This window comes from Bidens hawaiensis, unplaced genomic scaffold (genome assembly GCF_021521415.1).
Source record: "Bidens hawaiensis isolate Kalapana, Puna unplaced genomic scaffold, B.hawaiensis_p1.1 tig00020341_1, whole genome shotgun sequence".
Taxonomy (NCBI): domain Eukaryota; kingdom Viridiplantae; phylum Streptophyta; class Magnoliopsida; order Asterales; family Asteraceae; genus Bidens; species Bidens hawaiensis.
Window position 1 is genome coordinate 9,803 of NW_027493096.1, and position 144,179 is coordinate 153,981.

The following is a 144,179-nucleotide window of genomic DNA, read 5'->3' on the forward strand; positions in this document are numbered from 1 at the left end:
ACAACCCAAAATGAATCTTGTAAGTTGGAAATGAAATGAACCGAGCTAAACTGACATAAATGAACCTCGATCGAACCAAACAAGAAAGTTGAGGTTCGGTTTAAAAGATTTGACGAAATATATAAACATCTATTAAGTCGGGTTTCGGTTTAAATGATCGGACATAGTATATGTATGTATATGTAAAAAAATAAGTTCGGTTTCCATGAATGAGGTCCGATTGGTTATGAGTTCGAACCCGATAGTGCAAATGAAACGGAATGAAATCCGAACCAAATCAACCTAGTTAAGAGGGCTCGACTCAAGTCGAGTCGACTTGAGTTAGCGAGGAGATCGAATTGGGTGTTGGTTGGCTCGAATATGGGATTCGTCCTATCGAACCGACTTGAAGCTATAAAACTCGAAACGAGCCGAATGAGCTAGAATTGGCTCGAGTATGGTCAGCTGGAAAAAAGTTAAAGTCGACTCGAATTCGAGTCGGGTAGAGGTTGGGGTTGATTTCAATCCAAATGAGCGACTCGAGTGGGCATAGGAGAAGCCGACTGGATTGGAATCTCGACTGGAAGTTAGATTTCGGCTCGAGTAAAGATGGAAAAACCCGACTGGATGAAGGACTCGACTCAAATGAAATGGTGTCTTGTCGACTCGATTGGACTCCCTGATTTGACTCGAGTGAACCTTCTAATCGACTCGATCTCGAGTGGATCTTGCGACTAGACTCGAGTCAAAGGAGGGCTAGGATCTCGGCTCACTTCAACCTCAAACTAAACAAGGGAACCCGGAGCTCAGCTTCTTCATCCTGCTTAGACCTTCTTCTTCCCGTCGCCACGGCGGCCGGAATCGGGGAGCGGCGGTGGCAGTGCAGGTGTTAAGGAGGGAGGGTGGTAGGTCTTGTATAAATAAGGTGAGGCATGGAGGGCATTTTGGTAATTAAGCATTTACTAAAGATAATAATAACAACAAGAAGAAGACAAAAATATATAAAGATGTGACCCGAACTTGATCGAAAATAAACGAGACTCAAACCCGTGGTCCGACTCGTTTAGAACCCGCAAACCGTAAATTAATTAAGAAAAGCCTAACACATGAGTTCATTAATAAGTTGTTAATTTACAAAAGAAATATATTTACATGAGAACTTAACCTGAACTCATTTACGAAATCAATAACTTATGAACTCGTTAAAGAACCGGTTAAAAATCATAAAGCTTATATGAAAATATAAACATATAAGATCGTAAATAATTGTTAACTTATAAAAATATGTATATGAGGTAACTTAACTGAACCCGGGAACCAACTTGTTAAGAACTTAATGAGTGTTAACTTGTTGAGTGTTAACTTGTAAGATATATATATATATATATATATATTAAGTTAACACTCATTAAGAACTTAATGAGTGTTAACTTGTAAGATATATATACATATATATATGAGAACTTAAACCGAGCATGAATCAAATATAAACCCGACACGAACCCGAACTCGTTTAGGGAAACATTAACTCGTAAACGCGTTAAGGAATGTAAGCTAATAAAGTCGGTTGTTAAAATAATAAAGTTAATATTCGCTAAAGGTTATAAGTTCGGATTCGTTTGCCGGTTTCTTAAATTATAAAGTTCGGTTCAATAGTAAGACCAATTTAGTTAACTTAAAAGTTAACTCCATTAACTTAAGTAAATCAAACACTTAGAATAAAGAATTAATATATGTGTAATTTAATAAACAGTTAGTCGAGCCCAGTTGAAGAAAGGCATTGCAATTAATTCCGAGCGGAATCGACTACAGGTGAGTTCTAGCCCACTTTTTCCCTAAACGTTTTGGGGTTGTATGCATACTCAAGAAAGAAGATAAAAGACGAACAAGATATGTTTTAAGAGAGAAAGAAAATGTGTAGATTAGTAATAAAATTATTTAACTACTAATGATAAGAATGTATTAAGGACGTGAGTAAGTCATGATGTTATGGATATGAAGAATAGTATGGTCGAGTTATGGATAGAAAAGATAATGTGGTACAGTTATGGATACTATGGTGAGGTGGTCCGGTTATGGATACAATGAATAGGTGGTCAAATTAGGGATACTAAGTACAGTAGCTATTAATTAGGTGCGTATATGTAGTACGATTGCATGACATGATAATTTTAAATGCATAGATATACGTTGTGTGAATGTATGGTCCAGCTATGGATATACTAGTAGCATGGGTAAAAGTTAGTGGATAGAACAGAAAGAAGGTAGGGGACAAGTCCTATCACATACCTGCGTAGAATAATAATATGTATACTGATGTGAATGGATGATTGTATGTTCGTGCGTAGAGCCTTCGGGCCTCATGCATGCGCAACAAGTTAGAATGGCAAATCCCTCTAACTTGATGTGGTTCGATTACAAGTAAGAATAGAAGGCTTGATTATGAGCAAGTACGTACGAGACTAGTTATAGACGAGTGTTACGTTGCGTATGAATGTTTAAAGAATGCGATTTAATTATAAATCAAAATTTTATGAAAAGAAAGAACGTTAGAACTCACTCAGCGTGTAGCTGACTTTTAGTATGCATGCAGATATTATTGATGACGTGGCAAGCTTGGGGTGCGCGCGAGGCTATCCATATTGAAGATCTAGCTAGAGTTAGAAGTATTTCATAAAAGTTTAAATTTCCGCTGCGATTTGTATAGACTTCCGCTGTAACAAACTACGTTTTTGAGTAAATCCAACACTAAAGTAGGGTTTCCGGGATCGGGGCCTTACAGGTACCTACACAAGTAAATAAGATAAATTCACACAATGATACAGTTAACTAATGTGTTGTGATGTTTAGGTACATGTTGAATTGCAATCCCGGCCTACATGCTGGGAAAAAATTGAAAATCAATATTTAAAGTAATTCTTTTGCCTATATATATATATATATATAGGGTAAGGATCCTAAGAGAACCATTGGTAAATTGAGAACTTTGAGAACCATTTTGAACCACTAAAAAATCCTCTAAAAAATATTTAAAAAATTATAAAACAAAAAAAAAACAAAAATTTTAAAAAAGTAAAAAAACCAAAATTCTTATATTTCATTCCGGTTTCATAAAAATAAAAAAAACCGAATTTTTTTTTCTTTTTAATTCGTATTATACTTATACATATATGTATACTTTCATTTAATCTCTAGTTACGTAATGTACACATATGTACATTATCATTTACCTTAAATTATACATATGTGTATAGGAAAAAACATGTGTACATATTATACATATATGTATAATAAAAAAAACCGATTTTTTTTATTTTAATTCGTATTATACCTATACACATATGTATACTTTCATTTAATCTCTAGTTACGTAATGTACACATATGTACATTATCATTTACCTTAAATTATACATATGTGTATAGAGAAAAAACATGTGCGTACATATATGTACATGTATAACTTAGCTACACCCAGAATTTTTTTTACGTTTTTTTTAGAAACCGTGATGATAAATAAAAACTTTGGTTTTTTTTACTTTTTTTATTTTGTGTTTTTTTTGTTTTATGATTTTTTTTTATTTTTGGGTTTTTTTGTGGTTCAAAATGGTTCTCATAGTTCTCAATTCTCAAAAAGTTCTCACATGATCCTGATCCTATATATATATATATATTAACATTTATGTAGGGAGTTTAATACTTGTGTAGGATACATTGATTTGGGGTATACAACATATGTTGATACTAGTTATAATATTATGTAGGATATATAAGTTATTTATGCGTATCAATATTTATTACTAATTATGGAGAGCATACACTAGTTGTATAGGTATAGATTAATTAGTTGTGTTTCAATTACTAATAGTGTGCATGACTTGAATACTTTGTTGTGTAGGAAATGTATATGAAACTCTAAATGAGCTAACTTGCAGCTTATATAGATTTCATACTTGTGATATTGTTTTGTTATTGCAACTTGCAAGTCCCGAGTTCGAACCTTCTTAAAGCCATTTTTTTTGTTTTTTTATTTAAAATAGAAACAGATTTTTTTATTTATAGATTTCATCTTTAATCAACCAATGAAAAAGTAAGGTGATGTGGTGTTTTGTTTTTTAATTTGTTCTAAATACGTTAGTTTGAGGAATTATTTTTTTGGTTTAGTTTTGATACCGTAAAGAATGTTGCCGATACCAACCGAATTCGCTTCAACTTACAGAAACGACGCCCAGGTGTGACCAACACAGATAACTACCTAGCGTGCGCCAGGTAACAACCTAGTTTCCACTATGATGTTTTGGTCGTCAACAGTTATTAATTGCTTGGCGTAGAAATTGGTCTCTTGCTCTATCTGATAAAAAGTTTCATAAAAAATGAATTTTTTAGAATAGTTGATATTTTGTCATGTTAGACTTCTTTTTTTTTTCAAAGTTGACCAAAGAAGTCAGAGGTGGTTTAAACAAATATAATTTATTTAGAATGTAAAGAAAACAATAATATGACATCAAGCTACCCTGCCACTTTGCAGGCATAAGATATCAGCTAATACGTCAAAATACAATCATACCACGGGGCATTGTTTCTCAAAATTCGCCAGCATGAAACTTAATTAAATTGCCAGCTGTGACGACGTTGGTACTCTTGATGCGCTTATTGTTCCTTACAAGGCTACAACCTTAGTATCTCATCCAGACCCGCGTTCTGTTGTGAGGCCCCCTTCCAGGTAACCCTACTTTGGTGTTGGATTTACTCATAAACACAGTTCTAAAATCAGAGTTAATTAAAACTTTGGCGGAATAATTAAAACTTCATGCATTACATTACAAAACATCGAATCTTGTCTTAACAAAAGTTAATTTGTCTTAAAACATAACATATTAATCCATAACATTTCTTCCCGAGATGCCAGTCTTCCAGTCCCTACCACGTGCCATCCTCAAGCCAGCTTCTTCAATCTATTTACCTGTGTGTATACTAAAAGTCAGCTACGCTGAGTGAGTTCTAATTAACAAGTTACAGGATTATTCTTACACATTTGTACCCGTAGGTACCGTTCTTACCTTTGTCCTACTCTTATTTCCTTTCGTCTTACATTCACATTAATTTATTCTTTCGCTTATAAATGATTATTCTTACACGTTCCTTTATTTACAAACAAATATTACGTGTACTATTCTTACATTATTCTTACACTTTCTTACAAACATATAGTTACTCTTACATTCTTGCCCAGATATTATATGGGTCTGTCACCCGACCTCTTGCACAGATATTATAAGGGTCTGTCACCCGACCTCTTGCACCGATATAGAGTCGGCCACTCTATTCGTGCCCAGGTATTATAAGGGTCTGCCACCTTAACTCTTACATTAGACTCTTACTATTCTTACCCAGGTATTAGAAGGGCCTGCCACCCTGACTCTTACAATCATGTTAAATTAACAAACTAGGCACATACAAATTCTTACAAACTTTCTTTCGTTCTTGCATTAATTATTCACATTAATCCGATATGTATATACATTACTAGTCTTACAAGTATGCACACAGCCCCGAAAACATTTCAAAGAGAAATGGGGCTAGAACTCACCTGAAGACGATTCCTCTCCGAGTTTATCGTGATTCCTTTCTTTAATTGAGCTCGGCTAGGTGTGTAACAAGTTACGAGTATCAATTATCTGTTACTACTACTTATTACATTTAAGTTAATGAAACCCCCAACTAACGGGGGTCCGGGGCCAGCGCCCCTGGTAGCGGGGTCTAGGGGCGGCAGCCCCTAGCAGAGTCCAAGGGGCAGAGCCCCTGGCTGGGGTCGAGCTGCCAAGTCAGCTTGGAAAAATTTTATTTTAATTACTAAGTCCTTTATTAAAAATGCATCAGAAAATGGATCGGGCCACATTTACAACAATTTGAAACAATTCTCATGACATAATTCGCTTCGCGTGAGAGTTCGCTTCGCATGAGAATTAGCTTCTGTCACACCCCAAACCAGGGCCTAGGAGTGTGACCATCAGTTGGTACTTGTTTTGTAAATATATCCGAGTAGCAGGTTCATTTTAGCGGAAGACTTTAAATATTAAAATATTAATTTACATTATCAAAATTACTCGGGATTTAAACACCCGAGTTTCAGTTTTACAAAATCATAATATTAATTATAGAAGGATTTATATTAATTAAAAACGAGCCATCTGTAGCGATCTTCTAATGACTCCCATCCTTGTATATCATCTATAGTCATCTAGTTACCTGCATAGGTGGGAAAAACACGTCAGCTATATGCTGGTGAAACGTTGACACGATAAAACAATTATAACAGTCGTTAAATACAAACATAGTTTTCTGTTTCACAAACTTAGCAGGAACGCCTGTCCATTCCCGGGATTCGTACCACTGCCCTACACACACAATTCAAAGGTTCCCCGAGTATATAGCCCCTGTTCGGAGACAACCTTCCCCTAGGCTATATAACCCTGTTGGAGAACCGGTTATGACTGACTTAGTTTTGTATGCCAATTATCAGTTATGTTTGGATCAAGACACATGTGTATTCGGTCTAAGTTGCTTTTTATTATCTATTTTGTATTATAACGATTTTAGAGATTTTATCTCATGCAAACATTTATCAGACTCTTTGTAATAAACAACCTGTCTATTACAAGAGTAAAATCAGTTCAGACAGTAAAAGGTTAACGTGTTCACCTTATATTATCAGTAGGAAATATCAACCTCCTTGGCTTCAGTATGCTATTAACCTATATTCATAATAGGTATGCATAAGTACCTAGTTGGTATTATTCAGCAGACTTTAAGTCTGTTTCAGTTTCAGCAGACTCGAGGTCTGATCAGCAGACTTAATGTCTGATTCAGTTCAGCAGACTCGAAGTCTGATCAGCAGACTCTTAAGTCTGACCTAACCTTAGTATAGTTATAGTCGTTTTATAAAAATACTTTGAATTTACATATGACGTTTGGAATAGCACGCTTTGGCCTAATAAAGGATATCACGTTGGCAAACTTCTCCAGGTAAGCAAACGGGTCCCGCGGTTGATTGGGATTTGTACGAATTGCTTTCCTTAGGCAAGAAGAGTCTACTAATGATACCCCCATTCCAGTTACTACATGCCCGTCAAAATAATAGTTTTGATAACATTACTTCACATGGAAGCAACGTCTTTGCTTTATAAAACATTACTTGGAAAATAATTATAGTTTAACGACTATATCCTTAACTAAGCTATATCTTATGTATTTAAAGTAACTAGTAAAGTAACTTAATCTTAATCCTACCTTAATCGGCTTGACGAGTCTTAAGAACTAAGAAATCAGCAACATTTCGACTTGCACTTCGTTTTCAAGATTAACAGCTCGTTCGGCAGCGTAACAACACCCGATTCTTTGCTAGAACCGCCTCGGAACCACCAGAACTCTCTTGGCACGACTCCCTAGGTTATGTGTGTGAGAAAAGTGTGAAAATGGGATGAAAACGACTGAGCTTGTGGCTGCCCTATTTATACCCGTTTTTGTGCATCTTCGCGATACGCGAAGATGTTTGCCTGAGCATCTTCGCTATACGCGAAGTTGCTTAAGTCGGCGCCGCAATTCTGCATGTCAACCCCAGGCTGCCACGTGTCACCACGTCACTGGATAACGTTGAAATGTGTGCCAGCATCTTCGCGATACGCGAAGATGTTTGCCTGAGCATCTTCGCGATACGCGAAGGTGCAGAATTTCATTTTCAGTCCTTCTAATTCTGGATTTGACATTTTTAGCCCTTTAACTTCTAATCTTGACATTTTTGACCCAAAACTAGATGGGGTATTTTCACGGTGTTACAGCTTCTCATGGGAATCCGCTTCGCATGGACCATTCGCTTCGCACGGCTGTGCGATGCGAATTCCTTTCTTTTCTTCGTTTTTACTATTTTAAAGCCATTTTCCTCTGTGACTCTTCCTTAGGACCCGATTTTAACCTTTTTATGGGTTTTGGGTTGTACCAACTTTGTATACTCGTGGTTTTCATGGTCCGAACACCACTTTTTGTCCAATAACACCCCCGTGATGTTATAACTCACCAAGTTTATATTTTTCTTACGTTCTACAACCTGATCTATCGTTCTATCAGTTTGCATGTCGAAACCAACCATAAAAACTTAACCTAGTTGGCAAAAACTCACCTTTTGGTCTCGGTTGGGTTCGGATCTGGACAACCCAAGGATTCGGCGGTGATTTTTGTCGTTTGATGATGTTGAACACGGGATTCATCTTTCCTTTGGCTCGGATTTGGATCCGGGTTTAGAGAGAGAAAGTGTGTGCGTGTTCTTGAGTGTGTGTTTAGAAAGAAAGAGAGAGAGTGTGTGTGGAAAAATGATGTTAATGGACAAGGTTGGGGTTTAAATACTCCACCCTATGGGCTTTGGGCCCGCATGCATTCTCTCAAGCCCATTCATAAGTCCCCGGCCCAACACTCAATCTCTTATACTTAACGAAATTAAATAACGACACACACAATACGTAAGTAAATTCTCTTTATTTATTGATCTCAAAAATACGTATGTTACATCTGTTTATTCATGTTACTGGATGAATGCAATCGTCACCTTCGCGCGTTGATGTTTCCGTCTGCCGGACGGGTAAAGTAATAGTTGACACTAATTAACCCAACTGACACAAATTGTTCATCATTAAATCTAATTATCATTAGGGGTGCAAATGCTACAATACTCGAGCCCGACTAGTTATATTTACATCAAGTTGAGTTTGGTTCGATTCGGGCCTTTGCTTTGTCAGATCGGGCGCGGATTATAAACAAAATATAAAGATCAGGTTACATTTGCAACCAATTAACAACCAAAAATATTTAGTTGCTAAACTTGCGATCGATGTTGGTTTGGTCGCTATTTTCTGTGATGGAACAATTTTGGTTGGTAAATTTGCGACCGCCTTTCTACTAGTTATATTCACGCAACAAAACCCTACGGTTGTACCTACCGCAAACAAACCCTAAACACAAAGTCTATAATCAAACAATGCACCGATCAATCAATACAAAACTAATCAACCGACACAAGAGGTTTATGCAATGAATCACCAAAATTTCCAGCCCTTAAACACAACCTATTTCATGTCTAAATCAAACTTTACATTAACAAATCAAGTCTATCAATCAAACAATCTATAAAACTCATCAAACACTAACAATTAACATCATTCCTAGGTAGAACTAACAAGATTAGCCGAGAATCATAATTGGACAGCAGCTAACACTTAATAAAATCATCATAAAACTCATACCAATCATCTTAACAATCGTCCGACAATCAATTCTAATCATAAACAATTCAATCTCTCAAGTAATTGCAAAACAATTCAACAATTAAGCAAGAAACTAAAAGTGTATGAACAATGAAAAAGATGTAAGGATATGAGATGTTCCCGGGCTGCTCTCGGCTGTAAAAAACAGTGGTGAATGATCCCGAGGCTTGGTTCTTGTGTCTTCTTCCTTCCCTAGCCGCCACAAGCTCCAACCCTAGCTCCACAAAACTTTTTTTCCTTTCTTCCCTTGCTGCCTCTGCTGCGATCGGACCCCCTAGCTGCTCTTAGGGTTTTTTTTTTCTTTTTTTATTATAATATTAACAAGAGGCTCGGGCTTTTCCATGATGTAAACGGGCCGGGCTTTGAGTCTTACTTGAAAACGTATGCGTAAAAGGCTCGTAAACTGCTCCAAAAGTCTGGTTTTTCTTCCTTTCCACCCAAAACCTACCAGATAAATAAAAATATGTAAAACCTATCTAAAACAAGTTAAAATACATAAAATGTAATACAATAACTAACATTAAAGGCTAAACTTTTCAATTGCATCTATAAATAGGCTGCAAAACATCTTATAAACATGTCCATAACTTCAAAACAACATAATCTACTCTCAAAATCTCATAATTAATCATCCAAGTCCGAGCTTCGGCCGAACTCAGTTCACCCTGATTCCTTAACGATTGCAGGTAATTTTTATATGATTTGTTATTGTTTTAAGCCGATAATTAAAACCTCTAACTTTAAATTAACAAACATGGATTAGATTGATCGAATTGAATTGTTAGGGTTTTATTGTAGAAGATGACCATGAACCTGTAGTTTTATATTTTTTACTTCTGGATTATAATCAAATTACAAGGCTGGTCTAGTGATTAAGTTATCTGTATACCACTAAGAGGACCCGGGTTCGAACCCGGGTCATGGCAAATTTATTTTTAGAAACCTTTTTCTTTTTAATAAATCAAATAAATATTTTAAAAATAAAATACAATCTTTTTAAGTTAAGTAAATTAATTTTATCAATTTTCTTCCAAAAACCAACCTTTTCATCCATTAAAGTTTCTTAAAACTCGTTACCTAACATATTATATTATAATTCCATTGCGCTAACTTTTTCTTTCGTTAAAACGCTAACATAATTCGGAAATAAAGTTATATTTTAAAACCGGTGCATCGTTAATATAATTATATTCCCTTATTAAATAATAAATTATTAGTTGAAATAATATTTAAATAATATATTTCAATAAACCTTTAAAAATCAGTTCATAATTCCATTACTTTTGAATTAATACATTAAGCTTTTAATTCGTTAAATGTTTAAACTTTAAATTCGTTAACTTAAATTCAACAACATAATTGTATTTTTCGAGATATGAACCGTTAATACCATAACTTTCATATTAGCTTATGTTATAATTTAAATACTAAAATCGCTAAAATTTAGTTAAAACTTTAAAATAATATTATATTATAAAATGCTATAAGATGCAATAAAATAGATTAAAATAATAGCATATCCCTAGAAAATAATTAACTTTATTAAACCCGCTAGTTATTCTTTAAATTTTCGTATTTGTTTTTATTTATAGTTCGTGCGGATCATTCATTTCAGTTCCTTTGACGCATTTCGGTTTTTATCTTTATTTCCGCTTCAATTTCAAAGGTGAGTTTCTCACACTCCCTTTTTAAACTTTTTTACATTTTGGGGGTAGCATGTATATCCTACTCAAACAATTACTTAGTATGTTATATTCGAACTACAAATCGCATTATGGACTTGTGTGTTTATTTGCTTACTTATGTTGTGCGTTTATCCGAGTACGTTGGTTGTTACCAAGTGGAAAGAATCTTGCTTGCGTTGTAAGTTTATCCGAGTACGTTGGTTGTCTCCAACTGGAAAGGACCTTGCTTGGGTTGTGCGTTTATCCGAGTATGTTGGTTGTTACCAACTGGAAAGGACCTGGCTTGTGTTGTTACATATGTTCATAGAATTGTATGATTTCTTTACGTATTTATATCAAAATGTGTGACGCTCACCAACTACTTGTTAAGTGACCTTTTATTTTATATACATGCTACAAGTACATTTATTAGAAATTGAAGTGATTAAGATACTAGCTCTAAGTTATCAACAATAATGGACAAGCTAATTTAGTTGTTTTCTTTTATTGAATGTATTTCGTTATCTAAACTTGTGTGCTTGATGTATGAATGAATTAATGATATTATGTTCACTTAATAGTGTCACTCGGGCATTTTCGCTTAAACCGGGGTATTACAATAACATATTTGAGGATCGTTAAAATATTAAGTATATTTTATATTGATAAAAGTGTAATAAAAATTTAATTACTTTAATTATTCCTAAAAGATCATAATTGATTTTGAAATGAAATCTATAAGTTTAACCATTGATATGTAAATATATATATATATATATATATATAAAGTGGAAGGATCATCCGATCATGTACAAAATAATCTTAGCATGAGAATGTAGGAAACAATAACTATCTATAAAAAATGAGAACATGGAAAACAATATCAACCACGATACCAATCTACATAAGTAATGTTTTATAATAACAAAGAAAAAAAAACCTAATAATAACAACAAAATAATCAAAATTAATAACAAATACATATAACAGCATAAGAAAAAATTTAATAATAACAATGAAATGTAAATCAACATATACTTATAATGTCTACTAATTGGAAATCAGCAAATACGAACAAAAAACAGCAGCAGAAAATTATAGAAACAAGTCTAAATAATAACAATAAATTGGTTCTTACTGTTTTCATATTAAGAATAAAATGTATTTGATCCTAAAACTATATATATATATATATATATATATATATATATATATATATATATATATATATATATGTAAGTATAGAATGAAATCTCATTTGAGTTGGGAAAACCCATGAAAACCTAATGTAACATCGTTTTTTTTTGTTTTTTTGCACACGTAATATATGTTGTAACATTTAATACAAAACATCAAAAAATAAAAAAAAAATTGTTTTGCTATTTTTTAACATTTTTTACTAATTTTTATATATGTTTTTAGGAAAGAGAAAATGTTATATTTATATTTACATTTTTTATTCACTTTAATTGTGGACCACAAGATTCAAACATTAATTAAAAACATGTGGTTGAGAATGAGTTTCTAGAGTTTTCACAACTCAAATGAGTTTTTATTTTAACATAACCCTATATATATATATACACACACATACACATATAGTAACTTGTAACTCTTTTCTTAATTCCTGGGAAGCACCACATGAATGTAGGTAAGAGAACCGCACACCTAATTTATTTATGAACATACATAAATCATGTAATCAATTATGCATATAAATATAGTTGTATGTTCATTATTATACGGTGAACTTTCTTTAATCATATTTATTTTATAGGAGTAAGCAATAAAAATGGGAGCATATATGGTGGTCCTCATTATAAGTTTTCTCGTGTTGCTCACGTGTCATCGATGTAAGTACTTGTTATCTTTCCAATATATTGGTGTTGTGTATTTAAGATAATCATCCTAATCAATATATGTATAAATAAATATTTATTGTAGTTGGAATATATGAACAAAGTAACATCATAGCATTTACGGTTGGACCACCGTCAAAAAAGTGTGACATACATTGTGTTTATGTGACTCCAGATGATCAATATTGTTGTTGTGAATAGGAAAAGATGCCATGCAGACCTTATAATAACGATTGCATTAAAAGTAGTGCTAAAAATAGAACAAGCTGTTGCTAAATAAGAATAAGTGATAGGGTTTGTCAATGTAAGATCAGAGAAGTTGTGATCAATAAGCATAGATGAGTATATTATAAGATAATTATATAGCAATGCAACGGGTATATTATAAAATAATATGATTTAGTCATTCGCCCACAGAGTGTTTCGCTCAGACATGCTTTTGTTTATTGTGCACGTTAGGTTTTCAATTTTATTCGAAAAGAATTGACTGAAGCTAAAGGGGGAAAATTAAAAATTCAAGGATTTCCAAATGAAATCAATAATTTTTTGTGTTGATTTTTGATTTACTATACAATTGACATGTCGGTTCTATCGTAGGGGGGATACATCAATATAGTGTTGTCTATGATATTATGGGTATGATAATTGTGGGATTTCAAATAACATCAAATGCGTATCTGTTTCCGGTCAAAACTTTATCACTTGCACTAACTGCGTTTTGTTTTCATGAGCATCCGTAATCAGAGTCCGTTCGGTAGTCGTTTAGGTGATTGTTAACCATATTGTCTTCCATTAGTCTGTTAGGCATGTTTATGAGAAGTTAGTACATTAGTGATTATTTACTCTCGTTTTTAGTGATTTGAATAGTAAACTTAGGATGAAAGACGGACCAAGAGGTGGTGTTGGGCCCAAGGCCCATGGACTTGGGGTATTTAAACCCTCAATCCTTCCCAAAACCCTAACATTTCATTCCTCTATCTTTTCTCCTTACACACACACACACACACACTTCCCTCCCTAAACCCGGATCCAAATATGCCAAAGGAAGGACGAATCTTGTGTTCAACATCCTAAAACAACAAGAAACACGTCCAGATCCACGGGTGGTTCAGATCTGAACCCGAACCCGGGACCGAAAGGTGAGAGTTCGGCTAAAAGGTTAAGTTTTAAGGTCGGATTTGACATGCAATCCGATATAATAATAGATCAGGCTATAAGATGTAAGAAAAGTATAGACTTTACGAGCCGTGAGCTACCGGGTTTGATATAAGACGAAAAAGTGATGTTCGGACTATGTAAGACACAAGTAGACAAAGTTGGTACGACCCAAAACCCACAAAAAGAGTAAAATCGGGCCATAAGGGAGAGACACGGAGGAAAATGACTTTAAGATGGTAAAAACGAAGAAAAAGCAATTCTGAACGCAAGAAACAGAATCGCATCGCATAGCCATGCTATGTGAATGGATTTCCGTGCGAATTGTTCCATGCGAATGGATTTCCATGCGAATATGGTTCCATGCGAATGGTTTCATGCGAATGATTTTCCATGCGAATGGTTTCCATGCGAATGGATTCCATGCGATTGGATTTCCATACGACTGGATTTCCATGCGAATGGTTTCCATGCGATGCAATTGTTGTAAAACGTAATCCGATTCATTTTTTCTGATGCATTTTTGATAAAGGCCTATTAACGAAAATAAAATTTTTCTAAGCTGACTTGGCAGCTCGACCCCAGCCAGGGGCTCTGCCCCTTAGACCCTGCTAGGGGCTACTGCCCCTAGACCCCGCTACCAGGGGCGCTGCCTCCTGACCCCTATTAGTTGAAGGGTTCATTAACGTAGATATAGGACGTAGTAGCAACAGATAATTTATACTCGTAACTTGTTATAAGTTAGCCATGCACAGCTAAGGAAGGGCATTAACGTTAACTCAGAACAAACTGACTACAGGTGAGTTCTAGCCCCCTTTTTCCATAAACGTTTTGGGGCTGTATGCATACTCAAGAAGGAAGATAAAAGACGAATGAGAAATGTTTAAAGGAGAAAGTAAATGAGTATATTAGTAATAAATTTATTTAACTACTAATGTTAAGGATGTATTAAGAACGTGAGTAAGTCATGATGTGGGCATCAGGGGGGTCGTAGCACCTTGTACTTGTCCACATCATGAATACTCATGAGTGGTATGTAGACACGTACGCGATAGACATATGCTCTACTTATGGAAGCGATAGAGTGCTATGGAAAAGGAAAGCACATGCACAAGCATAATAAAGGACTAAAAGCCTATACTTTGTTCAGGGCACGTGTTGTGATAGTAACGTGGGCTAGTGATATATGCAACGCAATGAAAGAAAGAGTAATAAGCGATAGATGGTCCAATTACGGATACAAAGTTAACATGGTCCGGTTATGGATGCTAGTGGCGTAGATAATTTGTTACATGTATATTAGAATGTTAAAAGCATATACTGTGTTCAGGACACGTGATGTGAAAGTAATGTGGTCTAGTTATAGGTACAATGAATTGATTGATTAGAATGATATGTATAAGATAGTCCAGTTATGGATAAAATGATAAGATGGTCCAGTTATGGATATAATGATAAGATGGTCCAGTTATGGATACAATGGTAAGATGGTCCAGTTATGGATATATGGATACAAGGAATAATATGGTCCAGTTATGGATACAAAAGATAAAGTGGTCCAGTTATGGATACTATGGTAAGATGGTCCAGTTATGGATACAATAAATAGGTGGTCCAATTAGGGATACTAATTACAATAGCTATTAATTACGTGCGTATATGTAGTACGATTGCATGGCATGATAATTTTAAATGTATAGATATACGTTGTGTGAATGTATGGTCCAGCTATGGATACTAGTAGCATGGGCAAATGTTAGTTGATAGAACAGAAAGAATATAGGGAGCAAGCCCTATCAAATATTTCCGTAGAATAATAATATGTATATAGATGTAAACGGATGTTATACAGAAAAGAACGAGTACATGTGTGTGCGTAGAGCCTTTAGGCCTCATGCATGCGCCACATGTTAGGATGGTAAATCCCTCTAACTTGATATGGTTCGGTGACAAGTAAGAAAAGATGGCTCAGTTATGAGCACGAGTAGGAGGCTCGGTTATGAGCAAGCGCATAAGAATATAGTAAGAAATGATTGATAGACATACATAGAGAAAGTAAATAATGAATGAGAAAGGTTATGTTATGTATAAATGTTTGAAAGATGTGATTTATTTATAAATCGTATCTTATGAAATGAAAGAAACGTTATAAGTCACTCAGCGTATAGCTGACTTTTAGTATGCATGCTGGTATTGTGATGACGTGGTAAGGTTGAGGTGTGTACGAGACTATCCATATTGAAGAATAGATAGAGAAGGAAGTTGTTATATAATAAGTTTTAAATTTCCGCTGCGATTTGTATAGACTTCCGCTGTATCAAACTGAGTTTATGAGTAAATCTAACGCCGAATTACGGCTACCGGGCTCGGGGCCTTACATCTGGAATCTCAAATTTACAAATTCGAAAAAAACTTTTTATACAACATTTGTCAAAATTATTTTGACCCATTACACATGGATAACTATGATGAATGAGATGAGATTAGAAAATTAGAAGGGAAATTGTAATTCATTTGCTAAAATTGTTTTGACCCATGACCCATGGATATGCATGATAAATGAGATGAGGAATTAGAGAATTAGAAAGAAAATTATAACTCATTTGTCAAAATTATTTTGACCCATGACCAATAGATAGCTAAAATGAATGCGAGAAGATGCTAGAGAATTAGAAAGGAAATTATAACCCATTTGCCAAAGTGGTTTTGCCTCATAACCCATGGATAAGTAGGGTGACTGAGAAGAGATATTAGAACAATAATGAATGTGAGATTGCCACACCATCATCATTATTTTCTTTTATTATAATTAGATTAGATTTGGTAATTTCATCTAGATAAACAAAAACTTATCTTGTTTAAATAGGTTATTACTCCATAGAGGTTTAGTACTAAGAGTCCCCTTTTGTGTCTTCGATTTCGATATCCGGTCTTACCTATACTTTATTATATCACGATCAGTACATTTGTCATTGTATTAGTCTGCTTAGCATTTTTTCCAACAACCCAACTATTTTAACTTGCTGCTCTAGTTATGTGGTGTAACATTCGTTACTTTTCAAACCCGAAAATCCGACCCATTTTAAATTTTCGGTTTTGTTTATTAATATATATATATATATATATATATATATTAATTTTCATTGCATATATTTATTAGTCATTGCTTACATATTTGAAACTCGTTATACCAGTTTTGTTACTCGTTCATCACTAATATTATATTCCCGACGACTTACGATCATCTTTCACACATTTTATATTGTTTTCATCAATCAATAAACGAAACTCCGGGTTCGAAGTGTTTATTAAAGTTAAACGAGTTGCGTTATTCAGGTTAAATATGAAATTAATCCATGAATATTAACTTTTATTCTATTTATAAAACATTTAAAAGGTTCAAGGTTATTATTGAAATTACAATTTAAATCATGTTCTTAAGCTATCTTGAAACTTCAAGGGCCATATGTGTAAAACAATTTAAAATATAATAACCCAACCCAACCCAACCCAACCCAACCCAACCCAACCCCACCCCTGATGTGTTTTTCCGGCATCAAAGTCCGACGATATTTCCGACGGCCGTTAAACGGCTCCGGCAGATCTTTAATCCCATAAAACACACAATTAAAATCAATTAAAAGCTCGTAAATTCGTTAGACCATAACGGCAAACGTAAATCATTGATTAATAACGTGTTTCAACGCCAAATTTACGCGTAATAATACCGAAATCACTGGAAAATGCAATAACGATCTTCAATTATCCTACACTCCAATTAAGCTTATAAATAGCCTCTAAACCTCCAACTAAACATGCCCCAATCAAAAAACTAATCTAACTTACTCTCTGTATTCACGTTTTGCTCCTCCAAGTCCGAGCTCTGGCCGAACTCCGTCCACCCTCATTTCTTAACGATTTCAGGTAATATATATACGCATTTGTTTCGTTTCAATCTGTAAAATCAAACCCATAACCTAATTGGAATAAACAGTGAATGGATTACACGAATTGAAAGCTAGGGTTTTTGAAGTATGAAGATGAACTTGTTGAATTGTTTATATAAAAACTGCTTCTGTTCAAACACCAAATAAACAAACTGGCTTGTGGTTAATACATTTTCATGTGGCTCAAAGGACCCGTGTTCAAACATGGGTTAGGCTATCATTTTTTCATTTTTTTCTTTAAAAACCTTTCTCTTTAGTGTATTAATTAAATTAATTTATTTAAAAATTATTAAAAATCAAATAAAATTATTTTAAGTCAAACAAAATTATTTTTTAAATAAATGTTATCATTTTCATCCAAAACCCCAACTTTTTCATATTCATTAAGTTCGTGAACCCCATTAATATTATAATATATTTATATATTTCGTTCACTTTATAATATTTTCTCGTTAATATTTATAAACACTAGATTAGTCGTTTTAACATAAAAACCTGTACTTCATAAATAATTAAATTCTCATATTAATAATGATTTATTAGTTTAAATAATATTTAAATATATAGTTCATTGCAACTTTAATATTAGTTTCGTTCCATTAAACTTTAATTCGGTAATTCGTTAAAATCATTAAAGATTACTTTATTTGAGTTCGTTAACCATAATAATTCGAGTTGAAACTATCACTAAAATCCGTAATTCACAAACATTATATTTCCCATAACGGTGTTAAATTAATCAAAAATAAGTTGAAATAATATTTAGTTCATTAAAAATACTATTAAAATTATCATGTAAAATACTATTAAAATATTCTAAAATATTGCTTAACTCCTAAAACCAAAATATTTAACTCTTGGTATCCTGTTAGCTAGTCTTTAAATTTTCGTATTTATTTTATTTATAGTTCGAGATGTTCGGTTGCTTCGAGTTCGTTATTGTGCTTTCAGTTTATATTATAATTTTGACTTCGATTTCGAGGTGAGTCTCATGTTTAGTTAATGACCCATAGCTCAGGCCATGTATTAGTCAAACCCTAACCTTTGGATTTCGATGTATTCATTTTATACCGCACAACCGAACTTTGGTTTATTTAACCCAGCTTAGGCTAGTTTAATATATTTCTCTAAATAAATAAAAACATATATAAGATAGTTACTAAATAATAAACGAGGCGAACTTAAACTTTAGAAAAAGATACCGGGCTCAGCCAACGGTATATAATTCTTACATATTGTTATTTGAGTGAACTGTGGCTTTCGTCCATGTGGTTTGTCCAAATCTGCGTTTTAGTCCAATAGTTTCAAATTTGCGATTTTTGTCCCTGTGAATTCATTTCACTTGCAATTAAACCCGAATTCACTAATCCCGTTAAGTCTGTTCGTTAAACCCATCAGCGTGTCCTTCACGTGAGGGGCAATTTTGTCCTCCCCCCCGCCAAATACACCCAGCCCCTTACATGAGGCGGCTTGCGAATTAGGAAAGGGGTTTATTTGGGGAGAAAATGACAAAACTGCCCTTCACGTGAAGGACATGCTGATGGGTTTAACGACCAGACTTAACGAGATTAGTGAATTCGGGTTTAATTGCAGGTGAAATGAAACCACAGGGACAAAAATCGCAAATTTGAAGCTATTGGACTAAAACCGTAGATTTGGACAAACCACAGAGACAAAAACCGCAGTTTACTTTTGTTATTTTGTATGTTTATGTTATGAAAGTTTATTATTAATTATTTTAAGTGTAATACATTGTGTTATGCATTTATGTATTTATTATGTAGATATTCATTGTTTAGTGGCCTAGTGGTAAGAAGGCTTGTGTTCTTAAGTGGACTCATGTTTGAATCTCACTTGTGTCACTTTGGATGGATATTGACAATGAAGAATTTGAGCTAGACCTTGCGAGGTTGTCAGTTCGGATCCCGAGCCCACCCAGGTAAAGTCCCACTTTATGTTACGTTAGAGAGTTGTGTTCTTATGGTGGCACAACGACTGTTAAGTGGTGTGGTTTCCTGGGAGAACGCTCAAGCCCAACTCTGAAGCCAGCGTGGGCCCGATTAAGATAACATAGTCTGCCAAGAGTGTGGTTGAAGTATGAAGAAAATGTTGTCGCTGATACGGCTATTCACGAGCCGAGCCGAACCAAGTGAAGGCTTGCTCGTTGCTTAGCTCGTTTACAACCGAACCGAACGGCTGAAATTCGAACCAAACGAAAAACGAAACGAGCCGAAATCGAATCGAGCATTTTTCGATAGAACATCGAGCGATTTCAAGCATTTTTATTTCTTTTTCACTTTAAAATTTTAAATAAAAAACAAGTTTAAAGGCTGTAAATAATATATTTTGTAAACAAGTTAGTAGTTTTTAGAAAACCATATAAATATGTTGTAAATTTTTAAGAGAAAGAAGTTTAAGGTGAGATATAATGAACATGTAAACAAATTTTTAGTCTTCTGAAAACTTGAATCAAATTAATAAAACTATAAAATTGACGGAGTAGGAAAAATTTAAAAGTGTTTAAAATATTATATACTTATATTTTATATGTGTTGTCTATATATATATATATTATATATATCTGTTCATATATAATTATATATAAAACTAGATTTTATCCCCCGTATTACGGGGGTCGTTTTACATTATTCGTTTTTAATATTTATATATGTATATTTGGATTTTAATTTTATTTATTGTAAGAAAGTTAATAATTAATATACGTAAGGTTTGATGATAACATTGTTTCACAAATGAATGATATGTTATAATCCGGTTTAAAAGCTATCTGGGTTTGGTGATACCCATTACCCGTTTATTTTCTTTATTATAAAATTGTTTCTTAATTATAAATAATATCTTTTTTTAAATAAAATAGAATATTAATTTTTAGTATATCCCTATTTTATTGGATTTTTATATCAAATATTTTATGAGATTAATTTTTAATATAATGAGATGCTATAACTAATTTAAAAGCTATCTGGGTTTAGTGAGACATTTCCCCATGAATTCGGGTCAAATGGGTGAGAAACTTTCATTTGTAAATAAAGCAATCTGATGGCTTGAGAAAATGGTTATTTTACATTTTTCGTTTTTTAATATTTATTTTTTTGGATTTAATTTTCTTTATTGTAAGAAAGTTAATAATATACTTAGGGTTTGATGATGAAAAAGTTTCATAAATAAATGATATGTTATAACCCGTTTAAAAGCTATCTGGACTATAAAATTGTTTATTAATTATAAATAATTTCTTTTTAAATTGGATATTAAATTTTAATATATCCTTATTTTATAGGATTTTCATATCAAATAATTGGTAAGATTAATTTTTAATTTAATTAGATGTTATAACCCATTTAACAGCTATCTGGTTTTGGTAAGACCATACTCATGAATTTGGGTTAAATAAATGAAAGACCTCCATTTAAAAATTAAACAATCTGGTGGCTTCCATAAAAGGGGAGAGCGACCACATCGCAACACATAGGATTTTAGGGTTTTTGTTTATATATATTATAGATAAATTAAAAATATTCGAGCCGAACTGAGCAGACCTTTGCTCGTTTACAAACAGAACCGAGCAGAGCAGCTCGTTTACAATCAGGCTAAAAAACAAACGAGTATTTACCGAACGAACGGCGAGGGCGTTCGAGTTGCTTGGACGGCTCTAGTTTATTAGATAAAAAGAAAGATGGGTTGGTTGGTTAATGATTATTCAAGTGGGCTGGCTATTTTGAAGTTTAATTGGGCTTGAGGATGACATTTATTTATTTGTTTTATGACGTTGTGTCGGTCCTCACCATAGAATCAATCAGCTCTGTTCTTTTAGATATTATTATTATTATTATTATTATTATTATTATTATTATTATTATTATTATTGTATATTGTGATTTGATACTTGACAAGACTAATGAATCCTCTGATTTGGCACAAAGTTGCTGCAATATCTGGTATGCTTGTTTAGATTGATTGATTTGAGTTTGAATTTGTTTGTTTAACAAAACAGGGATGGCAGCCCTTGGATTAGGCACCTATGGTGCTCATGGGTTCAAGCCCACCAACCCATCTTACAAAGAGGTCTGGAACACTGCTTCTCTTTACCATTTGGTTCATACAGCCGCATTGCTTGCTGCTCCTACTGCTAAAAACCCTAATATTGTGTGTTATGTTATCTAACCCCTCTTTTTTTTTCTTTTTTCCTTTTTTTTCTTTTTGTGTGTGTGTGTATATATATATATATATATATGATTGATTTGGTTAATTATAGAATAACTATCATCACCAGTTTCACATTTTCAATGTTCTCTTGTGATTTGTAGTTTGGAGGGCTTTTGGCAACTGGAATTGTTGCTTTCTCGGGGACGTAAGTTATATTTTTGAGCTCTTGTATATGTTTGTTATTCTGAATGTGTTACATAGGACACTTATTTTGGTTTTAAACTAAAGACAGCCTAGTCAAACTATGGTCTTTAATATTGCAGGTGTTATACAGTGGCCTTTCTTGAAGACAGAACATATGCTAAAGTGGCCCCCCTTGGCGGGTTTGCGTTTATTGCAGCCTGGGGAAGTTTGCTGTTCTGAAACAGAACAAGACTACAAAGGCTAGAGAGACAAGGATCGATCGCCATAGTTTATGTTTATCCATTTAAACAAGTAAATGAATATCTATCTATCTCATCTTTTAAGCATTTTCATGTTGGAGACTAAAATTATTTGTTTAACATAGATCACTTTTGTTCTGTCTCTTTAGTTGATATGCACAAAGCTTATCTGTTTCTATAATCCCGTTATGAGTTTGCGTATATGTTTGATTGTTGACAAAGTAAAGTTTAGGAAGAACTTATAACTTTTCTTAGCGATTCTTTTGACGAATTGGTAAATGAATCAAGAAAGCAAACAATTAAGCGTCTCTATGCAACTTGTCTCGTCACAATTTGTTGTCCCGGCTGCATCAAGGAGTGTAGTCATAGTGGCATGAACCATAACCTGCGGGAATAACCGAACAAAACTAATTATTAATACAGCCTGTAAAGATAAAGCATTCATGTGAAGTGTGAACTCAAATGGTCTGTTTTCTTTATTTTAAAAAGATAAAAACAAAGCCAAAATGATGGAAATGTTTCTGCATTCTTTAATCACATGGGTGCGACACGAATCTTTCGCGATTGTAACGCGTAGATCAATAAAAAACTTTTAAACACAATTTATTTATGTAAACAAATCAAGAAAAATGCGCTTACTAGGATCTTTTTGAGTTGTAATTGCAGCACTATTGAAGTAGCAAGAAGCACCATTATGCTTAAACTTTTGGTAATAAGCGTTAAATGCATACGAAGCATGATCTTTTAGTGTATTTGGATAATAACAAGGTTGATTATCTTGAATCATGCTACAATCTGCACCCCCTTCACCACATGTGTAATCTATAGCTGCTTGTAATTCTGCATCTGTTGCTTGTACATCTGCTATGCACCATTGCTCAAATTCCTCATCTTTGATAAATGAAAAAGTCATAGCAAGTAAAATGGCGAAAACCAAAGTCTTCAATTATTTATACACTGCATATTTAAATATGTTCTGTTGCTAACTTGCTATAGCATCATATGAACTGGCAGGTTTTTGAGATTGGTGACTATAATATCATAGATTATATGTATATGTATAAAGTATTAAGTATATACTATAAAACACCAACAACAAAAATTAAAGAAAGTTATGAAAATGAGATCTGAATTGTATATAGGCTATAACTTACTAGATTTTTGTGGGAGTATCACTACAAGAAGCAGAATAGGGAGCAAAATCTTTAGCAGAAAAGGTGACATTTTTGTTTAGAGAGAGAAAATGGTGTAGAGAAATGTGAATGAAAGAAACATATGGGGGGTTTATATACATGACAAAAGATGTGAACTGTTCTGAAATTGTTGAAACAATATCCAAAGATAAAGATGGCTGTAAGTTGTGTTGGATCATGTGGAAGGTGTCTCATTGTCTTTACACATGCACATGGGAAGTTTTCTTATTGGTGCCATGAACCTTCATCAATCATGCCCCCCCCCCCCCCCCAGCGTATATGATAAACAAACGCACCCCCTGTAAGCTAGGTTGTAAGTAAAATAAAAGTTGTATGATCATGATGTGACGGATTTAGCAAGAGAATCTGCGCATTCAGTAAAAACCATAAAATGGATACCCAATATCATATATTATTTCAAAATCTGAAATTGGTTGTGGCATGTAAAAGTTAAAAAGTCAAAAGTAGGTTTTGGTTAGTGTGTGGATGTTGATACCTTTTTAAAATACAAGGCAGGCAGGGTAAAAGTTATAATTGATACAAACTCACCTTCACTTAAAATAAAAGAAATTGCATAATAATAAAGTAAAGAACTAAAGATGAAGTATTCTGTTTCTTGGAACTATATATGCATGTGTGTGTATGTTTATTGTATTATGTATGATGATAATAGGGTCCAGAATTTTTTGTCCCAGCATCCGTTTTGCAATGAAGAAAAGTTAGACTTTTGTCACATATTTCAAATTGTTGTTCAAATTTAGCGTAAATTACGTAAGTTCATAAATTATTATGTTTGGTGTTATTTTTCAAGAATATACTTCACTTTTTGCTAATCAGTATCATGTTTGGTTCTTTTCACTAACTGATGCTAAACGTCTAATAAACTCAGGTGAAATGACAACTATTTTCTTATTATCTAAAAACTAACAAACTGAACTACTCCAGGTTTCTTCTTTTTTACCGCATGTTTTCTACTTTCTTTTTTCTTGCATGCAATACAGGGAAGCCTATTAATCACATCCTTAATAAAACGAATTATAACTATATTACAGCGGTTTGATAGGCGATGTGGCGGAAAGCAGTGCATGAGAAGATGGTTAGGGTCTTGTGTGTGTTGAGGTTGAAGTATGCTCCAGCTTGGAATGAGTCAAAAGGATGTTTTGTAAACACAACTGAAGAAACACTAATCGACCCCGGGCAGATTACGGATAATCTGGGGGTTAAATAGATGTTTCCCACGAGGGGTTAGATCCGGCAAAGATGGTTCTTCTGATAACCTGCAAAACAGACACCGTGAGCTCGTCACTGAGAAGGGGGGGGGGTACCTCCTTGTGACCACCCTCCGGCGTGAGAATCAGACTAGATTGCTCTTGAATATAAGTGTATATTAAGAGATTGCTAGAGCAGATATCAGGTATAAGATATAAGATACAAGATAAGATAAGATGATCATACCATTTGGGGTATTTATAGCCGAAGGTAGGTTTCCAAGAAGGTATAGCCGGCTGAATAGTATTCCTGTTCTACCAACTGTGGCCTACGCACGTGCCATGCTGGTAGTTGGTGGGTAGGCAGCGGCTGACAGTGACCAGGCCTGCTGTGTACTATTCCTTTTCCACCAACTGCAGGCTATGCACGTGGTATGACAGGAGTTGGTGAGTAGGCAGCGGCTAATAGTGACATACAGTACAAGAGCATGCTGCTCGCCATACTGTTGTCAATGAGCTGTCGTATCTCTGGTCAGATCTTTTGCCCATACCTCGTCAGGTAGAGTACAAAAGATCATCCAGTATCGTACGGACTAGCTCATTTGGGCGGGAGTATTCCCCCTCCCGCCTTTGTGCGGGATTGTTCCCGGCTTTGCTCATTCCTTTTTTAGATGACATTACTGAATTATTTTGAGAGCTAAGTGTCTTGTGCGTGTAGCCTTGCTGCGCGGGTGGCCTTCCCTGATGGCTTGTATCCGCAGCTGCGGGAACAGGCGGAGTACTTCACCATTGGGAGGCATTTCCTGCGGGAACAGCTTGCGTACTGCGCGTAAGGACGTCGCGTCTCTGAGCATGGTGGGTCCTGCGGATCCAGTTGGTTTCCGCGCAGACGTCTCTCTTCAAGGTGAGTCCTGCGGGTCCAACTGGGCTCTGCTGGGACCTACCTCTTCAAGTCCCCCCAGTCCAATGTTCTTCTCATGAATGTTTAATAAGTGAGGTGAACTTTTGGACTTAAGCAAAGGGTTTTGAAAAGGGTTTAGTTTTAAGGTTTTCCATGGGGATTCTTCCCGTGGAAGTCCTAATGTCACTTGCAGAAATTCCCGACTTTCCTGCTTGATCTTTGGGTATGATGCGGGTAGGTCTGTAACCTCCTCGCAAGTCAGGAGCGTTGAGTCCCACTTGTGTAGATTCTCCATGAGGTTTTGGTAGTTTTGAACATAGTGATCAATTATGTTAAAACCACCAATTCCATCTTGGAGCTTCAAACAATGTAGTTGTCGACGTTCCCGCTATGCGGGGATGTTATTCCCGTTTCCGCAAGCATGGCCCAGAAGATCCTTCTTGGTTTCAATTCCCTGCGGAGCGCTAGGTATGTGAAGGGTTTTGCCTTGACACTGTACCCGCACTCGTCTTACGGTTACTTTACTTCCAAGGTATTCCTGGCGTCAATTCCCTGCGGGTGCTCAGTATGTGAAGGGTTTTGCCTTGACACTGTACCCGCACCCGTCTTATGGTTACTTGGTTGCCGAGGTATTATTGGCTTCAATTCCCTGCAGGTGCTAAGTATGTGAAAGGTTTTGCCTTAACACTGTACTCGCACCTGTCTTATAGTTACTTGGTTGCCGAGGTATTATTGGCTTCAATTCCCTGCAGGTGCTAAGTATGTGAAGGGTTTTACCTTAACACTGTACTCGCACCTGTCTTATAGTTACTTGGTTGCCAAGGTAAGGGGTATATTCCCGCTTACTTTTGAATCTTTTTGAAATTTTGAAATTCGAAGAGTTGGTGAAAGGATAAGAACAGTCCAAACTGTTGAAACGTCGTCCGACGGTTTCTTCTGACTGTGTCAGGACGTGCAGGAAGTTATGGTGACGTGAAAGTACATGGTCATTCCAGACGCTTTTTCAGGCGCGTGGGCGCGATTTTTCGGGCGCGTGGCCGCGAAATTAATGGCACGCGTCCTTTCAACAGCTGTTGCCAGCTTGCACTTTGCCACGTGTCACAGTTTCATTGCACCTGCGATTTCTCTCTCTTCCGCATTAAATTCATCGCATTAATTGCGATGAGTATATAAAGGGGGAGAGGGTCCTTTGCAATCCACACTTTCACTTCTCTCTTCATCTTCTAAACGATTTCCGGCGAATACTCACTATTCCGTCGAGCATTCTTCTGAAATCGTTTTTCTGTTCATCCAAACATGTCTTCTTTTGCCGAGGAGTCTGACGTGTTCGTCGAGAATCCGTCGTCCACTTCTGATAAGGACGACAAGAGCACTGCTGGCGAGTGCCAGTGCGCTCTTCCTGCCGAGCTTTTTCAGTACATCGTCCGGAAGTTCATGCTCGAGCCGTTCGAGCCTGAGTTTCCGGAGCCACACCAGACGGTGTACGATGCTCCGAAGGGCAAGATAGGGGTGTACGCTGCATTCTTCATTTATGGGAATCTCAGGTTCCCATTGACGAAGTTTGTATACCGTGTCTTGGAGAGGCACGGTGTGCATCTGACGGAGGTACACCCGATGGCGATCGCCAAGATCCGCCACTTTGAGTGGGTGTGCCTCATTCTGGGCGTTGAGCCCCATGTTGACCGCCTGATGACCTTCTATTCTTGGAGGTGCATCCAGGGGTGGTATACCTTGGTCAATCGGATCAAGGGGTTGAAGATCTGCGCAACCGAGCGCAGTCTTCGTTCGTGGAAGCGGGAGTTCTTTTATATCTCCGCTCGCGTCGTCCCGATAGCGATGACGTTTAAGAATGGGAGTGCACTCCCCGCCCTTCACGCCCCAAACTACCAGGAGGCGGAATGGTTCGCCAAGATCTCCCGGATCCAGACTCCGGTGTACCGCTTTGCGGAGTCTGGGATGGTGATGCTTGGGATGAGCCGGGTGTGGAAGGAGGCGTCCCAGATTCCCATCGTCCTCGAATACGGTTTGAACTCTGTCCCTTACGGTATGCTCTGTCTTCTTTGTTGATATAGGTTTTTCTTCTAACTGTTTCTTTTTTTATTTCAGAGGGGAACGACTTGCAGTCTCTCCTGCAGCCGCGGGAGAGTGATGGTCCCGCTCGGATGGGTACTCGTGCTCTAGATGAGAACGAGTTGCCCATCCTTGAACAGACGGCGGATCGGTTCGTGGAGGTCTACCCGCCAGGCCACGAGATCCTGAGCGCCAGGCGGCCAGGTAAGGAGTTATTCAACCCTCGACCTCTCAATGCTGAAACCCCTGCTGGAATTCCTCTAATCTTGTCTTCTGATGAAGAATCCGCAGATGGTCCTTCGTTGGTGCGGAAAAAGAAGGCTGCCGGCGGGAAGGGGAAGGCGAAGGTTGCCTCCACTGCCGATCCGGTGCATCGGTCTGATTCAGAGTCCGAAAGCGAGGAGGTGGCGGGGAACCCTGGTGGTGATAAGACCACTGCTCCGGAGGCTGAGACGACCGTCACCTCCGAGCAGCCCAGGACAACGATGGTGAGCGGCGTGAAGAGACCGGCTCCATCGGGTTCGTCCCAGCCTGTTCGCACTTTTAGGCTCAAGAAAACCCGTAAGTACAAACTTCCTTTACTTTTTAACTTCATATCTTTCCGCCATTATACTTATATCTTCTTTGTGCAGGCGTGGATGCTACCGCATTCCAGGGTGGAGCGGGGAGGAGCACCTCCGGACCCATGACGGTAGGCTTGGTCAACCTACCTAAGGCGATGACCCAGGCGGCTGCGCCTGCTTCAGTTGTTGGTTCAGTTGCTCACCCAGTTGAGCCAACTGTTCCAACTGTGATGACATCTTCGCCGGCTGTCAGTGCCATATTTACTGAATCTTTCACTGAGCCGCGGTGACTATTTCTGCGGGTACTTCCGCAGCGGCGACCACGGTTGTGAGTTCACCTCCGGTGAGTTCACCTCCGTTGGTTTCTACCGCGGCGGCCTCCATGCCTCCTCCGACGTCGGCAGCTACGGCCGATCCTTCTGGTATGCTTGGGGCTTCTCGCCAACCTTTGCCTCCTTCCCATCTGCCTGACCTCTTGGATGGATTTCCCTTGGGTTCAGGTGATAGGTTTGGCGGCTATCGGCCTGTTGTCGACCCTACAGGTGCGTAGGGTTCTTTTGGCTTTTTTTTTTTATCATCTTTTCCTAACTGCTTTTTGTTTTTTGCAGTGTCGGATTCCAATGAAGTGTATGTTCCACGATGGAACATCCGCCGAGGAACAACCCTTCGCACGCCTGTGGAGTGCGTGGAGTGGGCTCGTCACGCAACTCCCAGTGGTGCGTTGGGGGAAGCAATGGCTAGCTACCAGGAGGGTAGGCTAACCAACGAGCTTCGGATTCTCCTGGCCCGGATGCAGCCGCGCGTCGAGCTGCTCTGTCGTGAAAACGACAAGTTAAAAGCAGCTCGTATTCAAGAAGTAGCTCAGGCGCGGGCTGTCCGGGAGGAGAACAAGAGGCTTACCGCAGTGGCTGCGGAAAAGGAGAAGGCCTTCAAGGCCCTCGAGGTTGAAGTTCAGGCCCGGCTCGAGGCCCGTTCCAAGGCTGCCCAAGCTGTTAACGAACAGCTTTCGCTTGCTAAGGAAACTGCACGGAACGCAACTGAGAGGGCCACCAAGGCTGAAGCTGTTGCAGAGCCTCTACGCCTCGAGAATGAGGAACTTAAAGCCAAACTAAAGGCGCTCCAACATGCTCATGATGCCTTGGCGATGGAAGACGCCAAGAAGCTCCAAGAGATCTTGGACCAGTGGGGGGTGCTTGACCACACTGAGCGGAAGCTAAAGGGCGTTGAAGAGGCTGCGGCTAAAGAAGTGTTGCTTGCCAACCTCAACAAAAGTGAAGCCGAACGCGCCCATAACCAAGCTCAAGCTGCCCTCCAGGAAGCTCTGGTTACCAAGGAATGGCTTCTTCGAGAAGCGTTGTCGCAGGTAAGCTTAGCTTCATAATGTCTTCACGCTTTTCTTTGTAAATAGAAAAGGTTTTGATACTTGTATTTTTTCTTGTAGGTTGTGCATCGAGTCTTCACGGACACATCATACGACGATGCCATGAGCGCAGCCCTCAACGCTTCTCACGAGGATGGGGAAAAGGCCGGCTTCCTGCTTGGTCTAGGGTTCGTTGAGAAAGGCATCCCGCCTTCCAACTTCCCTTTATATGATGTTGATACTGAAGCTGTATATGACCAAACAGTGAATCAGTATGCCGCCTTCCCGCATCCGGTGGTGGAGAAGGTGAACGAAGTTGCTGCTGCTGATGATGGGCTAGCCATTCTAAAGACCTTCCTTGAACCGCCACAGCCAACTGATGGTGCGGGTACAAGTGGGTTTGGAGGGAGTGGTCCTGAAGCTTGAACCTTAAGATCCCTTCCCACTGTTAGGATAGGTTTAGCTTGTATAGATTTATATTCTTGTAGGCGGGTAGTTACCCGGCCATTCTTGTAATGAATTACTATGAAATATAAATCTTTGTGCGGGTAAGACCGCTACTTTCACTGGATGACTTGCTTTATAAACGTTATATGACTTGCTCATGCATACTTTAGTTTAAATTAGCAATTTTTCAAGTGTTTAGAATAAGTTAACCTTTGAACGTGGTAGATAATAGGTTGAAGTTTTGCTTCCTCCTTCGTGATTGTGCGTGTAGGACCGTCACTTGCACTTAGTAGGATGGCTAAACTTTACCTATATCTGACCTGCGTGGAGGTTTTCCTCATCTTTTTGTTAGAAATTTTCTAAGTGTTTAGAATAAGTTAACCTTTGAACGTGGTAGATAATAGGTTGAAGTTTTGCTTCCCCCTTCGTGATTGTGCGGGTGAAACCGTCACTTGCACTTGGTAGGATGGCTAAACTTCACCTATATCTGACCTGCGTGGAGGTTTTCCTCATCCTTCTGTTAGAAATTTTCTAAGTATTTTGAATAGGGTAACCGTTCGACGCGTGGTTGTCAATAGGTTAGTTCGGTTTCTTCTATCATGATTTGTGCGGTTAAGACCGGCACTTTCATTTAGTGGGATCACCAAACTTTACATATGACTGACCTGCGTGAAGGTTTGCCGTTTTTTGTGTTTATGCGGGTTTTGCCGCCTTCCACAAGCAACGATTTCTTTACACTTATTTATGCGGTGAAAACCGGCATCAGTGTTTTGAATAAATTAACCGTTCGACGCGCGGTTGTCAATAGGTTAGTTCGGTTTCCTCCATCATGATTTGTGCGGTTAGGACCGGCACTTTCATTTAGTGGGATGACCCAACTTTACCTATGACTGACCTGCGTGAAGGTTTGCCGTTTTTTGTGTTTATGCGGGTTTTGCCGCCTTCCACAAGCAACGACTTCCCCACTTATGTATGCGGTGAAGACCGGCATATCAGTGTGGAAAGTTCATAAGTATAAATGTAAGATCATCAGCATCGATGTTCTAAGGAGAATCATTTCCATTAGAAGTGGCTCTGGGCCTTTTCTTTACAAATTTGGAATTGATCTACATGCAAACTGTGTAATTGAGCTCCCTTCCATGTTGTTGGGATGGGAGTGCCATCGAGCCGATATGCACCTGGTTCGGGATCTCGTTGTTTACGCAGTATGTAGTCTCCAACATTGAAGCTGCAATTTTATTCGTGTTTTCCCCAACTGGGGTTCTACACGCATCAGCCTGCTCAGCGTTCGTTACGCCACGAGGTGCGCGAGCGTCCCATCTCTGACAAATGCTTCGACGATGTCCTTTACGTCTGTGCATTCTTCAGTGTTGTGGCCTTTTGTCCTGTGAAAGTCACAGTATTTGCTCCGATCAGCATTGTGACGATGTCGGATTATTGGAGCCTTTGGCCATGGGAGCTCCTCAGTGGCGAATATCTCGGTGACGCTTTTGATGAGTGGCGTCCATCTGGAGTTCTGGTTCGACTATACGTTATCCCTTCCGCCTAACCGATGTTGCAAGCCGGATGAGGTGTCAAAGTTTACCCTTGACTGCCAAATGCCTAGCTTCCGCTTTTTGTTTAGTCGGGCGGTAAGGACGTTGTCTTCTCTTGTTTTCTGGGTGTAGAGGTTTGTGCTCTGGGGGAGATCTCTACCCAGTTGCTTCTCCGTTTCCGCAAAGCGTTTAGCTGCTGTCATGATGGCATCCCATGTGGATGGCATGCCATCTTTACCCGTTAAGGTGCGGATGAGCTCTGGGTCGTTCGCGCCCTGGATAAAAACAGCGCGAACAAGATCTTCGCTAATATTACCCAGACTTAGCTTCTTTGAGTTGAAGCGAGTGATGAAGTCTGGCAAAGATTCATCTTCCTCTCGAATGCATTTGAGGATTGTCCATTGCTCTTCGGTATACTTTCTTTTTTGGCTGAAGTGTTGGCTAAACTTCTGTTGGAAGTCTGCCCAATCGTAGATGTGGTTGACCGGTAGACGATCGAACCACGCTCTAGCTGGCCCAACAAGCGTCATTTGGAACATGTAACACCACGTAGGTTCCGTCCAATTACTGACGGTTGCCCCCGCTATGAATCTGTTTAAATGATCGTCTGGATCAGATATACCATCGTAAGTGCCGATGTTGGACATCTGTTTGGCACTTTTCGGGGCGATTGCTTCCGCAATGTCCCTTGCAAATTTGGACGTTCCCGCATTTGCCGCAGTTGGTCTAAATGCTTTGGAGAAGTCACGTGGGTTTCCACCCGCGTTTTTTGGTTTGAAGGTTTCTCGAAAATGACTTCTCGGTTGGGAGTCCGTTTCCTTACGCTTCCCTCTCGCCCTATGACGAGGGTTTGCGTCACTATCGGATTTCTCCGAATCATCGTCAAAGTACTCTACGAATTCATCAGCCTGTTGGAGTAAACGTAAGCGCTCATCCAACTCAGCTTGGAATTCTTTTTGACGTGCTTCCGCCCACGCTTTAACTTCATCGAGTGTTTGGCGGGGGAGCCTCGTTCGTTGTCTCTCTAACTGGGTATCGGTGAATCCCAGTGAGCGATTATTTACTGCACTTGCCCCAGCTTGGGTAACTGGGGTAGTGTTCGTAAAATTTACTGCACTTGCCCCGGCTTGGGTAACCGGGGTAGTGTTCGTAAAAACTGTGTAGTCGCCGGTATTCCCCCCAGTAGCTGGGGTTGTGGTTACTGGAGTTTCTTTAACCATCTTTCCAGAAGTTTTGAGAAAACTGAAAAAGATTAAGTTCTAGCTTTTATGCACGGATGGCGCCAATGAAGAAACACTAATCGACCCCGGGCAGATTACGGATAATCTGGGGTTGAATAGATGTTTCCCACGAGGGGTTAGATCCGGCAAAGATGGTTCTTCTGATAACCTGCAAAACATACACCGTGAGCTCGTCACTGAGAAGGGGGGGGGTACCTCCTTGTGACCACCCTCCGGCGTGAGAATCAGACTAGATTGCTCTTGAATATAAGTGTATATTAAGAGATTGCTAGAGCAGATATCAGGTATAAGATATAAGATACAAAATAAGATAAGATGATCATACCATTTGGGGTATTTATAGCCGAAGGTAGGTTTCCAAGAAGGTATAGCCGGCTGAATAGTATTCCTGTTCTACCAACTGTGGCCTACGCACGTGCCATGCTGGTAGTTGGTGGATAGGCAGCGGCTGACAGTGACCAGGCCTGCTGTGTACTATTCCTTTTCCACCAACTGCAGGCTATGCACGTGGTATGACAGGAGTTGGTGAGTAGGCAGCGGCTAATAGTGACATACAGTACAAGAGCATGCTGCTCGCCATACTGTTGTCAATGAGCTGTCGTATCTCTGGTCAGATCTTTTGCCCATACCTCGTCAGGTAGAGTACAAAAGATCCTCCAGTATCGTACGGACTGGCTCATTTGGGCGGGAGTATTCCCCCTCCCGCCTTTGTGCGGGATTGTTCCCGGCTTTGCTCATTCCTTCTTCAGGTGACATTACTGAATTATTTTGAGAGCTAAGTGCCTTGTGCGTGTAGCCTTGCTGCGCGGGTGGCCTTCCCTGATGGCTTGTATCCGCAGCTGCGGGAACAGGCGGAGTACTTCACCATTGGGAGGCATTTCCTGCGGGAACAGCTTGCGTACTGCGCGTAAGGACGTCACGTCTCTGAGCATGGTTGGTCCTGCGGATCCAGTTGGTTCCGCGCAGACGTCTTTCTTCAAGGTGAGTCATGCGGGTCCAACTGGGCTCTGCTGGGACCTACCTCTTCAACAACTCTCTTTCTTTCAAAGTTTTTACCGCCAAAAATGCAATAAGAATACAACCATAGATCATAATATGTACTAGGGACCATGTGCACACATAACAGTTTAATTTTATACAAACACAAAGATTTTATGTAGATTTCTTAATCCACATATGCAAGTCCGCGCGAGCCCGATGCTTATCACCACTGAAAATTTAAACAAAACAAGCTTTTAAGATCAAAATATAATCATGAAACTGATTTTTGGCTTAAAAATTGAGTGATTAAATAATTTTTAAAAAAAAGTAAGATTATATAAACAAGTTACCATGGCAAAAACATCAACGTATATGATGGATGTTGTGTCGATGGCTATGCATGTGGCTAATCAGACTGTTTAGACCATGTGATTAGCAAGCTGAGCCGGCGCAACCCACTGTGCTTTGGCTGAGTCAATGGTCATGCTGCTGTGTCAGTGGAACCGACCATATGACCAGACTGTTAGACCTAACTAACCATAACCATGGGTTAACTAAGTCAGTTGGTTTGGTGCAACCCAGGACCGTTAGACCATTAACCAGACTCGAAAAAGCAAGCTACAGCCAAGTACAGTTGTTCTTCCTCAAATGGCTTTGAAACATAACCATCCATCCCGCACTTCATACACTCTTCATCTGTAGCTTGAATCACATCTGCTGTCATTGCTAAAATAGGCGTATGCCAAGGACTCGCATTATTAGAAATTATATTTTCATTAACCATGCTCTCTAGCCTGCGAATTTGTCTTGTAGCCTCAAACCTAAATACAACACCAAAAGCCAATACCAATAACATAACATAACCACCAACTGTAGGGGCATACACGAGCCAATCCGAACCGGGCCGTTTCGAGCTCTATTTCTAAAGCTCAAGCTCAGCTCATGAATAGTTTTTCAAGCTCGAGTTCGGCTAGAGTTTAACTTACAAGAGCAAGAGCTCAAGCTGTTTCGAGCTCTATATCTACAGCTTGAGCTAGACTCGTGAGTAGTTTTTCAACCTCGAGCTCGGTCTGGACTCGGCTCGTTTATTATTTATTTGTTAATTAATTTGTACACATTCATAATTATTTTCTATATGTCTTTTAATTATAATTTTATATATAACATAATAATAAGATATATAGTATTTACTTATTTTTATCATAATTTTATATATAATAAAAATCATTATATAAATATATAACTGACATATTAAACTAGCATTGTATAAATAATAGGCTCGCGACACAGCTAGGGCTCATTTAAGCTCGGTTCGATCCGAGCTTATAGCAAGCCAATCTCGAGTAGCTCACAAGTGGCTTGGCTTGTTTACACGCCAAGGGTATTTTAGACATTTGACTAATAAAACAGCGGGAGAAAGTTATTTACCCATCCATTTCGGGCATTTGGAGATCCATGAAACAAGCATGAAAAGAATGAGGCGGTTTAAGCTTCTCTAAAGCAGCTTTACCACTATCTACACAAGTGACAATAGCTCCATATTTCTTTAGCGCGCCTTCTGCAACTCGTCTATTGACAATATTATCATCAACAACCAATATTCTTTTATTGCGTAACAAAGTCCCAAGAGTCGATGGTTTTCTTCTTGCTAAAACACTTGTGTTTCCTAAAGAAATTGTTTCTTGAATGCAAGAAATCAAGATACTTAATCTTAGAGGCTTCTGCACAACAGCTGCCACCAAGTTAGCCGATTGGATCTCATCTTGTATTGCAGGGTTTATGGAGTTAGCCAATAGAAAAAGTTTCGTTCCACTTTCAAGACCACGAAGAAATGCAAGAACACTCTCTTTATCCCACACTTCTTGGTCAACAAGAACCATTGCAAAAGTAGATGAATCACTACACATGAAAAAATGGATATCATAAACAAAATGTGTTACTTATAAATGGTCTGATTCTGATTATGCTTTATATCAAACGGGCCAAGCAGCAACAATAAGAAATATTAACTAATAATGAAATGGGTCAAATGGGTTGGACCAGGTAAAGCATGTCAAAGGCAAGGCACACAATGTACTTTTAGCGTATAAAGCATTTTTATTTATAACTTATTCAAAAGGTTATATGCTTAGGGGTGTGCATGAAGCCGTAAAAACCAATCTGTAACTGAAAAATCCAAACCGAAATAACCGAACCCAAACAAAAACCAATGGTTTGGTTTTATGTTTACATAAAAATCGAACTTTTGGTTCGGGTTTTCAAGTAATTAAAAACGAAAAAAACCGAACTGAACTTATGGATTTTTCATAATTAATTTTGAATTTTAAGTAATTTATAAGAATTTAATTAATAGTGTAACCAAAATGCATAATAACCAATTAAATAACAAAAAGAATAAGGCCCAAATTTATTATTTAAAGCCGACATTTTTTCAGCCCAAAAATTTCTAGCCCAAGTGGCAAAACTGAAAAAACTTAAACTAAACGGTATACAGAAGCCCCAAACCGACGCATGCACGCCCCTACATACTATAGAAAAGGATACAATCTTTTAATCATATGTTATGCTGTAATTGTCCATAAAAAGCTAAAAGGTGTTGCGGGTCAACCAAACCTCAAAATTTTCGACCCGTAAAAACACCCAACCGATCTCCAAATCTTGTCATATCTAAAAAGAACTTACATTTCGGACCGGTAAGATTGTGCAGACTCAAAATCAGATGTGATCTCAACAGATATTCCCAATCTTTCAAGATGGTATTTTGTGACTTCTGCTCTGATGTTTTTCTGATCAATCACCAACGCCCTTAGTCCCCTAAACTCTGATGTGTCAGGATGATATTGTTGCAATTCGGTATCAAGAGAGCTTGTTTCTTTCTTCATGAAAACAGCTGTAAAAGAGAATGTACTTCCAGTAGCCGGTTCACTAACAAACCCGATTTCACCGTTCATTAAACCTACCAACCGCTTGCTAATGCTCAACCCGATCCCGGTCCCACCATAAGTTCTTGATGTGGAACTGTCAGCCTGCATAAAAGGTGTGAATATACTGCTTTGTGCCTTTATAGGGATTCCCACACCCGTATCTTCAACAGTCACTAATATTTTAATCTTTTCAGATTCGTTTATCAAATCTTTGCCACTTAATTTTTCGAAGTTCTCCCAGCTTTTCTTCCTGTCGACCACTGGAAGCCCGCTTAGAGTGTTACACGCTGTGTTTGACTTTGATCCGTTAAATATTTTCATGCCGTTTTCATCTGTCACTTCATCTGCTAGATGTACTGACACGAATATGTGTCCTCTATCATGTGTGAACTGCAAAAGAAAGTAGATGGGTGCATGAGTCGCTGTTTGAAAAAAAATAAAGACAGAGAATTGTGCTAACTTTAAGTAAATAAAACATAGAGCAGTTAGTAGTGTGTGTTAATTGTAATAAAGATGAGAAAAGGAGCTAACTTTAAGTGAATTTTCAACAAGATTTTTGATTATCTGCCTGAAACGTCCCGGGTCTCCAACAACAACTTCAGGGAGTTGACTAGAAACATAAACCGCCAACTTCACGTCCACAAAAACACAACAAAATTATTAGTTATAATGAATGAATGAATGTATTATATTATAGTAATAGATTAAGAAAAAAATTAATTAAATAGACCGTTTGGTATTAACCTCGATTCCCTTTTCTTGAGACTTAGTTGACAATAATGACACGACATTATCAAGAATAGTGCGCAGCTCAAATGGAACCGCCTCAAGCTCAAGCCTTCCAGAATCAATCTTTGCTTGATCAAGAACCTCGTTAATCAACTTTATTAAATCTTTACCACTAGCATGTGCAGTTTGTGCAAAATCCAACTGCTTTGCATCAAGATTTGTGTCCATAAGCATCTGCAACATGCCTAAAACACCATTCATCGGGGTCCTGATTTCATGAGAAACCGTTGCAAGAAACTGAGATTTTGCAACATCGGCAGCTTCAGCACGATGCTTGAGCTCCATCACTTTTCTGTAATCATGCTCTACCGCTGCAATTCGGTTTATAGCTGCATAGAAGATATGACCAAGAAGAAAAGTGATAATAAGCACACCGCCAGATGCCAGTATTGCTGTCCAAGGTGGCGGAGGCCTCTGCTTAAACCTGTTAGAAAACCGATTACAGTTAAAAGTTCTAGTGGGGCCCGTTTTCTTGAAATAAAAAGGCAAAAACTTATTAAATATATAACCTGCAACGCATTTCATGCTTTCTAGAAGGATCACCAAAATCAAGACTGCTAATGTGAAGAAAGCCTATGTCAGCCTCAGCAGGACCGTACATGTTAATGGCTGCAGAAGCATTTGTTGTGTCATAAACATTGACAACAATTGTCTGTTTGCTCGCTAGCTGGTGAAGAAGCTTCTCAACTAGCGACGGGACGTCATAAGATGCACCAAGATACCTGTTATATTAATAAAGTTTTCATTTTTATAAAAATGGGATGAATCTTGAATCAAAGATAAGGTGTATCATCATCAAACTTACCCCACAGTTGCCTTAATTCGCTGTTCTGGTGTAGCATCTTGATGAAGATGAGTGTTGTAAACAGCAAAAGTAAGCACAACACCTAAATGGTTTGATTTTAAAAGCTTAAAAGGAGATGTCAAGACTCCTTTTCCAGATGCCCTTGCTCGCAAAATGTTTTCCCGGTCTTCCTAAAATATAGTGAAAAATTTTTAAAAAAATAGATAAATAAATTAGGACCACAACAATAGAATATGCACGTGCCGAATATTATTTGTAATCACGTTCTAGTTGTATTACTTTAACTAGCCAAGAATGAAACAACTAAGAAGACTAGAGGTGGAAAATAGGCAGGTAGGTAACAATTCAAAATGGGTTCCGAGTCTATTTGCCGAAATAAACAGGGTGGGTTGAGGTGGAAAGTTTTTTTCAAAAACTACTCATTTAGTCATTTTAAGCTGATTCTATTTTGCCAAACCCGTTTTGACCAGAATATATTTTGCTTAGAACCCGTTCGGACCCGAACTCATTTTGGTTAGAAGTCGTTCTGCCCTGAACCTATTCTGACCTCTGACCTGACCCCGCCTTTTAACATGGGCTAGCTTTACCCAAAACACTTTTTGGCCAAACATAACAAGCTTATTATCAATATCTACTGCATAAAATATGACTACAAAGATCAAATTATTTAAATAATAATCTACTTTTTTTAGTAGTTTGACTATGTATTTATGCATTATAAATAAACTTCAGATTACTAGCAACCCCGTTTGACTCATTTCCCTAAACGCTACTTATTTGACCTGTTTGACCCTTAGAGATAAAACAAAGCCCAACCCAACCCAACCCATTCATAAGCAAACTGGTTGAAACTACCACCTACAAAGTATTAAAGTAGATACCTTGCCAGACATCATATCAATGGAGACAATATGAGAAACAGTTTCTTGAGATAAGATAACCGGAGCATATTCGTCTTGAATAGGTGAAGGTTCAAGATTCTTAGGATCACAATCTTGAGCCAATGTTTGGTCTTGATTTTCTGTATCCATCTTCTTTATTGTCCATCCATGTTCTTTCTCAAATTTCTCTCGTTCAGAATGGCGCACCCTCAAAGCATACGCAACACCGCTAGTTAACGGCCTCTCAAAAGACGTTCTTTCCGTGTATTCCCCAAATGTTTTCTGTAAAAACATTATATAACATCATAAAGTTTGTTAATTTACAATCTTTTTAACAAAAAGACAACATCAGATAGATGAAAACTTACTTGATCAATAGCAGGAGGTTGTTTCCCATGATAAAAAGTGGATACAAGAATAGCAAGAGCATGAACATGATTCATGCTCACATTGAACTGATCTTGCAACATACGCGCGCGTTCATCACACATGTTTGCTATAGTTTCTCTTCTTCTTAACTGAATGCCGTCATTTAAGTACCAAAATAACCAGATTGATACAGTTACTCCAACTAACACAAAAAGTACTAGAAGCTTCTTCATCCACTTTCCAGCGCTTCTTGATGAGGTTTGTGTATGTTCTTTCGGCTTTATTTTCACTTTACGGTTCTTCCATAAACAAGGAATCAGGGCACACAATGCAAATACCAAAAGAGCCCACACGCACACCTTCAGAATACCGTTGTTATGCCCCCGTGCAAGTTTTTCATGTACTAATGAAGGTTTATCATCATCATGTATAGGGCATTGACCCCACAATTCCACATTTTGTGCACTATTTGACCCTTTGAGAGAACAAGTTATTTCATGTTTTGTGGACAATTTATCTCCCACTTGCTTGGTACATTTCAAGGCAGTTATCTGAAAGATACCAACAGTTAATTAGAACAAAACTAACATGTCTATATCTAAAAGATTCTCAGGTTGCAAGCATGTTTCTTATCTTCAAAATCTAAATCTAAACCTAATCAAAGTATATAAGACACTAACCATCACAAGAAAGCAAACTAAAGTGTTTTTATCAAGTTTCTAGTTACAAAGTTTGGATCTTTATTTGTGCTTTCACATGTATAGTTGAAATATAAATCAAACAGTGAAAAGATGAAGTAAAACTAAGAAGATGCAAAAGCAAAACCTGATCTGTTTCATAGAATGAGGAAGCTAGTTCATAAAGAAGGTCATTGCTGACATTAAACTGTTGAGCCAAGACTAAAGATTTATCTTCACATGTTCCTGTTAATGTTATTACCTCCATCTTTCTCCTAAATACACCACTAATAAAGAGCAAGCCAAAGCCAACTGCAATAACAATAAGCCACACAAAAAGGACCAGTCTTTTCCATTTCCAGCCAGGCTCCTTGACCTTCTTCATCTTTGAACTGGTGCCATTTAACCCAGAAGAAGAAATCTTGCAATTCAAAGACATTATGAGAAACACCACCCACTTGAGAAAACTCAACAGCAGCAGCAGCAGGGAAGCCAATCATGTAAAGGAAGAATCTTTATGGATCTTGGAGCAAACCCAGCTCACAATTCAATTGTAATTGTAAGTATCAAGAAACAGAGAGATGATTACAAAATCACATCTTTTGGGGGGGAGAAAAGGAAAAGGTGTTTCAAGGGAAGAAATTATGCATCAAGAAACAATAATAATAATAAGACAAGAAAAGAAAAGAAAAGAAATTATGTAAGTCTTGCTATAATATGGTGTGCCTGCCTAACCAAAGGCTGTTGGAAGCATAAACAGGCATCAAGAACAAACCTTTTTTGAGAGAGAAAGAGAGAGGAGAGAGTATAGGATATGATTATTGTTAAGAGAAGAAACAGGACAGCCAGTTGGGTTTTCACTGCCCAACTGGAATCAATGACCAAGTGTTTTGTTTGTGATTAAAGATAGATATTATTATTATTATTATTATTATTATTATTATTATTATGGGGAGAAAAGAAAAGAAAAGAGCCACCTTTGCTTTGTTGCCTCTCTCTCTCTCTCTAGAAATAATAACAATAATAATAAAAATAGGAATGTTTGTTTTAGTTGTGGCTGGGGACATATGATAATCTCATCATCTTGTGACTGAGTGAGGATAGATAGCTAGCTAGCTAGCTCTATGTTATCTTTTTTTTTTTTTTGGACTTTTTTTAAAGATGCATACAATGCTCCGTATACACTTTTCTTGAAATTATCCTATCCCATTCATATACTTATCTTATTATTATTTGAATCTTTTTGTATATTGACTTATTATCTTCAAAACATAAATGGGTAAGCATTTATTCTTTCTCATATTTATATATTTCATTTCATTGCATTGCATACTCACCTCGGGTCTTGAATAGTGATGTTCTACTCTTGGATTATATGTAAATCTGTAATAGGATAAGATCGAAAGAATTTCTAGAGCAAGAATATAAAGTTAGTGCAAGTTTTAATCAAACCAAAAAACTTTCTTTTATATATAGGGACTATCACACGTTGGTTGAAGAGTTATAACTCTTTATGAACAGCAAGATAATTGACGATTATAATTGATTGCATCAATAGAAAAACTTAATATAATTACATATAGCACTTCAATATCAACCAAGTGTCACACTACTCCGAGATTATACTGAACATTTAGTACCGAGTATCTTCAGTATCGAGCTTAGTTACAACTAATCGTTAATTTTCCACTTTTCAAGACTAACTTAGAACTAAGTTTGCTTCCCGTTTATTATCCAATTTACCACTTATTTTTTAAAGTCATTTTCCATGCAACCTTTTCACTAGCCACACAAATCCTAAGCATTCAATAAGGCAAAATATTGCTTTTCATGTTGATTAGGTAGAGACATATGCCCATTTTCCATCGAAGCGCCACGAATCCTACCAAGGGAGAATGGACGTCTTCACCCATAAGAACCATAGGGCTTGTTAATTAGTGCCCAAAGTCAGAATAGTCCTGAACGAGTGTACACTTCACAACTAAGTTCACATATTCTAACGTGTGTCAATATTTAGTAAAATCTCTCATTTTTGGTTTTTAAGTATATCCAACTAGAAGAAAGCTAGCTTATGTGCCATGCTTTAAAAATTGAAAATTGACAGTTTATGTGGTATAAAATAGGCTAGTTTTGATTAAAGATTTATTTGATTAAACTATATAAATTAGTTACATCAATGAATATCTTCTTACATTGCAAGGAAAGCAAAGCTTTTGAAGGATGACTGGGTAACATCTTTAAGAGTTATGAGATGAATATGACTTGTAATTTTAAAACAAATTACGTCTCTTTCAATATTGGTTATGGCTATTTTTTTAATACAAGAAGATTGCCTTTTTTGTTAAAAGAGAGATAAAAAACACAAATATATTGTTTTTCACCTCATCAGATCTATTAAACTTTTTTGAACCAACATTTATGCAAAATTCGAGAAGATGACATAAAAGTAAGTGATAGTAATGTTTTGTTTTCTGAAATCATCTAATAAAGCTTATTTCAATTACTCAATTTTGATATAACCGGAATACTTTCGTCAAAAAGGTTATGACAAATTTAAATGTAGTTTTTGTTTTGTTGCAATTATTTGTGGGTAGATTCATGTCATCTCATGCTTGGATATATGTTAGAGCATGTTCTATGAGTTGTTTAAGTTTGCTTAGAAAGAATATTTAAATCCACATACCAATCATCTTCTTTGTCGGGACCAAATTAACCATATGAAGTCATATTTTTTTAACAATCTATGATTACGATTTACGACCGATCTATTACTAGATTGGCGAATTGGTGTTCGCAGTTCACTCAACGTTGGGTTCTTACTGTATTTAAATCACAACTAAGAGCTGGAGAAGCTTCGACATATTAGAACAAGAAACTAATGGCATAGTTAGAGTGAGCCTAAACTTTGAGTGGGTTATAAACACTCGACGCTCTAAACACAATTTTGAAACTATCAACTTTATGACTAATGTTTTCAACATTAATTAAAGAAAATGTCATAAGTTTTAAGTCGGGTGGGCGCGTCATAATTCTATGAGCGTCCCCACAATGAGGCGCAGAGCACAACACACTAACATAGACACCGGTGAAGTATTATATAGATTTGAAAGTAAAAAATTTATAGAATAAATTAAATAAAAATCATATAAAATAAAAACTGAATTTGATAATTTAGTTACACAGAAAATTCATTGTTTACATAATTAGATTTCTAAAAAAATTTGGTTATCAATTCTAACAATCACTTGTAGCTTTTTTTTTTTAAATGCCAACAAATTCACTTCTAACAGTCAACAAAACCTTTCAGTTTTTCACATGTATTACAAAAATTAAAAATTTCTTTGTCTGATGGCAACTTGTAATTGGTGATTTGAAGATTAGAATCGCTCATACGAATCCTAAAGAAGAACAAGAACATAGATTGAATTCCCACACATGGTCATAGAACTTTCATACGAGTTTGTAGCAATCTCGCGCATATTATGGACTTCTACATGTGTGTCCACCAAAGTGTGTTTCCACATGAGTGCGCGATATCTCACGTTTTAAAAAAAAAAGTGATAACATTTGAAAACCTTAATTAATCATTTGTCGATGATATTAACTTCGTCGTTGATCTCTCGATGAATCATCCATCGTTAATTTGTCAGTTTCGACATATGTACTGCTAGCAAACTTCGTTGGTAATATGTGTTGACAATTTATGTCGATAATCCACCGTTAAATTTGTTACCCACATACAAGGTATCATTTTCTATTTTCATTGAGAGGATTTCAACAAGGAAATGTTGTATATTGCTGCATATTGTTGTGTGATATTTCTAATATTACTCAAAACATGTTCTCATAAACATATTAAAAACTTATATAATTTTCAATAGATGTATAAGCTAATTAAGTAAATTTAAAATATCATATTTCTCGAAACAAAAATAAATTAAGATAAAAGGCATTGCTACATGCATTGAAACAAATTAAGTAAAAAGCATGCTACATAAAGGCATGCTACAGGCATTGAAACAAATTAAGATAAAAAGCATGCTACATGCGTTGTGCTAAAAGAACTATTTTTTATCGTTATGCCATTAAGAACTACAATTTTGTGAGTCATATATGGTCTTATTTTTCATAAACAGTGAAAACCCAACACATTTTAGGAAAAACTGGGCAACCCCCCCCCCCCCCCCACACACACACACACCCCCACCCACCTCTGCCAGGTGGGTTCAGGCTCAAATTTGAAATTAAACGAGACAGCTCGACTCAACTCAGCTTATAAAATCTATAACAACCCAATTATAGATTATAAGGCTTTACGCAGCCAAATTATCTTCAACGAATTTTTTTTATTAACTAATTATTTTTATAAAAAATTGACTATATAAATCTAAAGTTATAGTTTTATGTAACAAATACTCAAAAGTGATATTTAATACGTACTTTTGTTGATTAAAACACTAAAATTTTCGGAATTAAGAATTTTCTTTTCAAAAGCTACTAAAAGAACATGTAAGCATGTGTTTTTTTTATATGAAATATCAAATATGAAACTTAAATTAATATTACAATAATATATCTGAAATGTATCATTGGTTATGTCTTTTAACTTTTTTAATTATAATGCTCATTAACAAGACTAGATCAACTATGCAGATATTTGTGCCAGTGACACCAACGAATTTTTGTTTATGTGTTATAGAGTATTTGACACCTTTTTTTTTTTTGGTATATACTTATATGATAAGAGATATAAAATCACTAGACGTTTTCAAAGAATGAAGATAATAAAATAAAAATAATTGTTCACTAATGAAAAACACTAGCCGTTCAAAAAAAAAGTAATAAAAACACTAAGAACACATATAAAACATTTTTAACTTTATATAATCTTTGTTTGAGTTTTTTTTTATCAATTTTGAGTTGGTGTATTTTTTCTAAGCCCTAAATAAAAATAAATTAGATAACAATAAAAATATAAAATTACAACTTTAAAACATTTCTAGTTTTAAATATAACCTAACATATTAATGATGACGAGCATTTCAACAGGCTAAGTATAAAATGAAAACCCACTTGAGTTGTGAAAACTCTAGAAACACATTCTCAACCACATGTTTTTAATTAATGTTTAAATCTTGTGGTCCACAATTAAAGTGAATAAAAAATGCAAAATATAAATATAACATTTTCTCTCTCCTGAAAAATATATAAAAATTAGTAAAAAAATGTTAAAAAATAGCAAAACATTTTTTTTTATGTTTCGATATTTTGTATTAAATGTAACAGCATATATTACATGTAACAAAAAAAACGATGTTACATAGGGTTTTCACGGGTTTTCACAACTCAAATGGGTTTTCATTTTAACCATACCCCATTTCAACAACAATAACGATAATTACAATAATAATAATACAATCAAAAGCATAATTATATTATTAAGGGCAAATTACTTTTGTTAAACGGGGTTAAAAAAGATCGAGTAATAGTTTGTTTTGCTGTAAAAATATAATAGACTGATAGCTGACTAAACTTATTGTAATAGTTAACACTTAGAAAATATATAAATTAAGAAATGGGATATGAAAGTGCAAAGAAAAGGAAAAAGAAAATTGAATTGCAAATTTTTAAAGGTTTGCTGAGTGAACCTAACGAGTCATCAAGATTCAAGATTCAATTAGACAGCTCAATCGTTCGGCCAAGTGTCTTTATACTATTTAGTCCTCAAATTATTATTTTATTAGTTTCTTACTCATGCATGTCACCTTAATAAACTAATATAATATAATATAATAAATTAATAGAATAACGTTGCTTTATTTTTTTCAGAGGATCAAAATAATGTTACATTGAGTTGGAGAATATTTATCTTGTTTGTTAAAAAATGCAAACTTATCTTGTTTTAATCTAGCAAGATAGTGATGCCTGCAACCTAAAGCCTAAGAGTGAGGGGGGTGTGAAAGTCTCATTAGAGGAGATAGGAAGGAATTCCTTCCCCGTGAGAGTTTCGATTCTATTCTTTTTGTTTTTGACACTTTTGGTTTCCTCGCATCTGAATATGTGGAGTTACTTACCCGTGTTCAACGGGTCATGCATAGTAATGTTATGACTTCAAGATCAGCAAATGTAGTTTTTAAAAGATTGAGTTTTACAATTCAAAAGAGGGTAGCGACACAGCTTGTTGCCCACTTACCTTCTGTTTCGATGTTATAAATCAATTATAAATGATCTTATTATTTAAAGGTTTGAAATCGAATAAATTCAAGTAACATGTTATAGACTTCTAGAGTTCTAGTTAGGGGTGTGCATGATCGATTTAGATCGATTTTGGACTAAAGTTGGACAAAAACCGAAAGTCAGGTTAATCTGAGAAACGTAACCAATTAGTTTTAAATACATGGTTTTACGCTTTTAATTTTTTACATGTGGGTTTGGTTTATTATGATTTATGAGCGGTTAACCGTGAAGCGCTAGAACTCTTGAATAGAGATGACAATAATCGAGTTTAGGTTCATTCAACCCATACCTTATTGAAGAAACACCGATTTAATCCTTGAGTAGGATCAAACCTATGTCTCAACCGGGTTAGGGTACTACTGCTTTTGCCATAACGAGTTTAAATCAGACAAAAACCTGCAAAACAGATCACCGTGAGCTCGTTACGAGAAAAATGAGATGGGGGTTCTTCTCGTAACCACCCTCCGGCGTGAGAATTAGTGACGTTTCTGGTGAAATAAAGTACCAGAAAGTATTATGTGATTGATGGAATGCGTGCGTACCTCTTTGTTAATTGTACGAGGGTATTTATAGCTGGGGGTGGAGAAGAATCATTGGTTGGGTTGTCACTATCAAAAGAACCTTCCATTCACCTAATAGGACACGTGGTTATCCCTGATTGGGTTTAACAACTTGCCATGTGCGATGCTGTTAGAGAATGTCCTGCTGGCATCCTCTCATTGGTCCAATTTTCACATGCCCATATTTATTTTTTTAAACATCACTATTAGGGAATCTTTCGTTATGATTATTAACGGTGTAGCCTGTCTTTTCCGCATGCGGAATGCTTTCACAGGATTCTAGAAGCGTTTGATGTAATTCCTGCGGGGTGGCTCCAGCAGATTATTCTTGCGATGGTGGGTCCGACCCATGTAGGCAGTTTTGCGGTATAAGAATCTTTTTGGGTCCGTTCACAGGTTCATCGGACCCAATCCCTTCACTTATTTTATAAACATGTTCCATACCTGGCCCAAAACCCATCGGGTTTCGGGCATATCCATGAGTTTGGGTATATAATACACCTTATATACACAAAATATATTGAGTTTATTGTATACCATGTATCCTTATATTATAAGGGAATATGTCGCAGAATAGTAACAAGGTTTAAAAGTGTTTCAATTAGGTCATTCAAGCATATTTTTCTCAAATCAGGTCAGTAAATCTTCAAATCGAGTCTCACCAATATTTTTGTGCGTCAAGAAAGAAATGGAGGATAAGATGTGGGGGTCGGAATTTGTAATATATGTAGTTATATTTATATAATTGAAACAAATATTAATTATATTAAAATTTAAAAATAAAAAATAAAATTCACGTCGCCACTCAACGTCAGCATAAAAAAAAAGATAAAAAGGTTTTATGTATGAAACAAAAAAAGAAAAAACTAAAACATCTTAAAACCTTCAATTTAATAAAATATGAAAATTAAGTGACTTAATTATAACACTTTTAAAAAATAATATATATATATATATATATATATATATATATCATGCCTAGCAGGGTGTAAGGTCGGGGGCCGTTGACCACCCTGCCCTCCTTGAGAGCCGGCCCTGGGTGTCGACATGGGTTGCGTGCGGTGTGGGTGCCCCCTCAGCTGAAACCATTGAGGAACACCGATCCGCCTAGCTCGATTTGGGTGCAACACGAAGAATATCGACAAGGCCACCCCAAGTATATTATTCACCATCGATCAAGTTTACTCACTGACCCTACGGTCCTACCACCACCCCAAACGGATATGTTAGAAAAATAATTATAAGTGATGAGATTTAAGATATGCCATTGCCAGTTAAATTGGGAAGACTATAAAAAAATTTTAGATGTTAAGCAATAATGAACAACCAAAATACAAAAGATTCCATGTGCATCTTCCTAGTGTCTTAATACTAGGTTTTTGCATGTTTATAGTTAATGTTGACTATCTTATGAGTTCATATAATAGTCGTTTTCATAACTTTTCTTGCTTTTATATGCATCTTTCTTAGACAAGCAAATCATATCTTTGTTCCAAAATGGCCTGTCACGAGTCTACGGCACATTTATTATGTATAGACCAATTGTTTGTGTAAAAAAAGAACTTTGGAAAAAAGGTAGCAAACTAAGATCATTAACACAAGACAATTGAGACCTATAACAGTCTCCTGACGATAAATTTAAACGATGGTTTCAGAAGAACCACATGTATCTGAAATTGACGAAATATCAATGCATTATATCATGTTTAAGATTGGTGGCACTGATGTTTTGCAAATGATATGATGATAGGTGTGATGCCTAAAGGATCATAGATGACTTTAAATGGTTGTGAAGCTTCTTAATGGGTAAAATTTAAAAACATATTGAACAATTTTAAAGGTTACATCTTAATTAGTCACGCATCTTAATGGCTCAACACAAGATTACCAAACAGCCCCTGAAAATTGAATTTGGCATGGCGCATAGCACGGAGAGTGTATGGACCTTATGCCCATATAGCCAAAGATGTAAAATATGTAAGGTATGAAATCATTTGTGTGTAAGGGATATTATTATATCTCATTAGATACTAAGATTCATAAAAGATATAAAATGGTTGAAACATTTCTCAAGATTTAAAAGAGTTGGAGCAAATACCTTTTTCCCCAAACATACTCGAATAATAGATGTAACATGAACAATTTGTGTTGCTTGATGTTTGTTGGTGACAGACAATGAAAATGACCATTTACCTAAAGCAAAAATATGAATTTATTATTAAGAACGAAATATCATATTTAAGAGCAACAATGGCTTTAATGTTAATGCACACGAACGAGTAGTACCAAAACATAATCCTTAACTAACACGTTCATTGAAATTATATTAAACATATATTTTTGTCCTATTATGTGGTGTCTATTTTACCAAACGATTCAAATTAGTTGAATAGCCTCATGCTTGGTAATTATTATACCAAACGTACCAATTGTCCGGGTCTAGTATTTCTAACTTAGATCTTTTTTTTATCCTTTGAAAAATGGTCACATTGATTTCTTACAAATTACAATACACTATTCGGTTTCGAACATACTTTATTAAACCACATAGTCGCCAAAGAAATTGATCGTATCATTTTCTTGTACTCGCGGGGGGGGGGGGGGGGGGGGGGAGGCTGGGTCGTGGCTCACCCAGTTTTATGAGATTAGTAAAATCCCAACTTTATGGGATTTTTGTGTAGGCCAGGCTGGGTTGTGGATTTTTGGAAGTAAAAAACTTTAATTTTTAAAAATTTTATAAGATTGGGGGGTGGTGGATTTTTCTGTGGGCCAGGCTGGGTCGTGGCCCACCCAGCTTTTTCGCTCACCGGTGTAATGTTTCTGGGAATAATAAATAGTATGCATTGAGTCTGGTCCATCAAAATTATTGTTCAAGATTCTCCGACCAACCAATATTACGAGTTCAAGATCCGCCACCACTTGTATCCTTTGCCACCATTGATTGAACTAAGGATGAGCAAAAATCGGTACCGGTACCAGTATCAAAAATTTGCGATTTTCAGGATCGGGATTTTCGGTACCGGTACGGTACCGAGCTCATCCCTAGATTGAACCCACCACCACCAAAAAAAAAATTCAAAAAAAAAAATAAAAAATTCCTTAGATTGTTGTGGTAAATATCGGAAGATTGCCCCATGGCCTGATTCTATTCCAAATCTCCATTATAAACTTGAAACTTGAAAGACAATAGCAGATGATCAACCAACATGAAGAATGTGACATCGAGACAATCAAAAGAAATCAACCTTTATTTTATAAAGATAATGTGGTGTGTATATCTTAAATCAGATAAAGGTGGTATATTAAAGAAGGCATAACAAAACACATTTCATCAAGAAAAGGAAAAAAAAAATAAGTTCTTGACAAACAATCAAAAGAAGGATGGCCTTTATTTTATGAGGATAATGTGGTATGTAGAAAAAGGCATAACAAAACATATTTCATAAAAAAATATATAAAGTTATTGACAAGCAATCAAAAGAGAGTTTGAAAGAGATGGCATATATACTAATACTGTGTAAATTATCTAAGAACCATTATTGTTTTATAAATAATAATAATAATAATAATAATAATAATAATAATAATAATAATAATAATATTATATTGTAGCCTTACCAAATTTCCAAGTAGACAGTTTTATTATTTCTCTTATCAAATCTTCTTATCCCTTTGAAAACTGAATCAAAGTTTAGGCCTTGTTAAATATAAACACCAAAAAAGTAACAACTATATCAATTTGTATGTTACAAATATGGTAGTTTCCTATGGTTTGGTATAAGTTTTGGAATAAATGATTGTGACACTCGCATGGGATGTTGGATGACACATGTACCCCCATCATTTTAAGCATTTTTCTCTGGAATCTTTTTAATTATCATATCATATGCGACACTAATTTCTCCATATTTAAAATCCTAGACACACAATCACACATTATCATATTTTTTGCCTTTATAGTTGAATACGTTTTCTTCATACTTATTTACATGATACAAAATAATACAAAATTATGAGTTTGATTTCTCAAAGCACAACTTTGTTTTAAACTTTCAATTTGTTTTACTAAAATCATTTTAATTTAGTCATTTGCAAAACTAAAGAACTAAAGATCTCTAATGGTCTCTTTTGGTTGTACATAACACATAACGACTAAGCTATGTATATAGAGAAACACAATCATTCATCTAAGTAATGTTTTGACACATGTCTATGATAAGATTTGTTTGTCCAACCAAACGTGCCTCCAAAATATCTATTACACAACCTCAAACTATAACATACTTTTGGAGTATGCCCTCCAAGATCTCCTTACACCTAATGTATGCATATACCTATTTAGAAGAAGATAAAAAAGTGATCGAAATAACTTCGTATTTAGTAAAGAACACATGCATGCATCTCTAAAGTCCTCCCTCAAAGACAGACGCCACATAAACTATGGTTGACATTTCGTCACATGGTCTACGACCTTGGCTTTATCCAACTAACTCCCCATATAAATATTTAAAAGGCGATCAATGCAAACCCTCATAAGTCTTTTAATACTATACATACCCTTTCAAAACGTACTTGATCAGCATCGCTTATACTCGAGGGTCATGGCCTTAGGTCTAATCCAATAATGTTTTCCCTATTCTCCAAACAGGATGTTTTTCTAGGCGTTATCACTAGCCATTATTCGATGATAAGGTTTTGGTTTCTTAATTAGGGTTTTGGCATCATGGCATGATACCAGATGATGACACTTGCAATTACATATGTTAAAAAATAATTTTAAGTGTGAACCATGATTTAAATTAAAAATAACAATTATATACTAATGTTTGGTAGATGTGCACAAATCGGGTTTTTCAAATACCCGGATTCGGGTATGGGATCGGGTTCGGGTATGACCGGGTATTGGAAAATCGGGTATTGGCAATACCCGGGTCGGGGTCGGGTCCGGGTATTCTCTCTAAAAACCATAACCTATGCGTCGGGTTCGGGTCGGGTATCGAACTGGGTATTCCAAAACCGGGTATTTGAATACCCTATTTTCGGGTATTGAAAAACCCTACTTTTGGGTTTTTTTTTGGGTTTTATTGGGCTTTTTTCGGGTATAGATTGGATTTTTTAAGGGGTTACAATTTTTAGGGGTAATTTCGGGTATTTTTCAGGTATTTTTCGGGTAATTTTGGGTATTTGAAAAACCCGATTTTGGGTATTGGAAAAACCCGGTTCCGGTATGTAACCGGTTCCGGTTTTCGGGTATTACCGGGTATAAATCGGGTTCGGTTCCGGGTACGGGTTTTGGTACTGAAATGCATACCCTATCCGTACCCTACGGGTAGGTTTGGGTACCGGTTCGGGTATTAAAAACCCGGGTATAAAAAACCTGTTCCGGGTATTTTTTTCGGGTCCGGTTCCAGATTCGGGTTTTTTGTGTATCTCTAATGTTTGGAATTGACATATTTTATGATTGGGCCGACCTATGGGTTAAGACTTAAGAGTTTCTGGGCCAAATCATGCTGGACCTGCGACTGTTGTTGCTGAACTTGTAGGCTTTTATTATGCCCCAATTATAATGCTCATATATGATCATAGTAATTAAGTATAATAACTTATAGATGTCACCCATGAGTTTTAAAAATCTGATTTTTGTTTTTCAACCTGTTTTATTTATAAATTATAAAAACCCTTATATTTTATTAGATGGAATTTATACATTATTAGTGTATTTAGAAATCAATACAAGCCTTACAAAATACAATGTTAAACAAGAAACTTAGAATTTATATTATCAAAGTAAATATCACTTAAAACTAAGTTACATTTTCAATTAACTGATTCAAGAAAAAAAAAATAACAATCCATTCACAACTCATAAATAGAATTGGTCATCTAGAAAATGTCAGTTAATCCACATACAAGACCCATTCAAACCTTTTTTTTTTTTGGCTAGAGTTTAAAGCAAAGAGAGAGGTAATTTGTTTGCCTTAAATTTTTATAAATTTCATATTCTAGATTAATAGTCAAAATTCAAGATGAATCAATAGACAAGTGAGTTTTTAAGCAACCACAATAAACATTTATTAACACCCAATATAGTAATCACTACTATCTTAGTGGGACACATTAGCCATAACTACATTCTAAGAGAAACGTACCTGTGATCACTGTTTTACTGGTGAGGTAAGACATAGTGATCACTCCCTTGTTGGTGAGACAATGTAGCGATTGTCACACCCAGAATAAGGAAACATTCTTTGAGAATAGATTTGTTAACTTGGACCGAACCACCATCCACCGATGTTGTCTTTCTTCCCCTTATGCTCATATTATTAGCAAGACATTATAAAAACCATTTTAAAAGCAAAAACCGCTTGGATCAACAGGATTTGGGCGATCAGTAGTAACTAAGTTATTGTTAACAGAAACCGGTGACCATATTTTCCTTGTCAATTTTTTGGGGCTTCAAGAAATTTGGGTTTTTGCTTGTCAATTTTTCAAAAGGGATACTAACAAAGTGTTTGATGAAATTACTAGCAGATATTTATAAAAACAATACTATTTCTTTTGTTAATATAACTTGCCAAATGATTCCACATTGTTCCATTGATAAACAACTAATCAATACCAAGTGGGATTCCAACTTAATACATCTGCTAAATCTTGATCACTGTGTGTGCTTTATTTCAAGATATCATTTCATTTTCATCCTTTTATTCATCATTAGATTTTGCTATAACTTACACTAATAAGGAACAAAAGAAACATAAAATCGAGCCTTTTCTACAGGTGAAGTGAAGTATCAACGTCCGTTTTATCATGAGCACGCGATGCGCTAACCATTACTGAATCCATGGACCAAAAGTCTCTGAAAGGTGGAGTCTTCGATGGCTGGTGTTCTGTTTTCTTTCCATATAAATCAAGCCCAAGAGTTAAAGAATCTTGAAAAGATGGTCTTGCAGTCACTGTTGGCTTATCATACATCACTTCAGGCTGCACCGACACGTTTCTTGATTGCTCGTAATACTTGGTTGGACTCGTTGTTTCCGACTCAGTAAACTGCTTTAACAGCTTCATTTCTTCTCGCCTCTCCCGCATTTTCTGCAGCTGTCTGAATCTTTCTTGCAAGAGAGCAATGGAGGAAGAAGACGCGCCACCACCACCGCTGCCTACCTCTATCGGATCGCCATGCTGCCGTCCCATAGAATGAAGGGCCATTATTAATCTTCAAAAGGGTGTGATCAATTAATATTGTTGCTTTAAGTCTAGGAATGTATGTATTTGATCATGTGTGACTTTTATATACATCATAAGTTTGTTTGGTACTGACATTTTGGTGTGTTAGCCACCCTTTGTTGATCCCGGGTGGCACGGGATCGGCAACAGTAGCACAAGATCCAAGGGGAAAATGTCAGGAAGATAATGAAAGATAGAGTGAGTTGGTGCATATGAAGGCAAAAGGACTTTTGAATGTGCAAAAAGTTGAGAGAAAAAGTCCAAACTGATAAGTGTTTAGCATTTGGAAGGGTGCTTGTGAAAGAATATAAGGTTAGGTTTGATGTTTGGTCATCTTTTGACCTTTTTTTAGTCATATAAGCTATGCAAAAGATGGTAACATGTCACCATCTCCCCTAAAACATGTTTTATGATTTGGTAAAGTTTAAAAAAGGGAGATGATTTAAAATTGTGTTTCGGGTGGGTGGTATCATATTCTCTAGTTAAAATATATGTTGGTGAATCTTGTGCCGAAAGATGAACTCGAATAGTATCAATGCCGAATCAGGAAAGAAGGTGCACAAAGTGTTTATCATGTCCCTTTGTTCTATAGTGTTCTCCAAAGTTGTTTTGTTGGTATGCAGTTTGTAAATTTACAATAGATTTAAATCCGCATTGTGAATGTCGAATTTGAATTGATTCATCATGCACCATTCTAAACATTATCATCAATGATGCCCAAAAAATTTATATGTGTACACAAGCTATAACAATTCAACAAATTCACATTTTTGTAATACTTTTTTTGTTGTTACCATACATTACACAAACAGAAGGAACGCGAGACAACGAAAAGCTAGTCATGTAGAAGATGTATAAAAAATGCCTTGATAAATCAATTTAATTGTTAATACGTGAATGAAAGATGACACTCGAATTGAGTTGTGTGTTTAAAGAAACTTGTTTCATATTATCAAAGAAAATAGTATGAAAGAAAAGTATAAAAAATTATAAAGGAAAAGAAAAGTTAGTAAATCTTGATACAGGAGAAAAACTAATTGCACTTTTGGGTTGGGCCAACTAAGCCCAACAAACAACATCTAATGCTGATTTATGAATGGCTTGGAGTGTTGGACTTTGGTTAGAAAATAATACAAAAGTAAAACCACGGCTATATTCAGTAGAGGTGGGAAAAAAACCAGTTAATCGAACTGACCCAAAAATTGAATTGAAACCGATAGTTTGAAACCAATTACGTAGAAACCGGTTTGGAACCGGTTTGTAATTTTCTCCCCCAAAACCGGTTAACCGAACCGAACCCGGTCAAAACCGGGCAAAAGGCGATCAATACCCGAACCGAAACCGACCATAACATGGTCAAAAAACCGGTTTCAACCCGAACCGAACCGATCATAAACCGGTTTTGACTTTTGTTGACTAAACCGAACTGGTTTCAATCCAAACCGGTTTTGAGTTTTAAACCGGTTTATACACCTCTAATATTCAATTGTAAAATCGTTTATATATCCATCGTGTATGGTTACTCGTTATTTTTCGGATATTAGATATACCCATTAACATTTACTCGTTGAGATTCTCAAGTATATTTCTAACTATTTTAATTTTTTTATATATTTTTATCATTCAATAAAATTAAAAATATAAAAGGTAAAGAAACAAGAAGATTGGTGTATGACTTAAATACCCAATAACAAATAAAAATAAAACCGAACTTAATAACAACAAAGACAACCGGAATCAACCTGATAAACAGATCACCCTTCCGTTAGAAGAACAAAACTTGATGACTTGACCCGTCCACCTAGAAGAAAACCTATAACTGAGAAAAACCCTTGGGTCAACCTAAAACAATTGCTCCATACGTGACTTCAATCCATGACCTCTCACAAAAAACATAATAAGACTACCATTAGACAAAATAACCTTTTAATTAGTAAAAAGGTCACCTAATACCCATATACTGTCTAAATAAAGCACACCAATGTACGGGATAGGAGCTATATAAACTTAAAAGATACAAATTGTTACATATAATAAATAATGATATAAATATATAATACAAATAGTGTAACGTGATTAAATTCAGAATTTTGTTGTGGGGTTGAAACAAGGTGCATGCATAGAACTGTACTTTCCTATCTACTTTTGCGCGTGCATTTGTTTATGATATTTAAATGAATATAATATTTATGATAATGAATATATATATTTTTTTAAAGTAGTACAATTTTGTTTTTGTTGTTAAAGCATGCCAATTGCCAAATAAAAAGACATAACATTATTCACGTTCGTTCGTTAAGTTTTATCAGACAAAGTTTACGAACACGTAACCAAACAATATTTGCTTTTCGTTCGCGATATAAATGAGTTTGTTCATATTCATTTGTTAACCTTTTAAACCAACACTGACGTATACAAACATGCATACCAAGCAGAGGTTGTGAAACGGTAGAACTAGAGTCGCCCTTCGGCAATAGAATAACCTGAATGGTGAAATGTTAAGCGGCCAAGGCAAGGGGAATTAGATTAGAGTTTCATTAACCATTTATTTATGCGAATGTGTTTGATTTTTTTCTCGGCATTCTGTATAAATTTTGTTGAGAAAGATTGTATTCAAAATATAGGATATTTTTTAGTTTGCTGGCCTTTTAAAAAAAAACATATATATTTCTTTAACCATTTATTTATCATTCAGTTTGTTTTTATCTAATAACTTGTGTTCATTAACTTACATAAACAAAAACTGAATATGTAGTATTCAAAATAAAGCTTTTTTTTTAAATAGACAAGAAATACATTTTATAAGTTTGTAAAAAATAGTGTCTTCCAATAAAACAATAGAAAGGATGGAAAGAAAATCTGATCATGGGACCCTTGTAAATTGCAATATCCGCATGATGTCTATCAGCAACATGACTCACTTGAATTTTTAACATACAAAATCATATCTTTATTTTTGGTGCTTTCTTATCACATCCAATCTTCTTTTTTATTTCTTGTTGTGGATCTAGTGGTTTGTGATCTACTCATATGGAATGTAGCTTTTATACGTGTTGGGGTTGGAATGCCATAGTTTTATTTTATCACGTGTGAAAATTGAGCTAGCCCTTTAAAGTTACGAAAAATGTGTTATATGAACTTTTTAAATTGTTTGAACCGTTTGAAGTGCGTCAAATCAGTTGGTTTAGTCGGTTAAAAATTTATACGCTTTGACATATAGTTTACGTCTTGAAACAAATAAATAAATCAGATTTATAGTTTGATGAATGGTTCACTAACCCAAGTTGTTTAATTTGTCCTTTTCAAAACGATAAGTACCGACTTGGCCCAAAGTCAGTTTAGTTAAACCGTGAACGCTCATAATACAAAACTAGGCTAGTTGAACTTTAATTTGGTTTCAATTCCTATTGTAAAGTATTATATATGTAGACAAAGTGTCATCTATGATCTTGGAATTATTATTTGTTCACGATCTTTGCCTCTAGTTCATAACCGTGATAGACATGATTATTAGTTTAACCGACCTAAATTGTTTAGTTTGTTTTTTTCAAGACTAAAAGTACCCATTTGGCCTGATAACCTGTGAACGCTCATAATACAAAACTAGTCTACTAAAACCTTAATTTGGTTTCAGTTCCTGTTGTAAAGTATTACATATGTAGATCTTGAAATGATTATTTGTTCACGATCTTTTATCTAGTTCATAACCGTGATAGACATAAGACATGATTGATGATTATTTCTAGTTAAAATGATGAATTAGTCATAATTTATTGTTTCAAGAGTGTGGGGCCCTCCCTACTTAATATTAATTTCTTTTTATTTCTAGAAGGATTGTAATTAATCTCTCTCTCACGTCTCTTGCCATATTACAAAATTGGCCTTTTCCCTTCTTTCTGGATTCCACTTGAAAAATATCATATCTTGGTGTTTTATTTTCATTTGGTTCCCTATTCCATTCTCATCTCTAGAAGTTAAGAAAAATACAAAAGAAATGTTATTGGTGACAATCTCCATTCCATTTCACATCCTTGAGGAAGAGTTACATGAGTTACTTATTTTAGGGACTCACTTTGTATCTATATATTTTGAGGAATAAGATATTTAGGGATGTACTATATATTTATATACTTTGAGGAATAGTTATTAAGATATTTAGGGGCTTACTTTGTATTTATATATTTTGAGGAATAAGATGTAATGAGAGATAACTTTAATGGATAATGATGTTTAGTTACATGCTCTTAGTTATTGAAAGTTTAATCAATGACCTAAAGAACAATCAGATTTGTATAACTAAATAGAAGTACGGGATATTTAGTTAATAGTTAAAACAATGTCACGTCAATAATAAATTAACGAAGTTAGGATTTTATTAGTTTGGAAGTGCTAGAAGAAAATAAGGTGAAAGTTAAAACTAATGATATATATTTCGTTAGTTGTAAATATTATTGACCTACAAGTAAAATTTGAAATTATTTAAATCCAATACTTAATAATATAAAGTTATCTAGAAAAAAAAATTATCAAGTGGTCAAATATAAGAAAGACAAGGTTATGGTATTAAAAAATTGCTAGTATGCAACGAATGTACTTTAAATATATTTGTTTATGCTGATGATGATGTGGAAGGTACTTGTTCTTTCTTCATTGCATCTCACTTTCTTTTAAATATCATTAAACCATTCAAATCAAAAGAACTTTATTTTATAAGAAAAGACAATATTCAATATAACTCCATAAATCAATTATTATCGTTATTTTGTTATTAAACTATTTGTTACTAAACTAAGTTTTATTAAAATTCAGAACTACAAACCGTTTTGAATCCAAGTTTATTGAATTAATTATCTTATATAATTGAAATAATTTAATAATATGTTTTCTGTAAATTAACTTTAATCCACAATATGAACTTGATATATGATACAAAAGTTTGATAGTATATAGACAGTTAAAATGGCAACTGAATTTATAATATATTTATCTTTTCATCTTTTGTATGTCACCAAACACCATTTTATAATATGAGTCAACTCAATGTACGTTTATAATGACATGTATGTTAGACATTTTACACATCAAGTGGTGCATTTTTGACTTATTATTTCCCAAGATAAACATGGTTCCACCCTAAGGGGGTGTTTGGTAGAGAGATTTGAGGGTGGAGAATTAGGTTTCTCTTGTTTGGGAGAATTAGGCGGAGAATTGGTTTTCTCTGAGAATTGGGTGTAGGCAAAAAGTAGAGAAATCCAATTCTCTCCATTTGAAAGAGAAATGGAATTCTCTCTGCTTCTAAATCGCGTCTCTGCTCTACTCCGTTCGCATATGATGATGATGATGCTCCGACCGGCGATGGTGATGATGATGCCGACGTCCGGCACGGCCGCCGACGCCGCAGCCACGTCCGTTCGCGTCTCTGAGCCAAAACGAAACCCTAAATCGCGAGGCGGTGTTGCGAGGCGGAACCCTAAATCGCGGTGTTGATGTTGCGCGGCGATGATGATGACGCTCTACTCCGTTCGCGGTGTTGCGACGCGTCTCTGAGCCACCATTTCTCCACCATGATGATGCCGAGGCGGAACCCTAATCACGTCTCTGCTCCCGTTTCTCCACCCATTTCTCTATTGTACCAAACAAAGGAAATGATTGTCAATTCTCCACCCATTTCTATTTCTCTCCAATTCCATTTCTCTCCCATTTCTATTTCCATTTCTTCCCATTCTTTTTCTCTGTACCAAACACCCCCTAAGGACGTCTCAAGGGGTAGTGTCTTAATGAAGGCACAAATGACCTTGATTAGTAAAAGCTGATTCAACCAATTAAGTATACGTTTAGATCAAGATATAAAACGGCAATAAATGAAAAAGGATTGTTGTGAGAATGTGACAGGATACAAATTATTTCACATTATGTTTTACAACAGCAGAGCAATAGACTTGTTTGCAAATCAATTTTTGGTTTGGTTCGGCTCAACAAGTCTTCATACAAGATCTACCATAGTTAAATTTATTGCTCTGCTCTTCTTCAAAATAGTTTTTTTTTTCCAATCAACCTTGGTTCTTCGCTGATAAATGATGATGCTAGTAATCCTTATGGTGTTTTTTAATGATAGTACATTAGGGTGTTTTGGTAATCCTTGTACATTCATCGGAGTGCTTATGATTCCATCGCATACACCAAGAAAAGTGAATACCATTGATTGATCGGAAAATTTTCAATTCAAGTTCATTTAATTCACCAACAAAACATAATTTTGAACCGGATTTTTTCAATTCCACAAACTCGGATAAATTCTATGAACCAAACAAACCCTTGGTAGCAACAAGTTACTATTTTTTTAAAAACAGAATTGTCTAGGTACTTCGTATTGGATGACCAAATGGCAAAAGATCACCGTCAACTGGACTAATCTAGCCGTAAGGAACCTTTAAGCGTCTCCAAGTTATCTACAATTATGGGGAAAACCATTCGCTCGAAGGCGCACTGGTGGTAAAACCCAGACACCGTCAGGTACGAACTAGATATCACAAAGATCAAGGTCTTCCTTCATTGAGCCACCATGCCCTCTCCAAAGTGTTTTTTCTTATTTTAAGAATCGAACCTGAATCTCTATTGAAAAAACTCATGTTTCCTACAACTATATCACATTGAAAGAACTGTAACAACTTAATATCATTTTAAAAAATCGTTAAAAGCTTACTAATAATATTAGGTATATTATATAAAAAGTTAATGTGAATATTAAGTTATACAAGGACCCATGTGAAAAGTAAATTCTTTTATACCTTTTGAGTTGCTAATAATAATACAAAAATAATAATGTCATTTTTAATATGATGTATTGATGTAGTGGTAGGAAGCTAAATTCAATTTCCACTTATAACACTTTGAGGAGATACGGGTGGCTTAATGAATGAAGATTTTGGATCTTTGTGCTCTCCATTTTGATCCTGAGGGCATCTGGATTTTACCACCAGTGGGCCTTCGGACGAATGGGTTTTCTCCGAAACTGGAGATAACTTAGGGGCGCTTAAGGGCTCCGTACGACTGGATTGAACCGACTGGCGGTGGACTTTTGTCATTGGATCACTCCGTATGAAGTACTAGGCTTTGTTTGTCGTTAAAAAAATAATAATAATAATAAAAATCTCTTTCCCCAAGGGGGTGGGTGGGGGCCTGCTCTGCATCATCTTCATCTACACTCCACTTTCTGCCATCTCCACTTTGGTGGGATGGTAAAGGCTTAGGCCTTTGGGTTTGGGTGAGAGGTCCAGGGTTCGATTCCTGGCAATGACAGTTTATTGAAAATAGTAGGAGGCAAGCTTAAACATTCAAAAAAAAAAAAAAAAAAAATCTACACTCCACTTTCTATTTCAGTTGCTTCTCTGCTACTGTCTCATTCAAACCCAAATCACCCTCCTTTTCTTTATCATGTTAGTCTTCCATCAATCATCTCCAAACTCAAACCTTTTTTTTGTTCTTTTTTAGTTCTTCATGCTTATCTCACTAAATAGTTTCTCCATTTTCTTACTCCCCTGCAGAAACTTGAGCTCAAGAACTCATTTTTATAGTGTTTCCAGAGGTGGGTCTCTCTCTTTCTTTATATATATATCTATGTGTGTTTGATTTTTGCTTGCTTATACAACTTGTTGCAGTTAAATTTTTGAGTTAGGGTTTTATTGTTTGATGATGATGATGAGGGTTTCGTACCCAAATCTAATTAGGGGAATCTTTTTCAAGGAAAGTTTAAAACTTAATTTGGATTCTTGTAAAAAAGACAGCTTTCTTGAATTACCAAGAAAAATTAATAATTTGAGATGGGTTTTTATAAAAACTTAAAAATGCACAATTTTCTTGAATTTTACCCTTAATTTGAAATTGGGGGTTTTAACCCCCAAGAACATCTAATAATTGAGATGGGTTCTTCTTTAATTTACTGTAAGTTAATGAAATGTAACTAATTTTCCAGTTTCTTTGATCATCACTTCCAAACTGTTCTTGATATAAGCTATAAAGCTTCCTCCTTTTGTGCAGGTTCTTGAAGTTGAAATCCCCTGTAATTGAGACTTGTGTTCTGTTTTCTGCATAAGCATACCGAAAGGAAACATCTGCGATGTCAAATACGCGGTGGTACTACCAATCAATGCAAGAATTTGAGGTCGTCTGCAAACCGCAGTTTCAAGCTTTGGACAGTATTAACCATGGAACCAATTTGTTCATCAAACCCGAGCTGTATTGCACCCTAGATTCCTCTTCGGGTAGTGGTAGCTGCACACTTGATTCACCAGTAACTGAGTCGTCTGTGACCGATGACTTGAACGAGTTTAAACATAAGTTGAGGCAGTTGGAGACTGTAATGCTTTCCGATTTGTATGAAGATCCCGAAAATGGAAAGTTGTCGGTTGACGTTCCCGATATAGAAATCTGGAAAGAAATGGTGGAAGGGGTTCCTAAACGGGATGTGAAATCCGTTCTAATCGCGTGTGCAAACGCGGTTTCAGTTAACGATTTCTCAACCGCACAGCTTTTAATATCCGACCTGCAAAAGATGGTGTCGGTTTCTGGTGAACCGATCCAACGGCTCGGGGCGTACATGCTCGAGGGTCTAGTGGTCGAGTTCCGGAAGCTCGATATGCAAAGAGCCTGCGGGCCACGAGCTTGTTTCATACTCGAACATCTTGTACAAGGTCTGCCCATATTTCAAATTTGGTTACATGTCAGCAAACGGTGCGATTGCAGAAGCAATGAAGGATGAAAACCGAGTCCACATCATTGATTTCAAGATCGGTCAAGGAAGTCAATGGGTCCCGTTGATCCAGGCGTTTGCAGCCCGACGTGGCGGGCCACCTCATATACGGATAACAGGCTTCGACGAGGGAAACGGGCTGAAAATTGTCGGTCAAAGACTCTGCAAACTTGCAAGATCTTTCAACCTACCTTTCGAGTTCAACCTGGTCTCGGTTTCCGTGTCCAAAGCCGGGCCTGAGCATATCCGCGTCCGACCAGGGGAAGCCTTGGCGGTTAACTTCGCGTTTGTGTTGCACGGGTTGGCAGACGAGAGTGTGAGCATTGAAAACCATCGTGACCGGATTATACGGTTGGCAAAGAGTATGAAACCGAAAGTAGTAACGCTAGTGGAGCAAGAATCGAACACGAACACGGCTGCGCTCTATCCTAGGTTTCTTGAAACCATTGACTACTACAATGCAATGTTTGAATCCATGGATGTTTGCCTGCCACGTGAGAATAAGGAGAGGATAAATGTTGAGCAGTATTGTTTAGCAAAAGGTGCGGTGAACATAATCGCGTGTGAGGGGGATGAACGGGTGGAACGACACGAGCTGGTTGGGAAATGGAAGTTAAGGTTTATGATGGCGGGGTTTGACCCGTACCCGTTGAGCTCGTTGGTCAACGGGACGATAAAGATGCTGATGAAGAAATACAGCGAGCGGTATCGGGTTGAAGAGAGAGATGGAGCATTGTATCTTGGGTGGATGAATAGAGATCTGGTTGCTTCTTGTGCATGGAAATGAAATGAAATAAATGGTTGTTAATTGACTTAACATTTGGTCGGTCATCTTTGTTTGAGTTTTGATCTAAGAATCTAAATTAGAGAAGCTTGAAATATGTTGTTCTTTCTTGTTTTCTTAATTTGGGCCTGTAATTAGAAGATCAAATGTTATGGTTTAGAAGTTCAAATGTTATGGTTCATCTGTAGGTTTGACTCTCGTATGGAGCATTTTGTTACGCTCTTCGATCAGCATGATGATCCATTTTGTCAGGATGATGCCAGATGTTCGGGCCTAGGAAATTAAAAAAAATTGAATGTTTTTTCTTTCTCTCCTCCTTTTGTAGTCTTAAAAACAATCTACCTAGGATGCATATAGGGTTGTGTCTCCAAAGGGTGGAGTTATAAAGGTGGTCCCATGGATGATATAACTTGGCTCTTGTTATTAATCTATTATCTATTATTATACATTTAGCTTGTGAAAAAAATTAAAAATTAAAATATTAGAATTAAACTTAATACTTTCCAAACAGCCTTAAAATCGATGTATATCTATCATCTGGTGGTCTAGTCGTATGATGTTTGACTTTGCGAAAGTGAGATGCTAAACTAAGTTCAAGTTCTTTTAAGCGTAAGATTTTAGGTGGAAAAATTTGTTGTAAAAAAATAAAATTTAAATATAAACTCTCTTAGAAGTCAAAGTTAATCCGTTGATTAAATAAGTGTGGTGTTTGGGTTGATCCATTTACTAAACGATTCATGTTCGCTTGACTTGGTTAATAAGCAAGATATGTTAGCCAATCGAAAACCTGATTATTTTCAAGCCATGTTTCGAACAATGTCGGGGGATTACCCCATAATATGTAGTCTGTGAATCGAGTTGTCTAGTGGATTAGCGACCAGTAATAACTCGTACATTAAGACCAAAACACACATTCTACATACTTGTAAAAAAAAAGTTAGTCATGTTACTAGAAGTTCAAATCTTAAGCTTGAATGCTTGGTAACTTAATGTTTTGTAGAGTTAAAACGATTTGCCTATATGGTTGTCCGGTGGTCAGGTGAAGTCTACATATACATAGATCACATGTGTATTTTCTCATTCATATTAGTGGGTTCGTTTTTCTCTTTTAGAGGTGGTCCTCCGATTGACGGATGGTCCATGGGTCATAATAAATCGAATGGTCCATTACTAGATTAAAAATATATAAAGCCTATACTTCTTTTTTGCACGTCAATTTCAATATAAGCAAGTTGTGGGAAGAAGTAGTCCTCCTCAAGATAAAAGTAAATTTTAAATCTTGTCATAAACCTTTTTCATCTCATGATTAAGAGGCAAGCATGACATAACATTCAACTTACCTTTTTTTTTAACTCTTTTTTTTAACATATTTGTCTTGCCATGTAATTTTATTCTTTATCTTTCATCTCCATAAACCATATGAACGTTATATTTTGTGAGGTTTATTCACCACTTTTTCTTACATAAGATTTCTTAAGTTTTTCCTTAAATCGTTTAGGGTCCCTAGCATAAGTCATGATGCATCATATTTCACAACTAAGTAAAGTAGCACATAAGCGATCCATTTATGCATTTAGCATCTGGGGATTTGTTAGAGCTATATAAGTATACGAGGTTCCCAAAAAAGAAATCTAAAGCTTTTCATGCGGTTCGCCTAGTGACGTGTTGGTGTTTAACTGTTTATGGAAGGCTAGGAATGACTTGGTGTTCAACTGAAAGCCAGCTCTCTTAAATAATGTGGTTGGAGAAATCAAATCGAGGGGGAGAGGGGGGTTTCTTATGGGTGAAAAACCAATCGGGAAAGAGTCGGGTGTCGCGGGGTAAATGTTGGTGTTATAATTTATAAGAATGTAATTAATATATAGGTGGTATTACTCGTGTTTTGGACTTTCATATTATCTTTTCTGTCCTTGTTTAGTTTCTTAATCCTATCTAAATACTATTCATTTACACAATGAAGTTACAACTTATCCCATTTTAAAACTTCAATTACCAAACAGATTTAATAATATATAATTATCATATTGGGAATTGAGTAATGTGAATGCTTCTTTATTGATTCTTGGTATGTTTATCAAAGCATCAAATGGGTAGAACCCAAGAAAGACAAACTACAAAAAGCACAATAATGGGTTGACCACAAAAGAGCCAACATGATACAAAAAGATAAAACCAATACAACCCCACTAGCGACTACAAAGTGTTCTTGGTCGATTTTACAAGTCAAATGGCACCATAACATTTAAAGTAAACAAAACCAAATATAAATGATAACACTTGTTCATGTTATCTATTAACTCATCCAAATAACCCCAATCTTTAATCTGCAAATCATAAAGATTTATAGGTATATAACAACACTATGTGACTATCATTATGACCTAAAGGATAAAGTAGATAACTCTAGCACTCAGAACCTCATGTAGCACTAACATGAAGAACCATTTCCATACCACCGGATTCTGGTTGACCTCTTGAACCATCATTTTCAACAGATGTTGGACCGGTCCCGGTCCCTGAGATGTTTGGAGTGACGGTTCGACCACCAGGCATATCATGATCATGCCGCCCCTCATAAGTTGTAATCACCACTTTTTCATCATTAGATGACCGTTCTACATGCTTTTTAGCAAGGCAACCAGCACTTGTACACCGGTAATAACTCCTGCATTAAAGCCAAAGCACTTTTATGACCCCAAACATAAAGTTGTCTACTTATGTATAACAAGTTAACAACTTTAATAATGTTACCTTGGATTATGGTTGCCTTTCACTAACTTCTGCCCATATTTGCGCCACCGATAGCCATCATTTACAATATCAACTACACTTGTTGTCTGAACCACCACCCGTGGCTCACAGTTTGTCTTAGTTGAAATACCTTCATTCATGCTAGTAATCTCTCTCTTCCTATAATGGAGATATAAATATTTCAAAAAAAAAAAGAAGGTGAAAGGATTAGGTATTGTTTAACTTACTGTCTTTTTGAGTCTGGTGACACGTCGTTATTAATCTCACTTTTCGTTTCATTTTCCTTAGCATCAACTTCCATGTTATTCTCGCTTATAGGAACCACTGTGAGCTGATGTGTGTCAGCTTCTGACACCTCATGATCATTATTTGGTGCGGAAAGCACAGATGAATGATCTTCACATAACAAAAGGATTAACATGTTATCACCAAAACATGAAATGAAAATAAAAATAAATCATCATGTACCTTCAGAAGGCTTGTCAGATGGTATTGATTGAACAGGAAGAACAATAGGCACGCCTTTAACAAGTATATTTGGAGGTTTAGGATGTTCATGATTCCATAAGTAATTAATTTCTGTAATATTCCCGTCATTTGAACGTTCTACTTGTTTTCTTGCAGGACAATTAGCAAATGTGCATTTGTAATAGCTTCTGATAAATATATTCCCTTTAACATGCTTTTGACCATATTTTCTCCAATTATATCCGTCACCAGTAGGTTTTTCTGGTAGTTTTGAGACAGTGACACCTTGATCAACATGTGGCGATTGAGCAACTGCAACATTGTCAGCATTACGTCTTAGTGGTAACTTATCGAGCCCTTTCTCGGGCCTCAATACCACAATATCATTTTCATTACCAGGTTCTGATGCAGGGGTTTGCTGTGAAGTGTTAGTGACGGTTTTAGGTATTATTGTGAGCTCCTTTTCTTCTTTTAGAGATTCTGATCCGGCACTTTCGGTTTGACGGGTAGGTTTGTCAATTTGACAATCTAACTCTTTGTAAGGTTGTACGGTTGTGGAACTTCCTTCTTGATTAGAACTATCATGCGACTCCTTGACTTTTGTTGACCCTGATACTGTTTCTTGATTAGACAGGTCTCTACTGTTGGAGTCATTATTAGTCAACTCTAAACTATCAGATGACTTGTCCATTATTGCAGTTTCAATACCATCTTGGTTGCATTGTGATAGACTTCCTTGGTATAACCACCCAACTATAGCTTAGATAATATATAGATGTTATTGTGTATGACTTATGATATGATCAAAATTGCTTAATCTTATCTGGAAATGTAAATCAATCAAAAGAGTAACATTCAGACACATCTTACTTAAAACACTTTTGATAAAATATAAGCAAATACTATATACTCATTCCATCACAACATATCGCCTCAGTTTCACATAAATACTGTTTCTAACCTTAAATATTTAGAATACATTTAAACATCAGTTTAAATATGTACAATTACTTAAAACAAATTCCTAATTACCATCTCATAAATCACAGTAACTACCCAAAGAAACCGCAAATTCTTTTCTAAATGCATCGTATTTTCCCACCGTTTATTGCCCGATTACAGAAGCAACTATTCCTAATAAGAACTCACTCGGTCAAAACAACGCATCAAATCACCCTGGCACCTAAACTACTAGCCAAATAAGCTAAAAAGCTTGACCTAACTGTAAAACATCTGTTCATAATAAACTCCTATTCCGTAAACACGCGCGACCGTAGTAAAATTCAACTCAATCCTGTGTTACAAAACGATTCACTTCAAAACCTAAAACTAATTAGTCAAAATTACAAACCTCGAAAAGTCAAACCTCATAATTACAGTCAACCACGCCAAACTGAACCACATACATACATAACCACACACTAAATCCACTGAATTACTTATCATCTATCAAACCTAAAACTGATCAAACCATAGTAAAATAAGCAAAAGAGTAAAAACCTAAGCAAAAACCCTAAATTATACCTTTTTGGTTGAATTGGAGTGAAAATCGGAGCCGGCGATCACACGGCGGCGGTGTACGAGTCCCGGTGAGTGTAGAATTTAACAAGCTAATGAAACGATGGATCGAGAAATGGTGATTGCGTGTGGTGGAGTGCAGGGAAGAATCTTATGTGCTTGGTTGGTAGTTAGGTAAACTTACATTAACCCCCCTTCGCTTCTTTTATTTATATAACTTGTCCCTCACTTTTATATAACGAAGGCTAGTTTGAATAAGTCAAGAAACAACGATTTATAAGTGAATCAATATATTGATAATGGTGATGATTAAGAGTAAAAACATTACTATTACTATTACTATTACTACTATAATAATTGATTTTAGTAAAGCCGTTTCTTCCCCGATAGTTTAGTTTATAGAATTCAATAAAGATGGAATCGAAAAACATTTCATTTAAAGTTGTGTTTTGTTGGATAACAAGAGTTGTTGGAATTAATTCCTTCAAACAATGGAATTTAAGGCCAGGCACACTTCTTCATTCAAATGCGCGTATATGCTTCCTAATTAGAGATATGCACAAACTGGTTTCAAACCCTAAACCGGTTCGATTTGGCCAACAAAAGTCAAAATCAGTTTCAGTGAGGGTTGAAACTAGTTTCTTGACTGTTTTGGCCGGTATTGGTTCGGTTAACCAGTTTGAAACTGGTTTCACTTGAGAGAATTACAAACAAACTTTAAACCTACGGTTTTAATCGGTTCCAAACCAGTTTCTAAATAATCGGTTTCAACCCTGTTCGATTTTTGGGTCGGTTCGGTTGACCGGTTACATTGCCCACCTCTACTCCTGATGTCTTCCTACACTTTATTTTTAAAAACCCATTTAAGTATACCATTTGATGAGTTAATATTATATTGTGAAACCAGCAAATCTATACTAATGCAAATTCAGCTTCATGAAAAAAAATCAGTCCATGAAACAAAAGAAAGTGTCTAAAAGAAGTAACCAAGGTTTTTCAACACGAGATTTCTTTCAAACTCGGTTGACTGTCTAAAAGAAAGCGTCTAAGTGTCTAACAACTATGCCTTCATATCATGCAAAATATATATATGCAGGCATCAGTTATACTTGGCTCAACAAATAAAAGAGGTAACCAAGGTTTTTCAACACGAGATTTCTTTCAAACTCGGTTGACCTTCTAGCTCAAGGGTGGCAATTTCCTTCACCACTTCAGCTTTGTCAGATTCAAAATTTTCATCGGCTGCAAAAAAAAGGTATGATGTAAGCATCGTGTTACAGTAGCAGAAACTGAAATATCACATCTTTTCTGTACCTTTTTCAAAAGTGAAGTCGCTAAAAAACCGAATGAGCTTGCTTCTGTTGGCAATCAGCACTTTCACAATCTCTTGAGGCTTTCTCTGATTAGCAGGAAAAAGCTAACCCAAAGGCCAAGAGACCGATTAAAGAAAACTTAAATCAATTAAGTATTAATCAATTAAAATTTCCATCATTACCTTGAACACATGGAAAGCTTCTAGCTGTATGGTCTTGTTTGAATCCTGGAGAATAAAAAAAGTCAAGAGCCATTGTAAATAATATAAAAATGTAACATTAATGGATATTACCCTGAGAAGATTCATGAAAATTCTCATGTTGTCCAATGAGCACACATATCGAACCATCACCGAGGTGTTGGCACGATCCAATAACATTGCTCTCAACAGCTGAAAAGTTTGCAGGATCCCAGTCATAATCACAATATAAAATATAACAGAAAAAGCTAATATATCTAATAGAACATAGAAAAATGGCACTTGTATACTACAAGATCATAAAACCAAGCACTAACCCTGACAGCATTCCTTCTAGTGATGTAGTTGGAAGATTCCAGCAATGAGTTGTATTCCAGGAAGAACTACACCAAGAAATATAATTTAAATAAAAGAGTGGTCAACATATAACATTAGTTGGAGATGTAGGTTTCTTGTGAGTCAAATACTCACCCAATCATAATTTTTATCAAGAAATTCAGCAACAGTTGACTTATGCCTGGTCAATAGCTCCTGAAACAAGTATGAAAACACACACACCAAGCTGTCCATATCATAATATGCAAATTTCACATTTATATCCATCTGAAGAACATAAGGAAAAAGTGATACTTAACTGTAAATGTTGATGCTGCATCTGATGCAATGTCAAAACTTGGATCTTGTATGTATCTGAAGAACAGTTTAATATGATCCGACTCCAGAATATATCTGTGAAACACGACAGAAGTTAGCTTAAAAAGTTATAGCAAGATCACATATGAAAAAACTTTTTTGTTAATGATGTTTACTTTGCAGCTACTTGATGACGAATGCATTCTCTTAAAATAGCACCATATGATATAGCAAGCTCCGAATCTTCACATCTGAATATTGAACATATTAAGATTATCTCACACCAGATAACAAAAAACACGCATTCGGTAACAGAGAGCTAACCCTGGTAGCAGCATTGCAAGAAGAGCTGTATTGCTCTCCAAAAAATCAGAAGCAAGAGACCGTCCATTCACTCGTTGCATCTGCAAATTTGCGATCACGTGTGTGACATCTTGACGTGTATGCAACATACCAAACTCATTGCTTTTACAGCATTGAAAAAACATAAACAATATAAAAATCAAATCATTCCACAAGTAAAAGATGATACTTCATGCTACATTAACATACCCCAGGGTCCAAATGAGGAAGAGATGCAATTAGCACGTGACATGTGTCTTCTTTGAAGAACTCCCGTGTCAACTTTGCACAAGCCTCTTCTGCTGGTTCTGACCGTTCGTCTCCATAAAGTACTGTCCTCACTTCAAGGATTACCTTTCTCAGCTCACAAATCTGCACCGAAAATGTGAATTTCAGAAGAAGCCCTAAAAGTTAACGATAAATCAGATCTAAGAAAACTGAATTTCATATTTATGATAGTATATAATGCATTATAAGAAGTATTAGACAGAACATTAATACGAATGGACTCGGGATATGGCATATGAATAGACTATATGTTGAATGAGCATGTTATCTATATATATATATCCTTGAAATTCCCATAATTCAGTGTTAATAGGTTTTACATTTCAAGCTACAATCTGGCCTGGAGGAATATTATTAAGATTATACATACAGAATATGAATATAAATAGACACTAGGTTAATTAATAATTATCTATCAGAATTGAGATATAAATAAATGTGTAAAGATAAATCTAAGAAGAAAAAGGGAAACCTTTTCACGTTGTTTGGGAAGGAGGTGATGGACGAGCTCGACAGGGGTGCGAGGCTTGGGTTTGAAAAGCCCCAACTTCATTTGGTCCCCGTTTTCAATAATTAGGGTTTTGCATTTCGATTGATTGTTATTGTTATGTGAGAGAGAGAGAGATTTTAGGGGCATCAATTTCCCAACACTTTGATTCTGATTGCGGGTAACTGCCTCTTATTTATATTCCCCCTAATTTAGCGGGAAACGACACCTATGCAATTCATTATTATTATTATTATTCAAATTGTTTTTTTTAAATGACGATTTTATTGTATGTTATTATGGCATTGCACTCTTTATATTTGGAGAGTCTCGTTGTCCTATTCTGGTCAGGTTGTGTTGTCTTAAGCAAGTCCGTGCTGGCTGTTAGAGTTTGGTTTGGGCGTTTCATCGGGAAATCATACTGCCGGCTGCCACTTGACAGTCGTTGTGCCACCACAAGAGTAAAACTCTCTGGTATGACGCACGGTGGGACGATAATCCGGTTGACCTCGGGATTTGAACTAGCAGTCTCGCAAGGACTAGCTCAAATTCTTTATTGTCATAATCCACAAAAAATGACATAAGTGGAAATTGAACTTGAGTTTCCGTTTGAAAACTCAAGCCACGTAACACTAGACTTTGTATAATATTCTTTTTGAATGAAATAATAATAATAATAATAATAATAATAATAATAATAATAATAATAATAATAATATGTAACTTGGATAAACTTAAAAAGCAAGTTGTTTTGTTTAGGAAAGTTAAAATCTAAAAGGTCTTGTTTTTTTAAATATATTTTTATCATAATGATGATCATTCGCGTAACGTTAACTATAATCATAAATCTATACATAAGATGGCTTGACATGATTCTCTCTAGCATATGGATAATTGTAAAAGATTTTCATCATGATAGTTTCTAATTTCTTGAACCTTTATGCAAATATGAATTCATGGAGAAATTATTGTTTTCTAAATTTCAGACGACAATATTTTTTAAATCATATTGCAAGTTAAGTTGGATGAATTATAATAATCCAAACTATAACCTGTTGATTGATATAATTCATACTTACAACTTAAACAGTGATACACTTCGCTTTCATTTCCGTTGCCAAGACTCACACTTAACTTCCTACTCGATTTTGATCATAATTGAATTACTTTTCCTCACTTCGCTCATAGTCATCCATGTGAATGCAATAGAATGAAAATCAAATATAAATCTTTGATGATGGTTATGCTAGCGGGACTTTGACAATATGGTGAGTGTTAGAAATGTTGGTCAAATTGTGAATGGATTGATAAAATTTAATTTTCCTTGGTAAATTAGTAAGACATATAAATGGTTTAAGATATTTTAATAATTTTCTGAATATTAATAAAACCACAAAATAGGTTAAATAAATAACTCGATTTTGTGAAGTCGGTAAACATGTAGTCATGTTGAATTTAGTATTTCAAACACATATTTCTATGTCAATTAGATAAATGTTTAGCTAATACACTTCGAGAAGAACCATTTTGGTGAGAAATATCTGTAAACATAAAGTAATGTTACACATCTTAAACAGGTTACTACAAACTCAAAATAGAATGTGACTTTAATTTTTTTTGTCTAAGGTGATACAACTTACATGTAGACCTTGTTGCATACTATGAATGTTTGCGTGCTTTGATTCTTATTCGCTTGTGTTAAATACACATTCAAATTTCAATTGATACCTAGTTCGATCGTTCACTTATATGTGTGCTTTGAGTTTAGTACTCCGAGAAACACTTTGCTATAGGAGGCAAAGTGATCGGTCCTAGGATCATTTGTTATCTGATTTAGTATATGATTGTGAGAGATCAAGCCCAAGAGTGATAGAATCTTGAAAAGATGACCTTGCAGCCATAGCTGGCTTGTGATAAATCATTTCAGGGTGTTTTATTTGACTCCTTGTCTCTGACTATAAGTCCAAATAGAAGTGGGTGCAGCATCTGGAAGGGTGCTTGTGAAAGAATAGAAGGTTAGGTTTGATGTTTTGGCAGCTCTTGACATGTTCCAGTCCTTTAAGATATAAAACTTGGTAAATTGTCACCATCTCCCCTAAATCATGCATTTGGTTTGATCACACTTCCAATTTGCAAGTTGATATGATTAATGGCGAAGCTTGGATGAAAATGCAGGGAGCTGGACTCAATACATATAAAAAATTTCATAAACGAGGGAGGGCTGGGGTCACAATTTTCGACATAAACAGGTGAATTTACACTACTGAGAAAAATACAAGGGGCCCCGGCTACAATAAAGGTTCGCCCATGGATATGATAATGCGTATAACGGTGCTTAAAAGCTATAAATGTAACAATACAATCTTTCATCTCCGTGTATACTTGAGATATTACAAACCTTCCACACCAACAAACAGAAACAGCTACATAGAACTCACAAAAACATGGTACATTTGAAGGAATATTGATTATATAAGATATGATTCTTAAGTTAAGAACCAAATGTTAAAAACAAACAGAAATTTCATAAGTAGATAGAATGTACCAAACATCCAATACCTTGATCAAGATTCTATCTTCAAGGAAACAACACGCGATTGCCTATTACGCTTAGCGACCCTCACGAACACTACAGATAACCAAGACGGGGCCCACCGCGGTCGCCTAACTTTTTGCTCACCCTTTAAGCAAGCCACTGAGGAAACAAATTCATCCAATCTTAATTAAAATAGATAGTGTGATAAATATGCAAATATAAAAGAGGCATAACCTTTAATCATCCTGAGCTCCTTGCATAGTGTTATGAAGTCTCCCCATTTCATATGGCAACGAAGAATGAACCGAAGAATTTGTTCGGTTGTGAACACGGACATACCTTCAAGATACTCACCATTAACAACATTTTCTTTGAAAATTTGTTGATACCCACCAAGATTTATGTTTTCTAACCAAAGCCCAACACCCTAACCCAACATAAAACACACAAAACTAAGTCACTCAATCTAAATCTTACAACATATCATCGGTATATATATATGTATAGTCATCATGATCATCAAGCAAATCATAATATATTAATTAATACCAAGATCTGTTAAAGCATATATATATATATACCTCAACTGTCCAGATGAAGAAATCGAGAGGCTCCGGGGGCCGGTGTTTGCTCATCTTCCTTAAACTTTACACTGGAAATGAACCTAGAGGAAGAAAAGAAGAAGAAGATCGATCATCAACATAACCATGATATAATAAAAAAGAAAAAAAGAATAAAAAGAAAATGAAAACTTTACGTGTGGAAAGTGTGTTGAGATTAGGTTCGTGAATCGTGATATACGGCATTTGAAAACGAGACAAGAGAATGGATTGTGTTTGTGTTTGTGTTTGTGTTTGTGTATGAGTAGATAAACACAAGCACGTGTCTGTGTGTGTTTGACCTTTTTGTAGCTTATTGTTGACTCTTGGGACCCATGTTGAATACTTTAATTTTGTTTCACCCCGCTCCGCAAATATTCCAAATAGGCAAATACTACACCATTTATCATAAATAAAGAGAAAAAAAAAAGTTATAGCAAAAGGTCATCCACACTCGTGATTGCAAACAACGGTGGTGACCTAGCCCACCACTGTGATATAACTCCAACTCGCTCATAACATTTTGTCATGAATGAGACTCGAACTCACGACCTCTCGTTAAAAAAGTCACAGGCTACAATTAGACCAATTGGCCTTTTGATGAATACCTTGATTTATATATTAAGATGTCTACATTTGAGAAATCTTATTGTGCCATTAAAGTTTGTTTACATCGCCCATAATCATATATTTTGAACGTCATGATTGAAATCCTTGTTTTCAAAAGAAAACAACGATTCTGAAACATATAATTTATCTTTGAATGACTCATAATCTACTTCTAAATTTATCTAACATGCTTTACTATCCACTATGATGCGAGACTTCGAAGCTTCTCCACAGTGTCACGTCATCGTCTCATTGAAAACGTGGTTTCGAAGCCCGTCTCACTGTGATTTAATGCCCCTTGGGCGCCCTAATATATATATACGTATATATATATGTGTGTGAGAGATAGAGAGAGAGAGGGCCCTCTTTCACACCAGTCGTTCTAAAGGCGCCCCCTTCCACGCCCCTCCGCGGTGTTCCACGCCATCCACTCCCCCTTCTCCACACCCATAACGGATAGTCTTATAGCGGGATTTGAACCATTTACATCTAAGTAACCAGCACCATTACAAACCAAACTAACTTCTCTCCAAATCGATAATTCCAATACCCTCCATGCAAAAGGCTTCTTCATAGCCATTGCTCACTCCGAATCATCAAACCCACCAAACCCATCGTCCAGTTTCACCTTCCTCCCACTCTCCGGCAACTTACCGGCAGTTGAACAATCCGGTAGCATCGTTAACTTCATCAGCATGCTCAACAACAACTGTAAAGCATCGTTTAAGGAACACTTGACTAGACTGATCAATGAAGGAAATAAGTCGATCGTTGTGATATATGATAATATTATGTACTTTGCTGGTGTTATTGCTGCTGAGATGAATCTTGCAGCCATCATGTTCCGTAGTACCAGTGCGGCCTACTTTCCGGCTTTCGTTGCACGTCTACAGCTCCCTCAACAAAGCAGGTTTCTTGTACAAGGTAAATTTAATCAAATATAAGATTGATTTTTGGATTTTGAACTATATATCACTGGTAATTCTGACCCACCATCCGGGTTGATATGGGTGGTTGTTTCTCATAGTACGGGCTAAAGTGGGTTGATCGAGACAACATATTCTAATGTAACGGGTCAAAATAGGTTGATATTATTTTTCAAACGGGTCATAATAGGTTGGTGTTATTTTTCTTACAGGCCAGAATGAGTTGGTGTTATTTTTTAAACCGATGAGAATGAGTTGTTAATTTTTCAAACTGGTCAGAATGGGTTGGTGATACTTTTCAAATGGGCCTGGGCTGGTGTTAATTTTCAAACGGGTCAGAATAGGATGGTGTTATTTTCAAACAGGCCATAATGGGTAGATATGGGACGCGCACCCTGGCGCCGGCACAGACATAATTTGACGGCACGAGTTACAAGTCAAGCGTTCGGTTAAACGCGTACCGACGTTGGGTAACGCGTGTCCCTCAGCACCAGCTACGTGTCTAACGCGAAACCCGTTCTAATCCAAACATCTTGGAAGAATCTTTGAAATCCTTTAAATGAATAAATTTTAGTCAAATTATTTGAATTTTCTCCACTTATGATATTTATGCCATTTTTAAACCGAGCCGTTCTGACCCGAAAACCGTCCTCACCTGAACCCATTTTGACCCATAGCCCGAACCCGCCTGACCTGACCTGTTTGACAGGTCTAGATCAAACTGATGCTAACTCCAAATGTTTAAAGATTTTGTGATGCAGGAGGTTGTGCCAAATCATTATCCCATTAGATACAAAGACTTGCCATTTTCAAAATCTCCTATTGAAGATTGGAGAGAGCTTGTTGCCATCTTCAGCCAACAAGTACACTCAGCTGTTATCTTGAACACTGTTAAATCACTCGAACACGAATCGTTAACGCGCATCCACAACCACTTAAAGGTTCCTGTTTTCGCAATGGGGCCTTTACACAAAATATCACCAAACCCGTCTAGTGGTTCTCACCAAGAAGACACCGGTTGCATTGCATGGCTTGATAAACAACCTGCCAAATCTGTGGTCTACATAAGCTTTGGAAGCCTAGCCACAATGGACTCGAAAGTGTTGACCGAGATGGCATGGGGTCTAGCCAAAAGTAACCAAAGGTTCCTATGGGCGGTTAGACCTGGTCTGGTCAATGGATCAGAGTGGCTCGAGTTATTGCCAGACGGGTTCATAAAGGAAACGAGAGAACGAGGCTTAGTTGTGAAATGGGCTCCTCAAAAGGAGGTGTTAGCCCATTTTGCGGTGGGTGGGTTTTGGAGTCATTGTGGATGGAACTCGTGTTTAGAGAGTATTTCATCGGGAGTTGTGATGATATGCCAACCGTTTGGTATAGACCAAGGAGTGAACGCACGTTACATGAGTTGCGTGTGGAAAGTCAGACTTGAGTTGGAGCGGGTCGAGAGAAAGGAGATTGAAAGGATGATTATAAGAGTTATGGCGGACGACGAAGGAGAGGAAATGAGAGTTAGAGTACATGATATGAAGGAGATGGTTAAAGAAGCTGTGGGAGATGGTGGTTCTTCACAAGATGCATTGAAGGGTTTGGTGGATTTCATTTTGTCTAATTGATACTTTAAAGAAAAATGATAGATAGAATCAAGAAGTTTGGTGTTAGGTTTAAATCATTATGGGTTGTGTTTTGTGTTGAAAATAAACTATTGATAGAAGAAATGAAACTTAAAGTAGTCATTTATTATTGTGTTGGAAACCATTTCAGTTGTGCTAGCTTTTTTGGGGGTGGTTGTGATATTATGCTAAATACTTAACATAAAAAATAGAAAAACAAATATCACATTAAATAGGTGATTTTTTTAAATATTTCAAATGTTATATTGTCATGTTGATTGCAACTTGATAGAGGGATGCTTCGCTGAAAAAGTACTTTACTTTTCAAAGGATGATATTTTTATGTCATGGGTTAATTAGACGTTAAAGGTAGTTGTTTACTTGTTTTAAAGCGTTTGAAACCATCCCAAATACCCTCGTGAGCGAATATCCATACCAAAATATTATCTATAAAATCATCAAACATTTGAAAGAAACAAAATCAAATATAAATACTTGTTCATTCACGATATCTATAAACTCATCCAAATAATCCAATAGTTAATCTGCAAATCACAAAGCTTTATGGGTAGGTATATAACAACACTACGTGACTACCATCAAGACCTAAGAGCAGAACCATAGGATAAACTAGACGACCCGCGCTTCATGTAGCAGTAACATGAAGAACAACATCCAACGACTCTGGTTGACCTCTTGAACCATCATTTTCAACCGATGCTGGACCACCCCCGGTCCCACTCCCTGACATATTTTGACCAACCACTCGACCACCAACACCACCAGGCATGTCATGATCATGCCGCCCCTCATAAGTTGTAATCACCACTTTCTCATCATTAGATGACCGTTCTACATGCTTTTTAGCAGCACAACCAGCACTTGTACACCGGTAATAGCTCCTACAATAAAACCAAAACATAGTTATATAACACGAAACATAAAAAATTGTCTACTTTTTGCATAAAACTTTAATAGTGTTATGTTACCTTGGATTAGGATTGCCTTTAACTAGCTTCTGCCCATACTTGCGCCACCGATAGCCGTCATTTACAATATCAACTACACTCGTTGTCTGAACCACCACTCGTGACTCGCAGTTTGTCTTCGTTGAGATACCTTCACTCACGTTAAAATTATCTCTCTTCCTGCAATGGAGATATAAATATTTCACTAGTTAAAGAAAATGAAAGAATTCGGTCTCGTTTTAACTTACTGTCTCTTCGAGTCAGATGACAAATCATGATTATTCTCACTTCTCCTTTGATACACCTTAACAGCAGCTTCCACATTATTATTCTCGCTTATAGGAACCACCATGAGTCGACCAGTATCTGTTTCCGACACCTCTTGATCATGAGATGACCGGTCTTCACATAACAAAACAATCAATATTTATCAACAAAACATGAAACTGAAATAAAAATGTAATCTTTTACCTTCAGAAGGCTCGTGTGAAGCTTCAGACTGGACGGGAAGAACAGAAGCCGAGCCTTTAACAAGTGTATGTAGCGGTTTCGGGTGTTCATGCTTGCATAAGTAGGTTATTTCTGTAATATACCCGTCATTTGTACGTTCCACTTGTTTTCTTGCGGGACAATTAGCAAACGTGCATTTGTAATAGCTTCTGACAAACGTGTTCCCTTTTACAAGCTTTTGACCATATTTTCTCCAGTTATACCCGTCACCAGTAGGTTTTTCAGGTAGTTTCGAGAAAGTAACACCTTGTTCCGAATGCGGTAATTGAGCAGCCATAGCATTATCAGCATTACGTCTTAGTGGCAACTTATCAAGCCCTTTTTCAGACCTTGGCGCCACAACAAACCTTTCATCATCAGACTCTGATGCGGGAGTTTGCTGTGAAGTGTCAGCGACAGTTTTAGGCATTATAATAACCGGGGTCTCTTTTTCTTGAAAAGATTCCGTTCCAGCACTTTCGGTATGAAGGGTAGGTTTGTCATTTTGACCATCTAACTCTTTGTCAGGTTGTACGGTTGCGGAACTTCCTTCTTGATTAGAACTATCGTGAGACTCCTTGACTTTCGTTGACTCTGATAGTGTTTCTTGATTCGACTGGTCTCCACTGGTGGAGTCGTTAGCCAACTCTAAACTGTCGGATGACTTGTCCATTACTGTAACTTCAGTTCCATCTTGGTTGCATTGTGATTCAACTTCTTTGTATCTGCACACAACAGTTTTGATATAATATAAGCAAATACTATATACTCATTTCTTGAAAATAGCTTTAAACATCATTTAAAATTGCATAGGATTCGCAAACAGTTAGTAATAGTGCAATATTTCCTGTGTATATATATAAAAACACGCGCGCGCGTGTGTGTATAAAACTGAAAAAATATATAAACTAGTGAGTTCTACAACACTGCTAAATAAACAAATTTTAAGCATAAAAACTCACCAATTTTGCTGGTCAAAAAGTCAAAACAACCGAAAACTTGAAAAGCTAAGCTAAAAACTTAACCCGATTCTAAAACATATCCATCCACAATAAACCCTAATTCCCTAAATACAAGTAATCTAAGTAAAACCCAACCCAATCCTATAACATAAAACAACCCACTTCAAAACCCCAAATTAATTAGTCAAAATTACAAAGTGAATGTAAACCCTTAAAAAGTCAACCTTTTTACAGTCAACCGCATCAAATTAAATCACAGAGTGGATGTAAACACTTATACACTAAATTCACTGAATTACTTGTCTATTAAAGCTAAAACTAATCAGGGTTAAGTAAAATAAAAATAATAAGTAACCCAGTAAATTAATAAACCAAAACCCTAAAAAAGCCGTACCTTTTTGGTGGAAGTAAGGTTGCCGGAGTGGAAACCGGAGGGTGGAGGTCGGACGGCGCCGGTGGGTGTTGTCGGAGAGTGGGTTTAGGAAACCACGAACGTTGTTGGATCGAAGGAAAAGAGGAATGTGTGTTTGTGTTTGTGTGTGTGTGGTGGAGTCTAGGGAAGAATATGATGTGTTTGGTTGGTAGTTGGATAAGTTCATCAACTTCCCCTACACTTATTACATTAATATACAACTTGTCCCTTTGTTTTCTTTTTACCCATTTTTTTTACTATTTTATTGTTTTAGTTTTAAAACTATGAATGAATGAAAATGACATTTTGCTTTGTTTGTTATTGGCATTTGGGTTATTGAAAAGTATTAATAGTTTGTATAAACACAGTTCTAGTGTAAAAAGATTAACATATTTAAGCTTTGGTACTCGCTAGTTAAAACTTCAAAGTACAAGATTTGATCGGCGTCTACTCTTACTTGTGGTTTCATGAGCCACTACTGGCTTCTCTATACTTTTTTGTGTTAGATCCTAGTATTATAGGTGTGATTGCCTTAAAGTGGTGTCTTCATATCCGTATGGAAGTTATTACCAAACTCTACATGTGTGATTTTCCAACAATTGTCATGGACGATCTTTGAAACTTGCTAGAAACCATATCAGTATTTACGATATAACTATGATTGATTTTGTATTGGGATGTAACGGAGAAATGAATTATTGAGAATTCACGTTTTATATTTAGTTACATAAAGGGATTTTGCAAAAGTTGCAAATTTCTTTATATGAGAGAATTTTGTGAAGCTTGTGTTAAAATTGAGAAATAAGCAAGTTGAGAGACTATGTATATAATTATTTTTAAAAATATATTATGTAATGGGGAATATAACTTGGTCAACATTCTTGCAAAGGAAAGATCCGTTGAGAATATGGAAGAAAAAGCTACGGTCACCATTTTGAGGTTCAACGATTTGAATTTATGTAAAGGTGAAGGGGTAACAATTAGGATTGTTTCAAAACATATTAAAGATTAATATATGGAACTAGAACACTCTTTGGTAAGTGGTGTGGATTAAAATGCTAGTAAGAATGATGTTTGACATGTAATAACTTTTAACTACTAACATATAGTGTAGAAATACTACATTTTAGAAATTGTTGGATACGTTTAAATTTAAAATTCAACAACATCATGGCATATATTGTGATATTTGTCAATTTCGGGTTATTTTTTACTTGTATTCTTAATGTAAACCCGACCCGTTTTGTATCCCGAACCTTTCGATATTATCAAAATGATGAATTTTATGTTACATATTTGTTTTATAGTTGTTGGATCTAAAAAAACACCCTTTTCGGTTCTTAAAATGCCCCGAAAATGCTCAAAACGAACTCCAGGGACTAAAACTACCAAAATGGAGACTTAAAGAACCCATTTGTAGTTTGTGCTTTCTTGGGTCTATAACAAACCCATTTTCATGCAACACCCTTTATGAAAGACTCATTCAACTTACCCTGTGTATACACACTCATCTTCTTCATTTGTGCTTGCTCATTTCCTCATTTCTCTCTCAAATTCTTGAATTATAAGGCTGTTCTTCATAAGCTAATCTTTCATTTTAACTAACTTCTCAATACTTAAAGCTTGATGTTACAACATATATATAATATACACTCCTTGTTTACCTTCGGTCTTTCATTTCTCCGGTCCCGGCCGATTGAAATGTCGGGCTAGTAAGGTAAGGTTACATGGAGGACTTTGTAGTCCTTGTTTATATATTTAACAAATCTAACCATATAACTTGTTATACTTGCTTAACTTCTGCATATTTTAGTTTATTGTTCATATTTGTCAAGTTCCATGGTATTGGGTATGTAGTGACTAGCCTCGGTTTCACCCCGAGTTAAGAACTGAACCAAAAACCGAACTTTTGTTTAAAAGCTTTATTGTTAACTTTTTGAATGTAAAACTTGAGTATTATTATTTATAAGTTATTTTACAAGTTCCATGATAATTGGGTATGTGGTAACCATCCTCGATCTATTCCGAGTCAATGACCGAACCAAAAACCGAACTACACCGAGTGCACTCGCTTAAGACACACAAGTGTGTTTTTAGCCACCAAAACTCATATTTTTCTTCAAGATTATATTTTGAATCAACTTTAGTTAATTTCTAAACATACTTGGCATGTCGGTAACCAACTTGATCTTATAACAAGTTCGGACCGATAAAGTCGTATACTCGCTTAACGAACGTTAAGGTTATTCACAATAGAACTACGTACTTGATCAAGTCTATTTTGATTTTATTGAGTTATCCGATAACATTTATTATTTTGGGAAGTTAACTTTGAGCTTGGTCAATTATCAAGTCTTGAACCGACAAACCCGAACACTCGTTTAAACCTCGTTTTGGTATTCTTATAACCAAGGGTTTTGCAATATTGCATTTTAACCCACATTATTACTTAACATAGGTTGAGTAAAAAAAAGAAAAAAAAACTAATGAATAGAATACCGAGACCCGGTTTCGAGTAAACGTATTTTACAAAACTCGTTTATTTAATTTCTTAAATATTTACATTTTAAATTCTAAACTTTATTTGTTTACTTTATTTGTCATGTTTTTTATTTTAAACCCTTCCAAGACTACCTACTAACACAAGACCCGTTTAATACAGGCCTTGCTCGTTAAACCAATCTCTCCGATTATTCACGACACTATCTATCAAGTTACTTGTTAATGTGAGTACTTTTCCATCCCCCGTTTTCCATCTTTCGTTTTGGGGTGGCATTGCATACTTATTCAAATTCAAATGATTTATACTTGAGTCTTAAACCACAACACTTATTGTATATGTTTACTTAAATAAATGCTCGATTTGGTGTTATATGCTTTACATGATTATCGTGACATTCGTCAATTTCGGGTCTTGTTTGTATTTGTTTTTGTATTTGTTTATTATGTAAACCGACCCGATTTGTAAACCGAAGCTTATGTTATAATCAAAATGATGGATTTATGTTACAATATTGTTTCACACTTGTTGGGTCTTGAAAATATCCTATTTTTATTTATTTATTTATTTATTTTTTTTATTGTTTTGTGTTTTTGTCTTGATCCATTTTGCATGAAAACTCTTGTGTCTCACACCCATATTTGACCACCAACATTACCCTATATATACACCACCTTTCTTCTTCATTTTCCCTTGCTACAACTCCAAAACAAAAAAAAAAATTCTCTCAAACATCAAAGATTCAAGGTTATCTTCTTAAATGTTCTTGAAGGTTTTAGTCTTTCATCCTAATTAGTTTATGTAGCCTTATTAATACTTGTTTATGGTTGTGCAACATATATATAATATACATCCCTTGTTTACCTTTAGTAGTTACTTCTCCGATTCCGGTCGGTGAGGTTTCGGACCTCATAAGGCAAGGCTTCATGGAGGACTTCGTATCCTTGATATATATACATCTATATAACTTGTTCATACATATTAATCTTGCTTATTTTAGTTTGTTGGTCATGTTTACAAGTTCCATGGTTATGGGTTTTTAAGAGTCTATGCTTCGGTTTAACCGTAAATAGCTCTAAACCATAAACCGAACTTTGTTACTAGTTTTGTTAAATAATTGTTTAAACATACTTATTGTTAGATCTAAGTTTCTAAAATCATTTTTACAAATTCTATGGTTATGGGTTTGTAGAATCTTACCTCGGTCTTAACCCGAAACACGATCCGAATCGAAAACCGAACTTTTGTTTAAAGACTTTATTGTTAACTTTTGGTTGTTAAGCTTAAAGTATTTTTATTTGTACATTATTATACAAGTTCTTTAGTGTTTGGACATGTGGAAGCCATCTATGAACTTGTTGTGAGATGGAAACCGAACCAAACCGATTCTTACTCGCTTAAGACACACAAGTGTGTTTTTTTTAGCCATCAAGACTTGTATATTCTTTAAAAATAGTTACAAATTGATTTTTAAATATTTTCTTAAGTACTTGGAAATGTTGGATCCAACTTGATCTCATAACAAAGTTTGGACCGACAAAACCGAACACTCGCTTAACGTGCGTTGTTAGTTCTAAAACAATGGAACTACCTACTTGGTTAAGTCTTATTAAATTTTATTGAGTTATTTCATAACATTCAATATTTTGGAAAGTTGACTTTGCATTTGACCAATTATCAAGACCCGAACCGACAACCCGAACACTCGATAAAAAAAAACCGTTTTAGTATCTTTATTCCAAAGGGATTTGCATTCTTGCATTTTAGACACCTTGTTACTTAACATAGGTTGAGTAAATATTAAGGTTAGATACTTTAACCCGGTTTCGAGCAAACTTACATTTTTAAAGGGTTATTATTATAAATTCTTAAATAGTTACATTTTAAAACCTTGAACTTTAATTATTTACATTTCTAGACATTTATTTTGTTTAAAGACCTTCAAGACAACCTTTCTAAATTCAATACTTCTTTTCTTTTTAGGCATTGTGCGTTAAACTCGTCGTTCCGACAAATCTCCAAATTATCATCTTTCAAGTTTCCTACTTGAAGGTGAGTACTTCATACCCCATTTTCCATCATTTATTTTGGGGGTGACATTTCATACTTATTCAACAAAATGATTTATATTTGAATCTTAAACCACAAACGTAGTTGTATACTTTACCTAAATAATTGCTCGATTTGGTGTTCTATGCTTATATGCCCATGTGTTTATCGCTTTTGGTTGGTGGAACTATAAAATCCTAGACTATTTGGCATCCCCTTATAGCAAGGTGTCGTTAACGTAATGCAATTAACGATAACTATAAAATCCTAGACTATTTGGCATCCCCTTATAGCTAGGTGTCGCTAATGTGTTTAGCGATATCTATTTATCCAAATTACCACTTTTATTTATCGTTTCGTATGCAAGTTTTGTGGCTATCTTTATTATATACTAATATGATTAAACTTATGAGTTGCTCACCAACCTTTGTGTTGACAAACTTTATTTTCTGAAATGTTGCAGGTTTGCATCTTGGTTGATTTATGATTGTGAAGAAAACGACATCAAAGACCTTAGGATATTAGTAAAAATAAACAATATCAAATTTGTCATATTTTGTGATATCTTGTTTATGGTTATTTTATGGATAATTGTTATGTGACATTTTCGATGTTGTGAAATGAAATGAGATTATTAAATACTGTCACTTTAATTAGTGTCATGTGCTTATGGACAATCGTTACACCTCGGCATGTTCCGCCGCCTTTGGTCGGGGTGTGACAATTATGTGCAAATTCTTGAATGCTAAGGCAGGTAGCCTCATCAAAGTATGATCATACGTTAATTCCGAGTATATATGGTATCCTCATATAGAAAGGTGTCGTCAATGTATTTTTATTGACGATTTCATTATTGTCGTCAATGTATTCTTATTGACGGTTCGTTAATGTATTCTTATTGACAGTTTTATTATCTAAATTGTTGCTATTATTTATTGTTTTCATATACTAGTTGTGGATTTCATACTATATACTTATTGTCCAAAACTATGAAAATTGCTCACCAACCTTTGTGTTGACAAACTCTATTTTATGCAATGTTACAGGTTTGATGTTAGCTTGATTGGATTACTTGAAGAAACTTATCATCTTGGCTTTAGGATATTAGAAAATGAAAGAACAAGTTATTTGTTTATTTATCTATTTGGCATTTTGTATGAACAATTGTTATGTTATTTATGGTGATATGGATTTAAATGAGTTGTTTAAATATTGTAATTTTATAGTGTCGTTGTGCAATGAGCAATCATGTCGTGTCTCGACGTTTCCGCCTTCATTGGTCGGGGTGTGACATGTATGATGATGGATAAGAGTGCAAAGAACAATCCAATGTACAATTTTCAAAAAATCAACGTGTCAGAATTCAAATCATTGGCTAAACATGTTAATAGAACTCTAGAAAGTGTTTATGTATATCATGATCATACTTTGAAATATAATATCAATAAAACATATTAGTGGTGTCGATGGTGGTAGTGACGAAGACATAGATGATGGTGGCGTCTATGGAGGCAAAAGCGATGGAGTCAACAGCATCTAGTGGTGGTGCACCGGCAGCACTGAAAACAGAGGAGAAGGTAGCAGTGGTGGTGTTGGTGACAATGAGTACGTGGTAGAGACACAATAGTTGATGGTGCTAACTCATTTGGATATGTTAACTTTAGGTTGACGAGTTTTACAAGAGTGACTTATTTTGATAGATCGTATAATTTGAGTTGATCAAAATAAAGTCGCTGTTTGATTTGAGTCAACCCAAAAGAACGATATGCCTTTTTCTCCATACCAACTCATTTAAACTAGTTTTATACCTGTCACATTCCGGACTTTCCAGATTAAAAAAAATAATAAAACTCAATAATTCAATTCGCAATTAAAGCCACATCCAAAAAAATTAGTAATGCCTAGAGTGTCAACTTCTTGTTTACACTACAATTCCAGATCGCACATGTTGACTTTGTTGACAATAGCCTATGGTCAAAGCCCTCGTCTTCCCCAATACATATCGGAGATGCACCTTGCAGATATGAGGTCGTGACGTTATGTGTGTGGCTTGGAGAGTTAGTGTTTTGTACAAAGTTTATGCTTACCGTAACAATGTTTGAATTCAAATACCCTAACGAGCATATATACAGTTATTTTTTTCGTTTGAGATAATAGTCCTTATATTTTGAAAACGACGTGATTTAAACTATTGGTAATTTAAGAAAAATACAAATTAAAAGATTGTAAAAAATATTTTCATAAGGTTTATGCGTCGAAAATATTCTGTAAATAATTATAAGCGGTCAAAATTGCATTTTGCTGCCGATTTTGGTAATAGTCGTGTATAAAAGGTTTAACCATGCATAAATCATCGATTGATACTTTAAATATTTGTAAATTGTTTTATATTATATTCTGAATTATTTTTCTGTAAAATATCGGTTTTAAAAGTTATAACACTACAAGTCGTATTTTTAACGGTTAACCGTCAAAGTGTGATTTTTAAACGCACTTCTAGGTCAAGTAATTGGTTTTCCATTTTTTATTTCAAAGGCCACTTTTATATGTTCAAGTAACCAGAAAATTTTAGTTTTTATATGTTTAGGCGTTTAGCGGTTCGGGTCTGTTTTTTTAAGATTTCTCGACACCATTCGAGAATTTACTATAGTGAAGGTATTTATCATTTATGTGAAGATTCTTGGTTTAAAAGTGAAGGTATTTACGATTTGTAGCTTGAATGGTAAAAGAAGACAAGTTTCAAGAGATGAAAATACACCAAGCTATAGAGAGGTCCATTTTCTGTTAAGATAATAAAAGTTAACGTGCACGTGATATAAGTTTTTCTAACTTGAAAGATTAATATGAAGGTTACGTACTTACATAATTAGAGGAAGAAAGATTGATTACGGATGCCATTAACCTTCTTATGAACTTTAAAAACACTTGGATCCTTGGTTGGGAGGTGTTTATATATAAGAGGTTAATAAAACAAACAATTGAGTAGTGGTAGCGAAGGAAACCATGAGGATGGCAACGTGAAAACCTTCCATTCAATCAATACTGCTATACTAGCTAATACGTACATATATGTAAGTTACATCTTGGACCTCTTGGTATTTAGAATGAAGTGACAGTAGAATTGGAGGGATGACGAGCACGTTAATGTTAATTTGAAGAAGTTGTATGAGCACGTGGGAGTGATTCATTAATTGTTGTGTAAGAATTAAGTTCCCCGTCGATTTATATTCCTTATTTATCTAGTCTAGCTTAATTAATATACACATTAATATATACTTTGTATGCGTATGTGAAGTTTTAACTTTTATAAACAACATAAAGTTTGGTTGCCTTTATTCATATAAAATGGTGAATGAAGATAAATATTGTTTACATCAAATGCACGTTTTAAACATCAAGCTAAGTGTGGCTGGTTAGGTTCGTTTAATTCGATTATGGCACACACAAATAAATCATAATTAAGTTTCAGTTAATCGTTTATGCATGGCTTAATCGAACTATATATTGGTTAGTTATCTAGCTTGGTTGATTTTGATTAACGTTAATTTGGTTAACTAGGTAATTTGCTGACCATGATTAGGCCCCGGCCTTCTCATCAGCCTCTTAATTAATTCATCTCTTTTTGCCATGCACCAACCTGGTTATTCATAATCTTGATAACTATAAAGGTTTCAAAAACTATTTTTTCACCCGTTTAGTTCTTATGTTTTATAAAGTAATTTTTGTTATTGAAAAATATTATGTCTACGTATTTATTTTACTTTGTTAAAAATATTATGTCTACAATTTTTAGCACCTTTTAGTTATATAAATTCGTATGTCTACATATTTATATAACTTAATTTGTTAACATTTTTTAATAAATATCTAGTTTTTACTACCGGCGAACAAATTAATAATTAATATCTGATTATTTTGAAGAAACTATGATCACTAATTCATTATATCTAAAACTTAACATATATAGGCTGAAAACATAATTCGTGAACTCTACTAATACTAAGAGAAGATTTATTTAAAAAAAGAAAGCGTATCGAACCGTTGATTGTTTTCGTCTATTACAAAGATTTAGTTAGATTAGTTATGTCTAATAACTTTTAGCGGCCTGCTTTTGTGTAGTTCATTGACATGCAACAATGATAGTGACAGAAATGGGTCAATTAGTGTATCCTCTTCAAAACCAATATACGCATGATGTTCGCTATAGGCTCGCGTTGAATAACTTTGAGTCTGTAGTGTCTATATATACACCATACAGGTATCTTATTTATATGTTAAGTTTGTGTATATATCATATTTAATTGAAATCATGTATTAATATTTGTATCTTATGTACCTTTATTTCTGAATCAGCCAACTAAGGGTAGTCAATAAACTTACGTATGAGGGGATCTTTCATTCAACAGACACCATATCGAGGTACCATTAAAGTAGTATATATAGCACTTAACTTAATTCTTTTTTTTTTAATTAATATATCAAACCAATTTGAAATTTGTAAATCATGTGTTTTCCACAGCTCTGAGTTTGTTCCCACACGTTATAAAAAGAACTGCCTTGAAAGTTGTGATTATGAAGGAACGCTACGCATTTATGATTTTAATACCTGGCAGGTATAATTTTTTTTCTAGTTTTCCAGTTCTCTTATTTAACATCTATATCAGGGTATTGATTATTTTAACTTATAGATTGTAACGGGTTATGAGGAGCCCGACAAATTAATATGCAGTGTTGATTTTTCTCGCATAGAAGAATCAATGCTTTTATTGGGAAGTGATGACTCAAAGGTACTATTACTACTTATAGCTTTGCTAGCTTTAAGAATGTACAACGTACTTATATTCATGATTTCTAAGTGTTGTTATATAAGTGTCCGATTTCGCCGTCCAACTTTTGCGCCCTATTTTTAAAATTTTATTCATGTAAATATATACAGAAAAAAATTAATAGAATATATAAAACTCCAAAAAAGTATGAAACCGTAGAAATTTGATTCAATACTTTACGTCAACTGCTCGTGCTCTTTTACTTTTTCATTTGTTTCCGAGGTCAAGAGTTCGATTCTTTGCACTTATGGATTTCTATATTTTTATCTATTCTTTTATTTTTTGTATGCAAGTAAACCAAACAACACCAAAAACTTATTTATAGTTCTAAAATAACAATATCTCATTTATAGATCCTTTGATTGGATTTTGTAAGTACACGGACCATGTTGGTTCAACCATTTTGGTGGCTCAGAGCGAATAAAAATTCTAAGGCCTTCATAAACTTATTTTTGGATTGTACATTTCTATTTTATAACATAAGCTGTTACATGACAATTGGTTCACAAAAGCCAAACAAATTGTAAATGCGTTTAAAACAAAACAAGAAAGTAACTTGATTAGAAATGTTGAATAACTATCTTGTGAACAGCATCACACACTCAACATAATTTAACTTGGATATATACAATTATAATATCCACATATTATCCTAATTTAAAAAAATAATAATAATAATAATACGCGTCTTAACCTATATGATTTTGATTTTAATCTTTCAAACGTAATTTCGCTACAACTGAATACAAATTCATATATTCAGCTTATTAAATTAATATTTATTTTTAGGTAAATGGAATGCACTTGAAATGCTGGAAATTATTATTATATAACATAAACAAGAACTTCGGTGCCGCAAGTGGCCAATTGGGCCGCTTGGCGGCACCATATTATTCGATGAATTTTGTTTTTAGTTCAGTTATCATAATAAATGTAATGGGAACCGATCAAACGTCAATTTTTTTTAGTGCTGGTACCATAACAAACCTGAAAGAAACCGACTGAGTTCACACAAACTCGCGACCTTATTAAAGCCTATGACTGACAACGCTAGGGTTTTACTAATGCTCAAGTTTATCGACTGCCCCCCCTCAAAATAAATAAATAAATAAAATTGGTCGTTGGTCCACCTCAATTTTTATATATTTTTTCGTTTTTTAGTTCCCGAACCGTAATGCACGTAATCAAAACCGACCGAATTCGTGTCAAGTTACCGCTTCAATGCTCGCGACCACAACGCTTGGGTTTTACCACAGTCCGGGTTTGCCAACCAAATAAGTATCGTCTTAAATATTTTGTTTTCTTATATGTTAATTTGACGAATTAATTTTTTTGGGTTTAAACGCAGCCTATACTGATTGAATTCGTATCGACTCATCGTCGTAATGTTTGGGTTTTACCAACACCTATGTTTCAACGCTAGGGTTTTGCCAGCTGCCCGACGCAATATGCCGGGTAGAAAAACTAGTTATTAATAAAATGTTTTTGTCGGATAAGATCCAAAAAAGCTAAAATTGTGGGTGACATGTGACACGATCCTAGGTCAAACGGAATACAACCATTGCATTTTACCACTACACTACATAAGCATTGTTAACGAACTTCATCAACTTAATACATAAATGACAATTTTTTTTTCTTTCATAAATTGAGGCCCGAAGCCTTAGCTTTGGTTACTTATAAAAGTATACAAAACTGGTTTCTCCTCAAGCCCGACCGGTTTCTAAACCAAATCGGTTTAGTCAAAGCCTGGTCAAACCGGTTCGGTTTATAAACCGGTTTAGGAACAAAAAAGGTCGACATGGTCTAGCTCGGTTCGGTTCGGTTTAGAACCGGTTTAACCAGTTTAAAACCGGTTTTAACCAAATCAGTCCAGTTTTAAAACCGGGCTGGTAGATTAGATGGTGAACCGGTCCCAGAATTGGCGGTTTGGGAACCGGTCTGACTATCAAACCGGCTAGGTTTGGTTTGCATAGAACCGGTCCCAAACCGGGTTTTTTTATACCTCTAGTTACTTATACATACGGCCCAACCCCGCGGACCTATAGTATCATTAGGAGCGAACCCCCCCACCTCCCAACCTAAAAAAGTTAATGTTACACCCGCGTTAAAACTCTAAGCGTGCCCCATTGAACTTTCGAAACTTAACCCTAAGAAAAACCAAAATTGTCACGCCCCGACCAAAGGCGGCGGAACATGCCGAGGTGTAACGATTGTCCATAAGCACATGACACTAATTAAAGTGACGGTATTTAATAAACTCATTTCATTTCACAACATCGAAAATGTCACATAACAATTATCCATAAAATAACCATAAACAAGATATCACAAAATATGACAAATTTGATATTGTTTATTTTTACTAATATCCTAAGGTCTTTGATGTCGTTTTCTTCACAATCATAAATCAACCAAGATGCAAACCTGCAACATTTCAGAAAATAAAGTTTGTCAACACAAAGGTTGGTGCGAAATTCATAAGTTTAATCATATTAGTATATAATAAAGATAGCCACAAAACTTGCATACGAAACGATAAATAAAAGTGGTAATTTGGATAAATAGATATCGCTAAACACATTAGCGACACCTAGTTATAAGGGGATGCCAAATAGTCTAGGATTTTATAGTTATCGTTAATTGCATTACGTTAACGACACCTTGCTATAAGGGTGTAACATCACAAAAATTTTGGTCCAAATTTGACAAATTAATAAAACTTAAGGACTAAAAATATTCATGGCAAATGTAAAGAGAAAAATAAGACAAAGAATGGAAGTAGCTTATGTTAAGGAATGGAGTAAGGAGACTCCATCCCACATCGGAAAAAGAAAAAAAAATAAAGCAGTTTATAAGGAGAGAACATTCCATGGAAATGTTCTTAAGTGGCCAACCACTCTCCATAGTCCTAGCAGAGGGTGCGAAGCACCCGACGCGCACAGCGCACGCGCAAGCGCACGGGCGAAGGGCGATGGGCGCTATGATGGCGCACTTCGCACGCTCGCATCGCCGCGAGCCGCCTTTGTATTTTTTGGATGATGATAAGATCAAGATATGGCAAGTTACCAAAAGACCAGGGACTAAAAATGAACATATTCAAAGTTTTGCATCTTCGCGATATGCGAAGAATCCAAGTTGTGCATTTTCGCGATACGCGAAGATGCAATATACGTGGCGAGGCAGGAACGACACGTGGCAAGCCTACGCGGCGACTCAACGAAGCTAATGCAGCTTCGCGATACGCGAAGTTGCACAAAAATTTCTATAAATAGGCCGGCCATGGGGGTGGTCCTCACCATCCAACTCACACTTCCAATTACACATTCTCTCGATTTAAGTGCCACAACCCGAGATGGCGATATCCCGACAAGCCTTACCTCAAAATGCGTGCCATAACCCTACTTAAATACCCTCTCGACTTACCTTCAAGTAGAAGTGTTGTTTAAGTAAAGCACAAGCATTTCTATAAATAAGTCAATCAAGGTAGGGGTTCTGCCCGATTATTATAATTTAAATAGCTTAGACCCTAGTCAGGGATATAGCCCGTACCTTGATTTTATAAAATGGAAATAAGATTTTATAAAGTCGAGATTATAGATAAAATAATACTTCTTTATTTTATATAAAGATTTTATATTTCTTATAATAAGAATTTGAAATATATGTTCTCTTCACGAAGAAGAAACAAAGGTTATAAATGATTAAAAAGAAAGGACTAGAGGTCCTTATATTTATAAAGAGATAAAATGTCAAGGTAAAGGTTATGCAATCGGACTAAAGGTCTGAAGCTAGATCGTTGATCTAGTACTTATAAAATGTTATTCTCGTACTATAGGTTCGAGGTAACGAGACAAATTGGTGAGAAACACCAACCAAGAAGAAAGGTGAATACGTCAAACTTTTTATAAAACAAGTTTGTGAATGTTTGCATGGGATTATATCCCTAAAACTTTATAAACAAAAGTGATACTGGCCCTCAGGCTATTGTATACGTTTGTCTGGATCCTTACATATGTAGGCAGACGGTGGGCACACTGCACCACACTTGCTAATGCCTCCGCCACGTTGGGCCGGACCCAAGTAATGTCCGAGAGGGGATTATCTCGTGTATATTGAATAGTTGCCAAGACCTCGATGCTGCGGTATCGCTGAGAGGTTTCAAGTATAACTAGAGGTTTATAATAGTATATTTAACTTGGTTGTTTCCTAAGCCACGATGGGCCGGGTCACAAGATACCCGAGGGAATAATTAAGTAACTTAAAATATTTTGAGTCAGCGTGTTCACCAGCATGTGTTGCTGACGTATTTTATTTATAACTGTTTTACAGGTAATGAAGGATAGGTGTTTGGAGATAGAGGATAGCCGTTAGACGATCTGATGGCTCAAAGGATGTTTTAATATTAAAATAATGTAAATCATGGTTTTAATATCCAAACACTTTTGTATAACTTAATGGGTGTTTCAAACCCCGTGATTTGAATATAATAATATTTTATTAAAAGTCTTCTGCTTTACAACCTTTAACTCTGATGTATTTACAAAACGGGTACTAACGTTGGGTTGTCACGCCCAGGCTCTGAGTGGGGTGTGACAAAGGGGATGCCAAATATTCTAGGATTTTATAGTTCCACCAACCAAAAGCGATAAACACATAGGCATATAAGCATAGAACACCAAATCAAGCAATTATTTATGTAAAGTATACAACTACGTTTGTGGTTTAAGATTCAAATATAAAACATTTTGTTGAATAAGTATGAAATGTCACCCCCAAAATAAAAGATGGAAAATGGGGTATGAAGTACTCAACTTCAAGTAGTAAACTTGAAATATGATAATTTGGAGATTTGTCGGAACGACGAGTTTAACGCACAATGCCTAGAAAGAAAAGAAGTCTTGAATTTAGAAAGGTTGTCTTGAAGGTCTTTAAACAAAATAAATGTTGAGAAATGTAAATAATTAAAGTTCAAGGTTTTAAAATGTAACTATTTAAGAATTTATGATAATAACTCTTTAAAAATGTAAGTTTGCTCGAAACCGGGTTAAAGTATCTAACCTTAATATTTACTCAACCTATGTTAAGTAACAAGGTGTCTAAAATGCAAGAATGCAAATCCCTTTGTAATAAAGATACTAAAACGGTTTTTTTTATCGAGTGTTCGGGTTGTCGGTTCGGGTCTTGATAATTGGTCAAACCCAAAGTCAACTTTCCAAAATATTGAATGTTATGAGATAACTCAATAAAATTTAATAATACTTAACCAAGTATGTAGTTCCATTGTTTTAGAACTAACAACGCACGTTAAGCGAGTAAGAATCGGTTTGGTTCGGTTTCCATCTCACAACAAGTTCATAGATGGTTTCCACATGTCCAAACACTAAAGAACTTGTATAATAATGTACAAATAAAAATACCTTAAGTTTTACAACCAAAAGTTAACAATAAAGCCTTTAAACAAAAGTTTGGTTTTCGGTTCGGATCGTGTTTCGGGTTAAAACCGAGGTAAAATTCTACAAACCCATAACCATAGAATTTGTAAAAATGATTTTAGAAACTTAGATATAACAATAAGTATGTTTAAACAATTATTTAACAAAACTAGTAACAAAGTTCGGTTTACGGTTTAGAGCTATTTACGGTTAAACTGAAGCATAGACTCTTAAAAACCTATCACCATGGAACTTGTGAACATGACCAACAAACTAAAATAAGCAAGATTAATATGTATGAACAAGTTATATAGATGATATATATCAAGGACACGAAGTCCTCCATGAAGCCTTGCCTTATGAGGTCCGAAACCTCACCGACCGGAATCGGAGAAGTAACTACTAAAGGTAAACAAGGGGTGTATATTATATATATGTTGCACAACCATAAACAAGTATTAATAAGGCTACATAAACTAATTAAGATGAAAGCCTAAAACCTTCAAGAACACTTAAGAAGATAACCTTGAATCTTTGATGTTTGAGAGAGTTTTTTAATTTTTTTTTTTTTTTTTTTTTTGGAGTTGTAGCAAGGGAAAATGAAGAGGAAAGGTGGTGTGTATATATAGGGTAATGTTGGTGGTCAAATATGGGTGTGAGACACAAGAGTTTTCATGCAAAATGGATCAAGACAAAAACACAAAACAACAAAAATAATAATAATAATAATAAATAAATAAAAATAAAAATAAAAATAGGATGTTTTCAAGACCCAACATGTGTGAAACAAGATTGTGACATAAATCCATCATTTTGATTATAACATAAGTTTTGGTTTACAAATCGGGTCGGTTTACATAATAAACAAATACAAAAACGAATACAAACAAGACCTGAAATTAACGAATGTTACAAAAATAGATTTTATAAATTTTCTAATATAAATAATAATTCATGATCAAAGAATGATTACTAACATAATTTATATAATTTCAAATGTTAGCTCGTAAGCCCAATGACCAAATTTTAAATTTGAGGTGCACAAAACCGGGTCTTTCAATACCCGGTTCAGGGTAGATTGGGTATGGAGAAATCGGGTATCGGTCATAACCGTGTAGGATTTGGAATCGGTCATTAGTTTGAAAAACTATACACAGTGTTACCGATTTTGGGTATGGTATGGAACCAGATGCCCTACCACTAGGTATTTCAATACCCTATTTTTAGGTATAGATCGAGTATTTTAGAGGGTTGTATATTTTTTTTGTTTTGTTTTAAGAGTCCATTTTTTTTTCATAAAAACTTCAAAATCAATATGGTAAATATCAACAAACAACATAAAAGTGCATGTATATTCTAGAGTAAAAATATTACAAACATATAATATAATGTATTGGAAATATCAGGTTCGGGTATCCAAAAACGTGGTTTCAGGTACGGTTTTGGATATGGTTTTTGTATTGTAATGCATATCCTGTGTGTATCCTATGGTTTAGGATCCAGAGGTCCTAAAAATAGGTTATCATAAAACCCGGTTTCAGGTATTTTTTTGGTTTCAGAGTTTTCATCTAAATGTTAGTCTTGTATGGACTTAATTCTTAGGCTAGCCCAAATAATGTTCAAATATTAAGCCTTAGCTCATAATTTTATACCTTATTAAAATTAAAAAAAAAAAGATTAAAAGAAGGGACAAATACAACGATGCAGAAGATTGATCGACATTTTTTATTAAAATAAAAAAAAAAAAGATTAAAAGAAGGAAATTAGGTGTGGCATTTCGCCACTAAATCACTGATTTGTCATTTGATAAATTAGTTTTAATTTATTTATTAGGGGTTAGGCTTTGAAAATTTACAAGTGAAGAACTATAACAACTATAGATTGAATATTTAAATGAGTAAGCTAATGTGGATTAGAAATTAAATTCTTATGAGTTTGATTATGTCCAGTGTGATATATGAAATACATTTTAAATTGTGAACGTGTGATAAAGTGATAAACTGATAAGGTTAATCCATGGGGGTATAGTTTAAACCCCATTTCTTTAAAACAGTAGCCGTTTCCGGTTGAGTGCGGCTTTTTGAGTTCGTGGCAACGTTTGTGGTTGTTGTAGAAAAGCTTGGGCTATGGCTACAATAGAAAAAAAAATAAGAAAATCTTTTCCGCCACACCAAAGTCGGATGATGATGTCGATGAGGAAGATGAAATATGAAAAATATATATATAAAGGATGTTAATAATGATAAAGATTGTTTTGGTGTCAAAAAAATGATAAAATGTTGAGTGAGGGTAGGTTTTTGGATTAAAAAGAAAACAAAATATTTCAATCAAATTAGCCGTTTAGCAACTCTACTATTTTAAACTGTGAAAGGCTTAATGCATGTCCATTTTAACACAATTAACACTTGGAGGTAGAGGTGCAAAAATAACTGGTTCGAAACTGGTTAAACTCAAACCAAACCAGACCGGTTCGTTTTTAAAACCGGTTTATGCCAAACCGGTTCCCAAACCAAACCAAACCAAACCGCCGGTTCGTGTAGCGGTTTGGGTATTTCACAATCAAACCGGTTTCTTTTGTCTTAAGCCGGTTAAAAACCGGTTTAAAACCGAACCAAATTAGTCCGGATCAGTCAAATCGGTTTTGAACATGCAAAATCCAAACCGGTTTTGCACACCTGTACTTGGAGGGGACTGGTTTTTTTAACGGCTTTCTCCACGTAAGCTTTAACGGGTGGGCCGTGAGCGTGTACTGAGAGGCCTAATGGAATGATTCCACAAAAGTAATGGCAAGATTTTAAAAATGAAAACTTGTAAATAACAACTTAAAATATATTAGATTTTCATTATACATTTGTAATTGCATTTAATATACTTTTGTTGATTATATGAAATATAGTTTGATCATCTCCTATTTTATATGACCCGACCCTATCCGAATAAAAAACTTATTTATATAATGATAGACAAACGACCTCTAAAACTTTCTACCCCTTATGAAAGAATATTCTATATCCATCACTAGTTGTTGAGTATATTGTTCGTTTATCTGTATACATAATTATATTTCAGTTATATGCTCTGATATTCAAACAACTATTCACATTTGCAGTCAATCCGTTATGATATAAGTTCCTTGTTACCCTATCGTCCTATTGTTTTTGTATTTGATACTTAGTTAATTATCTTGTTAGTTAACTACTACATAAGACTATGTGTTGTGGAGCATGGTTAGTTAACCAAAAGTGTCGCCATGTCAATGCCACCTAGGAGATGAGGCATTAACTAACTAACTAATTCATGAATCATGTGTAGTGAATGGGCTTTAAATAACCAACTTTATGATCATTTTCGTTTTTATAAATATATTGGTTGGATTTGATTGTGGTTCTGCCATCTTGAGCCCTTTGCTCGTTACTCAACTGGCGCTCCAATGAAATGATTATGCATATAGCTGGACGTAATGTTTTGAAGGCCAAATTGATGGTTAGGTGGCTGGGAGTGACGTCCCCAGTGGCGGATCCATGTTTTTTTGTCAGTGGGGACAAAAAACAGACCTGCCAAAACAAGCCAACTAGATAATTTGATTAATTATGTTAAAGTTAATCGCAATCTAAAGCAATAAAACTAATGTATCTGTAATATATATATGACGAACCAACTAAAACAAGAAGTCATGAATTTAGTGACATTTTAGGCAACTAAAACAAGAAGTCATGAATTTAGTAACATTTTAGATACGTGTGACGACTGCACCAAGATTTGAGTGAGCAAATGTGTCTAGCTACTCATTGTAAGTTTTATCCTTATGTAAGAAAATCAGCTATAGTTCTCAAATTAGAAAATAAAACTAATATTAAATATCATCCTTAAATTTAAAATTTGTATTAGAAAAAAAATCAACATATAGGTAAATAATGAATTAAGAAAATAGTAATTAAATAACCAGTTTACCTCCTATCATAAATATATTGGTACATTGTAATTGGATAATCCCTTTTGATCAAAGTTTGTGAGTTTCTAGACGAACTTTTACTTAACTAAATTTAGACTTCATAGGGGGTGTATGAGACTTTTCTTTGGGGCCAACACGAAGTAATAAACCTACTATAACCTTGTTGGACTTGGTTCAATGGGGCCATAACCCCCCCCCCCCTCCCCCAACTATACATCAATCCGTAACTGGACGCCCCACACCTCACCATAACACTTGGTTTTAGTTACCACCTTATTAGTCGCCTATCCTAATACTGCATAAAAGAGTAGGATTTATAATGATAAAAGAGGGAAAAGGCATTGGATTTTTATTCGCTTTTAGACTCCCAAAATCGTTGAGCAATCCATATAACATAGATTAGTTAGTAATAACATAAATTTCATCTTGATATTTTTTTTTGTTTCACAGGTAAACATTTGGTGCACAAAACAGCAAACTAGTGCCATTAACATCCACGCGAACACATATATAAGCTCCGTCAAGTACATACCTGAGTCCAGCACTTACATTAAGGTAATATTCTTTGACTTATAAGAATTTAAAACTTGTCGATTAATTGCATCTAGAACTGCTAAACAAGCCGTGTTCGTACGTTGATGGGTCGGACCCGATACTGTTACACCCTAAATTTGAAACAACCAATAATATACTTGCAACAACGCGGATGCCAATTTAAAAACAAAATCGGCATGGTGGCCCTAGAAAATCGTATTTCCTTACGATTAAATCCAAGAGAATTCAAAGCACAATTTACCAGTTAAAAGGTTCAACCAACTGAATACAAACGACCCTTACTTGAAAATAACATATAAGCTCTCTAAACAACCGTTAAACAACATAATATTCTTTAACTGAAGGTGCGTGCTTAGCTAAATACGAGCCCTTGATCTACGAGTCCGCTTCAGTGCCTTCACTTCCATAAACCTGCAATTTCATTTTCCAAGACTACTTCCATCCTAAACCTAAGGCCACATTGTTACCAAATCATTAGTATTAATTATTAAACATGTACAAGATTTACGCCAACTAAAGTAACACTATATGAATTCAAACATCAAGATTTATACACAACGTACAGTGTAAGGCAGAGAGCAATAGAGCATTAGCGTAAGCTACGCCCCCACCTAACATAGCATACGCCATGACGTGCAGCTTAATTTATACTTCAACTCATTTTACTTAAACATATGCTTCTACATTAGCTCCAAGTTCATAGAAGGTTTTTATAAATCAATAAATTCAAGACGGTACAGTGCCTTGATCTCATAGTATTTTGATACATCAGTAACCCAGTTGACCCATTTAAATCTTTCCTTCTAAGGAATGTTTCAAATTTCATACTGACCGAACTACAAATTAACAACCTCATATTAACCATTACACTGTAAATGCCTAGAATTTATTTACAAGTCAACCAACTGAAAGTAACAACAAAAGATGAAGATTTAATGGAGTAACATACCTTGTCATTTTACCTTACCATGCTGTAACACCCCAAAAACACGGGTGTCACATATGTTGGATTTACACAGTCCTTTATATGTAAATAAAATACTTTTATTAAAATGAAGTGTAAGGTGGTGTTTGTTTTTGCTTAAAACATCTGCAGGAGGCTTATGTCGGCGGGCGTGCAGACATAAGCTTCTGAAGATTGTTTGTTTTTTTTTTCAAATAAGATTTGCAAACTGCTTTTATGGTCTTAAAAAAGAAGCTATTGTTTAACTTCTTCACACATCTTCACACTTCTTAACATCCTACCAACACACAATGTCCAACACCACCACCACCATCACCCACCACCACCCACCGTCCACTACCACCACCCACCACCACCACCACCACCCACCCACCCATCGTCCACTACCACCACCCACCGTCCGCCACCACCATCACCGTCCATCACCACCACCACCCACCCGTCGGCCACAACCATCGCCCACTACCACCATCCGCCACCCACCACCACCACCTACCATCTGCCACCAACACCGTCCATCACCACCACCACCCATCGTCCGCCACCACCACCGCCCACCACCAACTATTTTACTAGTCTACAGACGTTAAATGACTTCTATCTACTGTGATATGTATGATAGGTAACTAATTTTCAGCTTATGCAGACGATACCCAGTTTATAAAACAAACAGTATTATATTTTCAGATTGCAGATCTTCAGACCACATCTTCAGTTGCAGACATGAAATCAGATGAAATCATATTGCAGACAGTTTTTGTCTTCAAAAACAAACATCACCTAAGTCTAAAATAATTTTTATAAAATAAAACGTGTTCAAACTTGCAAAAATAAATAGTCGTTTAAAATAATAAAGTCGGATTCTTTCTATCACACTTTCATTATTCCTTTGCTACTTGAGGCTTCACCTTTTCCCCGAAATGCATGCTAAGAGCATCCACACCCATAAACCAATTCAAACCTCCACATCATCGCCACATCATATTCTAAACTTTTCACCAAAAAACCCCACTTTTTCTCCACCCATAAACCAATCTAAACCCAATTAAAATATACTAAATATGTATATATATGTGCATATATATATGATTTGTGTGTAGTGGTTGTGGTGGGGCCACTACAAACCCACCTCTCAAACGTTTGAGAATGCAAACAAAACCTAACACAAACGTTTGTCTTCACCCATAAACCAATCCAAACCACATGCCATGTCACCAAAAACCAATGGGTGGAGATGCTCTAAAGAGGGCCAGCTTATGCTGGTGAGTAGGGGTTACGGTTCGGTTTAAAACCATGAAACCATCCAAACCGGTCATCGGTTTGGTTCGTGGTCAGATTTTTTCTTTAACGTTCGTGGTGGGTTTCAACCCGTAGCAAACGGTTTAGTTTATGGTTTACACAAAAAAAAAACCGGCCGTATAAAACATGACCGAAATGTATAATGTAAGAATATTATTAAATTTTCAAACATATAATAGTAGTCTAATAACTGAAATAGCATTGCCAAGTAGCTTACAGTTGAACTGTTGAAGTATATAGGTTAGTAACGTAGTTTACTCTTCAGTTAGTTTTGTATGAATTTTAGGATTATGTGATAGAACACATAAAGCTATTCAACATTGATTTAGGTTGCACCAGCATGCTTGAATCAACTGTGATAAAATACACGAGTGTTTATAAGCTAAGTAATTTGTCAATCTAGTTTTGTTTTAACAATATTTTGGTCTGTTTCTTTAGGTGGTCAAGTAAATACACTTATCCAAAAAATCAATCGGTATAGGATACCAACTTCATGAAACAAAACAGCCCCGAAGTCTAAACCGTGAAGCCAAATCGGAACCAAACGGTGTGGTTTTAAATTTCAGTGGTCTGGTTTCGGTTTTCGTTATTTAAAAACCGTAACTAACGATCTGGTTCGCGGTTTAACCTAAAACCCGTCAAAACCGGGACTGTGAACACCTCTACTGGTGAGTTCTAGGTTCTCAATTTTAGATAAATTCTTACATGCCAACTAAAAGCCAATTAAATTACCATCATTTAGGTCACACAAATGTGTCACTTTAACCCTGGAACACTTTGACGTGCTCACTGACACACCGTACGGGGGCCCAACCATTCTGACCAAAGGCCTTTACTAGCATAGCATTAAGCCAACATTTACTTTAAACAACAAACATTTGTGGCAGCATGCATGTACTTTCAAAACACATAAGAGACTTTTAATAACTTTACAAACATGCATCTCAGCCCAAAACACTAAAACATTTAAACAGGCAAAAATTCTAGAAACTCACCTTAAGGTCTTTTACTTGGTGAAAACAAACACCTGCTTTGCTTTAAATAAGCCTCCTATAAACGTAGCATCTTATTCAGATTCTAAACTAATTTTATTGCTATCTATGTAGGAGTTCGAGTCAATTGGTTGAGTTTCTTAACCGGACTATTTAGAAACCGTGTCAAATATTAAAAGAAAACTTTCAAGACTGTCAAAATAAATCCCTCCACGGTGGACATATTATTGCTTCATGCGAGTATTCATGAACACGAGTAAAATAAATCCCTCCACGGTGGACGTAATAATCCCACCAAAACATTTTATTTAACTCTTCAGTTGTTACATGAACACGAGTACTCAAAGTGTTTATATGTTTTGTAAACCACTAGGTTAATGGCAATTCATAAATTCATAAGAATAAATAAAAGAAAGCTTGCAGCCATTAACTTTGGTGAAATAAAACCAACCCACTATACTTCTATGTTCTCATTTAAAAGTGTTGGATCTTGAACCACTATCAAACTTCTTCTAAATTTATTTTAGAACAAACATGTGGCCTAAAGTTACGCTTTTATTCACGTAACCATATCACCGACTAGGCATGCCTAATATGCACAATCACCTGCACTCTCTATGTAACCATTTCAACGCACTATGCATTTTTTTATGAATGAGAATACACCCATGATCTCTACTTTAGCAGCATAGACATTGTCTAACTGTTCCATATATAACTACCATCTTTATGAAAATCATTCTAAGCTATTAGAAAAGGCAAATGTTTGTTTCAACATATGTAATCAATTAAGCTACCATTTAACATAAGATCAATCAGTACGTAAGTATGCATCTATACTATCATACAATGAAAGATTACTTACCTTTGTTTAATGATGTCGGATGTCCTTACTGGATAACCTTCCTCCTTGATCATTTGACTTCCTAAAAGTTAGGTGTGTTGTCATTCATCCGTCCTCCAACAAGCATCTACTAATCAGATATAAACATTGGGTTATTAATCTAACCCGAGTGACCGTTTGTACTTTGTAGGTTTATTTGCATATTTCATTTATTAGCCACACTTCTTAGCTCTCGACATTTAAATTGAATATTTATAAACCTATTTGGTCTGTTGGGACCAATTGCTCAAGGTCTTTTTACCCATTTGTACAAAAAAATCACTTTAGGTTTATTTCAAGAACCCAACACTTTTACACAGCATGTATAGTGTGCTGTATATAACGATTTCGCCTTTTTTCCAGGTCAATCTGTTTATGGTGTTCAAAACAAAAATGTAAAAGACACGTGTACGTAGGACTGTTCAAAAAGCTCGTAGCTCACTCGATGCAAGCTCGAATAAAGCTAACAAAAAACTTGGATTTGAAACGACCTGAGCCGAGCCAGCTCATTTTTGTAACCGAGCCGAGCTCGGCTCGTTGGCTTGCTCTTAGGCTCATTTGTCTTCGAGTTCGATCTGACCCAAGCTGCCACGTTTAATTATTGGTATAGCTTTCTAACAAAAACAAATCACCTTAATCAGAATTTTCTGTGATTTTATATGATTTTTGCAGCACATAGTGCACATATCAGTGAGCAAATGGCACATTACAGTACAGTAAATGACCATTGACTGCTGCACATGTAATTTTGACTGAGTATTGTATTCAAGTGAATATAAATAATAAACCAAACACCAGTTGACTTCTGAATTTGAACCCCGTATCTCTTCATAAACAAAACCGGTGTCCATTGACTTTAGTTTACCAGCAATTTGACTTTCAGATTTTGCCTCCAAACCACCACAAATCACTGCAGTCTCCCTTACCATTTCTTGAATCATTTTCACTAAAGTAAAACAATGCCCAGATATCCTTATACCAATTTTGACTATTAAATTCTTTAAATTGTTATTCCCGCTCAAAAGCTGTTGACCTTTATTTAGTTGACCTCCAGGCTTCATCTATTAATTAATAGTCAACTGTTGAGTTTTACAACCAAGATGTTGACTTTTTTGTTGACTATATTAGTCATAACTTTATGCAGCATAAAAAATTCTTTGAGATATCGACTTTTTGTTTGCCACATATTTAGCAATATACAAGATATTCCGTTGACTTTCTTGTTGACCCATTTCCACTGTTTGACTTTTGCTGGCCAGTATCCAATTACTACTCCCACAAAAACCAATACCAGATTGTTGCATTTTCTTTGATATTTTATATGATCTTTGATGTTATTTATGAATCTTTTTGCAGGTTGGTTCAGTGGACCACACTATACACTATTATGATTTAAGGTTCACTAGACAACCTCTTAGTATCATCCGTGGCCAGCAAGAAACTGCAGCTACAGACGGCATTGTCCGCTTATGGGATGTGAAACAACATCATCCGGTAATCTACTTCCCAGTTCCCACTCTATTTTATTCATTTAACTACTTTAATGTTAACGTTTTAAGCACAATCTTTCAGGTTAGTACCTTTGTTGGAGTCTCACGGGATATCCAAGTGATTCCCACTGATTCAGAGAGTGAAGCTTCGACTGACGGCTCCGAGAGTGGAGCTTCACCAGATTCCCAAAGGCATTTGACGATGACGAGACTGAATCATCTCAATCGTCACCTTTGAGTTCTGTTAGCGGGACCGATTCATCACTTGACTCTGAAACCGACACACTTGATTTCCAAGGAAATCCTGCGGACAAATCCAAAACAGGCGGCTGGCCTGCCGCAGCATACATCTTAGGTATTTATTCCGCTTAAAACTATAATTTACAATAAACTAGCCATTTTAGAAAATAACATGCGAAGCATGCTGATGCCTATCAACAATGATATTCCTTTCTTGTTCTTAAATAAAATGGATCAACTGGTGAACAATATAAACACGATATTTCTGAATTAAGCAAGATAAACAATTATGTAAAAGAAAGTGAAGAATATCAATAAAATCGATAATGATGATGTGCTGGACAACGAAGTGGGTCGGCGGCAGATGGTGGTGGGTTAGTGGCGAAGGGCAGACGGTGAGTGTCACCGGTGGAGGTGGCAGTGTTTGGGGCAGTATGCTTTAACAGTATACTTTTAACAGACGGACAAAAAAAACCCCGAGTCCGATCCAGTTCTACTTTTCCATCTTTAATTTTCTAAACATTTAAGCCTGAAACAAAACAATTCAAATTAAACCTATACAACTCTTGGCTTTTGATGGTTGAATAAGGTTTTCTTTAAACGAGTCATGCACACGTGTTCAACCCGAGCACGGCCTGAACATGAAAACTGTGTCACTCAGATACACGAACATGGCCCATTTGAGCTGAATAACTTTTCTTTTGCATATTCTACTCCAAAATGAATAGTCTATACCTATAATAAAATATAACATCAAAACTCCAACAAAACAACACTTCTCTGTGTGAATGCCTTAATTGAATAAGGAGATATCGGCCTTTAAACTTTAACCCAGATTTTGGAATTCAGACTTCACTATTATTTTAAACTAGAAACACCCAACTCTTATAAATACTAACACAACAACCCTAGGCCGCTTAGCTGACCAGAAACTGACCCACTTAACGCATTGTCTATTGAGTTGACCCGAATGAACACATATGCAAGATGATGGGTTACACAACGGCTGGAAATCTTGAGTTTGAAGGCAAACGGATAGCAATGACAGAATTTCACCACCTAATCTTGTGAACATAAAAACACTACCACACTTCATTAATTAAAAGCCCAGGAACGAAAAAAAAAAAAACTATAAGTAGTACCTAAGAAGCAAAAAAGCACAACTAGAGAAAGCTTAAAGAAAAGTGCAGTAACATGGATATAAAAGAAGTGGGAAGGGAATAACCCACTCATGGTGGCAACGTGGATAATGCCAAGCACGGTTCCTTCAACCTCCATCCATCACCCGTTCGTTCTGCCCGACCCAGGTCCAACCAAACTTTAACCATGAGTAAAGTGCTAAAATCGTCAATAACGTTCACCAATTGTTGTCAGGGGCAATCTTGTCTATTTCACTTATTTGAATATTTTAACTCAAAAATAATATTACTATCTTGTACTATTATTATTTTTTTATTATTATAAATTATTTATAGCATTCAAACTAGCTAACACATCCACACCAACCCTATCCCTAACCAGTGTTGAAGCAGTCATCGCCGTCGGCCAACATCCAATAGCCACCAACACTGTGGTTGGCTGCTTGAACCCAGAAAATCAGAATTGGTTTGGAGGTCATGATGGTGGTGGACGGGAAAGATATGATGGCCAGATGATGATAATTTTGATATGACGATGAAATCCATTCAAATAATAAAGAACTTGAAAAGGACTCTTTTGCCCTTCATTCATCGTTAAGACACACACAACCGACTGGGTTAGCAATTTGGACGAATTTGACAAAAAGCAAGAAACCTCGATAATAAAACTTTTGGGACCAAACTTGCATATTTGATCAAACCTCAAGGACGATTTTGATACTTTACTCTTTAAAACAATTCAAGTTTGACCTCCAACTTAAAAATTCAATCTTTAGATCACTGCCTTGGGCCCAAAACTTAAAAAAAATTATATATTTATGAATATAGATTTGTTTTTGATAAACACAACGGATTGTAAAATAGTTAAGTGGGAAAGCATGCTTGCTTGTATTTCAAAGTAGAGGTGGTCAAAAAAACCGGTTCGGGAACCGGTTTGCCGGTTTAAACCGGAAACCGGTTTTTACAAAAACCGGTTTGACCGGTTTACAAACCGGCGGTTTGTACTTCGGTTACAACTTTTAGATCCAAAACCGGTTTTCAAACCGGTTAATGAAAAAACCGGTTTTTTTTAAATAACCGGTTTTTATAAACCGGTTAACCGGTTTAAAAAAAAACCGGTTTTTTACCGTTGGAAAAAAACCGGTTAACCGGTTTCTTTATAACCGGTTAAAAACCGGTTTAGACCGTTGTATAACGGCTATATAGCCGTTTTTTTTTTTTTTGACCGTTTTTTTTTTTTTACCATTTTACCCCCACAAACATCTATATATAGTTTAGGTTGGGTATTGGTTACATCACACTCGATTATACAACTCCAAACGCTCTAAACGTTTATTTCATACGCGATTATTTTGTTATCTCACGCTCAATTATACCACATTACCACTCCATACGCTCTTATTTCGTAGTCGATTATCATGGCCTCCCAAAGTGCTGCTTCATCCGTCAACATGGGTGCCTCGAACACGGGAGAAACGGTCGTTCGGGTCATCCCCACGAAACGAAACCAAGATGTTTGACAACATTTCGACCTATGCGAAATGTCTAACGGTAGCCAAAAAGCTCGATGCAAACATTGTTTGAAGTTTTATGGCAAAGATGCAAACTCCACTTTAAAAGCGCATGTACAAAGGCCCTTTTGCAAGGCCTTGAAGGACGAATCGGGAAGTAGTTCGCAGCCGGAGATGACGAATCAAGGAGCGGTGTTTACGTACGACCTTGAAGCGGTACGTCAAAAGTTTTCAAACTTTGTGATTCAACAAACACTTCCTTTCAACCACTTCGACAACCCTCAATTCACGGAGATGATGCAAAAGTATGTTCAACCACGCTACCAACACGTAAGTCGTTCGACCCTTAGAAGAGATTGTCTTAAAGCATGGAAAAACGCTAAATCCGAACTAATTTCATACTTTTCAAACTTACAAACTGGTGTAAACTTAACAACGGATGTGTGGTCGGTACCTAATGGTTCGCCCGACTCATACATTTGTGTGACGGCTCATTGGGTTGACCCCGAGTCGTGGCAAATGATGAAACGAACCGTTGCGTTTCAATTGTTTGATTACCCGCACACGGGTAGAAATATTTTTAAACTCTTGGATAAAGTCATTCGACAATACAAGATTGAACATAAAATCTTTTCAATTTCGTTTGATAACGCGTCCAACAATACGGCCGCGGTTGGCCATTTAAAATTAAAGTATAAACCTATTTGTGATGGAGCGTTTTTTCATAGCCGATGCATTGCACATATTATCAACTTGGCCGTGCAAGATGGGTTAAACGTGATCGAAACGCAAATAAACAATTTTAAAAGAATGTTACGAGATGTTTTTAGCAACAATAAAACATTTTCAAGATACAAAAAATTTTGTGTAGAAGCTAATTGTCAATGGTTGGGGCCAAATTGGGATTGTCCAACAAGATGGAACTCGACTTGTGATATGTTTGAGAAAGCCATCCAACAAAAAGAATCACTAATTGCGTTTCATCAAATTTTGTCAAGTAGGGGTAAATGTGCACCGTACGATCCTAGAAACTGGTTATTGATTGAGATCGTTACGGAGGTCCTTCAAATTTTTAAATCTTGCACAACTAGTTTATCCGGGGTTTACTATCCAACAAGCCCCATTGCTTTACCAAAAATTGCTGTCATGTGCACAAAGTTGAGTGAACTTCATTGTAGGGGTGCACCTTATTTTGATATGGGTGTAAAAATGAAAGAAAAATTTAGAAAATATTTTCAAGAACTACCAGCTGTTTTGACATGTGCTGCTGCGTTAAACCCTTGCATCAATGTTGGTGGTGTTGAAGCTTTAATAGAAAAAATTTGTGATGAGCTAGAGTTAAACGACGATCAAAACCCCTATTATTGCCAAACTTTAAAGAATGCTTTCAACACCACCTTGTCAAACATGTATGATGTTTACCTTACAAAATACGGGTCGTCTTCCCAAATTCATGACTCGTTAAGAGCTGTTGCCCAATCCCAATCCCAAACCGACCTTGAAATGGGGATGTACTACATGATTCGGGAAGACGCCGGTAAACGTCAAAAGGTAAACACCCCAAGCAGTGAACTTGGAAGGTATGGTGGTACCAACTTTGTGAAACACATGACTCCGGATGAATTTAGAAGTCTTGATTTGCTGGCTTGGTGGAGAGGTAAGGAGGATGAGTTTCCGATCCTCGCCGCCATGGCCAAAGATTTACTAACGGTCCAAGCTTCCACGGTAGCTTCGGAGTCTGCTTTTTCTGTTTCTGGCAGGGTTATATCGATTAGGAGGACTCGACTCACTCCACCAGCTATAGAGATGTCGATTTGCTACAAGGATTACTTGGACTCTTTAGATAGGGCACAACATCAACGCTCACTCGAGGGGGAAATGGAGTATGAGGCGGGCTTGTATGAAGACGAGGTCAATCAAGGACACACTCAACCAATGACAGATGAAAAAGCCGCGTACGACGATTACCTAAGGAATAGCTCGGGATCGGGTAGCGAAGAAAATTAGTTAAAGAAACAGCAAACATGGAGGCAAATAATGAGTAAGAAACAGCAAGTTGTTCATGTAATCGTGTCTAAGCATTCTTTAATGTTTGTATTTTTGAGTTACGAATATGCGATAACGATTTAATATTTGTATTTTTATTGTAAAAACTATAAATGAAAGTTATGTGTTTTTAATCTTCAAAGCAAAGAACCCTAACAACGAAAGCAAAGAATGGCTTCGGTCAGTCCGTTTTGCCTTGTAGTTACCGGTTTGCCTTGTAGTTACCGGTTTGTTTATACTGTGAAAAAATAATGGTTATTTAAAAAAAAAAAAAACCGGTTATTAAAAACCGGTTAATAAAAAAACCTGTTTATTAACCGGTTCTAACCGGTTTCTAAACCGGTCCTAACCGGTTAGACCGGTTAGGGTTTTGACATACAAAAACCGGTTATTAACCGGTCCGGTTATTAACCGAACCGGTTTTTTTCCGGATCAAAAAAAACCGATTTGTGCACCTCTAATTTCAAGTGCTCAAGTTTGATTCCACTGTTACAATTTCTACAACTTTTTTTTTTCTTTTAACAAAATGGCTATATTAGCAAATAAACTTGTTAGAAATAAGTTTGATTCCACACCATTTTTATAACCTTTTTTTTTTACACAAAATGGCTATATTATGATATAAATGGTTAGAAATCCAAATTTTATAGAAACTAAGTTGTTTTTCTATTGTTGATTACTTATTTAGTTATATGCGATTTATCTTATTTGGCCATTTAATCATAATTTTACCATTACCATTAGCATATTTAAATCATCATTGATATTGAGAACGATATATTTTAGAGTATGGATTACAAAATGTTGATTAAGATCTTTGCTTCCAATAATGCTAGGAGAGATAAACCATCTGCTTAAGTATATAAATTAGATGGTTTTGCTACAATACTTTTATGTAGTTTATTGTTATCACAACTATATAAATAATATATGAGTTACTAATTAAGTTTATATTTTAGCAGACCATTTCTTTAACTTGCCTCGAGTCCCGAAATTTTTAATGATTCCCAGGGATGGTCCTGTTTTATGAGACAATTTTGTTAAACTTGTGTTAAAGAGAGAAATGAGCAAGTTGATTGACTGACGACGTGTACCATTATTCTAAAAATACATATACAACTAGCTTTTAAGACCCACATGCTGCCTCAATGCTAAGCCGTACGAAAATCCAACGTTATGCTACCAAAACTCGCTGTAGCAACCAAAGGAGAACCTAAAAAAATACAACTAGATTATATAGTATGTCTGATGTTTTTATTCGTAGCTTCAACGTGGTCCATGACTTTTTTTAACGTCAAAACCAAGATTTGAGTATTGGAACTAATGACTATATATCAACAGCTCAACTTGAAGTCATAGCAATTACATTCATGTTTGAGATGCTTAAATGCACAAATGGAGTTATGTTCTAATATGCAAGAAAATTGATTATTTAATAATACTACATTAAAACCACCACCTATTTCAACGTAAATACAGAAACTATAACTCAAATATCACAATACATTTCTCCTATTGATGATATTAGTGCATAAATTTTCCAAAAATCCGTTACCCACTATCTTATTTATGATATTTTCCTCAAAAACATTAGCTAGTACAAATGATGAAGCATGCATACCCTATTACCATCAAGGTCAAATCCCTTCTCCAAGGGCACCATAACAACAAACTGCAGCAAATATATGCTAAATACCAAAAGGCTATCTTTGTATGGAAGTCCCACCATATCCTATTGAAACCAATAAAAAAAAAAATAGTTGATTTTTCAAAGTGATCAAATAGCTTAAAACTCTCAATGAAGATTTGGAAACAAACAAATAATTGTTATCGTTTAAGAAGATATTACCTTTAATCCTATGCCACCAGAAGGCCAGTACCAGCACCACGCTAGCAATGCTGCATGCTTGGTTTTTACCTGGCAACTACAACATTAATCAGGAACAAACATGGTGTGAATAGCAAAACCAGACGCCCAATTGATATCATTTTTTTTATTTCTTCAAAATAAGATCACCAACCAACCCATTTAACATGTTTTTATTACCCACATTACGGTCAACAGGGCTGTGATCAAGTTGGATTATTGGAACTCCATAAACCAGCAAGTTTCCGTTAATTAATATAACATCATGATTAGCTATATAAGTTCCAAAAATATACTAAGTTCGATACATAAAGTTAGGGGTGCTAAGCGGGTATTTTAATCAGATTTCAGGTTATTCGGGGTCAAATCAGTCAGGTTTTGGGGGTTCAAAACTTCAACCGAATAACGACTTGAATAAGGTCGGTTTAATCAATATTCGGTTATCTGATATTTGGGTATTCAGATTATGAAATGGGTTGCTAGAAAGTACATGGATTCAAAATATGCGTATATACATACATATGTTACCAAATATATGAAACACGTTAAACACACCTAAAAACTAAAAAATAAACTCACCTAGCAGTGCTACCTTGAAACTCTTTGGTGCAAGATTCCATGCCATGGCCTTTTCAGCAAGTTCCTTGATCTTCATATAATCAACATATAAGCAAGACTTATTTAAAAAAAAAAATATAAATCTAATTAGCGTATGAAAAACTAACCTCATGCTCAATGGCTTTCTCCTTATTGTATCAGTTTAAAAGCTTGCTCGAAAAAAGCTTGAAAAAACTCACTCAAAATCGGCTCGTTCACAAACCAAGCCAGCCCATTCAGCTTGTTTACAAACCAATATTTTTAGAATCCTAAGTAAAAACATAATACAACTTATAAGCATACTAAGTAAAAAACACAATCCATAAACATCATTATAAAATACTGCAAAAGGCAATAAATGAACAAAAACACGTTCATTTTTTAGGAAATAAATAGGAACAATAATAACCGTTTGTTTTAGTGTTCAATTAAAGTTATACAAACAAACACAAACATTCATTTTCTTGATGAACGAACACGAACACGAACACGAGCACATTCATTTTCCTAACTAATGAACGTCAAGTCTATTAAAAAATAAAAATATAAAACGGTACTTAAAAACGAACCCACGTTCTGGATGATCCATCAAGAAGTGGATGAATGTCATCTGACTCATCTTAGGTTGGGCTTGGCCTCAGACCCAGCTCGTTTATAAGTAACAAACTGTATTGTTAAACTCGAGCTTGGCTCATAAAAACATCAAGCCAGCTAAGATAACCTGGAAAAAGCCATGACCAAGATACTCATTTAGCATACAAACATAGAAGCTGCAGTCAAATTCAAGAAACATAGAATAGGTAAATTCAACTTCAATTACTGTCGGTGGATTAAAAACATATGGCACACATCTTTAATTATATAATCAACAGCAAGCAAAAATGCTTCAATTAAAACCCCAAATGCCTAAATAACAAATTAATTTAAAACAAGAAAAAACACGTCGATTTAAACCCTAAAAATACATAAATAACACAATTTAGGTAGAAAAAAACCTTCGCTACTGCTACCGGAACCAGCTCACTGTTTTTCGATCAATCGTCTCGTGTTGATAGTAAATGAAGAACACAACGAAGGCAAAAGAAAGTACTGCAAGAAACAGAACATAATTTGTTTCGTAATATATAGTCTTAAAAGCTTAAATATTATATAATACATACCCAATTCTTTTTACTGCAACTCAATTACAGTTTGAGTTTCAAAACCGAAACACTCCCAGCACACTACCTTGACCCATAAAAAGTCAAACTTGGCCCAAGTTTCAAAATTGACCATAGACTTTTGCTGATCCATACTTTTCAAAATGACCAATTCGCCCCTGACATCAACAATCTTCCTTTTCAGCTTTTTGTTAACCCATTTCCACATGACTAACTCAAAAAAGACGCAATTAAAAGCAAGAAAATGTTAAACAAAAAATTTATAAAATTTAGGGACATCAACATAAATGTTAGTTATAATCTTTAAAGAGATGAAATCCGACAATGGTGAATCTTCAATGCTGTCAAGCATCTCTAGCCTGCTTTAAAAAACAGGTCTTCAGTTTGACCTGTTTAAAAACAACTTGACCGGTTAACCCGTTTTTATTTTAGTGTTTTAAAATAAAATTTGATTTTCCCTTTTATTCGAGTGTTTTAAAATAAGACATAGCTTTAGGAAAATGGACTTGTGTTTATAGGAGTCATTTTAGGAAAAACAAATAATATCAAAACGGGTTCACCCATCTTTTAGCAAGGCTATGAATCCAGCCACCCGTCTTGTTTTGACCCGAACAGAAAATTGCTCAGTCAGAAAAATCTCTAAGCCTCGGATGAAACCACACCTTGCTAACCTCCTTTAAGCCATTCATTATTCAAGCAAATGAGATCACTAACAGTTTCTTTGAATTACAGTTTGAATATGAAAAAATAGGACTTTTAAAATGAAAGGAAACTTACAGTTTCTTTGAATTGATTTCAACTACGGTCACTTCTTGATGAGCAGGCCCGTCTTTTAACCTAAACTGGTAGGGCTGTAGATTCTTAGCAGAGCCGTCTCTGAAAATTTCTTAAATTTTTTGGGCCTGGCGCTAGTAAAAAAGTAGGGTTTTAAATATAAACTCAATAATATCCATATAATTTAAATAATCGTGATAGCAATAAACAAAATAAAAGTATTATAGCAAAATGATTTTATTTAAATAATTAAATGAATCGTAAACCTCATAGCATTTTAGAAAGCAAAGCTCTCGATCAATTCCTTGTAATCCATAGTCTCTACTATATCGTTTTCAATAGCAATAACTATTTAAATGGCTAATGGTAAAATTATGAGCTAGATGGGCAAACGGTTCAGGTTTGGCACATAACAAAAATACGATACAATAAACGAAAAGAAAACGCAAATAGTTAATCAACATCAAGAAAATAAGTAAATCTGTTGGACAAAGCATGTGTGTTTTGGGGCTAAAAATGCGGCCTAGTCTTTCTTTTGTTTATAAAAAAACAATAAGTTACAAAAATAACAAGTGAATGTGAAGACTCGAACCTGCATGTGGAATTTCGGGAAACAAAATAAGGTTTTCACCACTCCACCATTTGCAATTAATTAAGCCATTTCTCTAAAGAAATAATATATATACTTAATATGTTTTTTTCCCAAACGTTTTGGGCCCTCAAGAAGGAGTGGGCCTTGGGCTGTGGCCCACCCCACCCCTGCCTTGGGCTGGGCCTGATTCTTAGTTTCAGCACGTAGTCTGATTTTAACCAAAATGACACCGGTTTCTGACCTGTTTCGCATAGTATGCAAAACGGTTATATATATCGAATTGAATGTAATATGAACACAAATCTAGAGCTATATAAACCTTGTCAAGGTATTCATTCAAATCCTTGACCCATTGCACTCACATAGAACGGGTCAAAGTCAACCTTCAAATCTACATATAATTGGACATAAAAAGAAATGTTAATAACATAATAGTATATAGTTATTTTGTAAACGTGTGATGTAAAATAAAGTTTAGTGACCTACAGCTGCTGCAGCACCTGGCCATATGGCATGTTCAATGTCAGACCTGTCTATAGTTTCGCCCTATGTTTATACTTCAGTAATAGAATATCTATATTAGGCTACTAAAATCATTCACTCATTGAATGATATTCTGTTAAATATATCCCAAATACAGATGGACTCTATTTATTGAATATTGGAATAGGAGGAGAGGAGACAGATTACATTCCAACATGGTATCACAGACCAGAGTTTAGAAAACCCTGGCCTCCCTTCTCAAAACCCTTTCCTTGCCATGGACACCAAACTTCATCCCTCGGTGACGGTATCCAATATCAAAACCTATGTCCCTATCACCCTCGATATGGAGACACGTCTTGGAGTGAACTCTTCAAAATTCACTGTCGGGCATGACCATCTTTCTCCTCGCATCACCCCTCAATCTTCCACCAACAGGAGACAAACCGCCTTCGGTAGAAGACAACTGGGATCGGCTAGATGCCATTGTTCTTCAATGGATCTACGGTACGATCTCGAATGACCTGCTGCAAACAATTCTGAAAAAGGACACACATGCGTGTGACGCATGGCTCGCTCTCGAAAACCTGTTTCAAGACAACAAAACTACCAGAGCCACACTCCTCAAACAACAATTCACCAGCACGCGTCTTGACATATGTCTTCATACTGTCAAGCCTTGAAAGTAATTGCCGATCAACTTGCTAACGTAGATGCGCCGGTCGATAATGACTCACTAATCATACAGCTTATAACCGGTCTCGGGCAACAATACGAAGCCACTGCCACTATTATTTCAAACATGAAGCCGCTTCCCGACTTCTACGAAGCACGTTCCAAACTATCCCTTCACGAAGGACGGAATGCCAACAATGCCATGCACGCTGCTCAAACCGCGAACCATGCTCTTCATGCTAACACCACGGCCAAGTCGCCATCTCCACCATCGGACTCTTACTCGGAACGTGGTCGTGGTCGCACCCGGGGTCGGGGTCGTGGCAGATCTTCAAACGGACGTGGCCGGACACAAAATTTACTTTATCAATCAAATGGATACAACTCATCTTGGAACCCACCCTGGCTAATATGCAGCAACAACAACATGGCTATTCTCAACAGTGGGCCAGCCAACCACCAAATCATTCATATGCAAACCAACAATGGGCCACTCCTCCATGCCCTTACCCATCCCATCCAGACCCACTGGAAACAATACCCAAACAGGAAACGGACTTCTAGGCCCTAGACCGAGTCAAGCTTATCATACCGCCTATGCTCCAACCGACATCGAACAAGCTCTATACACGATGTCACTCAACCCTCCCGAGCAAAGCTGGCTTATGGATACCGAGGCAACCTCTCACATGACAAACAATCAAGGTAATTTTAGGTCATTTTTCAATAATTGCATGTCTAAAATAATCGTTGGTGATGGTACAACCATCCCGGTAAATGGATATGGCAACCAACAACTTCCACCACCATTCCCACCCCTCAAACTTAATCAAGTCCTATACGCACCAAAACTAATTAAAAACCTAATCTTTGTTCGTCGGTTAATCACCGACAATTGGATATTTATTGAATTTGACCCGTTTGGTTTTCTTGTGAAGGACTACAAGACTCGGATCCCTATTCTCAGATGCAACCGCGGCGGTGACTTGTATCACCTCCTACCCTCAGTTGGAGCAAAGATCACACCACCAACCGCATTTGCAGTTATCTCCTCTCACCTTTGGCACCAACGCCTTGGTCACCCAGGCTCTAGTTTATTGCGTACCTTGAAAAATTCTAGTTCTGTCAATTTTGGACCTTTAAATAAACATGTTTGTCAATCTTGTGTGTTTGGAAAAAGCATTCGCTTACCGTTTACAGATTCTTATAATTGTACGTCTTTACCTTTTGACATAATGCATAGTGACCTTTGGACCTCTCCCATTGTGAGTTCCGGGGGTCACCGATACTACATATTGTTCTTAGACGACTTCACCAACTTTTTATGGACATACCCATTGGCTCGTAAATCTAACACATACCCAACGTTTTGCACCCTAGCTAAACAAATCAAAACCCAATTCGAACAAACAATAAAAACCTTTCAATGTGATAATGGTAAAGAATACAAAAATTCTTCCTTTCAACATTTCTTCAATCAAAATGGAATGCTTTTTCGTCTCTCTTGCCCACACACATCTCCCAAAATGGAAAAGCCGAAAGAAAAATTCGCTCAATCAACAATATTATTCGCACCCTCTTAGTAAATGCCTCGTTACCCAATCATTTTTGGCACTATGCACTTGAAATGGCAACATACCTCCTCAACATTCTCCCTAGTCCCACTCATAACAATAAAACACCCACCGAACTTCTATATAATCGGACACCATCATACGACCACCTACGTGTATTTGGTTGTCTATGCTATCCCCTAATCCCATCCCCCACTATCCATAAACTCGCCTCCCGCTCTAACCCATGCGTTTTCCTTGGTTATCCTTCCACTCATCGAGGATATAAATGCCTTGATCTCCGCACCAAACAAATAATTATCTCCCGTAATATCGTATTTGACGAAACCACATTCCCATTTGCCACTACAAATATGAACCCACCCTCATATGATTTTCTAAATTCCACCTTCCCTGCTCAATATTGGGACCAAATACAACACTCCTACCCCACTGTTCCAAATATGTCACCCTCAAATACACATAATATTTCCCAACCCACACCAACCACTTCTCCCACTCCCACTTCGGACCATACACAAGATCAGGCTCACACACAAATTTCTCAACCTTCAGCCCAACCAACAACCAACCCCATATTGGCAGACCAATCCACTACACCGATCCACTCACCAACCCACCACTCGCTTCCAACAAACTTACAAACTACCATCCTAACACAAACCACTCACAACATACTGACCAACCACAAATTTCTTCCACCACCACAAACCTACAAACCACCATTCCTAACACACAGTCTCTATCTCCAAATGTTGCTACCTCTCCACCACCGACTCGCACTATCCGCACTCGTGCAATGGATGGGATCCACAAGCCTAAAAGTCACTTTAATCTCAACACCTCCACTATCATTCCAATACCTAAAAACCCCGCCTATGCCATATCCGTACCGGAATGGCACAAAGCCATGACTGAAGAATATCATGCACTTATTAATAATGACACATGGGACCTTGTGCCTAGACAACCAAACATGAATGTTATTAGAAGCATATGGTTGTTCAAACATAAATTTCATAGTGACTGGGAAACTTGAACGTTACAAGGCACGCTTAGTATGTGATGGTCGATTATAATAGGTCGGGGTTGACTGCGGGGAAACGTTTAGTCCGGTTGTGAAGCCGACAACCATTAGAACGGTCCTATCTATTGCATTATCAAAGGCATGGTCAGTTCACCAATTAGATGTCACTAACGCCTTCCTACATGGACATCTAGCTGAAACGGTATATATGTATCAACCCATGGGTTTTCGGGACAAGAACTATCCGAACCACGTTTGCAAGCTCAAAAAGTCACTTTATGGCCTCGAACAGGCTCCGCGTGCTTGGTACCAACGGTTCACGGATCTTGTTATACGATTGGGATTTTTACAGAGTCGTTGTGACAACTCCCTCTTTATTCTTCACAGCGGCAAAGAAACGGCTTACCTCCTCCTTTATGTCGATGACATAATAATCACTACGTCATCAGAAAGTTTTCGGCTACAACTCATGTCTCATCTAGCAAATGAGCTTGCCATGAAAGACTTGGGCCCTCTACGATTTTTTCTAGGCATCTCGGTCACTCGCACCAATAATACTATGTTTTTGTCTCAACAAACATATGCATATGACATAGTCCACCGCGCTGGAATGCAATCATGTAAACCCGTGGACACTCCGGTTGACACGAGTGCCAAGTTAGGTGCAAACTCGGGTACCGGTTTCACGGATCCGGGTCTCTACCGTAGCCTAGCAGGTGCCTTACAATACTTAACATTCACTCGTCCGGACATTACTTATGCAGTTCAACAGGTTTGTACCCACATGCATGCTCCCAAAACTGATCATTGGAACGCTCTTAAAAGAATCATCAGCTATATTAAGGGTACCGCAGCTTATGGTCTCACCCTTGGTGCCTCCCAAAACCCATCCCTGAAGAGGTAGGTCCCAGCAGAGCCCAGTTGGACCCGCAGGACTCACCTTGAAGAGAGACGTCTGCGCAGAAACCAACTGGATCCGCAGGACCCACCATGCTCAGAGACGTGACGTCCTTACGCGCAGTACGCAAGCTGTTCCCGCAGGAAATGCCTCCCAATGGTGTACTCCGCCTGTTCCCGCAGCTGCGGATACAAGCCATCAGGGAAGGCCACCCGCGCAGCAAGGCTACACGCACAAGGCACTTAGCTCTCAAAATAATTCAGTAATGTCACCTGAAGAAGGAATGAGCAAAGCCGGGAACAATCCCGCACAAAGGCGGGAGGGGGAATACTCCCGCCCAAATGAGCCAGTCCGTACGATACTGGAGGATCTTTTGTACTGTACCTGATGAGGTATGGGCAAAAGATCTGACCAGAGATACGACAGCTCATTGACAACAGTATGGCGAGCAGCATGCTCTTGTACTGTATGTCACTATTAGCCGCTGCCTACTCACCAACTCCTGTCATACCACGTGTATAGCCTGCAGTTGGTGGAAAAGGAATAGTACACAGCAGGCCTGGTCACTGTCAGCCGCTGCCTACCCACCAACTGCCAGCATGGCACGTGCGTAGGCCACAGTTGGTAGAACAGGAATACTATTCAGCCGGCTATACCTTCTTGGAAACCTACCTTCGGCTATAAATACCCCAAATGGTATGATCATCTCATCTTATCTTGTATCTTATATCTTATACCTGATATCTGCTCTAGCAATCTCTTAATATACACTTATATTCAAGAGCAATCTAGTCTGATTCTCACGCCGGAGGGTGGTCACAAGGAGGTACCCCCCCTTCTCAGTGACGAGCTCACGGTGTCTGTTTTGCAGGTTATCAGAAGAACCATCTTTGCCGGATCTAACCCCTCGTGGGAAACATCTATTTAACCCCCAGATTATCCGTAATCTGCCCGGGGTCGATTAGTGTTTCTTCATTGGCGCCATCCGTGCATAAAAGCTAGAACTTAATCTTTTTCAGTTTTCTTAAAACTTCTGGAAAGATGGTTAAAGAAACTCCGGTAACCACAACCCCAGCTACTGGGGGGAATACCGGCGACTACACAGTTTTTACGAACACTACCCCGGTTACCCAAGCCGGGGCAAGTGCAGTAAATTTTACGAACACTACCCCAGTTACCCAAGCTGGGGCAAGTGCAGTAAATAATCGCTCACTGGGATTCACCGATACCCAGTTAGAGAGACAACGAACGAGGCTCCCCCGCCAAACACTCGATGAAGTTAAAGCGTGGGCGGAAGCACGTCAAAAAGAATTCCAAGCTGAGTTGGATGAACGCTTACGTTTACTCCAACAGGCTGATGAATTCGTAGAGTACTTTGACGATGATTCGGAGGAATCCGATAGTGACGCAAACCCTCGTCATAGGGCGAGAGGGAAGCGTAAGGAAACGGACTCCCAACCGAGAAGTCATTTTCGAGAAACCTTCAAACCAAAAAACGAGGGTGGAAACCCACGTGACTTCTCCAAAGCATTTAGACCAACTGCGGCAAATGCGGGAATGTCCAAATTTGCAAGGGACATTGCGGAAGCAATCGCCCCGAAAAGTGCCAAACAGATGTCCAACATCGGCACTTACGATGGTATATCTGATCCAGACGATCATTTAAACAGATTCATAGCGAGGGCAACCGTCAGTAATTGGACGGAACCTACGTGGTGTTACATGTTCCAAATGACGCTTGTTGGGCCAGCTAGAGCGTGGTTCGATCGTCTACCGGTCAACCACATCTACGATTTGGCAGACTTCCAACAGAAGTTTAGCCAACACTTCAGCCAACAAAGAAAGTATACCGAAGAGCAATGGACAATCCTCAAATGCATTCGAGAGGAAGATGAATCTTTGCCAGACTTCATCACTCGCTTCAACTCAAAGAAGCTAAGTCTGGGTAATATTAGCGAAGATCTTGTTCGCGCTGCTTTTATCCGGGGCGCGAACGACCCAGAGCTCATCCGCACCTTAACGGGTAAAGATGGCATGCCATCCACATGGGATGCCATCATGACAGCAGCTAAACGCTTTGCGGAAACGGAGAAGCAACTGGGTAGAGATCTCCCCAGAGCACAAACCTCTACACCCAGAAACAAGAGAAGACAACGTCCTTACCGCCCGACTAAACAAAAAGCGGAAGCTAGGCATTTGGCAGTCAAGGGTAAACTTTGACACCTCATCCGGCTTGCAACATCGGTTAGGCGGAAGGGATAACGTACAGTCGAACCAGAACTCCAGATGGACGCCACTCACCAAAAGCGTCACCGAGATATTCGCCACTGAGGAGCTCCCATGGCCAAAGGCTCCAATAATCCGACATCGTCACAATGCTGATCGGAGCAAATACTGTGACTTTCACAGGACAAAAGGCCACAACACTGAAGAATGCACAGACGTAAAGGACATCGTCGAAGCATTTGTCAGAGATGGGACGCTCGCGCACCTCGTGGCGTAACGAACGCTGAGCAGCCTGATGCGTGTAGAACCCCAGTTGGGGAAAACACGAATAAAATTGCAGCTTCAATGTTGGAGACTACATACTGCGTAAACAACGAGATCCCGAACCAGGTGCATATCGGCTCGATGGCACTCCCATCCCAACAACATGGAAGGGAGCTCAATTACACAGTTTGCATGTAGATCAATTCCAAATTTGTAAAGAAAAGGCCCAGAGCCACTTCTAATGGAAATGATTCTCCTTAGAACATCGACGCTGATGATCTTACATTTATACTTATGAACTTTCCACACTGATATGCCGGTCTTCACCGCATACATAAGTGGGGAAGTCGTTGCTTGTGGAAGGCGGCAAAACCCGCATAAACACAAAAAATGGCAAACCTTCACGCAGGTCAGTCATAGGTAAAGTTGGGTCATCCCACTAAATGAAAGTGCCGGTCCTAACCGCACAAATCATGATGGAGGAAACCGAACTAACCTATTGACAACCGCGCGTCGAACGGTTAATTTATTCAAAACACTGATGCCGGTTTTCACCGCATAAATAAGTGTAAAGAAATCGTTGCTTGTGGAAGGCGGCAAAACCCGAATAAACACAAAAAATCGCAAACCTTCACGCAGGTCAGTCATAGGTAAAGTTTGGTGATCCCACTAAATGAAAGTGCCGGTCTTAACCGCACAAATCATGATAGAAGAAACCGAACTAACCTATTGACAACCACGCGTCGAACGGTTACCCTATTCAAAATACTTAGAAAATTTCTAACAGAAGGATGAGGAAAACCTCAACGCAGGTCAGATATAGGTAAAGTTTAGCCATCCTACTAAGTGCAAGTGACGGTCCTACCCGCACAATCTCGAAGGAGGAAGCAAAACTTCAACCTATTATCTACCACGTTCAAAGGTTAACTTATTCTAAACACTTAGAAAATTTCTAAAAAAAAGATGAGGAAAACCTCCACGCAGGTCAGATATAGGTAAAGTTTAGCCATCCTACTAAGTGCAAGTGACGGTCCTACCCGCACAATCACGAAGGAGGAAGCAAAACTTCAACCTATTATCTACCACGTTCAAAGGTTAACTTATTCTAAACACTTGGAAAATTGCTAATTTAAACTAAAGTATGCATGAGCAAGTCATATAACGTTTATAAAGCAAGTCATCCAGTGAAAGTAGCGGTCTTACCCGCACAAAGATTTATATTTCATAATAATTCATTACAAGAATGGCCGGGTAACTACCCTCCTACAAGAATATAAATCTATACAAGCTAAACCTATCCTAACAGTGGGAAGGGATCTTAAGGTTCAAGCTTCAGGACCACTCCCTCCAAACCCACTTGTACCTGCACCATCAGTTGGCTGTGGCGGTTCAAGGAAGGTCTTTAGAATGGCTAGCCCATCATCAGCAGCAGCAACTTCGTTCACCTTCTCCACCACCGGATGCAGGAAGGCGGCATACTGATTCACTGCTTGGTCATATACAGCTTCAGTATCAACATCATATAAAGGGAAGTTGGAAGGCGGGATGCCTTTCTTAACGAACCCTAGACCAAGCAGGAAGCCGGCCTTTTCCCCATCCTCGTGAGAAGCGTTGAGGGCTGCGCTCATGGCATCGTCGTATGATGTGTCCGTGAAGACTCGATGCACAACCTACAAGAAAAAATACAAGTATCAAAACCTTTTCTATTTACAAAGAAAAGCGTGAAGACATTATGAAGCTAAGCTTACCTGCGACAACGCTTCTCGAAGAAGCCATTCCTTGGTAACCAGAGCTTCCTGGAGGGCAGCTTGAGCTTGGTTACGGGCGCGTTCGGCTTCACTTTTGTTGAGGTTGGCAAGCAACACTTCTTTAGCCGCAGCCTCTTCAACGCCCTTTAGCTTCCGCTCAGTGTGGTCAAGCACCCCCCCTCTGGTCCAAGATCTCTTGGAGCTTCTTGGCGTCTTCCATCGCCAAGGCATCATGAGCCTGTTGGAGCGTCTCTAGTTTGGCTTTAAGTTCCTCATTCTCGAGGCGTAGAGGCTCAGCAACAGCTTCAGCCTTGGTAGCCCTCTCAGTTGCATTCCGTGCAGTTTCCTTAGCCAGCCGAAGCTGTTCGTTAACAGCTTGGGCAGCCTTGGAACGGGCCTCGAGCCGGGCCTGAACTTCAACCTCGAGGGCCTTGAAGGCCTTCTCCTTTTCCGCAGCCATTGCGGTAAGCCTCTTGTTCTCCTCCCGGACAGCCCGCGCCTGAGCTACTTCTTGAAAACGAGCTGCTTTTAACTTGTCGTTTTCACGACAGAGCAGCTCGACGCGCGGCTGCATCCGGACCAGGAGAATCCGAAGCTCGTTGGTTAGCCTACCCTCCTGGTAGCTAGCCATTGCTTCCCCCAACGCACCACTGGGAGCTGCGTGACGAGCCCACTCCACGCACTCCACAGGCGTGCGAAGGGTTGTTCCTCGGCGGATGTTCCATCGTGGAACATACACTTCATTGGAATCCGACACTGCAAAAAACAAAAAGCAGTTAGGAAAAGATGATAGGAAAAAAAACAGTTAGAAAAAAAAAAGGCCAAAAGAACCCTACGCACCTGTAGGGTCGACAACAGGCCGATAGCCGCCAAACCCATCACCTGAACCCAAGGGAAATCCATCCAAGAGGTCAGGCAGATGGGAAGGAGGCAGAGGTTGGCGAGAAGCCCCAAGCATACCTGAAGGATCGGCCGTAGCTGCCGACGTCGGAGGAGGCATGGAGGCCGCCGCGGTAGAAACCAACGGAGGTGAACTCACAACCGTGGTCGCCGCTGCGGAAGTACCCGCAGAAATAGTCACCGCCGGCTCAGTGAAAGATTCAGTAGATATGGCACTGACAGCCGGCGGAGATGTCATCACAGTTGGAACAGTTGGCCCAACTAGGTGAGCAACTGAACCAACAACTGAAGCAGGCGCAGCCGCCTGGGTCATCGCCTCAGGAAGGTTGACCAAGCCTACCGTCATGGGTCCGGAGGTGCTCCTCCCCGCTCCACCCTGGAATGCGGTAGCATCCACGCCTGCACAAAGAAGTAAGTATATTGGCGGAAAGATATGAAGTTAAAAAGTAAAGGAAGTTTGTACTTACGGGTTTTCTTGAGCCTAAAAGTGCGAACAGGCGGGGACGAACCCGATGGAGCCGGCCTCTTCACGCCGCTCAGCGTAGTTGTCCTGGGCTGCTCGGAGGTGACGGTCGTCTCAGCCTCCGGAGCAGTGGTCTTATCACCACCAGGGTTCCCCGCCACCTCCTCGCTTTCGGTCTCTGAATCAGACCGATGCTCTGGATCAGCAGTGGAGGCAACCTTCGCCTTCCCCTTCCCGCCGGCAGCCTTCTTCTTCCGCACCAACGGAGGACCATCTGAGGATTCCTCATCAGAAGATGACAAGATTAGAGGAATTCCAGCAGAGGTTTCAACATTGAGAGGTCGAGGGTTGAATAACGCCTTACCTGGCCGCGTGGCGCTCAGAATAGGGTGGCATGGCGGGTAGACCTCCACAAACCGACCCTCGTTTGCTCCAAGATGGGCAACTCGTTCTCATCGAGAGCACGAGTACCCATCCGAGCGGGACCATCACTCTCCCGCGGCTGCAGGAGAGACCGCAAGTCGTTCCCCTCTGAAATAAAAGAAAAACAGTTAGAAGACAAACCTATATAAACAAAGAAGACAGAGCATACCGTAAGGGACAGAGTTCAAACCGTATTCGAGGACGATGGGAACCTGTGACGCCTCCTTCACACCCGGCTCATCCCAAGCATCACCATCCCAGACTCCGCAAAGCGGTACACCGGAGTCTGGATCCGAGAGATCTTGGCGAACCATTCCGCCTCCTGGTAGTTTGGGGCGTGAAGGGTGGGGAGTGCTCTCCCATTCTTAAACGTCATCGCTATCGGGATGACGCGATCGGAGATATAAAAAAACTCCCTCTTCCACGACCGAAGACTGCGCTCGGTTGTGCAGATCTTCAGACCCTTGATCCGATTGACCAAGGTATACCACCCCTGGATGCACCTCCAAGAATAGAAGGTCATCAGGCGGTCAACATGGGGCTCCACGCCCAGAATGAGGCACACCCACTCAAAGTGGCGGATCTTGGCGATCGCCATCGGGTGTACCTCCGTCAGATGCACACCGTGCCTCTCCAAGACACGGTATACAAACTTCGTCAATGGGAACCAGAGATTCCCATAAACGAAGAATGCAGCATACATACCTATTTTGCCTTTGGGGGCATCGTACACCGTCTGGTGTGACTCCAGAAACTCAGGCTCGAACGGCTCGAGCATGAACTTCCGGACGATGTACTGAAAAAGCTCAGTGGGAAGAGCACACTGGCATTCGCCAGCAGTGCTCTTATCGTCTTTATCAGACGTAGACGTCGGGATCTCGACGTGCACGTCAGATTCCTCGGCAGCAGCTTCAAAATCGTGAGTAGAAGACATGTTTGGATGTACAGAAAAACGATTTCAGAAGAATGCTAGACGGAATAGTGAGTATTCGCCGGAAATCATTTAGAAGATGAAGAGAGAAGTGAAAGTGTGGATTGCAAAGGACCCTCTCCCCCTTTATATACTCATCGCAATTAATGCGATGAATTTAATGCGGAAGAGAGAGAAATCGCATGTGCAATGAAACTATGACACGTGGCAAAGAGCAAGCTGGCAACAGCTGTTGAAAGGACGCGTGCCATTAATTTCGCGGCCACGCGCCCGAAAAATCGCGCCCACGCTCCTGAAAAAGCGCCTGGAATGACCATATACTGTCACGTCGCCATAACTTCCTGCACGTCCTGACACTGTCAGAAGAAACCGTCGGACGACGTTTCAACAGTTTGGACTGTTCTTATCCTTTCACCAACTCTTCGAAATTCAAAATTTCAAAAAGATTCAAAAGTAAGCGGGAATATACCCCTTACCTTGGCAACCAAGTAACTATAAGACAGGTGCGAGTACAGTGTTAAGGCAAAACCCTTCACATACTTAGCACCTGCTGGGAATTGAAGCCAATAATACCTCGGCAACCAAGTAACCATAAGACGGGTGCGGGTACAGTGTCAAGGCAAAACCCTTCACGTACTGAGCACCCGCAGGGAATTGACGCCAGGAATACCTTGGAAGTAAAGTAACCGTAAAACGAGTGCGGGTACAGTGTCAAGGCAAAACCCTTCACATACCTAGCGCTCCGCAGGGAATTGAAACCAAGAAGGATCTTCTGGGCCATGCTTGCGGAAACGGGAATAACATCCCCGCATAGCGGGAACATCGAGAACTACATTGTTTGAAGCTCCAAGATGGAATTGGTGGTTTTAACATAATTGATCACTATGTTCAAAACTACCAAAACCTCATGGAGAATCTACACAAGTGGGACTCAACGCTCCTGACTTGCGAGGAGGTTACAGACCTACCCGCATCATACCCAAAGATCAAGCAGGAAAGTCGGGAATTTCTGCAAGTGACATTAGGACTTCCGCGGGAAGAATCCCCATGGAAAACCTTAAAACTAAACCCTTTTCAAAACCCTTTGCTTAAGTCCAAAAGTTCACCTCACTTATTAAACACTCATGAGAAGAACATTGGACTGGGGGGGCTTGAAGAGGTAGGTCCTAGCAGAGCCCAGTTGGACCCGCATGACTCACCTTGAAGAGAGACGTCTGCGCAGAAACCAACTGGATCCGCAGGACCCACCATGCTCAGAGACGTGACGTCCTTACGCGCAGTACGCAAGCTGTTCCCGCAGGAAATGCCTCCCAATGGTGTACTCCGCCTGTTCCCGCAGCTGCGGATACAAGCCATCAGGGAAGGCCACCCGCGCAGCAAGGCTACACGCACAAGGCACTTAGCTCTCAAAATAATTCAGTAATGTCACCTGAAGAAGGAATGAGCAAAGCCGGGAACAATCCCGCACAAAGGCGGGAGGGGGAATACTCCCGCCCAAATGAGCCAGTCCGTACGATACTGGAGGATCTTTTGTACTGTACCTGACGAGGTATGGGCAAAAGATCTGACCAGAGATACGACAGCTCATTGACAACAGTATGGCGAGCAACATGCTCTTGTACTGTATGTCACTATTAGCCGCTGCCTACTCACCAACTCCTGTCATACCACGTGCATAGCCTGCAGTTGGTGGAAAAGGAATAGTACACAGCAGGCCTGGTCACTGTCAGCCGCTGCCTACCCACCAACTGCCAGCATGGCACGTGCGTAGGCCACAGTTGGTAGAACAGAAATACTATTCAGCCGGCTATACCTTCTTGGAAACCTACCTTCGGCTATAAATACCCCAAATGGTATGATCATCTCATCTTATCTTGTATCTTATATCTTATACCTGATATCTGCTCTAGCAATCTCTTAATATACACTTATATTCAAGAGCAATCTAGTCTGATTCTCACATCGGAGGGTGGTCACAAGGAGGTACCCCCCCCCTTCTCAGTGACGAGCTCACGGTGTCTGTTTTGCAGGTTATCAGAATAACCATCTTTGCCGGATCTAACCCCTCGTGGGAAACATCTATTTAACCCCCAGATTATCCGTAATCTGCCCGGGGTCGATTAGTGTTTCTTCAATCCCTCATTGCATATACGGACGCGGATTGGGCGGGCTGCCCGGACACCCGTCGATCGACAAGCGGATATTGTATATATTACGGTTCAAACCTACTTTCATGGTCGTCGAAACGGCAGGCAACAATTTCTCGATCTAGCGCGGAAGCTGAATATCGCAGGGTTGCGAACGCCATTGCCGAAATCTGTTGGCTACGCAACTTATTGTTTGAATTACGGCATCCCCTAACTCGAGCTACAATCGTGTACTGTGACAACATCAGTGCTATCTATTTGTCGAGCAATCCCGTTCAACATCAGCAAACGAAGCACATTGAGCTTGACATTCACTTTGTACGCGAACAGGTTCAACGAGGCCAAGTGCGGGTTCTCCACGTCCCTTCTCGTTACCAAATAGCAGATATATTCACCAAAGGACTTCCTCGGTTATTGTTCAATGATTTTCGGTCCAGTCTCAGCTTACGCTCGCCTCCAGCTTCGACTGCGGAGGTCTAATAGAATATCTATATTAGGCTACTAAAATCATTCACTCATTGAATGATATTCTGTTAAATATATCCCAAATATAGATGGACTTTATTTGTATCTATTTATTGAATATTGGAATAGGAGGAGAGGAGACAGATTACATTCCAACATTCACCAATATCCAACTTTTGTTGATTGGAATCTGTAATATATTCAAGAATTCATGCAAATATGTGAGTCCTCTTGCAGCATCAAGGGCAATCCACATTCTTGTATCACAATCCAATGGCAAGTAGAAGGTGATGGCTGCACATCAAGAACACAACAGTTATTATTCGTACACTTTACTGTTTTATCACACATTAACATCATCGATGCAAAAACAATAATATTCAACAAAACTACTTACTAATAGGTTCGAACCACTTGGTCCATTCCACAGCAAGAACATAAGCATTTCCTCTAGACATTGAAAAGTAAAATGTCAAACCCGATTTCAATACCATTCCAATTGTGCCTTGGTGGGACCGCTCCGGGCATGGTGGTGGTGTCAAGAATTGGGTCATAGTAAGAAAAAGTGTTGCTCAGGATGTACTCGATTTCAAAGTGGAGTAACCGAATTTTGGGGACGAAATTTTCTAACGGGGAGAGAATGTGACATTTGAGCCAAAACCAGGTACACCTCAGTATGTATTTACCGATTAAGCAAATAAACACTTATTTCGTAACGAACGAACGATTAACCGAACGAGTCTGGTTATTACCCAGATATTCCGGGGGGCATCTATAAGTGATATACGTTTAATATAAGCTAACATATTAATATTATGGCCTTAGTTCAGTAGCAACCAAGTCTCTAATTCGGGTTCTGGTGGCTTTGGTCAAGTTCGGTATTCAGGTACGGTTTAAAAAACACACCCCTAGAATGAACACTAGTATGCACGATGTCTAGGTTGTGTAAAGATCTTAAACGCGATAACCTCTTCTTGGTGAACTACAAAATAAGCGTGAACCCTTTTCACATGACAACTCCCCTATGCGTAAGCCATCTTTTACGTGAACCTTTAGGGTCGGGTATCTTTGATCAAACATGAACCCTATAGTTTATTGAGATCCATGGGTTGAGCATAGACTTAGTTTAGTAAGTGCTAGGGAGGACTAAGCCTTCTGCGTGTTTTCGTGTAGCGAGATGTAAGTATAAGAGAGAGTAAGCCTTTTACATACATACGGTGTGGGGGTGATGTTAAGTTGATGTGATTGGTATTCGTTGAAGTCGTGATATACATATTTGTGTTGTAAAGAAAAAGTGGGAGTCATGTTAACCGAGTGGAGTCGTAAACTAGAACTCTCTCAGTGTAGCTAACATTTAGTATGCACGCAGGTTGTTGAATAAAGCAAGCGAAGTAGCTTGGAGTGCATATAGCACTGTCCGTTCAGTGGGAAATTCGTTTATGTTCGTCCGTTTAATAAACGAACCGGACACGGACAAAAAAATTTTGTTCGGTAAGCTTCACGGACGAACACAAACAGAGGACGAGTTCATTCAATAGTGTTTGTGAACATCCGGTAACGCCCGTCAGATTGCGTCCGTTAACGTTCGCTCGATTACGTCTGGTTACGTCTCTCCGGTAACGTCTGTTTAATAGTGTTGTGTATGTTGAAATTCCTTGAAGAATGAAGAATATAAAGCTTGTTTCTCGTGAAACACTAGAAATTGTGGATTTTGAAAACCAATACATTATTTTGATATGATTATGTGTTTGGTTACTATTTTAAGTGGTAGTATTTTTAAATATCATGTGGTGTAATGTTCATTAGTGTTTATGTTAAGTATTTTGATATGTTTATGTTTGTTTGTTTATTAGTGTCTGTTAGTGTTCGTTTGTCCATTAGTGTCAGTTAGTGTTCGTTTACAATACTAACGAATGGACACAAACGGACACGAACAAATTCAATTCCTTAATGGATGGACACGGACATAAATTTTCGTTCGGTAGGGTGTTCGTGAACCGTCTGTTTTTCCGACAAAATCTTAATGGACGAACATGGACAAGGTCGCATCCGGTTCGGTTCGGTTCGGTCCGCTTACAACAGGATAGGATGTTTGAAAACAAGTCGATTGAAGATGATGTCAAATGACGTTGAGAAAAACCTACATGAGTCGTATAGCGTGTATACAAGTGAAGGTGAAAAACTTGATAAAATTTGAACAAGAATGAGATATTATGGCCTATACAAGGCTTATAGGCCTATATGAGGCATATAGTTCATTCATGAATAACTTTACGAGTAGTATAAGGTCATATAAATATAGTTCATCCATGAAGAACTATACGAACCGTATGGGACCGAACCCACGTATGTGGCAAAATACGAGGATGACTTGTGGCTAGGGGTGAAAGGCCAACCTATACGATGTCATCGATGCGTATGGGGCCACAAAGAACTATACTTGACATAAAAGGCTATACGACTCTTATAGATTGCAAAAGGCTATCTCCTTGTTCTCTCCGTACATTTGTTAGTCATGTGTGGTCTATACGACTCCTATAGGCCTATACAGGTCGTTAGTCGTATAAGTTCGCACGGACCCCATGAGGGTGGTGTATGAATACCGCATCCCATTCGTTATAGTGTTTGGTAAAAGTCTTGCTCAAAATGTTTATCCGCGTATAAAGCATTGACTGGTACATTCAATTTTTATAAACTATTTCATATTATACTAGGACTTATTATCTATTATCATTATCTAATATATTATTATATATATAAAGTATAAGTTTGGTGCCGCTAGCATTCCATTGGGTCAAGGGGCAGTCCGCTATTGGGCCACGTTTTTTTTTTTTGCTTTTTTTGTTATTTAGTTTCATTATCATAGCAAACGTAATTGAAACTGGATGATTTCGTGTTGACTCACCGCCAAAACACCCGAGACTGACAGCACTCAGGTTTTACCGACTCACCACCGTAACGCCTGGATTTTACCAACGTTTTTATTTAGTTCAAGTACCGTAACGAAAGTAACCTCCGATCAAATTCGCATCGACTCACCACTGCAACGTCCGGGACCGACAATGCTTGGGTGTATTAACTCTTTTGTTTTAGTTCCGGTACTAACCATCCCACATTAATGCACCACTGCAACACGACGGGTACATAACAGATTCGACATGCCCGGCGCAACGCACGGGGAAGAACACTAGTTTTTCTATAAAATACAGGTCTTATTTTTTATGGTTAACCATTAAAGTTTGAAATAAAACCAATAAAAATCACACTTTAGTGGTTAACTGTAAAAAATAAAACCTATATTTTATAGAAAAATACGTGAACGGCTTTGTAATCTAACAAAACCGCTTTTTACCGTTTTTTAGCCATTTATTTGTGTACTATCGACGTAAAAAGACTTACTGTCCATGGGAAACTATTTTTAGTATACGTAGTGTTAAAAACTATCTAGGCTTGGGTTTTGATATATTTGTGTCGGGTTCGAGTTTCTAATGCGTGCCGGTTCGGTTTTGGTTTAAATCAGGTTTAGAGTCGATCCTTTCATCACACTCACTTAAATATTCTGTAAAAGTAACATTTTATTACTTAGAAATTTGTATATTTTGTATTTAAACAAGTTTAATACGATTTTTAAGATATATATTACAATGTAACATTTGATTTAATGATAATAAATCTTTATACCTTCTTGTAGTGGTGTGCATAGGTTGGTTTGGGGCGGTTTTTACTTTTAGGTCAAACCCATAACCATAACTGATCCGTTATGGCGGTTTTGGTTAATCGGTTTTAAAGGTTATAGCGAGTCAGTTATGGGTCAGTTAACCGTAACCAAAACAATATGACCGGGCCTTAAAACATCAATTAAATTCAAGTTAATCCGATAACAAATGTTGAACCAAAAACATCAAAATGGTAAATCCGAAAATATGTTTGGTGAAGTTAATCCCAAACATGTTGTTGGTTAAATAAATGGGTCGGTTTGGTTATGGCGGGTTTGGAATCATCTTTATCCAAAACCGACCCGCATAGAGTGGTTTTCAAAAATTCATTAACCCGACCCACTAGTTATGCCGGTTATCAGTTAAAATTGCTTCGTTTGATGGTTATGACGGTTAAGTTGCTCGCCCTGCCTTCTCGTGTATGGTTTGAAATAGCCTAGCTAACACGTGTGGAAGGCTCAAGAATGTACAACCTGACATCAAAGTTGTATATGCATCACATATTTATTTGAAGATTGTTGGTTTTAAAAGTGTGTATATATTATATATTCGCATAAATCGATACATCATATTCTAAACTTTTAAAAAAACTTTATTTTTTCTACAACACCAAACCTTCAAAAACCCCGATACAATATTATTAAAATTATATATGTGATGTGAGAGAGTACGAGAGGGGATCCACCTTCCACCGTCCCGTCCGCCTCCAACCCCACAACGCTACCTCATCTGTTTTGCTCTTAGTTTGTGTTCGGAAAAAGTTCAAGGGCTTATTGATGCATTTCCATATGATTGAGGGTAGAAAGTGAAATTAGTGGTTAAATGTGAGCTAGTGGTTAACTTAGTGGTCAAATTACTGGTTACACTATTCTTTGAAAAATTATAAAAATTACTTTCACTCTTGACAACTTAGTTTAACCAGTTAAAATAGATTATATTGAAACTCCAATTTTTTTTGTAGCTTGCTAGCTTCAACAAGAATGGCACTGAATAATTATCATCCACTCCAAAACCTGTATCTATATGATGTTAACTACAAACTTGCAATTTGTAACTTTCAGTCGGTGGTGTCTACATATACACCATACAGGTAATATTTATGATCATTTCTTTTTATGTTTGTGTATATATTTGAAACCAATCCATTAATCTTTTCTACAATTATTACACATATGATATAATGATATATCTCAATCAGCCGACTAAGGGTAGTTGCTGAACTCAAGTATGACGGGCTCTTTCGTTCAGCAAACACGATATCCAGGTACCATTTCATTAACTATTTTTCTTTTGAAGTTTATGCATCAAACCAAATTGAAATTTGTATAATGTGTTTTACACAGCTTTGACTTTGTTCCCGTTACACGTAAAAAGAACCAACTTGAAAGTTGTGATTATGAAGAAACACGCCTACGTGTATATGATGTGAATACGCAACAGGTATAATTGTCTTCTAGTTTTCCTACATAAGATACAGACCAAGTTTAGAAATAATAATCAGCTGCATTGATTATTTTAATGTATAATGTACAGATTGTAACACAGTATGAGGAACCCGATAAGCGATTATCCTGTTGCGTTGATTTTTCATGCATGGAGCAGTCGGTGATTTTATCAGGGAGTGATGGCGCTAAGGTACTATACTAGCTACTTATAAGCTTACTGGCTTTAACAATTTACAACTTGTTAGTTACTTATGCTGGTCTAAGACTCTTAAGTGTTGTTATATAAGTGTCCAGTTTCGCCATTCCAAAATTTTTGGGGCCTAGTCTTTAAAAGTTTATTCGTGCAAATATATACATAAAAATAAATAATAGAATATATTAAATTACATTTGTGTCCAAGGTCAAGAGTTTGATTTTCTGTGTGCACATAATTATTAAATTTAAATTCTTTTTTTTTTTCGTATTTAGCTTTGCTTGCTCACCTCTGGGCTGCTATTCTTGGCCCCCCTTCAACTGCCATGCCAAGTTATCAACCAAATCATGATTATTGGTGCACAAAAAAAACCGGTTTCTCAAACTAGAACCGGTTTTGGTTTTTAACTGCTAGCACAGAAACCGATCCCAACCCGATTTTAACCGGTTTTGAATATTGAGCATAATATAAGTTAGGATTTTTGAGATACGAAAACTGGTTATTAATCGGACCAGTTTTTGGCCAAATATATTTTGGCTGCGTTGACTGAAAACCGGTTCGGTTAATACCGGTTAACCATTTTGTGCATCTCAATAGCCCATTGCATTTAATGTATACAATATCTATTTAAAGTTTTAATATGCTATAAACTACAAGAAGAAAAATATTATTTGAGTTATTAGAGAAAGTATATAAATCATATTTCTATCAAGTTAACAAATTTAAACATTAAATAAGGTGTGCATCTATTTTTAGAATTTCTTTTATAGTACTCATAAAGATTATTAAAACTTATAAAGTATTTAATCTTTTTTATAGATATTACAATCTAATGATAACATGCTATCTACTTTTAATGTTAAATAATATTTTATCGTTCTATAGAAAAATATCAACATGTTTAACGATCATATTCTTTACCAGCTTTTAGCCGGCGTGTCACGTGAGTTTATTTAGGTTTTTCTAATTAATCATTGTGCGATTATATTTTTGTAATTAATTGTTTTATTTTTCAACTGATTTTTGTTTTTATTTAATAGGTATATATTTGTTTGTTACGTTAATACACGGGTTTTGTTGGATGCGTATTGTTAATACTATTGTTATTTAATTTTGGTTTATTTTAATTTTATTTTTTTGACTGTTAATACTATTATTATTTAATAATGGTTTATTTTAATTTTACTTTTTTGGACAGAAACTTGTTTAGATTTAATACATATTAGTTTGTTTGTCACGGTTACATAAATTTTTTAGATTTAATACACATATTATTTGTTCGTCATTTGTGTAGTGATTTTTTTTGTTTGTTTGAAAAGAATTGTTCCTTCGTAATTTAGGTTGCTTATAAATAGTTTAGTGATTTTCAGAATTTTGATATTTTTTTAAACAACCAAAACTACAAATTAAAAGCAAAACCTAAACAAACTCGATATGCCCAGAAAAACAGAGCAATAAAGCTAGTATTTTTTTTTCTATTTATGTTTGATTATTTAAAAGGTAGTTATAAACTTATAAAAAATGAAATTCCACACAACGAAAGACCAAATGAGATGGCCATAAAAATTAAAGGTAGTTATAAACTTATATAAAACAATTAATAATTAAAAAACAATTATTTATATAATTATATTAGGCAAATATATGATTTGTTTTTATAATTATTTTGAATATTGAAATATTGAATACTAAATCTAATTATCTTTTAAAAAAAATAATTAGATTTAGTATTCAATATTTCAATATTCAAAATAATTATAAAAACAAATCATATATTTGCCTAATATAATTATATAGAAAATCTTTTATAAAAAATAATTATATTTAGTACCATAAAAGCCTAAAATAAACTATTGGACCAAAATTGATAATTTTAAAAAACCACAAGGACTAAAATCGAAGTTCTCTCTAATTTATTTAACCCAATTCTAAATGCATCTTAATTTAATTTAATTTAATTTAATTCAATTCAATGAATATAATAATATAACCTAATTTGACGTAGTCACTAAACATGTCTTTGCAACTCAACCTATTTCAGTTGCTATCATATTGTTGTTAGGTTGAACAAATTTAATCATGTACGTAAAAATTTATATAGAAATATAGTTCATCTCATAATTAAAGGTTCTCATTAAAACACACCCATATGCATTATTTGAAAGTCGAGTATCTGAAATTCAAGATATACGTTTCCCAAGCCATATTTTTATTATCTTTTAAGGATTCGATAAACGAAAACATAGATATTATAAGGTAAAGGAAAATGACATCAATTCCATTCTTTGTACTTCACCCAATTACCGGGTTGAGGTACGATGGTCTGAGGAATATAAAATCCATCTTTCTCTACCCTCCAATAACACTCGATCTTATCCGAACTAAAACAATAGGGTTGAATTTCAGTAATGGGTGGTTGTTTAAAAGCATAGAACTCCTGCTACTTTGATTCCCAGTTAAAATGGCAATTGAAGTATGAACGTCCCAAGAAGTCTACGCAAAACCTGATTTGGAATTCCTCTCCAGCATTCCGAACAACATCCCCAAGATCATCATCTTTTGCATGACAGTGAAATCGAAAATTGTTTACTCGGACTGAATGTGAACAATACATTTTAATGTAAGGCAGTTAACGTCTTCATAGTTGCTAACGTTCTTCCCATAAATTACATAAAAAAATTGATAGTTTAGATGAAGAGAAATAATAATTTTCTCATTAGACAAAGCGATTTGCTTGAACTAATCATTTGAATAAATTTTTGATATGATATGCCTTATATAACGCTTAGTTCCTACCTACCATGGTTTCTTGAATGTTATCTTTCATCATATTAGATTGATATACTAATATTATTACACTTATTGTCATTATAGTAAATCTACGTTACATTACTTTATGTTCAAATACATTGTACTAGGTTAGACACCCGTGAATTACACGGGTTGGAAAATGACAACGGTATAATTGATAAATCTTTAAATAGTTTATATGACTAAATTACGTATTACATATGATAATAAATACTGAGAAGTTATTGTTCATAAATATCTAAAAATACAAATACGTTGCAAAGTTTTATATATACAAATAAATTAATGAAACATGCACAAGTCATGGCAACAAAGCATACACAAATTAAACACACTTTTTTATTTTTTTAATCCACATAACATATTTAATTATTTGGTTTGAGATATATATCAAAATCAGTAAAATGTAGGGATGGCAATGAAATCCGAACCCGATGGGAAAACCCGAAACCCGATATACATGGGACGGGTAATACCCGACCCGTTAGGGTTTGGGACGGGTTTGAGAATAGTTTTGAAATTTTTCGCGGATTTGGAACGGGTTTGGGATTTCTAATATATCCGATTACCCGACCCGATTACCCGATAACATAGACCCATTTACCCGATTATATACCCGATGTACCCGATATAGCTTATTATATTATACATATACTATATTCCAAATATATTATTTGTCGAAACTTGTTTATGTCAATTATTTGATATATTTTACATTTATGGTAACCATCTTTGTAATCGATTAGTTATATTTTGTCAAAACCCCGGTAGAAACCCGATGGGTTTTGAGCCGGGTACACGACGAGTATTTTGTCAAAACCCGATAGGAAACCCGAAACCCGATGGAAAAACCCGAAACCCGACGGGTAATTACCCGATTAAAACCATACGAGTTTGGGGCGGGTTTGGGATGGACTTTTATAACCGGGTATGGGTTTGGGAGTACCTAAACCCCACCCATTGCCATCCCTAGTAAAATGGGTGGTGCAATGAGTGGGACTTTAAAGAATGAATCAAACTCCATTGCCAAACCATGCGCAAACATGTCCCAAATAGGGATGGCAACGGGCCGGGTATTGCTAATCCCATACCCGTACCAGGTTATAAATTTCAGTCCCATACTCGGCCCATTACCCGTCGGGTATGTGTTGGGTAATTATCCGTCGAGTATCGGGTAAACCCATTAGATTGTTAAAAAAAATCATTAGGATTTTTAAGTAGATTTTTTACCATTATAGTTATCGTATATATTTTTATTTATATATGAACTGCTACAAACTAAAATATGACACATTACATCTATATAAACGTTAGCATAAATAAATAATAATACTATAACTTTTGTATAACTTTATATATAAATTTGATAACATATAAAACATAAACAATACTTTTTAATGCATATCTTAAATACAAAATGTAAAGAAAAAATGGAATTAATAATAAAAAATTTCGGGTTTTCATTTCGGGTATATAGTTCGAGTAAACGGGCATGCCTTTTCGGGTAATCGGGCCGGGTATCACCAAATCCCATACCCGGCCCGTACCCACGAAAAAATTTCAAAACTAATCCAATACCCGGCCCAATACCCGTCGGGCTTCGGGTATACCCGTCCCGAGTGCTTCGGGTTTCGGGTATACACGTCGGGTTCGGGTTATTTTGCCACCCCTAATCCCAAATCCCGATCACAAAAATCAAAAAATATTTCTTTTATTATACATCTTGAAGCTACAAAAACCAATTTTTTTTTCTCTTAAGGAAATAGTTAGAACAAAGATGGTTCCCACAAATGTCAAATGACATAATCAAACTTTTATTTATTAGAGTATAGATACGATTCCATATCATAATCTTTTATATACAAAATGAAGTTATAGAATATAAATATATGTGTATATATTAAATGTAGTACACTATTATTCAAATAAATGTCTTTTGAAATTTTTTTTATTCCATATTTGTTATTAGTATTTATTAGGTTGCAACTATTATTTATTAGTAATTATTGGTTTACATGTGGCAAATTGAGGGATTAAAAAGGCTCATTTAGTGTCACATAGGATGAAGAGGAGTTAGAAAAGGCCATGTGGCATTAGATGTTTTTGTTTATTAATATAGTAAGATAAGATAAGATTACACCTCGTTATATTAAATTATATTTTGACTTTCTTTGACTCTTTGTTAATAAAATTTGTGAGTGGTGGTCTGAAGGTTAGGTTCAAATGAAAAGTATACAAAAATTGAGAAGGATGAAAAACAAAATAGTCCATTGATTTCGAATTTGAAGGGTTGAGATTAGTTCGGGGGAAGAGAAGGGCAAAAAGAAAATAACCCATATTTGTTGATTTTTTTACTTCATATGCAAGACACATCCTAATTCTCCAATCATTGTAAAGCGTTCATAACTTTTTTCATACAACATTTTAAAAAAAAAGTTCACCACCATATCAATTTTTTTTTATCTTTAGTATGAGTATAACTTGGTTATATAAAAACTAGGAAAAAAAGTAACGTTTTTTAGTGAGTGTTCTTAGTTATTGTGTTTTTCTTCTCATCATTTCGTCTTCTGTTTGTATTTTTTTTTTCTACTCATCATTGCATTTTGACATTGTGTATCAAGTTCGTTGTCTTTCATTCAGGATTGACATGTGACATTGGTTTAATTTGAGGAAAAGAGTATTACGTCCATTGTGTATTAAACTCAGATCATTGTGCAATATGCATTCACCGTTGTGTTTTACGTTTCAGGTCATTGTGTAATACATATTCACCATTGTATTTTACGTTTTTAGATTATTGTGTAATATGCATTCATGATTGTGTTTTATGCATTAGATATATTTGTTGTTGCCATTCTAAAAAAAGGATAAATTTGTTGTTATTTTGCTATTTCACTACTACGTTTTCAGATTTCATCATTTAAAAAAAAAATAATTACAAACATAAAGACACAATAACGAATAGAAATCCCAAGCAGTTGAAACTATGAGTTATTCTTTTTTAGTCCCCAGTTAACACATGAAAATCAATGATGTTTTCACACTTTTTGTTTTTCCTATTCTTCTCATTACAACTTAACCCAACTATTTTATATCGAATGCCAAATAATGATTTGTATTATTATTAATTTTCAAGTTTCAATTTTCAATTTCAATAGGAGACTACATCTTTTGTATTAAAAAACAGAAACGTGAAAATAAATAAAAGGGTTATATTGGACAAGTTAGGTCATAGCCCATATGCGTGATGGTATTGGTGGCCGGTGGTAGCATTAATCAGTCACGAAAGATGGCCTAGACAAGCACGCGTAACCCACGATCCACTTGTTATTTTATTAAATAAATATTTAATAATTCATTAATCTATTTTTTCAACATTAAGAAAAGGTATTGCTCATTATTTATTCAACTTAACTAAATCATTTGTATTTTATACACACATGCTTGTGTAAGTTTCAACTTCCAAGTTACAAAATATTTCTTCCTCAGATCAAGAAGAGGTTAATTCAACCCTTTTCTCTCCCATCTCTCTTTTTCTATATATGTCATGTTCTATTTATCTTGAATACTTGATCACTTGCATCAACTCCATTTACACACAACCCATCTTTTAAAGACCCCACTTTTATTTGTTTTTTTCTATTGATCTAACATAAAGATCCATCAAATGGGTAGATCATTTCATCCAATCTTGTGCATTTTAATTTCTATCTTGAGCACCATCTCTTACGCTCAAAATTGCAACACATACACATTCTCAAACAACAATGTGTATGCAACATGTGTTACCTTACCTCTTTTAAACTCACACCTTCACTGGAACTACCACCCCACTAATGCCACCGTTGACTTGGCATACCGGCAAACCGGAGTCACAAACTCCCAATGGGTGGCTTGGGCGATTAATATTGGCGGGTCAGGTATGGTTGGAGCACAAGCTCTTGTGGGCTTGGTGAGCTCAAACGGGTCTGTTCAAGCTTACACATCGTCGGTTACGGGTTATGGAACAGGGCTGCAGCCATCCGGGTTGAGTTTTGATGTGCCTAGGATCAGGGACGGTGGATTTTGCTTCGGGTCAGATCGCTGATGGCGGGAATGTTGGCGGTTCACGGAAGCTCCGGAAAAATGTAAGTTCCTTATCATGTTGTATTATTACAAGATTCAGAATCTTTAATGAAATTTGAAAGTCAAAATGCTCCAACTAATTTGATATTAAAAAATAATTTAATTAATGACAGACACATGGAGTGTTGAATGCTATGAGTTGGGGAGTAATGATGCCAATGGGAGCCATGGCTGCAAGATACTTAAAGGTGTTCAAGGCAGCTAACCCAGCCTGGTTCTACATCCATGTTGCGTGCCAAGCGTCCGCCTATATAGTCGGTGTAGCTGGGTGGGCCACCGGGCTCAAGCTAGGCAATGACTCAACCGATATCCAATACAACACGCACAGAGACATTGGGATTGCGCTATTTACCCTTGGAACCATTCAGGTATTATACTCACAAATCACCATCTAGTTCTATCTTAAAATCAAAATTAGAAACCACAATTTAAACTTAATAATAAACTTGGTTTGTACTTAGGCATTTGCTCTGCTGCTGAGGCCGAAACCCGACAACAAATACAGATTTTACTGGAACATTTACCACCACAGTATAGGTTACACCGTGATCCTCCTAAGCATTATCAATGTGTTCAAAGGGTTTGATATTTTGGACCCTGAGAAGAAGTGGAAGAAGGCCTACATTGGCATACTTTTCTTTTTGGCGGTTAATACGGTTATGCTGGAAGCTTATACATGGTTCATTGTGTTAAAGAGGAAACAAGAAGAGAAAAGCGAGTATGCAGGCAATGGCTACAACCAGTCAGCTTAGAGGTGAGATCAGCAGCTAGATAATCTTATGTTCTTTGTTTTCCTGATTTGTTATTTTGGATATGAGTTGTAATTCTTTTGGTGGTATATACATGTATCAACATTTGATGATATGAATCAAGACTAAAGTGCAAATTTCGACCATTAAAACAGCAAAGCATCTAAATTGTCGTCTTTAACAACTATGCCTTTATATCATGGAAAACATAAATATGCAGGCGTCATTTCTACTTGGTCCAACAAATATAAAAGGTTACCAAGAGGTTAGTCTTAACAAGCGATTTCTTCGCATTGCTTTGAAGTCGAGCATGGTTGATCTTTTAGCTCAAGGGTGGCAATTTCCTTCACCACTTCAGCTTTGTCTGATTCAAAATGTTCACCCGCTGCAAAGGGATTATAATTTTAAGCATCTTGTTATAGTAGCATACACTGAAATAAAAATCCTTTCTGTACCTTTTTCAAAATTGAATTCGCTAAAAAATTTAAGTAGCTTGTCTCTGTTTGCAATCAACACTTTCACAATCTCTCGAGGCTTTCTCTGGTTAGCAGGAAAAAGCTATTCCAAAGACCAACAAAACCAATTAAAGAAAACATAAATCCAAATACAATCAAACAATAATAATATCCATTATTACCTTGAACACCTGGAAAGCTTCTAGCTGTATGGTCTTGTTTGAATCCTGGAAGATGTAAATTGTCCAAGTGTCAGCATGCATTGTAAAAAAAATATGAAAATGAAACATTAACGAATAATAAATACCATAAGAAGATTCATGAGAATTCTCATGTTGTCCAATGAGCACACGTATCGAATCATCACCGAGGTGTATGAACGATCCAATAACAATGCTCCCAACAGCTGAAAAGATTTGCAGACTCAGTAATAACCACAGAACTATATTTA

At 36.7% G+C, this 144,179-nt stretch overlaps 8 protein-coding genes and 3 pseudogenes across 13 annotated transcripts in view; 4 read left to right on the forward strand and 7 right to left on the reverse strand.

Moving 5' to 3' along the window:
• The first annotated feature begins 21,836 nt into the window (after positions 1-21,836).
• LOC143560469 (uncharacterized) lies at positions 21,837-22,566 on the forward strand. The gene is made up of 4 exons (XM_077048764.1): positions 21,837-21,876; positions 21,933-22,084; positions 22,246-22,289; positions 22,408-22,566. Exons 1-4 carry the CDS (start codon positions 21,837-21,839, stop codon positions 22,505-22,507), a joined length of 336 nt encoding a protein of 111 aa, XP_076904879.1. The 3' UTR covers positions 22,508-22,566.
• Positions 22,567-22,798: 232 nt separating this feature from the next.
• Positions 22,799-23,769, reverse strand: LOC143560470 (major pollen allergen Ole e 10-like). The gene is made up of 3 exons (XM_077048765.1): positions 23,682-23,769; positions 23,167-23,418; positions 22,799-22,912 (listed from the first exon to the last, which is right to left on the reverse strand). The coding sequence occupies exons 1-3, from the start codon at positions 23,749-23,751 to the stop codon at positions 22,878-22,880; spliced, it is 357 nt and encodes a 118-aa protein (XP_076904880.1). The 5' UTR covers positions 23,752-23,769; the 3' UTR covers positions 22,799-22,877.
• A 10,722-nt stretch (positions 23,770-34,491) lies between these two features.
• On the reverse strand, positions 34,492-40,910 carry LOC143560481 (histidine kinase 2-like). Its single transcript, XM_077048773.1, has 10 exons — positions 40,620-40,910; positions 39,794-40,345; positions 39,426-39,707; positions 38,545-38,714; positions 38,249-38,461; positions 37,695-38,163; positions 37,482-37,580; positions 36,709-37,340; positions 35,455-35,925; positions 34,492-34,847 (listed from the first exon to the last, which is right to left on the reverse strand). Exons 1-10 carry the CDS (start codon positions 40,908-40,910, stop codon positions 34,622-34,624), a joined length of 3,405 nt encoding a protein of 1,134 aa, XP_076904888.1. The 3' UTR covers positions 34,492-34,621.
• Positions 40,911-61,856: 20,946 nt separating this feature from the next.
• On the forward strand, positions 61,857-64,031 carry LOC143560482 (scarecrow-like transcription factor PAT1 pseudogene; annotated as a pseudogene). The gene is made up of 3 exons (XR_013140133.1): positions 61,857-61,931; positions 62,040-62,080; positions 62,533-64,031. The product of XR_013140133.1 is annotated as a scarecrow-like transcription factor PAT1 pseudogene (transcript).
• Positions 64,032-66,323: 2,292 nt separating this feature from the next.
• Positions 66,324-68,796, reverse strand: LOC143560484 (WRKY transcription factor SUSIBA2-like). Of its 2 annotated transcripts, none has more exons than XM_077048776.1 (5): positions 68,772-68,796; positions 67,248-68,000; positions 67,007-67,175; positions 66,780-66,938; positions 66,324-66,693 (listed from the first exon to the last, which is right to left on the reverse strand). In XM_077048776.1, the coding sequence occupies exons 2-5, from the start codon at positions 67,936-67,938 to the stop codon at positions 66,447-66,449; spliced, it is 1,266 nt and encodes a 421-aa protein (XP_076904891.1). In that variant the 5' UTR covers positions 67,939-68,000; positions 68,772-68,796; the 3' UTR covers positions 66,324-66,446. The 2 variants fall into 2 exon arrangements, with proteins under 2 accessions (XP_076904891.1, XP_076904890.1); XM_077048775.1 differs by having other exon boundaries at positions 67,248-68,006; positions 68,772-68,794.
• A 928-nt stretch (positions 68,797-69,724) lies between these two features.
• On the reverse strand, positions 69,725-72,094 carry LOC143560485 (putative MO25-like protein At5g47540). The gene is made up of 11 exons (XM_077048777.1): positions 72,014-72,094; positions 71,464-71,625; positions 71,236-71,369; positions 71,088-71,162; positions 70,914-71,007; positions 70,750-70,809; positions 70,596-70,661; positions 70,372-70,470; positions 70,261-70,305; positions 70,080-70,182; positions 69,725-70,007 (listed from the first exon to the last, which is right to left on the reverse strand). The coding sequence occupies exons 1-11, from the start codon at positions 72,092-72,094 to the stop codon at positions 69,910-69,912; spliced, it is 1,017 nt and encodes a 338-aa protein (XP_076904892.1). The 3' UTR covers positions 69,725-69,909.
• A 2,462-nt stretch (positions 72,095-74,556) lies between these two features.
• On the reverse strand, positions 74,557-75,386 carry LOC143560471 (uncharacterized). 2 transcript variants are annotated; one of them, XM_077048767.1, is made up of 4 exons: positions 75,322-75,386; positions 75,146-75,203; positions 74,799-74,991; positions 74,557-74,723 (listed from the first exon to the last, which is right to left on the reverse strand). In XM_077048767.1, the coding sequence occupies exons 2-4, from the start codon at positions 75,197-75,199 to the stop codon at positions 74,593-74,595; spliced, it is 378 nt and encodes a 125-aa protein (XP_076904882.1). In that variant the 5' UTR covers positions 75,200-75,203; positions 75,322-75,386; the 3' UTR covers positions 74,557-74,592. The 2 variants fall into 2 exon arrangements, with proteins under 2 accessions (XP_076904882.1, XP_076904881.1); XM_077048766.1 differs by having other exon boundaries at positions 75,146-75,209; positions 75,322-75,383.
• Positions 75,387-75,979: 593 nt separating this feature from the next.
• LOC143560492 (UDP-glycosyltransferase 76H1 pseudogene) lies at positions 75,980-78,316 on the forward strand (annotated as a pseudogene). The gene is made up of 3 exons (XR_013140134.1): positions 75,980-76,055; positions 76,274-76,696; positions 77,446-78,316. The product of XR_013140134.1 is annotated as a UDP-glycosyltransferase 76H1 pseudogene (transcript).
• A 499-nt stretch (positions 78,317-78,815) lies between these two features.
• Positions 78,816-81,156, reverse strand: LOC143560486 (putative WRKY transcription factor 33). The gene is made up of 5 exons (XM_077048779.1): positions 81,122-81,156; positions 79,748-80,490; positions 79,525-79,678; positions 79,298-79,456; positions 78,816-79,210 (listed from the first exon to the last, which is right to left on the reverse strand). Exons 2-5 carry the CDS (start codon positions 80,436-80,438, stop codon positions 78,955-78,957), a joined length of 1,260 nt encoding a protein of 419 aa, XP_076904894.1. The 5' UTR covers positions 80,439-80,490; positions 81,122-81,156; the 3' UTR covers positions 78,816-78,954.
• Positions 81,157-142,066: 60,910 nt separating this feature from the next.
• LOC143560472 (cytochrome b561 and DOMON domain-containing protein At4g17280-like) lies at positions 142,067-143,286 on the forward strand (annotated as a pseudogene). Its single transcript, XR_013140131.1, has 3 exons — positions 142,067-142,526; positions 142,638-142,892; positions 142,986-143,286. The product of XR_013140131.1 is annotated as a cytochrome b561 and DOMON domain-containing protein At4g17280-like (transcript).
• A 181-nt stretch (positions 143,287-143,467) lies between these two features.
• The window catches only part of LOC143560487 (putative MO25-like protein At5g47540), a 2,508-nt gene continuing 1,796 nt past the window's right edge, over positions 143,468-144,179 (reverse strand). Inside the window, exons 8-11 of the mRNA XM_077048780.1 lie at positions 144,036-144,134; positions 143,911-143,955; positions 143,729-143,831; positions 143,468-143,658 (exon numbers count right to left, since the gene is read on the reverse strand). Coding sequence (XP_076904895.1) covers positions 143,546-143,658; positions 143,729-143,831; positions 143,911-143,955; positions 144,036-144,134 — 360 coding nt within the window. The 3' untranslated portion in view covers positions 143,468-143,545. The remainder of the gene's footprint in view (positions 143,659-143,728; positions 143,832-143,910; positions 143,956-144,035; positions 144,135-144,179) is intronic.

Bases quoted from the DNA above. Each gene is read 5' to 3' on its own strand.
- LOC143560469 (XM_077048764.1), top strand. From the start codon at position 21,837: ATGAATCCTCTGATTTGGCACAAAGTTGCTGCAATATCTG. The intron at 21,877-21,932 runs GTATGCTTGTTT...TTAACAAAACAG, and splicing joins CAAAGTTGCTGCAATATCTG to GGATGGCAGCCCTTGGATTA. The intron at 22,085-22,245 runs GTGTGTTATGTT...TGTGATTTGTAG, and splicing joins CTGCTAAAAACCCTAATATT to TTTGGAGGGCTTTTGGCAAC.
- LOC143560484 (XM_077048776.1), bottom strand. From the start codon at position 67,938: ATGGACAAGTCATCTGATAGTTTAGAGTTGACTAATAATGACTCCAAC. The intron at 66,939-67,006 runs GTAAGTTAAACA...TCTCCATTATAG, and splicing joins TCACCAGACTCAAAAAGACA to GAAGAGAGAGATTACTAGCA. The intron at 66,694-66,779 runs GTAACATTATTA...GCTTTAATGCAG, and splicing joins AAAGGCAACCATAATCCAAG to GAGTTATTACCGGTGTACAA.
- LOC143560471 (XM_077048767.1), bottom strand. From the start codon at position 75,199: ATGAGCAAACACCGGCCCCCGGAGCCTCTCGATTTCTTCATCTGGACA. The intron at 74,992-75,145 runs GTATATATATAT...ATGTTGGGTTAG, and splicing joins TCTTCATCTGGACAGTTGAG to GGTGTTGGGCTTTGGTTAGA. The intron at 74,724-74,798 runs GTTATGCCTCTT...TTGTTTCCTCAG, and splicing joins GGAGCTCAGGATGATTAAAG to TGGCTTGCTTAAAGGGTGAG.
- LOC143560470 (XM_077048765.1), bottom strand. From the start codon at position 23,751: ATGTCACCTTTTCTGCTAAAGATTTTGCTCCCTATTCTGCTTCTTGTA. The intron at 23,419-23,681 runs GTAAGTTATAGC...CATTTATCAAAG, and splicing joins GATACTCCCACAAAAATCTA to ATGAGGAATTTGAGCAATGG. The intron at 22,913-23,166 runs GTAAGCGCATTT...TTATTCCCGCAG, and splicing joins TACAACTCAAAAAGATCCTA to GTTATGGTTCATGCCACTAT.
- LOC143560481 (XM_077048773.1), bottom strand. From the start codon at position 40,910: ATGTCTTTGAATTGCAAGATTTCTTCTTCTGGGTTAAATGGCACCAGT. The intron at 38,164-38,248 runs GTTATATATTTA...GTTTTCTAACAG, and splicing joins AAGCATGAAATGCGTTGCAG to GTTTAAGCAGAGGCCTCCGC. The intron at 37,581-37,694 runs GTTAATACCAAA...GTGGACGTGAAG, and splicing joins CTCAAGAAAAGGGAATCGAG to TTGGCGGTTTATGTTTCTAG.
- LOC143560486 (XM_077048779.1), bottom strand. From the start codon at position 80,438: ATGGACAAGTCATCCGACAGTTTAGAGTTGGCTAACGACTCCACCAGT. The intron at 79,679-79,747 runs GTAAAAGATTAC...TGTTATGTGAAG, and splicing joins TTCACACGAGCCTTCTGAAG to ACCGGTCATCTCATGATCAA. The intron at 79,211-79,297 runs GTAACATAACAC...GTTTTATTGTAG, and splicing joins AAAGGCAATCCTAATCCAAG to GAGCTATTACCGGTGTACAA.
- LOC143560485 (XM_077048777.1), bottom strand. From the start codon at position 72,094: ATGAAGTTGGGGCTTTTCAAACCCAAGCCTCGCACCCCTGTCGAGCTC. The intron at 71,008-71,087 runs GTAAACATCATT...CGTGTTTCACAG, and splicing joins CGTCATCAAGTAGCTGCAAA to ATATATTCTGGAGTCGGATC. The intron at 70,183-70,260 runs GTAATGATGGAA...CCTTTGGGTTAG, and splicing joins AAGCTTTCCATGTGTTCAAG to CTTTTTCCTGCTAATCAGAG.